The following is a 122405-nucleotide window of genomic DNA, read 5'->3' as shown; positions in this document are numbered from 1 at the left end:
ACGCCCAGATCCCTTGCGGGGTAGAACGTTCATAAAAAATAAATATGTTCATTTACATAATTTGATTATAGGTTTAGTTAAGTGAAATGTTTTATGGAGTTATTTATGTATTAATTATGTAAATGTGTTATGGATTTTTTTTTTCTTGAGTAGGTACTTAAAGTCAATGGCATTATTTAAATAAAACTCTGAATTACTACCACCACGAGATATTAGTGACTCGCATACAAACTACATTTTACTTTGTTTGGTCAAAAAAAAAAACTTTTACTTTTAAAAAGATAGTCCAAACACCTGATATTTTTCGCCCACTCATTGTTCTTACATGCAGCACTTACATAAGGCACTGTTTTAATAACTTTTTGAGTATTTTAACTATTTCACTCGTGTCACGGATGACGCAATAATGAGCGGCTGGCTGGCTCGGTGACGTGCGGGCGGGTAGCGGGCGGCAGGGATAACAACAAACTGCAAGCGATAGCGTAAACAATTCGTAACGTGAATCATTGAAGAAAAGGCGGGAATATCAACCGAACTTCGGCCGAAGTTCGAATTCGGCACAAAACACCACTTCGTATTAATTATTTAGATTATTCAATGAAGAAAGCAACTGTCCCTTTCCCGTTTCCCGCCAAAAAGCCAGTCCAAAACTTTAAAAATATATTTTGACAGTGACATGACAGCAACTGTCATTTCATTTGACAGATGACGTTTTGGTATTTGGTCCGACGAGCTGCGAAGATCGTGAAATTCACCTTATGTTTACAATTAAACATGGGAAGAGCGTCGCGAGCGAGCTGCCGACTTGACACCGAGGTTTAGATCGTGCGTGTTTGTGATACTAGTGTGATGATGTCTAAGACAAAGAAGCTGCGCGGGTCGTTCCGGTGGACAGCGTGGGACCCGCGCCTGTTGGTGGCGCAGATGGCTGCGGTACAGGCCCTCCTCTACTCGTCTCTGGCGCTGCTGCTGGCGCTGGCGCAGGACCTCACGGGCGCGCCGCGCACCCTCGACCACATCTTCGCCTATCACGTATGTACCACTCTCTGCTGATAATCTGTTCCGTGCTCTTAATTGCCCAATAAATAACGAATATTGCGTTGATTCTCGGTTTCACCGACGTTTAGCGCTACATTGATTTTAATTGATAGGGCAATTAACTGAAACATACACATTTGTAAATTAATTAAACATCTTGATAGAATATTTAATTTTCTCAATAGTTTTTTACTGTACTGTGATTCCCAAACACGTATGATGTAGTAAGTATAAGCACGTTGAGGAACAATGGGGCTGACATGTTATAAAATAGCTTAACAGCTTTGAACTCAAGATTAAAAACAAAGTTTTCCACTATACCATAATGTACATACTTAGGCAGAATGAATGATTCATTCTGTTTAGTAACATTATTACCCCCACTGCCCCCGCCCCGCCTTTGCCCACCTTAGAATAAGTTAATCCTGTAAATGTTTTGTGAATTTGTGTGCAATATAGTGTTTTATTATTATTAATTATACTGAACTAAAACATAGTTTCATTTCAGGAGCTGCATGTCCGTAACAGCGAGGGCTGCTCGGTTATTGCCTCATTTGTGCTCAATGCCATTATTGGAGCTTTTGCTTTGTGGTTGATTGTTGGCAGAACTAAACTATGCTTGGACTTCAGGTTTGTATTTTGTTTCTTAGATAAGAAGTAAATAAGAGTTTTTATTTAAATGTTGAATTGCCACTCCTGTCGCTTACTTTCTATATATTAGGTTGTGTCTTGTTGTTATTGTTAGTGAAAATCTAAGTAATCAGCCAATGTAATGGACTTTCCCAAATATAGGGTACAGTGTACAATTATAGTATATGAAATCTTTTTCCTTTTTTTCTGTATGCCTATGTTTGTAGGTAAACCAAATAAATGTTTTCACCTGCCCATGTGATTCAGATTGCTACAGTTGTTCTTTGTTGATGGTTGCAGCTGCACTTTCCACGGCATCCACCTGGTGGCGTGCTGGCTGTACAACGGCAGCTTCCCGGCCACGCTGTCGTGGTGGACGCTCAACGTGGCCTGCGCCAGCGTCACCTGCGTCGCCGCTGAGTTCCTCTGTCTGCGGACCGAGCTGCAGGTATGTGTGTTGCTTGGCAGGGTAAGAGCCTCTTCTAGTATCATACTTTACCACAGAAAATTTATTTCTATCATATATGCAGTTGGCTGGAAGTGATTTCTTCTTATCCAAAGAAAGCCATGGACAACAGACCTCTTTTGGCAGACAGCAGATCCTCCTTAGTACTAACGATTAAGCTAGTGAGAAAGCTTGCTGTACATACATAGTGAAGTCTAAACAGAGAAAGATAAGACTGACAATTACTTTAGGAATTACTATTTTTCAAATTCAAAGTATGTATTGCACACCACATCCTCTTGCGCCCGAGATTTCTAGACACAATAGTAAAACAAGCTAGGGTTTTTTCTACATTAGGAAAACAGTAACTAACTTTGATGTACTTATATTTTGCAGGCAATTCCCCTGAGCAACATTGGAGCGAAGGTGGACTTATGAGACGCCGCACCGCGCCCGCGGACGGACTGGGGTGGGAAGTGTCGCCGAGATGAGTTCATCAATCAAAAGCATGTATAGACAGCCTATGTACGCCCACCGCTGGGCACGGACCTCCCCTCTATCAACCAGAAGGTAGACAAAGAAAAAATTAACGGTTGATTATTTTTAGTGTAAGATCGAGAAAGCACGCGTGGTGTGCCGACCTCACTTAGAACGGAATAAAGGCTGGAGGATGATGAACAAAAACGCCTATTGAAAGTAGATTTTAGTTCTATCTTACTTGGAACATTACTGCTGATAAGCGCCGCAAGACACTTCTCAATAATAAGATATATAGGTAATATAATGTTACTAGAACTTTATTATAAACGGCATATTTAGGGTTGAACTACACCGCATGCTCACTCGTTGTATCTGCCGCGTGCTGTCGCCCTCTCGCTCTAGCAAATGACGGTTCTAGGACCAGAACTGGATAGAAGCAAAAGACAGCGCGGTGACGTCCGGACAGATGTGGTTCAACCCTTATACTTGCCATAACAGGCACTGACTTCTTTTCACTCAACAAGAAATGAGTCACTGTTTAACGCGATTTGTATTAGAGCCTGTGAGCCGCGCCAAACTGTCGGTGATCTAAAACTGCATCTTCATTCCTGCGATTGGCGTGTTTGGTCGCGTAGTATTTTGTCAATTTTGTACTAAAATAATAACAATAGTATCATCATGTAAAACATATTTCGTGATTCATTTCTGAAATGAAACATAAATAATTGTCAAAATTATTTTGAATTATATCATAACTTGTAATATAACTATGTTGTATGATAATGTAAATAAATTATTTTATGTCAATATAAAATTATTTGAGTAAATCATCTTTGAGTCAGTAGTCTGATGTGAATATAAATATAACTGTGGGTTGAAACAAACAAGAGGTTACATGTCTATAATATTTAATACATTTCAAAACACAATACACATCTGTAACAAATCAGCAACATAAACAATCAATATATCACAAGTGGTCACATTACAATAGCATAAGATCAATTAAATATTCTACTTGATACTCACACTCAAGCCCTCTCATGCGCAATCTTAATGTACACTCGTGTAACCAGTACAGTCGGCTTAGTAACCAGTCACTATCTATTCAATTACTTTCATCTTCATGTACAGTGCACTTGTCACCAGTAACATATGTGTGTGGTGTCCTTCCTTACCTCTCAAATATCAGAACGGACATCTACAAGAGAAACAGTCAGATCTATGGAGTCTGATGTCTCGACAGAGGTCACTGTACACTTGACTTTAATAACCGCTATCTAAAGTGTAAATTCTATCGTTTCCTAGTGTACACTGTCTAACCAGTTACTATCTACAGTCTCTCAACATCGTGACACTCTTAGGAAATATGTCTGTTACAGTAGCGCTCTTATTACGAGTACATTAGAGCAGTGTTGTTCAAACCGCGGTACCTCGGGCCTGCCCTTAAACTTCACAAAATTACATTTATTTAATCATCAAAATGAAGGTCGGTTAAACACCCGCGATGATTTGATTGTTCATAATTTAAATAATTAAAAACAGCGACAGTGCGTGACGACGAGACAGCCACATACTTGTGTCGCCGTCTCGCTCCCACTGCCCGCGGGCGGGCGCCGCGATCCAATTAGCACAGCACTGCAGCAGCGGCTGCGTCCTACCACGGGACCGCGCGTACAACCCTCATCTCAAACATTTCCTAGAGTGTGCGTTGTCCGGTATGGACCAGGTCCGCACGTGATACAATTATTTTGTTATTTTTGTATACATATACTTATTTGCCATCTATTAGAACTATTTTTTTAATGATATTTGGTACCACGTTAAAGAGTTAACCCGAAGTATACGTGTACACATCTGTCGAAATAATTGCACAGCGTCCCGGTCCACACCGCGTGCATACGTTCTGTACCAATTTGACTATAATAATGCTAGCATACTCGCAGCCATCACCTTAAGGTATAATTTACATTGAGCGAGTTATTGACACCACTATATTGGCGAGTCAACGCTGAGCATGTAGGTGTTAAGATTATGTTCGACACCCCACCACAGACCGACGTTTGCTCGCCAACACATTGAAGCCCGTGACTCGCTCGACGTAAATGTATGTACATGTTCCACGGCGGTTGCGAGTGGTCACCTCCCATACACGACACGTATTACATCTATTCGATATCTCGTTACGTATAGTTTAGTTGAAAAATAATCGTACACAAGATACTTGAATTCTCTCGTCCGCCGCGTGTTAAGCCACCCAGTGCATACTTTTAAGATTATCGTAGAGGATAAATACCGTTCTTAGAGTTTTAGAGAATCCGAATACCCGTTCAAGCTAAAAAATGTACTCTGATTTCTACAATAAAGATGTATAGGAAGACAACATAACTACGACAGCGAATGGAAGACTAACACATACAACTACAGATAAACAAATAACCGTCTGCACAATGCGGCGGCGGACGACACGGCCCTAATTCATTGTAGATTCGATTTATCATAGACATAAACATAACATCGCAATAATTATGAGCTTCATAAGCTCCACAACACTGAATACACGATTATGCCTCTCGCTCTCGCACACAGCTACAGTCGCTAGAAGAAAGGGACAACAACATAGCACAAGTGCCGCAAAAGCAATCTTATTGCTCTGCTAATAAGGCCGTCGTGAGTGAAGCGGAGGCGTGGCTTGCAGGAGGTACAGTATAAATATTATAGACTACAGTTGCTGCAGCGGTGAGGTATTCGAACGATCGTCACGGCGTGGGGCTGAGGCTAAATCAGAGGTCGGCCGCACTGCACGCGTTTTCGTACGAATTCGATTCGTGCGTACACGTACGAACACATAATGAAAAATCCCAACTTTCCACATAACACGGGGGCGAGCATACGGCGCCAGCTCAGCTGGTCCTCATAGACTAGTGTTCGTACTAAACCTAACTCGTACGAAAACCTGTCCAAAGTGCTACCGACCTAGAGATACTTTTCTGAAGGCAACCGCAGTCTCTTCGGCCACAGTCGCCTACAAAATAGTACTTTGAAGATTTACTACAAATGTTAAGGAAGGCACTGAACTTTTCGAAATGTCGTACAGGGCCGGTCTGGAGTGGGGATAGGTAATATTAGCGAGGTTATGTATGTGTGTGTGACGTCATCTTACAAACTAGACATTGCTTACGATATCCTCGTACTTCGTACATTGCTTACAACTAGCCTAACAAAACCCGAGTAACATTGCTCATAAAAATAAATAATATCCATCATAAAAAATAAATAATTTTCAACAATAATCATAAAGATCTTGCAATAATCTCTCTTCGTAACTGAGGTGCAAAATATGCTCTATATATCGCTAGCAAACGTATACAATACACAGGGTGTCGGGAACTGGACGATGGTATACAAGAACAGCGGGTGACTGTCTCGCGAGGTGTAAGGTCGATGACCGACCAGAGTCCCGGCGTCATTGTTATTATTGAAGAGCAAAACGCAACCCAGGCTCATATAACGACTACTTGGTTAAGAAAAAGTAGCTGCCTTTCGATGCACGGAATCATTGCATTTTTCGGATGATTGATCACATGGATTCTGCTTGTAATGTCCAATCTAGGAACTGTCTTACAAAGTGATTCTTGACAGTGTTCCCCCAGGAATCGTACCTAAGACGACCAGATGGAAAGACCGACTGTTCAGCTCCCACTATGACAATGATAATTATGTATTCTTTACTAGCCGACACCCTGTGTGTACATTTTATAAAACTTTAAACTACTAATAAACAAATATTCGTTAAGTGCGCGTTCAGATCTCGATGATATGTAGTTTCAAGCAAATTTGAGACGTATCCAATATAATAATCTAAGTTAGGTATGTCTTTTGTGACGAGAATACAATACATAGATGCTGCGTCGTTACAGACGTCTTTAGTTCAGCAAAGAAGCAGATTGATACTTTATACACCTCTCATAGATCGCACGTGACAACCAAGACTGCTAGATTAATAAAACATATTTTTTGTTTATCGTTGATTTTAAGAAAAGACGATGTGTAAAAACTATTTGAGATTTATTATCAATTTATGTAATTGCTAAAGATATGTTCGTCATTAGTAAATTAATATAAAGTAGGTATAATAAAAATATAAATAAAATAGTGTATTTTAGAACTTCCATTTTAATGTACGTAGACTAACTAGTCTCGGTTGTCACGAACGAACATCTCGCAAGACAGAGAATGGATTTGTTTCCAACGGCTCACAATACTGGCTCGAGGTAGACTGTTAGAGGCGCAACGCAAATGTTGCGACTTTTATATAGAATCATGTAGAATGACCAGCCAAGTCGCGACAAGTCGCGCTATAGTCACGTCCCGACTACAAGTCAAGATTGTATGTTCCCATACTCAAGTTGGGTCAAGATTCACTCAACTTGATACGAACAGAGCTAAGCGTGAGTGAATATCTGTGCTGGTGGGGATGTATCAAAGATACCGATTTTATAATATACAGATCATTACAATGATACACAGTTCTGAAATAATAGTTACCCATTCATGTGTACAAGACGTGTAAAGAGAACGGTGCTCTGGCTCATTTACCCAGAACGCCGTACAGCAGACAGATCAGAAGCAGCCCCCCCGCTAGTGGCCAGTCTCGTCGTCCTCCCGGATGACGGCGTCGGCCTCGTGGCGCGCACGCTCCGCCTCCAGCGCCGCCAGCTTCTGCAAGGGGCACGGCACGGGGTACATCAGCTACGCCTGTGTGGGCTGGCTTTCCCTTCGCGGGTTAGAAGGTCAGACAGACAGTCACTTTTGTAAAAAACTGGACTTATCAAATCTTCAAGTTAGGTGAGCGGACTCCGTGAGAAACGACATAACGCTAGATAATTTACTACGAAACAAATTGCAAGTGCTTACGATACACAGATGTCAGAATTGACCTTTTGGTTTTCGATAACATTATTTAAAGGTTTTGTTTTTATTTCGACTTGAAAATTGGGATGGCCAATAATATCTTCCAGTTGAGGTAAGCAGTGACATGGATAATGCTACTCACGTCCGGAGAGTCTATCACGATGATGCGCCCGTCCACCCGGGGCGCCAGCTCGCACGAAGACTGCTCCAGGTCATCAAGGGACGCGCGGCGAGTCAACCTGGAGAACAAGCATATAACTCACATCTGTAGTCGGTATAACGGTGGCCAGTGTGTTTTGGTGTGTGTTGTGCATTGTGGTGCAGTGTGTGATGAATTGTTGGTGCATTTTGGTGAAATGTGTGGTGCAGGATGTTGTGCAGTATGATGCAGTGTGTGGGACAGTATGGTGGTGTGTGGTGCAGCGTGGTGGTGTGTGTGTGTGTGGTGCAGTGTGGCGGTGTGTGGTGTGTGGTGCAGCGTGGTGGTGTGTATATGGTGCAGTGTGGTGGTGTGTGTGGTGCAGTGTGGTGGTGTGTGTGGTGCAGTGTGGTGGTGTGTGTGGTGCAGTGTGGTGGTGTGTGTGGTGCAGTGTGGTGGTGTGTGTGGTGCAGTGTGGTGGTGTGTGTGGTGCAGTGTGGTGGTGTGTGTGGTGCAGTGTGGTGGTGTGTGTGGTGCAGTGTGGTGGTGTGTGTGGTGCAGTGTGGTGGTGTGTGTGGTGCAGTGTGGTGGTGTGTGTGGTGCAGTGTGGTGGTGTGTGTGGTGCAGTGTGGTGGTGTGTGTGGTGCAGTGTGGTGGTGTGTGTGTGGTGCAGTGTGGTGGTGTGTGTGGTGCAGTGTGGCGGTGTGTGGTGTGTGGTGCAGCGTGGTGGTGTGTATATGGTGCAGTGTGGTGGTGTGTGTGGTGCAGTGTGGTGGTGTGTGGTGCAGTGTGGTGGTGTGTGTGGTGCAGTGTGGTGGTGTGTGTGGTGCAGTGTGGTGGTGTGTGTGGTGCAGTGTGGTGGTGTGTGTGGTGCAGTGTGGTGGTGTGTGTGGTGCAGTGTGGTGGTGTGTGTGGTGCAGTGTGGTGGTGTGTGTGGTGCAGTGTGGTGGTGTGTGTGGTGCAGTGTGGTGGTGTGTGGTGCAGTGCGTACCTGTGCGGCGCGTGGTGCGCGTTGGGGTCGGCGAGGCTGGCGGCGCGGCGCAGCGCGGGCGGGGGGTCGGCGGCCTCCAGCAGCTTCACCAGGCTGTGGCTGCGGGGGAGGGGGAGGGGGGCGTGAGGACACAGATCGGCGAAATAGTGCTAACCCAAACAGCACGTCTGTGTATAGTTACCGCCTGCTGAGCGTGACAAGCGACTGCCGGTGGCGGCTGTGGCGGGCGCGGCCGGTGCGCACGTTGATGGCCGCGAAGTGGTTCTGGATGCACAGCCCCACCTCCGGGCACATGTCCTCGTCCACCTGCAGCCGACGAATCGATCGTTAGTTCAACTAAAAGTAATTATTTTATTTTTGTTTTTTATATCAGTTACTGATAAATGTCTGACCACTAATCCAGAACTCGACCGGCAGATAGCAGATACAGACAGTTTATCAGCAAACGGTAAAACTTAAATAGATAAACTCACGCAACATTCTGTAATTAAAATAGACAAAGTACAAAAAGTCCCTTGGTATTAAAGTCCTCAAAACCCATACGGTAAACCATTACATATAACAAGGGGCCCAATAGCCAACCCTGAGGTACTTCAAACATAACAATAAGAGTTATTAGAATATTTTTACTTCCAATTTCTGTAGTCAATTTATTTCATAAAAGCATTACGTTAAATAAATAATCGGTAGACTTCATAATGAAACTTTTTTTTTTTATTAAAGTAACTATGAATAAACACGCCAAAGGCTTTGCAAAAATCAACCATGACTGACACATGAAAGGTAGAAAGGTGGCTTAGCAGATGTCTAGGATTCAAAATGTAGCCGTTGCGAGCTCTTCGGCTTAACATTCAGTGCTGTAGAGTGTCCGAGGTGAGTGGGGTGCGAGGTGCTTGTAGTGCAGTATACCGACCAGCACGGGGCACTTCTTGAGCACGCTGTAGCCGTCGTTGCCGGCGGCCAGGTACAGCTTGCAGGCCAGGCGGTAGTGCTGGGCGCGGCCCAGGTACTCGTCGCCCACCTTCACCGAGCGCTCCAGCACGCGCGCCCCGGCCGCCCGCGACGGGTCGAAGGCGAACGACACGCCCGCCACCTGCGGGGACAGCTTGCTTTACACCAGACCCGATATCACGCTCGCGGACGTCACGTCTGCGACCCGTTTCTCCAGCAGTAGGCTTCGACCGTAGTCTAGCCGTCGTAAGTAATCAGTTATGAGCGAAAATAACATTACATATAAAAATATTTTCGCCCTCACCTGCGGGAAGCGTCCCTCGAGGCTGGGATACTTGCTCACGGCGTTCTCGAGCGCCTCCAGGATCTGTTCCCCGCTGGCGTCCAGCACCACCAGGGGGTCGCGCATGGGGATGACGGCGGACAGGTCTCGCAGCGTGAAGTCGCCGGCCTCGTGGACGCGGTCCGAGCGGAACGTGCCTGCGCCACGGCGGGGTGACAGAAGTGGGACACGTTCATGCATCGCTCACATCACGTTTCAAAGCGGAAATAACTTATAGGTAGGATAGAATTTAAACTTTAATGTAGTCTTGGCTTTCAGTAAAGATTTACAAACGATCTTTGAAGATACTGATATCTGGTTTGGTTACTACCATAAAACTTTCCGCTTGCAAAATGCTTCTATTTACCTGACTACGGCGAAGCAAAAAGAAAGGTTATGTATTTAACCACTATGTATGTATGTACCCTGTGTACTTCTCTGTACGTCTGTTCCCTCCCAACTTCTAAACCTGTGCCTATAGCGTTGGGCACTCTGGGCTAGTTCTCTCCACAACTCTCTCAGGCATGGTCAGACATTATTATCCTAATTTTGTGAGCTATGAATCTCGTCTGAAGCAACCCTCCAATGAGCCTAGTACAACACGTCGCGTATTACCCGAGTTGAGTATGACGAGGTCGGCGTTGGTGGCGGCCAGGATGACGTCACACACCCAGTTGCCCAGGTTGGTCTCCTCGCGCCGCACGTGCGTGAACCTCCCCTCCAGAGACACGCTGAAGCGGCCCAGCACCTCCTCCATCTTGCCTTCCACCATCGCTGCAATGTACACAGCATCAACAATCACTTTGTGAAACCCCCTCGATTGTGGGTTACCTCGGTACCAGGCTTTCACAAATGAGTTATTAATTTATCTTAAGTGCAGTGCAGTCACTGACATAGTTGACTCGACCATTATAGACGGCCATACTCATCTATCACGTTGGTCTAAGAGAAAGCTCTGTGAGATGTGGGTACTTAAATCATCTTGCGATGGATGCACCTCTGACTACCCCAATCGGGATGTAGTTATGAGGTTACCTAGTATGTTTATGTATGTTGTGAAATATTTTCCTATTTTGGTTAAGACATTTTTCCATCAGGTTCCATGATTATAAAAAATCTATAGACCCGGCTACTATTTAGGTGAAGTCGGCCATTGAACTTTCAACCCACACGAAAACAGAAGATAAAATCGACTGTAATTTGAATTGGAGATTTTAGAAGGAGTAAATTAGAGACTCCCAACTTTATGCCAGGTTTATTTGGATAAAGGAACACCTAAATATTTACCAAAGTACTTGAACCGACCGTGTCAAAACGTCATACCGTTATACTTGTCCAATATAGGCTTCAACACGGGATCCTCCGGGTAATCGCTGGTGACGTCGACACGCTCCACCGTGATGACAGGCTTGCTGCCCGCCGCCGACCCCGCTGGGAACGACAGCGTGATGCACGAGAACTGACGGAAGTCCGTGCCACTCTTCACTATCAGCTTGCCTGCCACCTGCGATTGTATACAGACCATGATGATGAGGATATTCCATGACATTGCGTGTAAATAAGAGGCTTGAGTTAACCTACTTAAAATTGTCGTCATATTTTTAAACTTTAAAGGATATGATATGAAAGAGAGGAAGGGGAAGACCAAGAAGAGCTTACATGGAATATATTACAGAAAAGGTTAACGTCGTGTCTTATAGGGAAGTCAAGGTATTGACCTTTGTTAGACTGGAATGGAAAATGCTATACCGACATGAGCGTGGCTCTTAAATTGCTGATGATGAAAGGATATGATCATGATGAAGTTTTTATGATGATGAAAGTGGATGATGATGAATGACGGGTGAATTATCTTTCATCGAACTATACCACGATTCAATATCCTACTTTCCTCAAAGATCGATTTTCGTACGTACGTCACTAAATAAAATGCCAGTATTAGGCCGATCGCTCCTCGGCCGTGTTTTTGTACGAATTCATAAACGTACAAATACTGGTCTACGACGATGAACTCGCAGCTAGAGTGCGCGCCCGTAGTACTTGGAAGGTAAGGATTCCAGAGTATTCATACGTGTACGATTCGTACGTAACCGCGTGAAGGCGTGCGGTCGCCCTGAGTGCAGCCGGCTAGCGCCGTGGTGGCCGTACCTCCTTGACCTCGTAGACGTGGTCGTGTCCGCCCAGGATGAGGTCGATGTCGGGGCAGGCGGCCGCCAGCCGCTCGTCGTTGCGCGTGCGCATGTGCGTCAGCGCGATCACCACCGCGCAGCCCTGCGGGCAACGGCACTATCGTGTCAATAGGGTAGCTCACAAGTAGGGCAGGGTGCGTTTTCCATTAAGTATAGCTGTAAGGCACAAAGACCTTTTAGAATCCGCACCGCATTGTTTAACTATTGTGTCTAGAAATCTGGGCCGCGAGAGGATACAGTGTAATAAATAGTCATAAATTCAAAAAGATCTAGAAACTTGTGTGTGTGTGTGTAAATGTAGATGTTTTTGTTTCAAAGCTTGTTTCTTTGGAAAATGTGCTATTATTATTAGCCTAATTGGTCCCTTACAAGGCCTGTCCCAAGTCTCGTCCAACTCTCGACATGTCGTAGTCTTGTGCGAGTGAGAGCTCCAATCTCGTCTATAACCAGCTAGTGCAGCTACTGTGTCCGCCCTGTGGCACCCAGTGTTGACAGTCTTTGGACATAAATAGGTTACATACGCCACGCCTGTTTCCCGTTGGGGTAGGCAGAGACCACGGAATTTCACTTACTACGATCCTGACAAACCACCTTCACTGCCTCCACTTTCATCAAATACATGCATGCTCGCCGGTTTCTAGACCTGATCGTGGTATATACGCCTGGACCTTCCTTCTCTATATCAAGTAGTAGTAGTAAGTAGTCTATCGCGGTATATATCGTGTTTGAGGTGGTGCTTCTGACCTCTTGTTTGAGCTGGTGCGCGAGCTGGTTGCCGGCCTGCACGAAGTCGATGTAAGTCACCTCCTCCGGGTTGATGGTGGCCAGCGTCTCCAGCCACTCCTGACGAGAACAACCAGGGGATATACATACTAAACAAGATATGGGGAAGTATTATTACCTAATATGTGCCGAAAGTGTTTGCATGTAGCGTACAAGATAAACGGAATCATTGGTTATATTACATGAAGGACACTTGACATATTGCTATGTCAACCGCAACACGCGTAATAGTATTTATTATGATTAGAATAAGAAAAATAGGTTTATATGTCGTAAAAAACCGATAAAGTATCGGCCGAGATAGATGTGTCACGGCCATCTTGCGACTATGTTAGGTATGATCACTATCAGCGTATGTACACTTTCCATTGTCGTCTTCATTATGTTTTATGTGAGCTTTTCTTGTAGATTTGCCTCAGATGACATCCACTACTTGGTCGGACAAATGCGGGCGTCCCCGCACCCAGTACAAAATTTAAGACTACAGACCTGATGGTACCAACAAATGATTTTAGAACTCGTAATCGAATTCATATTTGGATCATAAATGATTATCACGTGTTCAGTGGTGAAGGAAAACATCGTGAGGATACCCACATACTCGACATGCGTTTCTGATGTACGTGACCTGTACTGGGCTGGTATTCCCTTCGGGTTGGAACATCCTACAAACCGCACCTGTCAAATCTTTAGGTTAGGTAACGGACCCTGTGAATACGGGATAACACTAGGAAGAAGGGCGAACAACGTTGACCTCGCCGGCGGGGTGAGTGTATGTATCGATGTGGAGGTGTGTGGGCACCTGCTCGACGAGCCCGATGAAGCCGAGGCTGAGTCCGGCGGCGGCGGCGGCGTGCGTGATGCGGCCGTCGCCCAGCGGGCGGCCCGTCTCGCGGTCCAGCACGTTGGACATCAGCCACGGGAACTTGCACTGCGACACGCGAGCTGACAGCTCCTCCAGCCCAAAGTCTGCACACCAACCAACGGGACATTTATAGCTGTGTCAAGAAAATCTCCAACTAAGACACCACGTAAATTAGCAATTCCGAACAATGCGACAGACGGCGACGTCGCGCGTCAGCAGTTGCAGTCGTGTTTCGAAATCTGTCTCATACGCGTTAATACTCCTACATAGTGGCGTGCAGTCGTCGCGTCATACCCCGTCACTGTGAGCCGATGCTGTCTGCCGTCTGCCGAATAGCACTTTATGTCTCAAAATTAAGAGACAAGAAAGCGTCCCACGGTAAGAAAATGTGAGTGTAATTCTATAGTGTGTGATAGCAGACTAAACTCACCAAAGTCGTGGTTCCCGAACACGGCGCAGTGCGTGCCCACCTCGTTGAGCACCGGCACCATCTGCTCGCCCTTCGTGTACGTGCTCACTGGAACACAGACATCCACAATTGTATAAAACTAGAAAAGATATGCTTTGTTTTAGTAAAAGATTTGAGAACAAACAAATATAACACTAACTAAAATTAAACTAATGTATTCTGCATGTGAACAAAAATTTATAATGTTCTTATTCTTATAAAGGAATTATCGCTACCAATATTCAAAAGTAAACTAAAACAATTTCAATTGAATGTTTATACTTGTTGGTTATCATGTATTATAGGATTTAGGAATATTGTGAATTTTAAGTTAGATTTTATTAGTTATAGAATGGCAACTCTCCACCCCTTTACAATTCGTATCGAGCGGCGACCTCACCTCCTTTGGATCTTATTTTAGCCGCTAAGGAGTAAGGAGGAGCGCGCATACTGTCCGTCTCGCTCGCACTCAAACGTTAGACGGCACGCGGTAGGAATGTGATTTTTGTACGAAGGGTCCGGGGTGAGCTCACTGGTTGTTAGGGAGATTATTCCAGCGGCAAGTATAGGCAAGGTGTGACGCGAGTGGAGAACGGAGTGTGTAGTGGTACTCACGCATGCTGGGCGAGAATGCGTCGCCGCTGAACAGCACGAGCGGGTGGCGCGGCTGCAGCGCCTTCACGGCCGAGCTGAAGCGCAGCGCGCCGCCCACCGGCTCCGTGTCTGGCGGGGACCACAGGCATTAGAGTGCGTCTCCAATGAAGTGAAACCGGGTAAAATCGATTAACCACAGCGTGCGAGAAAATGTCAAAATTCCCTCTCTCTTTCTTTTTCTTTTTTTTGGTTGGTCGATTCCACAAGGATTTAGTGTTTTATGAAATACTATCCGAAACTAGTCTAGTCTTCGGATTTTTTTTTTATAAACCACGAACCAACCATGTATCCAAGCAAATAAAATTATTCTATTCTAAAAAAATATCTAGAATTTAATGTATTTGTCTTAGCTGTTCTCTACTTCTTCTGCTGTCTTATATTACTGCATATAAAGGAAAACATCGTGAGGAAATCTATATGCCCCAATAATATCAGAGGTGTATGACTGTCTCTGATGGGCGCTGAAAGATATGTCGAACCCGTGCCAAATTATTTATAAGCGAACGCTGTTTCCGTGGTTCGACTTATTATTATTAAATCGAATTCCGGATCAGGCGTTGCCCTAGCTCCCGAAATTGTTTATTCCGGAGGGTATAACCTCAACTATTTAACAGACACATTTTTTCAGCAGAGACTGCCTTCTGACTCTTCTTATCCGAAGAGAACTGTTTTCTCTTATGGGGGAATTTGTGTAACACGGTTGACTGGTTTAGTTCATACGCGTTAAACATGGTGGCTGATAGTTTTCCAAAAAGGTAGATACATAAGGGTACTCACTGGAGGTCTGCTCGATGTTGTAGACGTCGTTGTAGTGCAGCAGCAGCACGGACTGGTGCATGTCTGCGGGCGGCGGCGCGGCGCCGCGCAGCGAGCTCACGGCGCGACTGCCGGCTGCGCGGACCTCCAGCGACGCCTGCGACACCACGCGCGACGTTAACGCACAGCCGACTGCGCGAGACAGCCGCGACAGTGGCGGCGGCAGGGCTTGAAAGCGGTTAGGGCACCGGCAACCTCATACCTACTTTATTATACCTTAACTGCTTTCAAGCCCTGGGCGGTAGCGACCATGAATCACACACGCTCCGTATTTTAGACGATCAGCCCCATTGATGAAGGTTCACCCTGACCAGACAAGCAGCAAACTGCATTGCAAATGTTACATTCCGCCCCTGACCTGACCTACCCCACCCAATGAGCAAAATTTAATAAATACTTACATACCAGTTAGATCCACAGCGGTCGTGTATTACTAAAATACCTATTACGATCACAGAACTACTTATCTTAACATAACATATAACTGCAAGCATTTTCCGCCACGGCAGGCAGGGTGTTTTACAACCACCAACATACAAACTACCTATTTATTCAGCACTGAGCAGTGGTTCTAGAGTTTGGTGGGGGTTGGGCAAGAAATGAGCCTTCCCAAGGACAGCATAAGTACATAACTTGCATACACCACCCCGTTACATCAAGCACACCCTGAACAATCTTTGTAAACATCTTCGCAGATTGACGAATCTTTCCATCACATTGACAAGTCAAACCCCAAAGGATGTGTCTACAATATAAACAGCAGTTATCTGCGCATAATAAACATCATTAAACACGAAATAGAAATTTACAAGAAGCTCACCAGATATTTGTTCACCATCATTTCAGAGGTGTACTCCAGTACCGTCTAAGCCACTCGCGCCGCGGCTCGCGACGACATAGCAATATTTCCGACCAGTGACACTTGGGGTGCTCCAAGGTCGATACAATTTGGCACCTGCCGGTTGCCCAAACCGTTACTTGCAGACCCCCGCGCATACTAAGCACCCGGCCATTCAATACCACACCAAACATAGACTCATGTGAACGCAATTACAATTAACACTGTTAAATGACTCTGTTAAAAGTGCTAGTATTACAAATTGGCTTTGAAATAGCAAGCCACTGTGATACGAACGAATGATAATTTTATTAATTTTCGTGAGTGTAAATATCATACAAATATAAAAACTTGTCGCTGTGGTCGTGTGTGTCACCGGCGCGCGTCTTAAACGGGGAGCGCCGCCGCTGGAGCGATCCCCGGTACCGGACTTGCCCCAATGAGTTATTACTTTATCTTATGTGCAATTTTCACTAACACAACCAGCTTGATAGCCAACGACCTATTGACCTATAAATCGTTCTAACAGAATACTCAAGTGAAGCGTGGGTAACGGGTTCATGTCGATGTATGTACCTCTGACTAGCCCAGATTATAGCCGCTTACATTATGGCAAAAATATAATGATTTAGAATGCTACACCCAAAAGAGCGTGGCCCTTAATTACGAACGATGATGACGGAAAATATTTGCGGTTATTATTATTAAAAATATTAAACTAATGATAAGAAAATTGAATTATAAAATTCCGATGTACAAAACAAAGCTTCAAAAATCGTATTTAACTTAATATTCAGAACTGAAAAGTATTTCTCCATGTCTGTCTTAGACTAAGCATACACATTTACTGTGCTATAGGTACAGAAAAAAATATTGCACAGATGAAGATGATAATATCTAAATAAAAACCTCCAAACAAGGAGAAGGTGTCATAAAGTGACCAATAAAATACAGAATTTTCCAGAAGTTCTATTGGAAGTGCAGATTAACAGGCAATGAAGGAAGAACTAGATAACCAGGTATAGACAACATCCAATAAGTACATGTGCTGCTGGCCTGACAGAGGCTGTGTGCTTACTCTTTTCAAAGTGTGAAGTGTTACGTGTGCTTTTGGCAGTTTAAACTAAAATATTCAAAGCAGGGACAGACTACGTTCATATACAGACGTAAGTCATAATTACTGGTTTCATAAGAAACAGAAATGCTCCTGTTTCTATCCAGTACTTAATACAAATAAAGAATAAATAAACAGAAAACAATTGTGCAATGTATCTACCCGGTCTTACCATTCCAAAAGACCAACTGAAAAGAAGCAAGGAGAGACTAAGACTACAAGCTTCACAACGTGTACCAATCGTGCAGTACTGATAGAGCCAGTTGGAGCAACGTGCCTGCTTGAGCCAGCCCACGACGGAGCGCACGGACGAGCCCACGTCGGGCGGGTCGGGCGCCGCCGCGTCGATGAGGTCCCCCCAGCGCGAGCGCAGCGCCGCCGAAGCCGCGAACGAGGCCATGCCGCCACCGGGGCCCCCGCCCGCTGCCCCCGCTGGCCGGACCACGCACGCTCTACACACTGACAGCGCCACCATCAATACCATCTTATACTACCACCACAGGTCAACAGTTCAGTTATATCTTGGCCACATCAGACTATAAGGACTTTGATGTGTCAGTTGTTGTTCCGTCAGGTTGCTACTGTATGATAGTTTATTCCTTTAAAGGTACAAAACCTAAAGGTCAAAAAGACTTGGTGATGTTGTGATCTCACATGGATTCTGTCATAATTATTTTATTTAAGTCTTTTAAAATATGTGTCAAACTGTTATTATGTGCTTATTACATAATTTAAACCTAAAGATTATTATCGCTTTATCAGTAATCTAAAGACAAGCGACATATTGAGGATGTATGCAAGTGTTCTAACATGGACGGCAAGGTCAAGGTATAATGATGCTATTCAGTGTTGGTTTGTGGCGAGTGCACAGTTGAAGAGATTCCATTCATTATAAACTGCCAGTGTAACACCACTCTAGATGAATATTCGAGATAAACACGCAAATCCAGGTCAAGGTCACTGTGTGTCCCACATGAAACTAATTTTCACTCAAGTGTTCCAGTTAAACAGTTCCTACACACATGCCACTTGTATTTTCACTGTATTTGTATCGAGGACCTTGAAATTATACGAGACGCGACACATCTACAACACTCAATCACTCGACTTCAAGGTCTATACATTTTTTTCGATCAAAAATATCTCCCGCGATATTTTTAGCAGCGCAAGGAAGCTGTATGCGCCGCAGACGCGGCGGGTGCAGCCGACGACATCGCTGGTGCGGCCAGCCAGCTGCTCACTGCGCCTGCTGACTGAGGCTGCCTTACAGTGTCTAGGCTAGGTCAAGGCAACCTCTATTAGGTATTTCAGACGCTACTGATAATATCACATTTGCATAACAGTCACTTTTTTCACACAATTGAATCCCAGACACACTCCTTTTGTTTACAAATACTTGCAACACTACATTATCACTGTATTCCATTCCTCGTAACTGCAGTTTCAGTAAAATATTAATAAATAAAACAATATTTTTTATGCAGTTTGAGACTTACCTAACAGACTGGAGGCTCTCTGGAGTTAACTATGTTTCTTCATGCACGAATTCTGGACGTTTTAATTCACAATATTGAAGAAAATTAAGTAAAATATTGAAATTGTATATTTTCGGCCGGAATTTATTGATATAATTCGAATAGCGCACCCATTGAACGGAATACCGACGGCCAACTGTCAACGTCAAATTTGGCTGTCAAACTCGCGCAGTTACGTTCCGTTTGAGGATTTCATGTAACATTATGTGAAGAAAACTAACGTTATGTAGATATTATTACGTTATTAGTCATTGTTACGTTGTGTAAGTTTAATATTCGATGGGTCGATGGCTTGGTCGATGACATTCGGGGATTATGCAGGCATTGCAGGCCACGATTAGATGCAAAGGGCGCAGGACAGCTGGAAGTGGAAAACAAGAGAGGAGGCCTAAATCCAAAGGTGGATAGATGACGGGCGACAATGATGATGCAGTTGAATATTATATTGGTAAACTTACTTAGTAGCTATTTATAACCATAATAATATCAAAGAAACGTTAGCTCTCCTAAAATATATATAAAAAAAATAGAAAGACTTTTTTGTTACCTAAAAATGTACTATTTTATTCAGGCGCTTAAACAGGTATCGATTACAGGTATTCAATTCTACAGTACCTATTTTGCTCGAAAGGAGAGCCAAAGGGCAAGGGTCAACCTGTAGGAGCAAAACATTAATCACATGAAACCTACAACTCCTTGTGCACGTAATGGTAGTCTCCTCGGTGGTCGTACCAGTCGACGAGGCGGCGGTCGTGCCAGAGGAAGGCGCCGCTGAGCGCGGGCGAGGCGTCCAGCAGCGCATACAGCACGAGGGCCGCGGCGCGCGCCGGCGACGTCACGCCGCCGCCGCGCGCCATCGCCGTCGCCAGGTGGCCCGGGTGCAGCGCGTTCACCGAGATGTGCCGCGATGCATACTTCCGCGCCTGATGGATTATTAATAGCAATAGTTTTTCAATGTATATTTGACAAAGTAATAGTAATTAATATAAGCCCAGTTTGCAATCATTATTATTGTGGTTCTCTTCAAACAGTGAACGACAAAACCTACTCAGTCTCTCTTGATTTCGGTTCCGTCCGTTGTTGCGAAAAGCTAAGAAACGATTGAGACTGCGGACAAAGGATCGTTTAATAAACGACTTTTGAGTACAATACTTAAGTAAATAAAGTTGAGACAATTGTACGTGATTTGTTTAAAAACATTGACATCTGCATCATCTGAGGATAAAGTATATCCTCTTGCCGCTGAGATTTCCAGACACAGTAGTTATACGTGCGGTCTGCCGTCCTACCTGTATCATAGTGAGCGCAGTGACAGCGACCTTCGACACACGGTGCTCCGCGTGGCGACCCTCGTCTGCGAAGTCCTGTCTCCTGAATGACCCGTCCCTCACGCTCTGCAGGTAGTGATCCACGAAGCTGTTCAGCTGCTCCGTCGTCAGCTCCGGGTCCTTCAGCATCTTGATCCACGCCTCGTTGCGGAGATTGGACAAGTGGCCGCAGGCGCTCGATATGTTCACGACCCTGGCGCCTTCCCTCAATAACGGAAACAGGTACTCCTCAATGGTCAGTAAGCTTCTGTAATTACAGTCGATGTTCTTCTTAGCAGCTTCGTAGTCAGGATATACGTCTTCGTAGTCGAGGATAGCGGCATTGTTGACTAAGTAGTCGAATCCGCCGTGTGTAGCCTTGATGAAGTCTGCGAGGTTGGCTACGCTCTGCTTGTTAGTAACGTCTAGTTGGTGGAACTGTGGGTTGAGGCCGAGTTTGTTTAGCTCTTGTACGGCTTGAAGACCTGCGACTTCATCTCGTGCAGTGAGGTAGACGGTAACCTCAGGGACCCGCTCACACAACGCGCGCACCACCTCGTATCCCAGCCCCCGGTTGGCGCCGGTGACCACGGCCACTTTTCCCGCCATATTTTCATTTACCACAAATTTTCCGTTATTATCCGCCATTTTGTGCTCCCGTGTCGTGCCGCGATTCGAATACGAATGATGTGAGCAGTCAATTGAAAACACTTATCTTGTGTTTACAAGCGTAAAGATAGTAGGTTTAATGTGTCTTCTGAATGTCAACTTTCACTTTGTAGGTACATGAACTTGTGGCATTGAATTTGATAAACAATGTTTACTTCATCGAAGAAACAATTATCTAAGTACTAAGTATATTGCGGGGTTATTTACTTTCTAAGAGACGTAGGTATGTATTATACAGGGTGTTAGTGACATGGTAACGAAAACTTTGAGGGATGATTCAGGCCATGATTCCGAGTTGATATCAAGTGGAATTTTCCGTCGCAAAAGTATGGCACGGAAAATAATTTAAATAAGCTCTAAAATTCTCATGACTTCTCCGACAGGAAATTCCACTTGATATCGACTCAGAATCATGGTCTGAATCATCCCCTTCAGTATTCGTTACAGTGTCACTAACACCCATACCTACTTGTATGGCTACTGTATGTACTAGTATGGGGTGTAAGTGACATCGTAACGAATACTGAGAGGGATGATTCAGCTGATTATTCTGAGTTAATATCAAGTGGAATTTTCCATCGCAAAAGTATAGAATTGATAATAATTTAAAAAAACTAAAAAAATAACATGAATTTTGCGACGGAAAACTCCACTTGATATTAACTCAGAATCATGGTCTGAATCATCCCTCTGAGTATTCGTTACGATGTCACTAACACCCTGTATAGGTAGGTAAGTAATGGTGTTTACTGTTGTCATTAATCAAATATTATGTAATCTTATCTTCATCTCAACTGCAGTAGCCACTGATAATAAAAACACATATACCTACAGTTGTGGGCCATGTTTCAGATACATTGGTAAGTACCTGAAACTTGGCCATTCAGCCATTACTTGTCTTGTTCAGCCACTGACTATATTATTATACAAATCACCTTGTAGGTATACAAACTTAGAAATCCTTACATAATGTTATACCTATAACTTAGAATGTAATAGCATTCCAATTGAGATTAACAAATCTAAAAAATGGGTGTGATGTATTTACGTCCTCACGCTGGCTAACTAAGCCTCATCCCTCACCCGAGCACAACGTTCAACCACTGGACCACGGAGGCACTATAATAATAGTTTCATTGTACACAAGTCATGCTAATTGACGAATTATTTACCATAGTCATTTCGAATATAAACGGGATATCACTAGCAAAGAGTAATAAAGGTAAACAAGTAGGTACTTAGTCCTAGCATAAATAAGTACATACATACACATACATAAACTCACGCCCGTAATCCCAAATGGGGTGGGCAGAGCCACAAGTAATCAAAGACAACTTGCAGCCACTGTTGATACAAAGTTCTAAGAAAAAAAAAGAAAAACAGTCCTAAGATAAATAAGTACCTATAAATATAATTGTAAATAGATAGTATGTTGTTCATACAGCGACTGACAGGTTATCTCGTTGCCATCTTAGTGGTGGAGCGGCGTGGTGCCCAACTCCACCGTGGTCAAACTGGGCGACAGGTTGGGTCATGGGTGGTCAATGCAATTTTAAGTAATTCTCTACGAAGATAGGTTGCCTGAAAGAAGGTTCCGCTTCTGCTTCAATTTAAACTAGTGGATTACAGTTTGTGAACTGTCCTTAACTTTCAGGTAAAGGGTGATATAGGTTGGACATCGGTAAATAAGTTTGTTAACAGCCTCCATGGTCTAACAGTTAGAGAGTCAGGCTCACGATGTGCAGGCCCGGGTTCGATTCCCGATGGGGACATTGTCGAAATCACTTTGTGAGACTGTCCTTTGTTTGGTAAGGACTTTTCAGGCTTGAATCACCTGATTGTCTGAAAAAGTAAGATGATTCCATGTTTCGGAGGGCACGTTAAGTCGTTGGTCCCGGCTATTAGCCGTAAAACACCTCCACCAACCCGCAGTGGAGCAGCGTGGTGGAGTATGCTCCATACCCCCTCCGATTGATTGACAGGAGGCCTGTGCCCAGCAGCAGTGGAATGTATATGGGTGATTTATGTTATTCAAGATTTATTGCGTCTGTTAAATCAGTGACGACTGCTCACATCGCGATATCAAGTCAAATTACAAAGGATACTTAACTATCTTGTTATGAATTTAGACGTTGACATCGAGTGCCGCTACGATGAGTCCCTTGATCAATATAGTAACATCATTATTATACATCAATGCTACTGATAGTGACAGTCATTTTACGGTGAGCGGCTTCAGGACGCGTTTGTCAACAGTATGTTCAAACGGCGAAGCAGATTGACATTTACATAAGTTGATTGATAGTCATTTGATATCGTATAAGTTAGATATGGAGTTTGGAATGGAATCGGTGAAAAATATTAGTGCTATTTAAAACATTTTATAATTTAATGTCTCCCGGTCAACCCGGTTTGTTATTGCACTATTATCTACTTACATATTTACGCACAGCGAGGAATGCATCTTTCAAAGTTGAATTAGCTTCCGAAAGCTAATTTAAATTCGAAAAGTTTTCTTTCGATGACAGAGAATCGTACTTGGGACATCTGGCAGTCGTGGCACTTAGCCATTACACCATAGGTAGGTCATACATAATATCTCTTATATACCATATTTTATTTTATCGAAAAAGCTTTATATAATTGTAAAGAACGTGACATTTTGCCCAGTGACGTCACATTTCAACAAGCAAAGAAACTTTCATACAGTGTAACTTGAAACCTGACAGATGATTTTGTGAAATGTGACGTCACACGAAGCTCAATCATGGCCGCCCGTGTTTCGGGTCTTGTTGGAATACACAGATAAAAAAACGCATTCTTATTTTGTAAAAATAAAATATAATCATAATCTCACGGCAATGATCCCTAACGGGCTGGCCGGAGCCATAAATATCATCATATACCATAAATATTATCAACAGGAGATAAGCTGCAGACACTTTTGATAGGAACCGTAGAAACCTATGATGAAATTAGAAACTAATTGTGTGGCCACGACGCGGGCGTTACAGTGCGGCGTGTCGTGAATGCGTCCATCACAGGCGCTGCGGGTATTCTACTAGGTATTTATCGTTCAAGGTGGCTGTGAACTTATAATGGCGAAACCGCAACGAGGAATTCGTCATTGTTTTTTAGCTTCCATTTAAATACCGTTGATATGTATCTACATTTGTATCAGAAATCATGCCGCCAATACTGCGAGTAAAGACAAAACATATACGGCCAGTCAGCTGCTTATCATGCCGGGAGTGTCGTAAATCTAATAAAGGGGATTTCGTTGGATCATTAATCGCCATTAATGGCGACTGTCATTGTGGTCCCATGTCACCGTGGCGCGTCCTCAAACGCGAGTGGGATGGTGCCCAGAGTAGTCTATTCCAAAGCCGTACTAGGACTCCTGTCCTCCGCCTCTGAATAGTACTGACAGTTATTGCTGCCCTCTGTCAGATATACCTAGTACCTACAGTTCTTTAACAAGTATTCTCAAGTGAGATTGTGTCTAGCTATGAAGAATTATACTTTATAGCATATTGTTTCTGGTCTAGTGATTAAACTTCGACTTTAGACTGTCCTCACTTCAAGCGTGGCCCGTTCAGAAATCAGAATAATTTATTCAACGTAATTATCATGGATAAGCTTGTTGAAGGTCGTTATCTGAAGCCATCTCCCTGTGAACATACATTATGCCTATAATAGTTATGTTTGTCGGATATTCGTGCCACTGCTCCAGCAGCTGCCGGCAGTTAATTCAGATCAGATGTCGTGCGTGATTCGACTCCCAATGTATACTTACCTACATCATTTTTTTTTTTTTTTTTCTTTATTTTGAAAAGGGTTTTTTCTAAAAGAAAATGTCACCCTCATGGTGGTGCAAACTATATACATAAAAACAATAAAATCTGTTGAAACAAAAAAGAAAAAACTACTTATGATCTACGTTCTACGCCCTTCTGAACGACTCTGAATAGACCTCTAGCTTCCACAGACGTTGGGAAAGCTAGAATGCTATTACAGAGACCAACATTGTTTCTTATATAATTATTTTGCAGGAATAACGTAACTCTTTCAGCTTCGTTACGGTCACACTCCATGAGGATATGAAAAGTATCTTCAATCACATCACACTCAGAACACTTAGACGATTGTACTTTACCCATTAGATAAGCAAAACTATTTAACGGGAAGTGACCAGATCGAAGCCTGAAGGCTGTGACAATCTCTTTCCTGCACATATCGACCCCCTCGTACCAACTATAACTAGGAATGCTGGGCTGCAAGGTTTTATACCATATTCCTTTAGTGAGCGATCTCTCATCAAAATATTCCCTCCACTTAGTATAGCAAGCCTTTCTAGGTATATATATAAGTTCAGAGAATAGTGGTAGACAATTATAATCATCTCCATCAACTGCAGCTTGTTTCGCCAAGAGGTCTGCCTGCTCATTTCCCGTCAGGCCGATGTGTGCAGGAATCCATTGCAGTGTAACAATTTTATTTGTAAGCCTCAATTTTCTAATAGAATCTATAATCGAATATGCTATTGGTACACATCTATTTTTTGAAGCACAACGGGTCAAATGTTGTAGGGCACTCTTTGAGTCCGATAATATTGCAAATTTATTAGCATCTACCGAATTGATATAAGCCAATGCTTCTGATATAGCTATAAGTTCCGCGTACATGATTGAAATATTTGAATTTACTTTAAGTTTACAGCTTACATTTGACTGGGGGTCATAAAAAGCAGCCCCTACCATATCGAAATCTTTAGACCCGTCTGTAAATATTTGGTAATATCCATAATATTTCTCCAGTATGTATTGATTACATGTATTGTTTAAATGTGTCACACTGTAATTACGTTTTCCTTGTTTAATATCAAAAATACCAGATATAATAGAATCAGAAAGATCCACATTGCTTACCCATGTATCCAAGGCGAACATTTCTAATTGTACACTTCTATGTATTACCTACATCATACAATCAGCAAGGATTAATTATACTTAGTCTTAAACAATATCAGATATGCACGATTGCTCTGACTATGTTTTGCATGAGATAAGTAGTACTATCTACTATCGTGTGGGTTTTGAGATGGATGACCAACTTCAGCAACCCAGGTGTCAGGGTTATTATTGAGCCCCCAAAGGTTCGTGGTTTGGGACTGCCCACTATGACAAAGGTTTTGGGCGAGAGTTGTGTCTGTGTATATGACCTCATACAACGATCTCCGCAGTCCAGTGATTACCTAGGCGTTGAGCTGACAATCCGGAATTCCCAGGTACGAATCCCGGTGGGGACATATATCGTAAAATTCGTTACGGCCACTATTTATTTAAGTAGATAGTAAGTATGTAGTCGTTACATAATAATATGCAATGTTAGGTATCTTTGGTGGCTCAATAGTTACCCTGACGCTAGTAAGAGCAGAGACCTCATGGTGGGTCATTGCTCTCACAACCCACACGAGATAAAAAGAAGAAGGTTAGAGAGGATACTGGAATAGAAATAGTCCGAACCAAATCTTAGCTCAAGTAGACGAAGTTGTTATTAAATGTACGTCGCTTTGCCACTGTACCACTGTGACGGCCGGGCCAGGGCGCGCCTGTCGACCGTAGCATCCCATATTCTATGAGCGGCGGACATGGCGGAGGTTTCCACAAAATACTTCAAATTGTATCGCGCCACGACTGGCATCTTAATGCGGCCGACCTCGATTGTTTTACGCAGATGGCCACTGAATTGTTAATGAGCTGCTGTTTTTCTGTCATCCGACGTCGAATTTGAATACTAAGCCTTATATTTACGGAGGAGGCGATATAATTCAGTTTGGCATAAGGACGTGACTATCATCCGATTGGCGATAAGACAGCAGCGCTAAGTCTAATAGAAGTTCCTTAAATCTTGTATCTACAGAAAGTACAACATACTAGAAAGGACAATTCTCATTTTATGTCATATGGCTGCTAGTAAATTAAATTATAATTACTTACTTAAAACAATAATTGTTTAAAACTGGCCCTTGAAGGGACAGTGACCCCTCACGAGATGCAATTTAAATTCCAGCTGCAGAGATCACCTTGTCCGACAGGGAAAAATAACTAAATATAAGGTATACTTGTTGCTTATACTTATAAATAACTATGACAAATGGGGGCTTTACAGTTTTATTGGTTCCGCTATATAAATGTATTACTTATGTAATCTACCTGGAATGAATATTCTGTTCGGACGATGCTTCTCCGGTCGAATATTGTGGATTTACTTATTGGGTCGAATATCGGACCGTAGCACTGTACTTAATTGATACGAAAAGTGGCATATCAAATAGTAGGTAAACTAGTTCCGACAACAAATACTCTCGCAGCCGCAACGCGCGCTACGAACGCGATAAATGATATTATACAGATTTGATTTATAATTGAATATAAAGTTGATTTTTAAAGGATTCATACATAAGTTTATGGGTCTGACTGATATATAATATACATGTTTATGTTATGTTTATGACTTTTTGGCAACTTAGGTAGATAAACTTTGCAGCAGCGCGGAACGCGTGCCGCGGGCGCAGCTTTCCGCAGCTTTTTTCCTTTCAATTTTCAGCCCTTTAGGGGATGATTTTCGGGATAAAAACAATCCTTTGTTCTTTCCTAAGTCTCAAACTATCTAGATACTTACCAAACTTCATTCAAAAAGGTTCAGAGGTTTAAGATTCAAAGTTCTTTTGGAATTTAATAATTTTAGAGTGGATTATTATGCACTTAGGGTATGTGGATATAATTGTATGGAATCATCCCGGAAGCGTAAGAACTATTAAATACTGCGTTTGGTTTTTACTGTGACGATGTGTTAAGCATGAGGGGATTACACAAATGCGCGAGATGTTGCTTGGTAGTCGGCGCATGCGCACAACACACGTCGCTGAGGGAATTACAAGAGTTGTGAGATAAGGTACCTACTGCTTATGGTAATGCAAGTCGAACAATAACGATTTTATTGGATCAAGATGATTATTTTCTTTGTTATTTATTATTATTATGTAGACTATTCCTACAAAATCTGAGGCACAATCGTGTAACTCAGTTTCTATATTGTCATATAAGATTCCTATCATGTTATTGGTTGAAACTAACATTCCTGTAAATTGATATTTTTAGCAATCATAGGATAGGATACTATCTGTCAAAGTAGAAACAGAGTACAGCTCAATAACTCTACGCGTTTCCGAGAATAAGGGTCGTGACAGTCAAACGGACGGACAGACAAAGGTTAACTACTTATAAGGCTACGGTTATTCCCTTTTAAGTTCGGAACCCTAAAAAAAGTAATAAGTATGCGTCTCAACTGTAATAGTACTATGTTCTAATTGCAAGGGAATTATCATTCTGAAGGATATTTCTTTTTTTGACGTGACTTGTTGTAGATTTGCCGGAGATGGCATTGACTACTTGACCGGACAAATGGAGAGCGATGAGGACTCTCACCCATTAATCCGTTCCTAGAGGGGACAGAGGGGATCTTCGACTACCCTATTTGTCCTTAGAATTAGTGACGATGAGTCCAGCAGAGAAAAACTAGAGATCCTAATGTACTACGGAACTAGGAGCACTGGCATTCACACGTAGAGAAAAAAAAGAAAATCTATTCCGAGCTCAAGGTGGTGCTCCACGTAGGTACGGCTTGTTACATTGTAGGTACATCATAATTATCACGTTGGTCATCACCCACATATCACAAATCTCGCTGATCTTTATAGCTCAGACCTTTACAACAATGACTCAACACCTTTACATTATTATAAATAATAAACATTATATGAGAATACTCAAGAGGACTTGAAAAAACAATGTATTTTTCCTTTAAAAAATATTTTATTGAAACATTGTTATTGATATACTGACCTCTGTGCGCTGTGGTGTAATTCGGGAGACATCCTGACTCCGGGTTCGTATCCCGGTCGGGTCAAATGAGGAAGCGAGCTTTAGTACAATTGGCTCTGATGTTAGCATTGATGTAGAATATGTTACTATAGGATGTTAGTATGTCTGCACAACCCCGCAGTGGAGAATTATAATGGAGTATGCTCCATAGCCCTCGACCCCGACCAATGCGGCGGAGAGCAAGGAATGCCTCTACGAACGAACGAACTTTACCTTTTCTATTCAACGCATTACAGGTTCAGTGTGACTCGTTTCTGCTAATTATCAAATTAGGTAATTATTTGAACAACAATTGCTAAATTGTTAGGAAAACCATAACGTAAGTGAACGTCCCAATTTTTCCGTGCAAGTAATAAATTCCTCCCGAGGCACATCTGTTGGGATGTTACAAATATCCGTTCATGAGTCCAATGTTACGTGTGAGCCCGTTCAGCACGTTACGTACGGTAACCTAACAGCTAATCTGTTTCCTTGACCACGGACAAGACAAGTGTTCGCGGCCAATACGGTAATTAATAAGGACGGCGGTATGCTGAATGTAGCCGGTAACTCACTGCCGGGTATTCAGATTCATCCGCATACTTATTTTAAATATCTATCATCATAATCTTAATCACTGTCAGAATCAAATATTCAATGCGTACTTATCCTGAATAAACTTGTTGAAGGTCAATTTTACATTTTTAAACTACGTAATTTCGCAAGGTTATGGCTGGGGATAAGAAACTGTAACATACATTACAAGTTATTTAATAATTAGAAAAAGACATTTAATACCATTTTTATCAAATAAATAATATATTGTAGAACTTTTATTTAAATTCGATGCAAATACGTAGGGTACATAAAGAGTCTTAACAGAAACCCATAATTGTTTACGTTACACCTCGTCAGATTACTCAACGCTAAACATTACTCGAACGTCCTTGATATAAAGCTAATTCCTTAAGTTATGTCCTCATCTACTGCTGAGGCGACATGGATTGAGGACCTACTGTGACGGAAGTTGGAGCCACATTACATTAGTTAGTCAGTCCGCTGGGACGGGATATAATGCGCGTGTAATGGCTTGCGGTCGCGACGGCATCTTGGGCGTCTCGGGCGTGTGACGACCGATAGGTATTGGGAATTATATCACGGTGGATTGTTGCAGTATACCATATAATTACATCTATATACATAAGTAACACATATGTGATGGAGTCGGAAGAGGAAGGCTTAGGCGACCACCATTCAATTCAGGATGTTTGAAAGGCCAGGTCAATACGCGATGTCAAGCCACTTAAACAGACTCGCCGTAGCGGGAATCGCCGTTCGGGGAGTCGCTGTCAAATCCACAATTCGTTTGGAATGGAAAATTGAAATTTTTATGAAAGTTTTTAAAATATTTTTTTTTATCGCACGGCCCTTACCTGTCTTTCGGTTTTATGTATCTTCACTTGCATACAAACTACAAAATACGAATCATTTCACAGTCACTTATATAAAAACATTAAAAAAAAAACATGGATACTATTTACAACTCTAAAAATAATCAATGAAAATCAATATAATTAGTCATACAAAAAATTAATCTCATTGACATAGTTTCTGAACCAATTAGCAATGATGTCAGGGACATAAAAAAACATCATGTGGTTTGATAGTTATTTGATCGGTGACCGCAAGCCGTAGCCGTATCTACCTAACATGGAACCCACATCGCGCGAGACGCGTAATGGGTTTATCAGAATCGGTTTTTTAACTGCATAGTCCATAGCGTTGGTCCTTATTTATCATAATATGGCGTCGTTAGTGTCGCGAGGGTACTGCACTATACTTCATTAATTTATACCTTGACTAGAATGACAGCTGCCAGAACAGTACATTTCAGTCTCTTTCGCACTAAGCGGTGTACTAATCTCTGTCCCTGTCATTGTAAACGTGCTCTACGTAATGAGGTATACCCATGCTAGTGCTGCTGGTGCGGTGTGGCATGTGTCCGTCCACCGGCGCTCGCGCTCTCATCGCGCCTTGTCCTTAAACTTGGCGTGTTACGCTGCGGGCCGCGCGTGCGCCGATTGCGTTCCGAATTCAAAACGCAGCGGATAACTGTGAGGCGGCTCGCATTTTTTTAATAGAGTTTTATTTTGTTTTGTATATTTACCAAAGTGTTGTAAATAAACAGTAATAATAAATTAATATATCGTGAGTAAAGTATATGTGTAATAATCCTGTGATATTTTATTTAGGGTGAGTATTTTATTAAGTTTTTGGGATTACCGTTTGTTAACATTAGGCTTAGTATGTAGATATACATTACATAATACCATTGGGTATTAATTGTCTATATTTATAACATCAATAATATCTTCTTCAAGAAGAAGATAGAAGATCAATAATATTTTATTTTGATCGCGAGCTGAGACGAAATTAAAACACCAATATTTTTTTAAATTAGCACCAGGAAAAAACTCGCTGCTTACTCGCTGAATGTGAATTTTCTCGAAAATACAAATTATTCAATTTTTTTTAATCCGAGGAATAGTTTGTTTTATTATGATACCACCCTACTTGTCAAAGTACGTATCGTTATACTTACGAGCAGACAAAACATCAGGATATATTTGTGTTGGTGCGAATGATATCGTCTGCCGCTGCTCTGAGGTGAGATACTCCGTAGACGTGTCGCGGAGTCTAGATATCTCCAATGTGTACGTAAATTGACATGTATTGGCGCCATTTGGCACAGATTATGCAATTGGGTAATGTGCGAAGTGAAAAGTAAATGGATATTCGAGTCACCCATTCATTGGCAAACGATCTACTTATAATTATTAACAAGTATAATTTGTACTAAAGTTGACGCTATGGATGCTAAGTAGTATATACCTATGTTCTAATAATAAACTAGCCGGCTGGTGTCCTATCTCATGTAAAAAGAAACACTTTCTGTTAACTACCTATCTCGTTAATTTTCCAAGTTTTGTTTCCGTGTATACCTTCTGTAAACGAAACACGAACATTTTTATATGGATTCTATACTTTTTATAAATATATAAATAACTAGCATATATTACAATAATTGTTACATAAATGCTTTGTTTACAATATTATTAACTAACTTCTAACATATGTAACAATTAACTAGCATATGAAACAATTATTATAATATATAAATTATATTCAATCTCCTTAGTTTATAATTTCTGATTTATTATTCTATATGGTTTATTGTCTTTTGTCTGATTTCTCTTCAATGTTTGCTCTCTAAGAACGGTTGTTTATTTATTATGTACTAGCTTTTGCCCGCGACTTCGTCCGCGTGGCGTGTTATATAAGAGAGAGATCTTTGTGTGTGTGGGAGTGCATATCAAATTTCAAGCATCTAACTTATGCAGTTTAGATTTTTTCATACAATTTTTTTCCCAATAACTCCCATTTTTCAAAATACAGCCAAAAATAAACTTTATATTTACTAAGGTATGCATGCATGCTAGATTGAATCAATTGATTGAATTGATTTTTTTTTAATTGATTGTTCATTGAGTTTTAATTTTAATACACACTTCCTCTCTTCCCTTCAACGTTGCTGTGCCCTACAGGGTCCATGTTTTAGTTCCTATGCCTATGTAACACCCCATTGTACTACATGGAATGCAATAAATAATTTAATTGAATTGAATTGAAAACATCTATCTTACGCGGTTTCGTTTTTTTCATACAAATGTTTTTTTCCCGCTAACTCCCGTTTCCGTGGGAATTTTGCAATATCCTGTTGCAACTAAGCTTTAAGTTAACTAAGGTACCTGCATGCCAAATTTCAAGCGTCTAACTTAAGCGGTTTAGATTTTTCATACAAAAGGATTTTCCCGCTAATTTCCGTTCCCGTGGGAATTCCGGGAATTCCTTTCTTAGTGCACCTCTACGGTACCTAAGCTATGTCCCTTCCAAATTTCAAATGCCTACATTTAGCCGTTCAGGCTATGCGTTGATTCAGTCACTGAGTCAGTCAGTTTCTCCTTTTATTTAGATTTGATTTTTTCATACAAATGTTTTTTCCCGCTAACTACCGTTCCCGTGGGAATTTTGTAATATCCTGTTGCAACTAAGCTTTAAGTTTACTAAAGTACCTGCATGCCAAATTTCAAACGTCTAACTTGAGTTGTTTAGATTTTTCATACAAAAGGATTTTCCCGCTAATTCCCGTTCCCGTGGGAATTTCGGGAATTCCTTTCTTAGTACACCTCTACGGTATCTAAGGTACCTGCGTGCCAAATTTCAAACATCTAACTTGAATGGTTTAGATTTTTCATACAAAAGGATTTTCCCGTTAATTCCCGTTCCCGTGGGAATTTCGGGAATTCCTTTCTTAGTGCACCTCCACGGTACCTAAGGTACCTGCATGACAAATTTCAAACGTCTAACTTGAGTGGTTTAGATTTTCATACAAAAGGATTTTCCCGCTAATTCCCGTTCTCGTGGGAGTTTTGGAAATTCCTTTCTTAGTGCACCTCTACGGTATCTAAGGTATCTGCATGCCAAATTTCAAACGTCTAACTTGAGTGGTTTAGATTTTTCATACAAAAGGATTTTCCCGCTAATTCCCGTTCCCGTGAGAATTTTGGGAATTCCTTTTTTAGTGCACCTCTACGGTACCTATGGTACCTGCATGCCAAATTTCAAACGTCTAACTTGAGTGGTTTAGATTTTTCATACAAAAGGATTTTCCCGCTAATTCCCGTTCCCGTGAGAATTTTGGGAATTCCTTTCTTAGTGCACCTCTACGGTACCTATGGTACCTGCATGCCAAATTTCAAACGTCTAACTTGAGTGGTTTAGATTTTTCATACAAAAGGATTTTCCCGCTAATTCCCGTTCCCGTGGGAATTTCGGGAATTCCTTTCTTAGTACACCTCTACGGTATATATGGTACATGCACGACAAATTTCAAACATCTAACTTGAATGGTTTAGATTTTTCATACAAAAGGATTTTTCAGCTAATTCCCGTTCCTGTGGGAATTTCGGGAATTGCTTTCTTAGTGCACCTCTACGGTATCTAAGGTACCTGCATGCCAAATTTCAAACGTCTAACTTGAGTGGTTTAGATTTTTCATACAAAAGGATTTCCCTTCACTACTCTGCTCCTATTGATTGTAGCGTGATGAAAAGTATACTATAACCTGTCCAGGAGTGTGAAGAATAATTGTACCAAGTTTCATTAAAATCCGTCCAGTAGTTTTTGTTTCTATAAGGAACATACAGACAGACAGACAGACAGACAGACAGACAGACAAAAATTTTACTGATTGCATTTTTGGCATCAGTATCGATCACTTATCACCCCCTGATAGTTATTTTGAAAAAATATTTAATGTACAGAATTGACCTCTCTACAGATTTATTATAAGTATAGATTTTCTATTATTTATGTATTTTCCTTTTCCTTCTACGTAGGTATTAATTTAGTAAACAGTGATATTTGTATAGCTATTCTATTTTATTTACACCCACTCGCTGCCTACCATTTACACTTTCACTGAACGAACATTACGTATAAAAAATCAGCTAGTCATATCGGATCCCGCAGTTTTTCAATATGTTTACCACTTACAAATCAGACAATCATCGCTTCCTCGTTTTAACCCGAGAAGAAATTATCAGGCAGCAGTTTTTTTTTTAATATAAGGCCGTCTTTAGTGTTATTTTTAATGTAAAATTGTCCTTTACAATGAGATTGAAGCAAGAGAAGTATGTCAGGAATTCAGTATCGAAGTAAATGGAACTCCATAGTCTCTGCTTACCCCGGTCGGAAATAGGCGATTATGTATGTATGAATGTTGTGTTTTACACTTCTGAAAGCAATAAGTGTTATATACCCAAATCATACCTCTTAAGCATTTTCCATACAAAAAAGGTTTGTTGTTGTCGTTAGGTAGTCGTCTCCTGTATTACCCCAAAGGGCACTCAAGCTCACACAGCCGTATTATTTACTTTACTGATTCGAATCCCAAAAGGCCACTGCCCTTCATACGACCAGTTATCAAGATCACAAACGAAATAAACAAAAATAACTTAAGGACATAAAGAGGACTCAGTGACCCCAAGAGACAAGGTTCTTAAAATTATTTTTTTAATGTTTTTTTTTCTATTATAAATTCTAATCCTGATAGTACCTTATCAATAAATGAAGTAAATGACCGTTATTGTCAAACATCATTGTGTTGGAAGTATACATATTTTATAATGATGCATTGAAATATTATTACAAAGTTCAAAATACAAACAACTTGGCATTTTCCCTAATGGCATGAAACATTTAGGGCAGCTTCGCAATACACCCTTGTCCGGCTAAGTAGGCAAATCTACGATAAATAGTCACGTAAACAATAATAATAAAAAAGTAAGTAAAATGTTTATTTTTTCATAAAATACAGAAAATATTGGTACAATAAAAGCCCCACAAAACAAATTACTAAACTAAAACAATCTACTAAATCATAGCACTACTTACACCTAATCTTAGTCCAAGAATGGCAGATAGCAGAAAATAACTTAGAGATATCAGGTGGCGGGTGTCGGATGTATGTGTCAGCTACCATACAAATAGTTCTACGACCACTTCGGATCCGATATTTAACGGACTCGGATCCAATGTTGTGCGAAGGCACCCTTAGATAGATAGATAGATGACATACTTTATTGAGCACAATGGACACAAGATACCGAGAATAAGGACAACATATACAGAAAGGCACAACAGGCGGCCTTATTGCTCATGCAGCAATTTCTTCCAGGCAACTTTACTTACTTTTTTTTACTTAGCTACTTGGGCACTTACTTTATTATGGTTATAGATACTGGTATCGATTCTGACGAACCTTTTTTGTATTATTTTTCTTTCGTGTCCAAGGAAAGGACTTCCTTAAAACGATTTATAAGGAGTCAACTGTCAGAGGGAGTCGAGAGCTTACTGACAGTCACTACCCTAACAGTGACCGCGCGGGCGTAGGTAAACACCAAGCATGCGCCGGTCAATGACTGATCACTGTTTAGATGATTGATATTTAAATTATTACTCATCGATTGTATTATACCTAACCGAGGAAGCCATTTGTTTTTCTGAGACGAAGATATTTTTCACCAAATATTGAATGTCAAATATTGTCAAAACGGTGATTTGTTTTGATGTGTCACCGGTGCAAAGTATGTTTTATGAACAGATATACCTTTACATGTGTTCCTTTACATCACTTCTTTTCATATTATGTTAAAGAAACAAAAAATCATTTTTCCAATGAAGAGTCTCGGAACATCTTCATCCTCACACTAATCACTCGTCTTCAATGTAGCCATTGAATATAAATTAGTGTTTCCAGTTATACCTGTAACAGTCTGCAGTATTATAATAGTTTAAGTGATTACAGTATACAACCAGTATCACAGCTATATAATATAGGTCACCACATCACTAATTTAAGAGCCACGCTCTTGTCTGTAGCCATGCTACTTTTTTAGGGAAAATAGGGCAGTGGTTTCCCTCTTGCCTTCCGCCCCGCAGTACCGTGTCCGACGCGTGTGTGATGGCGCCCTGAGTAGTCTATTCTAAAGCCGTGCTAGGACTCTTGTCCTCCGCCTCTGGATAGCACTGACAGTTACTGCTGCCCTCTGTCAGGTTCTAGGTTACAGTCCCTGTGACTTGCCCCTTCCATCCTGCATAAAAAATAGCTGCCTAACTAACTTATTTGTACGATGTATGTATTTTTCTTTACATTTTTATTGTTTATCGATCGCATTGTTATACATTGTCGCATTGTTATTGTGAAAAAGTCCTATTTTGATATTGAAGACTGGCCGAATATAGTAGAGTTGCACTGGACCATTAGAAGCGTATTTGATTTATAAAAGTCACTAAATGGACCATAATGTGCAAGAAATACTTGACTTTTGGCTTTATTAATCATGTCTATCTTTCGACTTCGTATTATCGGTGGCTGCAAGCTGTTGTCTTATTACTTGTGGCTCTGTCCACCCTGGCGTGAGTAAACTATTTGTTTTATGATCCTCATATCTACCATACTGCTTGAATATATTGCGTGTATTCCTAGCACACGGCAGTGATTAGCCATTAGCTATCAATTGCAGTGGTTAGTGCAGTTAAATGGTACTCACGACTCTCACGACGATCGATAATAATTATGATGTCCACACTAAGTATATCTGTTACATTCTGTGTGTGATCTCGTGTCATGGTGCTCGCCATCTTTACCAGCTGTCAACTGCACTCATTGTACGCTAGAGTGTCCCCTTCGTGTGTTTCCTTATCCTCATTTCAAAGTCAAAGTGAAAATTATTTATTCAACGTAATTGTCGTAGATAAACTATCTGGTATTTTTTTAGTCTACGTCATTTTGCAAATTGTTATGGCGGGGGAGAAGAAATGTCAAGAAACAATTCAGATAATTCGTAATCTTGTAAATATGAGCTTGTTACATAAAGTACGCTTTAAAATTGTTTTCTGACATTTGTAACTTTATTGTAAAATTTTATTTAATAATGCTATTATATTCTTAAGGAATTAGGAGGAATATGAGTGAACGAAAAGGCCAGCTGTACAATGACTGCACCAAGTTATTGATTGATTGTTCCTGTCTATTTGAACATTAATATTTGAGGTAAAAATACTTTTGTCATCATTATGCATCTCACTTTGTTCATCCAAGGTCACGCTTTGCTTTAGTAGTTTGATTATAATATACATATATCGTAAATCATACCTAAATTAAATCTACTCTGTTTATCTTCCACTAGGTAGGTAGGCAGGTCATTGATATAATAGTGTTACTATTGAGGTAGGTACTAGAATCCAATGTCCTTGACATCCCTCCTGTAATATAAACGTCAAAAGACATAAAAATCATTTCGGTTTTTTATTATTTATATGTCAAGTATATTATAATGATGACCTAATGATATAAATAAAAACTCGCAGGCAATAGTCTCGTCGCCCGCTGCCTGTCCGCTGCAAACTTGCTTATTCAAAGTCAACCACCAGTTCTAAGGTTAAGGCGAGACATATTTATAAAAAAATCAAATTTGCATTACTTAAAAAAAATGTTTGAAAGAAAATCCGTTTTTGCTGTCGTAAACAAGATTCGCTGTGCTCGTCTTGGCGGGTGCACTCCCGTGCCCCCAGATGTGCCTCGGAAGTACAAGTGTGAATATGTAACGCTGCTGCCTGTGTACTACATTAAATGATAAGACTAAATAATGAAAATTTACCCGACCCGGCAACTCTAGACAGAATGTCATGGCGCCGCAAAATAAAGAGAGCCAACCCCACCTAAAGTGGGATAACGCAAGGAAGAAGAAAAAAGATATTCATTCATTTATTCATTCCGATATAATAATTATATCCTTAGGAATATAACTAAGTACATATATTACGGCTACAACTATCGTACTGCAACATATCGATAGTAGCAGAACCTGGTAATTGACTAATGAGCATATTTGTTTAATTACTCCGGTGACTGATTGGAAAACTATTTGACCTGTGACCTCACCACTGTGACCACCCTCGAGTTAATGATGGACAAACAAATAAATATATCGCACACAGTCAAACATATAACATAAATAAGCCTGTTTACGTCCCACTGCTGTGCATAGGCCTTCCCCCACTCAACCGTATATGGAGCATACTTCAACACGCTGCTCCAGTGCGGGTTGATGGAGGCGTTTGAGCGATTAGCCCGGGCCCGATGGCTTAACGTGCGCTCCAAAACATGAATTCATGTTATTATTCAGACAATTAGACGATTTCAGCTTGAAATGTCCAGACAAAACTAACATAACCTAATCTCGCCACTATATCCCAATTGGGGTAGTCAGAGGTAAGTACCCACACCTCACCCAGCTTTCTGTTAGACCGTAGGTTAGACCAGATTCTCTTAAATTGTTTCTAACCTTGCTAATACCGCGACACGTCCACGCCGCCGCCGCGCCTTCGCGAGCTGTGCTAATGAGTCGACAAATAATACATGATTCAAGTGCAAATCGTGAGCCATCATCATTTTCAAATATTTGATTCCAAACTAGTTCAGTTTATGAACAAATATTATTGTTTTTATGTTAATCCGCTATAAGGTCCTCATAATTTAATTTTGATAGATTTTTCCATTGGCCATCTCTCCCTTAAGGCCATCTAACCCGGACTTGCCCTTTTTATTTTTTTAGGAATATTTATTACACTAATTTGCATTTGATTATTTCATAAAATGGTCGATCACATCACGAAATGATCAATTCTAAGATCTGGCCACGACATTTCCACTTGCTCAATTTGTTTAGACAGTTCGTTAGTTATATCCGTTTTCAAATGATCAGTGGTTGCGGATGATCTTCACTCATAGCTTGTGGCTCTGCCCACTTCGATAGGCATAACGTGCGTGATTGTCTTGTTAATTACATAGGTACATGTAGATGTTGATATTGAAAGAATTACAATACTTAGTTCACGTGGTTTTACGTGATTTAACAATAGTAAAATGTTTTATATTCAATATGTGCCTCACTATAATTTATTATATTATTTTTTTGGCTATTCGTTCCGGTTGTTAAAGATAGGTATACTACGTAAAGTTCAACAATCTAGATTGTAACTAGATATTAAATCATTAAATGTGTGATTATATCAACCAAACCGCAGTGGAGCAGCGTGGTGGAGTATGCTCCATACACCCTTCGGTAGATTGATTGGGGAGGCCTGTGCCCAGCAGTGGGACGTATGTGGGATATAGAAATAACTCGGGATATTTTAAATATCTTTACACCTTATATTTTAACAGAATCCTCTCACCCGACCGACATCGCACCATCGACTCCCCTTTCTTACTTTTTAAACTGCCTTACGTCCCATTCATTGACCATCCTCCTTTCATACCATAAACAATCAAATTCCTATTCATTATCCTTCCATAAGCATACAGCCTCCGTGGTCTAGTGGTTAGAGCGTTAGGCTCACGATCTGGAGGTCTGGGTTCGATTCCCGATGGGGACATTGTCGAAATCACTTTGTGAGGCTGTTTTCAGGCTTGAATCACCTGATTGTCCGAAAAAGTAAGATGATTCCGTGCTTCGGAGGGCACGTTAAGCCGTTGGTCCCGGCTATTAGCCGTAAAAAACACCTCCACCAACCCGCAGTGGAGCAGCGTGGTGGAGTATGCTCCATACCCCCTCCGGTTGATTGAGGGGAGGCCTGTGCCCAGCAGTGGGACGTATATAGGCAGTTTATGATCCTTCCATAGTATTCTCACTTTCCTACACGTATATAGGCTATTTATGTTTATATGTGTGTGATTATGTATCGCAGGTCTTTATTGTTATTATTTATGTATTATCTCATGCATTCATTTAACGTGTTATCTTTTATAGATACATATTTTTTCACTGTTCGCAGTGTAGTGGTAATGATGTATGTAATGATACTAAATTATGTGTTCACTGGGCCGGCTCAACAAAAAAATAAATATTGAGGTGAACTTGGACCTCATTATAAATAGCTTTAAGTCGTAATTCGAAAGGGGATACGGAAAATAGGGCAGGATTTGGTTAGGTTACTTTTTACTACATTCTCTACTCCTTACTTAATATTATATAGCATATAATATTACATAAACTCACAACTATTTTCCAATTGGGGTCATAGGTACATCCATCGCCAAATAAACTAAGCACCCCCGCTTCATCGAGCATATTACAATACTACCTATTCTAATATATAACGCACATTCCCGAGAAATGCGGTTCGGAGATATGTGACCTAACCTGTGAGCTGGTTTTCCCTTCGTGGGTGGGAAGGCCAGACAGGCGGTCGCTTCTGTAAGAATCCGGATCTGTCAAAACTTCAGGCTAGGTAAGCGGAAGATTTGAAAAAGGGGTAACGCTAGGGTGGTTGAATAATGGAATGTAACGTTATTTTTCGCTTTAGGGGATGTCTTGGGACCTACGTCTTTTAAAAAAAATCGTGCTTCTAATCGGCTTTGCGTTGATCGTTCAAACAGACAGTTTTTATTTTATATAGATATAAATAAATAAATATAAAGGTATATTTTAGGTATAACTATATAGTAGTGTACAACCTAAACAATTTTACACGCCAAATTAATTTCCATTTAATTTAAATTGCAACGCAATAAAATAGTTCCGCCTGAAATGGTGCAATTTGTTTAAATGGACTACATTTCCTGACATTAATCTACTGAATAATATTTTCAGTGTCACGACCGCCCCGCGTGTGACGTTACGCGCCGCCTGCGCCGGTATAGGCAGCCGTTGAACTTGATTGGAGGATCAATCGTAGTTCATAGGTGAGCCTTTAAGGGCGACAATGCGAGTTGTATCTGCTATACAATATGCATTGTGATATCTAGATGTAACTATCACTACGCACAGGGAGCCTTAAAAGGCCACAATAAAGCAATTGATCTGAAAGCAATATTTAAATTTGACATTTGCGCATATACAAATAAGTGCGCAATGTCAAAGTGCATTATTACTTCTTTGGAGAATTGCTTCAATGTGGCCTTTTAAACTCTACTCATACTATGAGGTTGGTCGTTGATCTCACAACCTACAAGTCTTTTTACAACTGCGAAATGTTTCTCCTGTTTGAGGGCTCTCAGCGTGTCCCACTGCCCTATTTGTTCGGCCAAGATGTTGTCCCCGACATTTCCTTTTCTTCATCGTCTAAATTTGTATTTCAGTATAATGCGAGTCCCTGTGGGCTCCCTGGCGGCGCCGGCGGCGATGCTCCTGTTGGTTCTGGCGGGGTGCGCGCACGCCGGTCGGTTCACGCCGCCGCCGGACATCGGCATGCCGGCCGGACTCATACCTGATTGTAAGTGGCGTCCACTGCTGCACATCATCGTGCCTCTCGTATGGAGTGCAAGGTTGACGATAGATTTTACTGGACACAAGGATGTGATTGAGCCGCCTAAGGCCTCCGATGACATGGCTAGCACCTATATACTTAAGCGACGTGCAAAAGTGAGTCTGTGGTGACGTACTTATTAATATTAAGTACCTCCTCCATTACATTTAGTGAACTCTAGCGAAGTGAAGATCCCGGCGAACGTCGAAATCACGTCCGGCACATTAAACACACACAGTATATAAGTAAAGATTTAGAGCAACATGGGGAAGAAGTACACATATGGTCGTCTTGTAAGTATAGTGAAACCCACATAAACGCCTTTTTGAAAAATCACATTTGGACATGATTTTTGCTGTCAAAACCTCGCAATAGACATGCTAGTTTCAATCCAGGTCTAATTTATGGTCAAAATTTTTATCCGCAATTAAATTAATTAAAAGAAATCGATCTTACACGTCAAAGGCTTTTGGTTACTAAAATAAGATGTCGTTGGCTTTGTTGGAAAATAGGCCAGTGGTTTCCCTCTTGCCATCCGTCCCGCAGTACTCTGTCTGACGCCCAGAGTAGTCTATACTACTGATTATATTATTATAATAAAGTTGCTATACTTACAACTTCTTAGTATCGCATTATTCAAATCTAGCGGTCACCTGTAGATAACATTACGAGCGGCAAATTCAATTCAAATTCAAAAATATCTTTATTCAGTAGGTAACATAGTTACACTTTGAATCGTCAATTTTTACATAACGAACGTCTCATCCGCCTAAAACTACTGCAGCTTCTCACAACCTGTATAGCCGCGGAAAAGAAGCTCCAAGAAAAACCTCGGCACAGAGCCCCAGGGCTTTTTTACGTACGTACTTTTTAAAAAAAAAAAAAAAAAAACGTTAATATTATTATACAATTGAGACAATGCAACCAACCTGTAAATATGTGCACCACACAACGTGACGTAATGCACACCGGTCCTCGCATCAAACACGCAGTATAAATAAGTGATAACCAAGCAATTAGCGGACTGATGTTAGCCTGCGAACGACGACCACCTGCTTGTAACAGAATCTATGCTATACTACACACTATTAAACGTACTTACACTATTTGTTATCACGTTTTCACGGGTTCCGGTTTTTCACAGATGCGACTGCCTGTCTGACCTTCTAACCCGAAGCACACTCTGGACACTTCATACAAAACACCTCGTTTTACACAGACACTACACATTGACGTTATCGTACACGCGCATCTGTGTGTGTGACGTCTGACGCCCATACGATTGAAGAATAAAGTACGACCGAGGCCCCCCTCGGATCGGTGAGGTGAATCTAGCTCAGACGCTGGTGGGAAGCTGCCAATACAGGCAATACAGATTAGGCCACATACCTCCGAAACGCATTTTCTCGGGAATGTGGGTTTAAACTATACACTATTATATGTACTGCTAGTACGTATTGTACGTATGTTCCGATATTTGCTTAGTACATTTACATTCTTTGCTCTGCTGCTAAAATCCATGATATCCCATCCATGATATAGGCTCGGGTTCTAAACTCAGCCAATCAGCTCGCGACACCAAACACTTCAGGGCCCCGATATCGACCCCGCCGGCGTGGTCGACGATTTCTCTCATTCAGCGCTTATCGCTATCGACCCACTAGGGTCGATTAATTCTTTCAAATATTTTTCCTCTCAGACGACGCCCTGAGCCGGGGTTCCCGCCCAACTGGGCACCCTCAGGCCTGTTGTCTTAAACGATGTACCGGGTGAGAGCCTTCAGCGCTCCCCATTTGTCCGGCCAAGTAGTTAATGCCATCTGCGGCAAATCTACAATAAGTCACGTCAAAAAAAAAAGGTTCTAAACTACTGAATTTGAATTTGGTTGGATAATAGATATCACATGGTTTCTAGGAGTTGTTCCCGGTTAATGGCAATAGGCTCGCTACGTACTTGTAAAACGGTACCAAACTCTTCGCCCCGCACCTATTCGGATCGGGCGTCGAGCTAGATTTACCTCACCCCCTCTGTGTCATACTATAGTCTAAATGGCTGTATGCCGCTAGTAAGAGGGAACGCGCGGATGTTCTATCTCGCTTGTAGATACGCACGCGGTAAGAATGAGATTTTGTAAACCAAGATTATCTCTATGTAATTATTTGAATGAATTAACCGTTTTAAACTGGTTTGAGTATGTAGGCCAGTATTCTAGTCAGTCACGGGCAGCGGGTTGTCTTATATAGCAATTACGACTAATAAGGGTGGACAGCAAGTGACACTGACACGGCGTGGCCATCACAGGGCTGGATTTAATGTGTGTAATTAAAGTTGTACCATGAAGATTATTTTTATTATGTTAGGTTTTGCTAGCCTATGCCCAGCAGTGGGTGGATACAGGCTGAATAGATAGATACATTTTCTTCACTAATACGTGCTTAATAAAAATGCGAATAGTCCTTTAATTTCTTAGGTACAATTTTTTTTACCCAATCGATACTATCGATATGGAAAATTGTACAATTACATTGATTTGTCGATTATGGTATCAATCAAGTTTAAAATATAATCGACACCAGCGCCGGTGGATAATGTTACTAATTTTACGATATGATTGCCAACGTTTGGCCATATCATGAAGTAATCATGCATTTAGTTGTTCATATCGTTAAACGTTTTGTGTTCATTGATCTGGGCAAACTACATCATGATGTGGCCAACGAGTGATATTCTATTTCATGAAATGATCAATTCTAAAATTTGGCCACGACCACATTAACAAATGACCATTAGGTAAGTAATTACAATTCTATTACACGGTTACAAAGTTTTATTATTTCGAGAAAAATTACAAAATCTCACGATATACTCACATAATTTGATTCAAAATCGATTATTCGCTTTATTAATAAACACCATAACAAATTACATGAACGTTGCGACTTCAAACGCAATCAGCGTCAACCAGGTGGTTGCTGAGGAACCTTGATGATGTTGTCAATATTATTATAAGTCTATGACTTCAGCAGATTATACACTTTGCCAACTTATACACTACTTAAAAGGAAATTAATTCTATGAAACGATCCGAAGTTCTTCTTATTTCCATCCAGGTGGAAAGTTGTGCTGCGATTTTTAGCGTTTGTAGTATAAAGATTGTTGAATAAGGACTACGTATAGAACGGCAACTCTACGCCCCGCACCAATTCGTATCATGTGCCAACTTCGCCCCCTCTGGGTCTTCCTTAGGTCTTAAACAGCCGTTAGCCGCTTAGAATAAGGAGGAGTACGTAAGTAGTTGTTACATGAGCCATGTCAGGGGCCTTTAGTGGCCCAATTATAAGAATGAAACGAAGGTAGATGAGGTTGGTAATCCACCTCACAACCCACACGACCGAAGAAGAAACGTATTTATCGGGTGTCCTCACGATTATGTTCTCTAGGATTTAAATAATTAGAGTTCGTAATTGAAAACTATCTTATTCAGTAGGTAACGCTTTGAATTGTAATTTTTTACATAATGAACGTCTCATCCGCCTAAAACTACAGCAGCTTCTGACAACCCGTACAACCTGTGTTACAACACTGTGTGGTCCCCAGGCCCCGGAGTGCGCAAGAACGCGTCGATCAGCGCGCAGTCGATGCCGATGCTGCAGGTGTCTTTCTACCGGCTGGACGCGGGCGGCAACCTGCTGACGCGGCCCATGCCCGTCACGGCGGCCCACAAGATGCTGGCCAGCGAGAAGATCGGTGAGGAATACGTCAACTGTGACTCATAATACACTTGCCTTCTACTGGGACATACCTAATATTAAACAGAACAGATTATATGTCAATGCGCGGCGCGGTAAGAATTAAATCTATCAAAGTGCGAAAGCCAAATGTTGTGACGTTCATTATCATAGTGATGCTGATCGATTCTTTTCTACGTAACATTACGTACTTAAGTATTTCTCTAAAATCTTCACGATTCACATCCGTCCAATCATCAAAACCTGCACACTCTGCACGCTCGGTCTGCGATTGTTGAAGTAAAGCAACTTTCGCAAAGGCCGGTCATAGGATGGGTGACCCCAAAAAAAAAGTTTTCATCTCGAGCTCCTCCGTGCTTCGGAAGGCACGTTAAGCTGTTGGTCCCGGCTGCATTAACAGTCGTTAATAACCATCAATCCGCACTGGGCCCGCGTGATGGTTTAAGGCCCGATCTCCCTATCCATCCATAGGGAAGGCCCGTGCCCCAGCAGTGGGGACGTTAATGGGCTGATGATGATTGTCGTGATGCTCTTATTAAAATTTCTAGCTTGCAAACGGTACGACAATAAACTAGCTTCTAGATATTTTTTGGTATCTGCTCCACAGTTACGACTCATGCGACACCCACCCGTGTCTTCTGGTTGTACTCTAGTCTTCATTATCGTTGCTCGTAATGCAAAACTCTTGTTGGTGGAGTAATCGCCATTCCTCTCTTCTTCCCGCCAAAACCTTCACCTCCCGATACGATACGACCTGCGCAGCTCTTAAAGAGAGAGAGAGAGAGAGAGAGAGAGAGAAAGAGAGAATGCAAAACTGTTTTTATTTTCTTACAACTTGATTAGACATTCCTAGATAGGTACTCGAAGATACACACATGAAGAAAAGAACTAGAAAAAATACCCAGTCTGATTAAAACATCCCGTGAAAAATGTCGAATCTTCGATTCGCGTTAAAATTGAATATATGCGGAAGGATTGGAATTCCCGCAATTTGTAGAGCACCCGCCTTGAATAAAATATGAGAAATGAGCTGATTGTGTGCGCGAGGTGGTACGCCTGCCCGCGGATGGTGGTTCATTAATGATGTCTCATTGACACGCGTGAGAATGTTTCATTTCAATTCATTAATATATCACCCCGGGTTTTATTTATCGTGGTTCTCTCCAATTGAGTACGTGTATTTTTGGATATAACCTCTCATAATATGGTTTATTATAAATGTATGTCAGTCTTAGAATTTCTACACCACTATGGCTGCGGGAACGGACGCCATTGCTAATATACCTAGGGTTCTTTTTTTAACCCTTTCACGGACAGAGACCATGGGTCATTGATGGTTCATAAAAGGTAACAGTATAACAATCGGAACGTCTGTAGACGATGTGTATGTGTGTGCGAGCGCGCGCGCGCGCGTTTGTGTGTGTGTGTGTGTGTGTGTGTGTGTGTGTGTGTGTGTGTGTGTGTGTGTGTGTGTGTGTGTGTGTGTGTGTGTGTGTGTGTGTGTGTGTGTGTGTGTGTGTGTGTGTGTGTGTGCATGTGTGTACTTTCAAGAGATAGTTTCGCATTTAAGGTTATTTTTGTTAATTGTAATTTTATTTTCTTTAATACGTTTGGCAAACTTAAGGGTACGGTCAGCTATTGGAATGGTCCACTGCATTTACGTTACTAGTCATCTTGATAATTGCCAATTGTGCTGTATTTATTCTTGTGTATGTTTTGAAATTGTTTCATATATTTGTGTACAATAAAGTATATTTGATTTGATAAATATCACGACTCCGTGAGACGGTCACTGTTTGGAAGCATTTGAATGAATTAATATTATAAATTCGTTTCATCCCAACACATAGAAATTTATGCGCAATGCTATTTCTTATCCGCGGGCGACCGGCCTGCCTCACTCACAATAGAAAGCATTAAAGAAAACAGTTATACTCATTGTCATCATCATCCTCCTCTATGTGGTCAGTACAATATATATTCCTCTTCCATTCATCTATGTCAGTCGTCATCACAGACTTCACACACATATCCTTCTTCACACAATCCATCCACACATTCTTGGGCCCCCTACCTATATTATTCCACATCCAACAGCTGCACTCAATACCCTCAAAACTATTTTGACTCCCTACTCTACCTTTTGCTTCAGATGCCAACTAGGGTTACTAGGGTAAGAGTGAAACACCCCCACCTCAAGCAACAACCTTGCTTCCTAGGGTTGCCTCAAAACTTTATGCTATTAAAACACAAAAAATAAACACTTTTTATTTACTATTACCCCCTGCAGACTGGAGCAAGAAGACGGTGGTGCATGCGGTGGGGTGGCTGGACTCGGCGATGTTCCCGCATTCCCGCGCACTCGCCGCCGCGTACGCACGCCGCGGGTACAACGTGTTCGTCACAGACACCTTCGCCTTCCTCACCTCCATATACCCCAAGTTAGTACGCTTCTTTTTCTACCATATATAATAACCCTGGTGTCAGGGTTATTATGAACCACCCACGAACTTACATCAGTAAGCAACGGCTTAACGTGCCTTCCGAAGATCAGATCATTTTACTTTCGTCAGTACGCTGATATTTTATGACGTTACTATGCATCGAGTGTATCAATCTCTATTACAACCAATACCTATTGTCAATATCCTTATCGTATGTTATATCGGTAAATATGTATAGCGCGTGTGTGGGTCGTCCACCGAGAGGTGTGTTGATCCATCAGCTGCCGCCGGCTGACACCCGGTTCACACCCGGACACAGTCATCTCGCCATGTTGTACTATTTACTCATGCTAATTCACTCGTAACTGCTACTAGGTGCTTCTCTAATGTAATGAAATATCTTATCATATCCCACGACTACATTTCCAATTGGGTTAGTTGAAGGTTAGTCAGAGGTACCTTAATAAATAGTTTGGTTAGGGCATTATAGGCTGATCACCCGATTGTATGAAATTAAGAATTCTGAGACCAGGGTTGATGAAGTTTGTCATCCACCTCTCAAGGCACACGATAGAAGATAACAAGTTACTAGCAGTAGATCATGTACAAATCCCTCAAGTTTATAGTCCATAATAGACAGAGAGGACCCAGCGGGGCGCACTGCACAATCTGCGTTACCAAATTTATACTACCAACCATTGGCCTCAAAGTTGGGACAATTCCCTCCTAATTTTCCTCCTCAGATAACTAGTTCCGAGAGCGATACATCAATGTAGCAGGATCTTTAAGACTTCTCAGAAAAATATAAAGTAATTCGTCTACTAGGGTTGCCTTCATGCTATACACTGGGGGTTAGCCAAGTTGCAAACGGTTTTGAAAAGCGACAGTGACTGTAATAAAAATGCCCATACATTGACATGAGATGACACAAGTGACATGAGTTGCCATGTCAATCCTCCACTTCCTCTTTTACTTTTTTCTTTGTACTATAGGAATAAGGAATATTTGTGTATTTTATATGCGATACAGCTCAGCAGCTGTCACGTTGGTCTAACTGAAACCTCGGTGAGGCATGGGTACTTCTTGCGATGGATGTACCTCTGACTACCCCAATTGTTATAAGTATATCACTATCGTTATGCATAATCATTTGCAACTTGGGTAAAGCCCAAGGAATTTTGTCGGTGGTCAAAGCGCTTAAATGCATTTGAAAGCGAAGCGTACGTATTTAAATACCCGAGGACACGTTTTACCTGCATTTTGCGCTGCAAATGCAATTTTAATATTTTACGGCCTTCCTTCTAAAAAATTATGTATTTAAAAAATAAAAAATGTAACGCGCTTGCGCGCTGCTAAGTACCTCATACTAACAAATACATTATACTATATCGCACACAACATGCAAAACAAGTTTTACACACATGGACGAAAGATGCAACTCCCAAGACAACGTCCAACACACTTCCAAGATTTCATTACATTCCTAACTAAGTAGTATGTTTGTTTGTTGCTAATAAAAGAGTGTTAATAAGTAAATTAAATACTTTAATATGCTTAAAAAAAGTGTGACAACCTCTTTCATCCGGTGAGAAGAGAAACCTATCCATCCGTGTTCTATTTCGTTACATTGTCTTAGAAAATAGTATTAACTATTTGAGGTTTACAGGTTCCAACTTTTTAAGAGAATCCGTGTTATGGATATTTGAAACAAAGTTGTTTTACTACAAATGAGATTTAAGTGTAAACTGATTGTGTAAAGTGATTTAAAATCCATAATATTATTATAAATGGAAAAGTGTGTGTGTGTGTCTGTACGTTTATTAGTCCGTCTTTCACGGCAAAACGGAGCGACGAATTGGCGTGATTTTTTTAGTAGAGGTAGTTGAAGATAGGCTATTTACATAGGCTACTTTTTGTCTCTTTCTAACTCCCCACTTCCCTAAAATGGGAGGTGGAAGTTTCTATGGAGCATTCCACAATTTTCAAGGTATCTCTACCTTGTCTACATATTGGTATCCGGACTATTGGCGCCTAACGAAAAATCGACCATTTTTTTTGAAATCTGCCTCCAACCCCTGCATAGAGGGGGTGAAAAATGAAATTTTATAGGGGACGCTTCGCAGTTTTTAAGGTAGGAAGCTAAAAATTGGTACATTAGGAAAGAGGAACCGTCACCGCGGGCTAAAGCCAGTCTGTACATAATGTTATACCTACCATATTCTGGCAGATGAATGATTTATATTTCAGCATAACCTATAAAATAAATCTATTTGTCAGTTATTTCCTGGTGTTGGCAATCGATATAGTCGACTATAGTATAGCTAACGATATCGAAGCTCACAGACACAAAAACTCTCAATACTATCCATAGTTTGGTATTGTCAAGTATTATTCCTTATTCTATGGTCTTATGCAATAATACAATCTCTTACTAATACATATAATATACTATTGTAATGTTTCGAGTTATCGATTTTTTTGGACTATCGATATGATGCTCTATTTTGAAAACTATCGATAGTTCAGCAACACTAGTAAGTATTTACCATTATTGAGGTAGTTATTGTACTTATAACAGGTCCATCAAGTATAACTATAGCCTATGTATTATTCCATCAATACGCTCGTAAACCGTTTAAACTATTATCACTAACAGAAACAACATTAAATAAGTAAATAATAGCTACATGAATAAAAACAATTATGCATATAACTAATAAGTTAATAACAAGCAATATGTTATTTGCCATGTAGACGCAGGTGAACCAACATTATTATAATAATATGTATAAAGTAAGTATACGTAAGTTATCAAATGAAAAGCTAAGAATGTCTCGCGCTGCTCATTGCCCCTTAGCGATGAAGTGGCTCTGCCAACCCTGATAGGGATGACGGGGGTTAGTTTAAGACAGTGTTCTCTGTGTGGGTTGTGAGATCAATGCCTGACCTCATCAACCCTGGTGTCAGACCAAAGACTGACAATGACATGGCTCATGTAACGACTACTTACTTACATCAGTAAGTAGTAACCGGGACCAAAGGTTTAACGAGCCTTCGGATGCAATGATCATCTTAATTTCGATCTAGATTGATTTAGGATCGAAGCAATTGAAACTCCATAGTCTCTGCTTACCCCGGTGGGAAGTAGGCGTGAGTTTATATATGTGTTTTAAAGTTTATTTTGAGGTATTGTGTGACTGTGACTGTTGAATGTGGCGGCGCGTGCGCACCGCGAACAAATACCACCACTACGACCACTTAACAAACAGAAGTATGTTGACTGGAGACTGACAACACACATAGTGATAGTAAAATAACACAGACATACACAATTGTCACGCGTAATTCGTAAAGATATTCGAATTCAGTGGTGTAGAGGCGGACCCGAAGTTCGAACCCGTGACATTATGATTTAAGTCACGTGGTTCACAAGTCACAGGATTCGAACGCAACGGTTTAGATAGCAATCCCTGAACCGCTACATCGTCTTTAAACAAAATAGCAATCATAATAACAGGCAATAGAATTACTATTATTATGTATTGTCCCCGGGAGCTCATAATGTTGAAGTTATCACATTTATTGCAATGACCAACAATAAAATAACAATAAGCTAATATTGAATACAACAAACATTCCACCACATTACCTCGTAAACGAATACTTAACACAAACACGTAATAGAATAATGTTGATTCTTTGCTCAGGTTACATAGTTACAAGTCGTATGTACTCTGTCTAGGTATATCCTTACTAATCTGGGGGCACGGTAGTGCCCCCGCCAAGACGAGCAAAACGAAGCGCAAGGGCAGGGCACTACCTACCTCTTCTCAGTTTTCTGTGTCACTAACAGCCTGTATAAGCAAAATATAAAATGATCGTTTCCTAGGTCAGTTCGCCTAACGCGCGTGATCGGCAAGAAGCTCGGCGAGTTCCTGGCCAAGCTGACCGCGCTGGGCCTGCGCGGCGAGCGGCTCGAGCTGGTCGGCATCAGCCTGGGCGCGCACATCGCGGGCTACACGGCGGCCGCGTACACCGCGCTGACGGGGTCGCGCCCGCGCCGCCTCACCGGCCTCGACCCCGCCGGGCCCTGCTTCCGCGCGCTGCCGCCTGACATGAGGTTCAATGCTGGCCTCGCTGACCAGGTGGGACGGATTTTTGGTTTTGTTCTTCTTCTTAGTTCCAACAGACGAGTAATATTATCTGTCTGGATGTACACGGATTCCTCTCACAAAATGGCCCCAGAACAGACCTTACTTTAGGAGACAGGAACCTCTATCAAAGTTGTGCTATTTGGGTTATTATTGAGCTACCAAAGGCTTTTTGACTTAATTGATGTGCCTATCTAATAATATCCGGGACCAATGAGCAGTCTGAAGCACTCGATCTTCTTCCTTGTCACACTTTTATGACACTGCGTGTCATGTTGTCGTCAGGTGGACGTGATCCACACGAACATCGACGGGTTCGGCATCGCGGAGCCTCTCGGCCACGTGGACGTGTACGTCAACGGCGGCGAGTACCAGCCGGGGGACGTGCCCTACATCCCCTGCCTGGTGATCTGCTCGCACGTCAGAGCGGTGCTCTACTGGTGGCAGGCGATAGAACATCCCAAGAAGTTCATCGCCGTGCAGTGTGACTCAGTGCAGGAGGCCAGGTTTGATGACATGCTTTACCGAGCCGTATGATAACGGCCGTGGTCCAGTTGTTGAGCGTTGGGCTCACGAACCAGAGGTCCCAGGTTCGAATCCCAGTGGGGGCACTATCACAGAAAATGTTTTGTGGTCTCTAGTTTGGTTAACATTTCGCTGCTCGCTGTCATTCCGATCACGGCTTTATACGACACCCACATAGGAGTTTCTCCTTTGCAATAACAACGTTTTAACTACTTACGCATACCATTGACATTTAGAGCCTCCAACTCAAATCCCATCTCTTCCTATAGATGGGTAATCTACCCGATCATTTTTAATTGGGAATTTCCTCAAAATCCCGAATATTTCGTCGTCTTACAGTGAAAACCATGTAAGCTGTTTTTGAAAACATACATTCTGATGTCATTTTTGTTAACAAAATCAAGCTAGTTTCATTACCCGAACTGAAATTAATAGAAAAAAATCGAGGTTTTGTTGAAGAAAATCACTTCAGAACGTAATTTTTCCAACAGGCTCCTAAATGGTGTTATTTTATAAGGCGATTTATTCGTTGTCCTTATCAGACTAGCGAACTGCTACAACAACACGGTGACCAACTACATCGGGCTGGAGACCAGGTTCGACCGGCCCGGCATCTACTACCTGTCCACCAGCAATGAGTTCCCGTACTACCGCGGGCGCGCCGGCCTCGACGCCTCCAACGAGATCTACACCTCCGTCGTGAGGAGCATCAACGACGACAACGGCTTCCAAGTATGATGGAGGGCGTCATGCCTCAGTCCGTCCTGTTCTCGTGTGTCGTGTGTTGTCTGCCCAAGGTGGATAAAGGACCTTTATTGAAATATATCCGCAACCGTTTTCATTCAGGTCATTAAAACCGGAGCTGTCAAATCTTCAGGTTAGGTAACAAAAACCTGTTAGGTAAGCGAACCCTGTGAAAACGGGATAACGCTAGGGAGATGAGGAATGAATTTATGATGTCCCTTATGATGTGATTACCAGTATTAAGAGTAAGATGTATATAGTTTTAAGTCCTGTAACCCCGATGTTTAGTTTTGTATTTATGTTATTGTTTAGCCATCGGTCACGTAAGTCTACAACTCCAAAATGGCCTCGATTCCTGCAGACACCTTTTATTTTAAGTCATACCCATCATTTTCTTCTCCGCCGAAAAGGAAAGAGAAATGATTGACAACTGTTAATTTGAAAATGAATGAACGAATGAATGAATAACCTGCGCAAATAAAAAAGGCATCTCGCTGATATGTAACCCGTTTGACGTGTGCTGTCAACTTAATTTTGTCGGGCCAATATAAAATTTTGGGAGGCATTTTTAAATTCTGCCTAAAATTGACGTTCTATAAATCTTATGCTTGCTATTTTGCTAGATTACCCGTCCCTTTCATTTTCGGCGGACAAGAAAATGACAGGTATTCTTCTTCTTCTTTAGATGGTGCGTGTACTGGAATCAACACCAATGTGTCATTAACTTAACATTATATAACTGCACGCTAACAGCGATCGAGGTTTTCGACCAATAGGCACAGCGAGTGCTACCTACGTAGATAGACGTCGTAAGGCTATTGGTCAAAACCCTTGATATAACTCGCGGCGCGGTAGTCGAGCTGGCTGGTACTTATCGCCATTTTCAAAACCTATGGATGTGAGCTATAATCAACTCTCAATGGTAATAACTAATAACTACACCACCCCAACCAAAATCAGCCCTATTTTATCCCAATAGGCATTACCATGCATGCATCCATAATAATCAAACAGCGGTGGATGTAGCGTTATGTCTCAGTATAGCCGTTAGTATTCCGGCCACGCGACCGACCAACGGCCGACATAACTGCGTGTACATAAATAAAAAGAACCATCAATGTATGCTATAAGGCCGTTCACAGAGCTACACAGTATTGCGTATAATCCGTACCGACTGTTCGCATGCGCTGGAGTAATATCATTTTTTTATACTTGCCTTTATTAGGTAACAAATATGGCGGACGCCTAATGTCAGTGTCATCATCATTGACAGAAAGGGTTGGGAATCTAAGGATGAATTACATTCGTTAATGAGGATAAAAACTGCATATTTCTCTTATCAGGTGTCGCTACTGTTGAGTGTTCTTAAATTTTGACAGTTGTGTTGGAAGGTCCGACAGGCAGTCGCTTCTGTAAAAAACCGCACCTGTCAAATCTTCAGGTTAGGTAAAAGGGTCCTGTGTAAAACGGAATAATGCTAGGAGATAATGATGACTCAACAGCGCCGCCGCCTACATTTGAGCTGTTAGTTTTTATACTCATTAAATAAAGTGAGGTTTATTTCATTTGAAACATTTTACATAACTGTACAAAATCAGCCTATGTACGGCACAGGCCTCTCCTCAACCAACCGGCGGGGTATGGAGCATGCTGGACCACGCTGCTCCACTGCCGCGGTTCATTTGAAAGATAATTCCTACTATAATAAATTATAATATATACACATATCTAATGCTCCATAACATGTGTTCAGTTTAGTAAAGAATTAATTTTAATTAATTTACACTATTCACGAGTTCGACCACAATTCCTATGCGATCTAAAGTGGGCACGCTTAGCAAATACCTGTTTATTCTAGCCATGAAAGTAGAAAAAATTGTGAAAGATTATAATGTTCTGGAAACATCGATGCGCAAGCTATTCCAGTTCACGTGTCTCTCCGTTCCGGACGGTCGGTGCCGACCATACGCATTGCTCTGTAACCAGCCTTAACGGTATCGGGTTTTGCTTCATCTGTGTAATGTAATGAACCAAGTATAACTAAGTTATGTGGTCGATACTAATATTTAATCTACGATACTGATGTAATTTTGTCGTTGGATCATTGTCCAGTCAGCTGCGTAGTTATAGCAAATTGTTTTATGTATGCTGTATTCATTACGGCTGATTTAATTTAAGAAGCCAAGACATTGAAGAGTAGATAACATTAAAAAAATGTTTTGTAGAAGATAATTAAGATATTTTTCATTTAAAAAAAGATATAATCTGTATGGAAACCTAACCAAATATAAAATCCAAAATCATTCCAACCCTCTTTACACTGATACCGTAGAGTAAACCAGAATACTACGTACTGGTACCAAGGAGGTTTGATCATATTCCCCAATGAACATAGAGAACCAAAAAAGACAGACAAATGATACGAATATTAAAGAATTTGATGACGTCATTTAATTTCCAAAAGCCTGTGAATTCATTCCCCGACTGGGCATAGATTGCCGCCCCCGGGGGAAATCCGGGTAAACGGCTCGTGATGGATCTACCACGGGACCACGGTGCCCGTCTATCACTGACCGGCTTACCTCACAGGCTGGCTTCATTTGAAATATTAGACCACTCATCTCAATAAGGCCGTTTTATGGAGGGAAACGCGTCAGGGTGCAATGGTCGTTTCGCGAAACGCGTATAATAACGGGTCTGCGTGAACACTCTTATACATCGCGACGCGAAGTGCTGTTCAAAACTTCGCTGATTGCGTCGCATCTTCGTGTTAAGCCTTTATGCTATAAGTAATTAGATTGAAGCGAAATCATTTGAATTAATTATTTTTTTGCGGTAGCGAAGTATAATATAGTATAAACCAGTAATTGGGTAGTATTGCCTGGGAAATTGTTCAGGAGTTTCGAAAATTGGTGATTTTATGGCTGAATTTTCTAATATGTCGGCGCGAGTTGCAGTGGTGCGAGGTGTCGAAGTTGAGATTCGGAATGAGCAAGTCAAAATGCATAAACGCACTTCAAAACTCCCGGAACACGTTCCAGGAAACTTTAAGAACTCCAAAATTACTGAGCTAGTGGTTTAGTAATGTAGCAGTTTGGCGCTAGTTGGCGTAGTGCCTGTGTAATGTCACATGTGCACATTCAGTGAGGAACTTTCCAGGCTACGTTTCACAAAAACAACATAGATGGCGCTGTACAGATGTTTCTTCGTTTAACGCTCTAACTTCAAGGATAACGGACGTATGCATCTTTTATAATATTTGGTTTTGTGTATAAATGATGGATGACCCTTTTTATTACACCCAGGCACAATTACATCTTCCACCCAATATTGTTCTGACCAAAATAAAGAGAAGCAATATAGGTAGAAATATAATTCATATACATAATGTGATCCAAATATCAAGCAACATTGTATTTTATTCTTTGATGTATGACAAAATAGGTAATAATCACGTTAAAGCTGTGCAACGCCATCTATATTGTTTTTGGTGAAAGTTCCTCATTCAATTGCAGTCCAAGGTGCTTATTGTACTACTTACATATAACGTGATATTTTATTGTGATTGTTATACAGGGTGTTAGTTACATCGTAACGAATACTGAGGGGGGTGATTCGGACCATGATTCTGAGTTAATATCAAGTGGAATTTTCCGTCGCAAAATTAATGATTTATTTTAGCTTTTTTGAATTATTTTCAATTCTATACTTTTGCGATAGAAAATTCCACTTGATATTAACTAAAAATAATCAGCTGAACCATATCCCCCAGTATTCGTTACGAAGTCACTTACACCCCCTACGAGTACATACAGTAGCCATACAAGTAGATATGGGTGTCAGTGACACCCTAACGAATACTGAGGGGGATGATTCAGACCATGATTCTGAGTTGATATCTACTGGAATTTACAGTCTAAAAATTCATGAATATTTTTGTGTCTTTTTTAATTATTTTCAGTTCCATACATTTGCGATGAAAAATTCCACTTTATATCAACTCAGAATCATGGCCTGAATCATCCCTCAAAGTTTTCGTTACGATGTCACTTACACCCTGTATATCTGCCATAATTATTTTTTAATGTTATTTATCTAGAATGATACATCTTTTATTAACTAACTAACAATATAATTGTACATACATACATAAACTGCCTATATACGTTCCACTGCTGGGCACAGGCCTCCCCTCAATCAACCGGAGGGGGTATGGAGCATACTCCACCACGCTGCTCCACTGCGGGTTGGTGGAGGTGTTTTTAATATAATTGTAATAGTTTTTTATATAGTTTTGAGTGTGTGAGGAAAGAGTTTTTGAATCTACGTAGACATGGTATATATATATTTCCCGTATATGTAATGTAGGTACCTTTATAGTAAGTACCCATTGTTGTGATTTTATGAACTTTGCAATATTGTTGTATTCATTTTCATCTAATTATAATTTAGGATTTAATGTGTCTGTGATTTTAGTGTAATTAGAGTTACGATGTAAGTGTTGTGCAATAAAATGGAAATATTAATATTTTGGTTGATTTTTGTAGAATTTTACTGTATTTATGTGAAGATTTTATTTTATTTATTGGTTACGCTAAGGCGGTAAGTAGATAGTATTTATGTCCAGGAAGCAAGAAAAGCGTGTCAGGATCGGAACATTTAAATTCCATAGTCTCTGCTTACCCCGATAGGAAATAGGTGTGAGTTTATATATTATGTTTACTTTACTTAACCTATTTTTAAATCGTGCGTGATAAAATCGAGCGAGTGGTTTCAAAGTAATTTCAACTCTATTGTCAATAACAACCGCAGCATTTACATTGGGATGCGCAGAGACCACGGAATCACTCTTACTAGAGATTAAAGGGAATGTAAGTGGGCCATCCGTCCACCCATCATAAGACTTTCTATCAATAGTGGCTGCCAGCTGCGTTAGGGATGACGGGCGTGAGTTCATGTATGTATGTAAGTTACCTTCCTCCAACTCTACCAAGCCTATCATCCATCATCATTGGTCATAACATCTCGATCCTACCTATGTCCATTTCATCAATCTAGAAACGGCTCCGTGGTCCAGAAGTTGAGCGTTGTGCTCACGATCTGGAGGTTCCGGGTTCGAATCCCGGTGGGGACAAATTACAAAAATCACTTTGTGATCCCTAGTTTGGTTAGGACATTACAGACTGATCACTTGATTGTCCAAAAAGTAAGATGATTCCGGTTATTACTTACTAATGTAAATACGTAGTCGTTACATGAGTCATGTCAGGGGCCTATAACGGCTTAGTAATAACGCTGGCACCAGGGTTGATGGGGTTGGTAATCCACACTACAGAAGAAGAAGAATCAATCTAGGTATCGTTAGCTTTCAGGTGCCCCCAGGAAACATGCTCTACCAACAATTACGATTGAGGTTGAAGATAAAATATAAACAGTAGAAGGTATGTATTTATCTTAAGTGCAGCTTTGACTAACACAGTTGGCTTGACCATTATAGACGGCGATACGGCTCACCACCTTTCACGTTGGCTCGGTAACAAAGTCCGGTGAGTGTGGGTATCATTTTACGATGGATGTAATACCTCTGACTACCCCATTGGGTATTATCGTGAGCTTATGTTAGGTAGGTACTCCACTGCAAGTTATAAAACCTCAGACCTAGTAATAACATAATACAGTCGAAATGTGTTCGCAACGCATGCGCGGGGATATCTCGCGAGGTTTTCTTATCCGAAAATAATATGAAATGTAATACGGAGCTGTTTTATCGTTGGGCCGCGTGCCGCTGACTCAGCTGTGCTGTGGGCGGGTAGGGCCGTGTGCACACTAGGCGGGTTCACGAGGGTACCTATGGGCTATTGTGGCGAACGAAACGCGCTAGTTTTGAACTGCAAGCACAGCTCCAAAATCCCATACAAAATTCTTATAAGAATCTCGTAAATATCGTGTGTGGGCTAACGCGTAAGTGCGAGCGAGACTCATTCCACGCTCTCCCCCTTACTCCTTAACGGCTGACGGGGGTGAGGTTGGAGCCCAACACGAATTGGTGCGGAGCGGAGGGTTACCATTCTATACGTACGTAGTATTATCCTTATTCTATTTTCCTGGACAAACCACTGAATCTAACTAAACCACATACACAACATAACATACCATAACAAACACTTTATTGCACACACAGGAAATACAAAAATATAACACAAAAGAGGAATGAAAAGAGTACAATGGGCGGCTTTATTACTAAAGTACAACCTCTTCCAGGCAACCTTTGAATATTGTAGAATACTTGTACATATAAAATAAAATAAAACACAAATATAGATTTACTTCCCCCGGTTGATTGAGGGGAGGCCTGTGCCCAGCAGTGGGACGTGTATATATAGGCTGTTAATGTTTTATAAAGATTTACTTACGGGTCCATAAACTACATAACTTAATATACATAAAAGTCGTTATTATAATAAATGCCTTTTGCCTTTTTGCAAAGTGATTCGTGTCTACATACATACATACATAAACTCACGCCCGTTATCCCTAATGGGGTGGGCAGAGCCACAAGCAATCAAAGACAACTTACTGTTGATACGATGTCTTAAGCTGGATATGATGAACCTTATGGTGATAAGGGATCAGCCTATCGCCCATAACATTAGTCCATCATGTTAGAGGACACAATCCCTCTGTCGGTTTTTACGACATGCCGGGGAAGATAAGCAGCTGAACGTTTTCTATGTTTTTTTATTTGCTCCCAGAACAGCATAGAAGCATTCGTGTATCTAATTACTAGGTATAAACGCCATGACAAGCACAGGAGAGAATGGTGAAGGCGATACTCTTGTTAATGAATATGTACGCGAGTCCAGTGCACCCTCAGGTTTATACCAGTTGCCCGGCTGAGGCAGCAGCCACATCGCGCCGACACTGTTGCTTGCACTCTGTTTAGATTGCATACGAGATTGAAACGATACCTATCGTGCGCAATCGAGGATCATATTTTTATTTCAAACCGACTTTATATTACAAGTCGCAGCGCGGCTACACTTAGCTACAAGTTTGACTTAAGTCTTCTTGGAGCAACGTTCTTCACTCGTCACTTTTGTTTTTGACGTGACTTATTGTAGGTTTCCCCCAGATGGCATTAACTACTTGGCCGGACAAATGACGAGCGCTGAGGTCTCTCACCCGGTACAAAATTTAAGACAGGCCTGAGGGTGCCCGGTTGTGCGCGAACCTCGGACTCGTCACTTTCGTAATCGGTCGTCATATTGAAGCAATTCACTAAAGAAAACAATATTACAATTTGACATTTGTTCATAAGTATAAAAGTAAGTAAGTGCGCAATGTTAACAAAAATGTCAAATAGCAATATTGCTTTTTAGGCGAATTGCTTCAATGTGGCCTCTTTAAACCCCCCCTTATTTTTTTTGGTGGCTCTGCATCTCAAAAACACCGAAGATAACCTGTATGTAAACACACACGTCTGGTGACCCGCAATGGAGTGGGCAGAGCCACAAGAACTCAACTACATACATACATAAAGTCACGTCTTTTTCCTACCGGGGTAAGCAGAGACTATGGAACTCCATTTGCTTCGTTCCTGAGCCTCTCCTCTTACTTCCACATTCATCGATCGTCTTATCAATAGGAAATTTTATCTTTTTTTTTCTGAAGTTATAATAATAGTATCTAAAAGCGATGTAACAAACAGAATACTTACAAAACAATATTCCTCTCCAAGAGAAACGGTAACTTTACGGCGGCAAGTAGCATAATTTACTACACGTATTTAAAAATTGCAAGTCTGGCAATAAATGGCGATATAAAATGTGATTAATCCGCGAGAGGCGCCACTGCACGGCCCGTAAAAGAATATTATTGTTTGTATTATTAACGGCGGGCGGCGTATAGACGTGTTTTACTTCGGACCAGCGCCTCGCGGGGCGGAGGGGGCGGATTCCGTGTCGCGGCCCGATGGAGACACTGCTCTACGTATTGAAGATATCGTTATCATGTCGTCCTGTATGTCTCCCCGGGTCGTTGTGGTGATAAGCTCTGATGTGGCTAGTGGAACTGAACTTCGTCATGGTTATAGTTAATAATAATACTAGTATTATATGATCTGTGATAATAATAAGCGGCCTCTACGTGTTGGCTTCGGCCCCACGCACGCCTTCCAAAAGTCCGGGATTCCATGGGCCCGAATAATAAAGATTTATTATAAGACATATTTTAAGTACAATAAATATTAGTAATTTAGCTGCCGCTACCACCTGTGTGAACTCGTGCGCATTCGATTCAGCGTACAGCGTGAAGCGCTTTCTTTTTAATTACTTACACGTATAGAGTTACTAGTAACTCATTATACGTCAATGCGTACAGATAGTTACGAAAGCGTTATAGTCGATTGGGATTCCTCATCAACATAATAAACTACATATAAAATACTAACTGTGAGCTAGTAACCTGCATTATTTTGGTTCATTTGAAATTTTGCATTGGCCAGTCTATTGCTATTATCCAAGTTCGCCCCCTATTTAGAGACTTAGTCATAGCTGCCTATCCTTTCGGGAATACAGGTGTGATCCCGTGTTACGTTATGTTGTTCAACTTTTAATGACAATTACGATATATCACACGTAGTCCCAATCAGGGTAGTCAGTACTAAGAGTTAGTTATTCCCTTAAACCGGATGTAAATCGCCATCGTGTTCCGTTATACGAGCCCGCAGTGAACGTTGTCCGCAGTTCCGAACCTCGTAAAACACGGTGAGTGGCGGAACATTGCGACTTGAGGCTTAATGAGCGCCGGAATATGGACCGCGGGATATTGCCACCTGCCGCCGCCGGGAGTGCTGTAACCCAGGCTTCAACTCTCGCGCCGGGAATAACAAGTTACAGAAATCGGCCTCTATATAGGTAGGTATACTGCAGTGAGTTTTGTATGGAGATTTTTACAGCTAAAAACTCCGGGTAAACAAATTATACGTCTGACTGAACTGCTGCGCTGGGCCCAACCTTCCAGCAGTCAACCGGAGAGGCTAGTTAGGTATAGTATGGAGAATACTCCACTCTTGTTTTGTCTGGCGTGATAGTCTGGTTACTGATGGTGTGGCCCAAATTGTATTCTTATTCTTAAATCCGAATCGATCAAGGATGAATGATAGCAAAAGTTCACTGAGCCCAGCGAATTATTTGTAAACAGTGGTGAAATTATGAACCATTAGTTTTTGTAGGTGTTTTTGGTCTATTACAGAAATGACATGTAACCAGGAGGTCTTAAGTGCAACCAGTTAATTTATTACTATGCAAGAAACTGATTGGACTTTTGCAGCTTATCGTACATACTGTACATCTCTGCCTACCTCTTGAGGATATGGCGAGATGCTATGTTAACATAAGATTTCTTTATTTCTCTGTCGCCATTCGGTTCGTCAACCATCGAACTTTAATACAAAGTGTGGGTACTTACATTTTTTCTGGTGACTTTGGACCGTGTTGACTGTTGACCCCGGTAGAGATTTTAGGGTATCTGTTTGTAAAAAAAAGAAAGTAGGTAAATTATAAATAAACTTTATTGCACAGACACAAGAACATAAACTAGCGCAAAACGTGTCACCTGTGAAAAGAACGATTGTGACTTTTGAACCTACTGAACTTTTTCTTCATTTAAGTAGTTCTAGGATGCCAAGTACCTACTTATATTTTAGTTCACCTACATAGACAAAAGAATCAAGAAACATTTTCAACGAATTATTTCTTAAAAATACATTTCTGGATTGATGAAAATTCGCTTTCCAAACTGTTTTTACCATAACTGCATTATACAAAAAAAAATCGGTGAAGAGGGAAAATAAAGCGAACGCACCGTAATGAGACTCGCCGTTCGGGGAGTCGCTATCAACGCCATAATTACGCGAGAAAAATTACAGCACGATTGGCGGCTTTATTGCTCTACAGCAAATTCTTCCAGGCAAACAGTAAATTATTTAATATTTTGGAATTCCTGCCTACGATTCGCATGCCCCGGCACAATAATTGATGGTCGACATAAACCCGCGCCGCCATACTGCCGTGTTTTATTGCCAACACGTCACAACTCACCGGATCGTTCATTAAATACCCGTCTAGTGCTTTAACTACGCTTAATTTACTTGCTGTCACATGACATAACACCGCGCCTATATCCCCGAAGGGGTAGGCAGAGGTGTATAGTAAGCGTATACAAACAGTCGTCACTGAGAATCCTGGTTGTAATTTTTTTTTTTTGAGTGATGGAGGAAAGTGTCCTTCTCATTCTGGAATGGGAGCGAATACAAACAGAACACGTGCAGCTGCTTGTCTGTCCAGCAAGTCGTAAAATCCGACAGGAGATTGTGTCCTTTTCAACATGATGGACAAATGTTACCATAAAGTTCATTATGTCCGCCTTAGGACTTCGTATCAACAGTGGTTACAAGTTGCCTTTGATTACCTGTGGCTCCCCCCCATTTGGAATTACAGACGTGAGTTTATGTGCCTATGTAATATATCCGATAAAAATAAATATCCTTTTTGGTACTCCCTACCTACATCCACATGTGCGTATGTGTACATTTCCCGTCTCTCAGACAGGAGACGTCCTGTCAGCTTCCATTAACGGATACCACAGAGCACGGAAACCTCAGAACAGAAATTAATTTCTAATATCTGTGACGGAAACTAACAACGCTAAAACTACTTAATTACTATCAGTTGACATTACATAAAAAATACTGTAAGTAAGTAAATCTTTTACAAAAGTTCTAAATTAAAAGTAAATTAAATACATTAGTCGCGGGTAATTTATTTATTACGAAATGGCAACGAAGGGTGGGATGACGTCAGCGCGGCTAACCTTGAAATGTTAGCTGTCACTTTTGAGCATACCTTGTTTTATTACACCGTGGAGTGAGTGTATGTATACCATACATCTCTGCCTACTCCTTTGGGGGATACATGGGTGGTGCTACCAACGTTATGTTATGTGAAAACATTTCATCATCATCAATTTAAGAGCCACGCTCTTGTCGGTGTAGTATTTTCCATTCCAGTCTATCAAAGGCCAATTTAAAAACAAAAAAAAAAAAACATTTAAATGTTGTATTAATTTGTGATACATGTAGTAGATACGCTGTTTCTATAAAACCCGCTGCAGATAAAGGCGGCAAAGTGTTATTTTGTGTGAATGCGTGCATCCGCCACCAAGTTTTTTTATACAAAATTCATTGCTCCGTCCCGCAACGCGTGCCGCCTGATGTATTAATAAAGGCATATCTAACGGCCGAGCGACTTTGTTTCCGTGCTCTGTGGCGTTTACCTTTACGTCTGTAGATGTCTCAAAGTATGTGATTGAGTCGTCAGAATGGCCCCAAAATCACAACGTACCCCGAGGTTGGCTGTATGCGACGGATCCATTGCCTTGCTGATTCAATCTGCGTCCCGACAGGCTTTCCAACCCTTTTTAATGATATTCATTTCTTGTTTTCTTTTGCTTTGGGAGTGGGAGTTGTTGTTTGTGAGAACGGAAATGTATGTAGGTTACTGCGTAGTCTGACAGCAAGTTTAAATCAATAGCCTCCATTCCGTCGCCTTACAAGCCTTAAGCGTCTTTATAAAAAATCGTATTTTGATGTAATTTTCTTATACAAAACATCAATTTCAAACCGGGCGAAAATTGAGCGACCATATTTGGACCTGGATTGAAAGTAGCTGGTCATATTGCGAGATTTCCGTAATAAAAATCATATCCAAATGTGATTTTTCAAAAACGCTCTTACGTGGTGTTCACTATAAGGTGACGATACACACTTTATACATGCTAATGCAGAATTGGAAGCGGATATAAAACGTATAAGTAAAAGTTTTAAGTGCAATTTTCGCTAACACAGTTGGCTCGACCATTACAGACGGCGATACGGCTCACCGTCTAACACGATGGTCTAACTGTTAGACTCTAACACAAAGCTCGATGAGGTGTGGTTCATTTTGCGATAGATGTGCCTCTGACTGCCCCTATTGGAATACACATATACGAATACTAAGGGGAATGGTTCAGACCATTATTCTGAGTTGATATCAAGTGGAATTTTCCGTCGCAAAAGTATGGAACTGAAAACAATTTATAAAACACTTCAATTTTCATGAATTTTCCGACAGGAAATTCCATTATGTTCTGAATCATTCTCCTAAGTATTTGATACGCTGTAACTAAAACCCTTGTATGGCTACTTGTATAATAAATAAATGTATGATAAGTAAATAATTATGTATCAAGATTTTATTAAAAAAATGTTTGAATCATCAATAGAGTGAGTTGTGCTAGTGTACGCTCGTATATCGTTTTTAATTAGAGTTGGGTGGTGGAGTATATGCTCCATACCCCCTCCGGTTGATTGAGGGGAGGCCTGTGCCCAGCAGTGGGTTTATGTAGCGTCTAGAAATGCGACATTTACTAATCTTCATGAAATAATTTTGGCCGATTTTTCAATATATCGTAATAAATATGACACTTATACTTAATTAGAACCACGATTGATTCAAATATTTTCACTTTATTTATTCACAAAATGTTTCCTTCCATCCTTTTTGAGTTACCATTTATAAAAGTAAAACTACTGATTTATTAAAGTAAAACTACTCTTCACCTCTAGTGTTTTAGGCATTTGAAGAACAGATAACGTGCGTTTATTTTAAGACTAATATGTTTAAGAACACATATAGACTCATTTTAGATATTTTTGATGAGTAGACGCTGTAATGTGGACTTAAATAAAAACTTGTATGGGCGCTCGCCATTGTTCTTTATGACCGCGTATGCTGGAGATCAGGTAATGTGGGCTCACTGCTGATCGTACCCCATTCATTGAGGATTGTCTGTACAAAAGCTTCAATCAGGGTACCTTAAAGGGTCAGAGGGTCAATGGGTAAATGGTGTCGGGATTTTATTCAGCTATTTATTATCCGTATCCTCCGGTGGATTGGCCTATGCCCAGCAGTGGGACGTATAGACAGTTTTGTTCATGTAATCCGTGGCTATACTAACATAGCTTGACCAGGTCAGCTTGACTTAAAATTAAAACATCCACAAAAACAAAAATTCAACATGTCCAAATTAATTTGCTTGGCTCCCGCGAGTCGCATGTTAGTGAGAACATTCAATTTTTGTGCCAGTTTGTCACCGTCTGTTTGTTTGGAATTATTTATTGCTTGTTTATCATGGCTATCGTGTGACCTTTGTGAGTTAATCAACTAAATGTTGCGAACAATATCATACGCATGCGACAAGGCAATATGTACGTAGCGCCTGTTGAAAAAACAGAGCAATGAGTTTAAATGGCAGTTCTGCCTTGCATTTAATATTGTTGTAGGCGTATTATAAGTAACTAGTCTGTCGCAGTTCACAATTACTCACTAGAACCCTAATCCTATTACCAGACTTCTACGTCACTCTAAAATCAATAAGCCTAGAACATTCTAAGTATTATTTCATCATTTCATTATTATCATTTCATTATTTCAGTAATGAGTTGTATCAGCGGGGTAGAGCCTAACAGAGAGTTAGATTAGTTCCCAACTAGCGTGAACCGTGAAGTGAACAAGTTAACGGCACTAGTTATCAAGTTATTCTAGTTGAAGGACGGGAGTAGTGTAGCGAATACATCCAGTGCAACAACTCTTATAATAGGTACGCACAATATCTGGGTCAAAGTTAAATTATGAAAATGCAAATCTAAAAATAGAAGCCAGGCTAATCTAAGATGAATCAATATTTTTTTAAATTTTTGACTTGTTTACGAATTTTAACTATGCATTAGATAAATAAAAAGAAAAACGTTTGATCATATTTAGGAGTACTGCAAGGCGTTAAACATGTCATGTGTTTCGTTATGACGTTTCGAATAAGTAGTGTGTCCGCGTGCCTATTTTTTTTATTCGTTTACACTTCGTACATTTTATTTTGATTACTTACAGAATATTATGTCGAAAGTAAGTCATTTTTTACCTTTGATGGGTTTGCTCTTGGCCCCAGACTTGCCCGAAGGCATTGACGAGGTCTAAGATGGAGCGAGCTCGCCCTGAAAAAAATGAAAAGACATACAGGTGCAGGCGACATACTCTTACTTAAGTAAAGAATGTCAGTGAGGCTTACCTTACTCACTGAATAATTCGTCAACGTAGTATGATTGGAGTGATATTATATATCTTGTCTCTTTTCTACTAAGCTGTATAAGTACTTTTAGTGCGAAAACGAAATATCTATGTATTTATTTACTTATTTAATGGATCATTTAATATTTTAGTTAAGACATAATGAAACTAAGTAAAACAGTACTAATGTGTAAGCCACTTACAAATGAACACAACATTCATCACAAAAACAATATCTAGCTGTAAAGACTAACTTCTCAGCAGCTAAAATCTCACTATTAATAACAGTATTTATATATTCAATATTCTTTATTTGCATATATTAATATCTCTTGTCTCTCTCGCACTAGACGAAGTACTGTAGTATCTCTGCCCTCATAATTCATTCTTCAGGCTACGTTATTAGGGTAACCGTACGTAGGTAACATCCCCCGGCAGTCTCATACTATAGTACACATACTGTTACACCTGTGCTGTGGCATTACTACAATTACGTGTTTAGTGTTCAGCGGATAATTGGTGGAGATTTTGTGGGAGACTGATGAGGAAAGTTGTCGCGCTGTGGGGGCGCGGGGCGGAGGCCTGGGGCTCATTAGCGGCTTATTATATGGACTGGTATCTCATTAACTGTATCCCGGGCAATTTGTCACCGGCGACACATTGTGGAACTTCGGCCACGGTAGTTCCTAATTCCCGGAACGACGCTTGATCGGACCTGATAAAGTTGTCGGATTAAAAATGGATTAGGTAAAAGGACAAATACATCTTTGTAGTTGTGTTGTATCTGGTTTACACCGGCCATCTTTGATCTCGCTTGTTACCCTCGCGTTACTTTCATTGCCTGGAAAAAATCGCTATAAGCGATAAGGCATTGAACAGATTACAGAGAATGTGAATGTCGTGTCTTATAAGGAAATGAAAGAATTGGCCTTTGATAGACAAGAATGCTGCACCGACAAGAGCGTGGCTCTTATATTAGTGATGATGTGAAGCAATAAGGTCGCCAATTTCATAATTCATAATCATCCACGTACGTAGTCTCCTCTTTTGTAACTCTTTTTATTTTAGTGCTGTAACGTACATTCGTCTTTGAAAGATAGATTTTATAACTTCATGTTTATAGTCCGAAACGATACGACGGAATTTTATTTGCTCATAATATTATGGTCTATCATGATATTATTTCTTTGTCGGTTTTTTGACGACATAATGACGTGTCCAGAAGATGAACAGTTGAACGCTTTCTATATTTCTTCGCTCCCAGTTCAGCATAGTCGTCAGCAGTGCCAGTGAAGTCAGTTATTTAACAAGTTAGTCCAGCACAATAACGGTGTTTTCAAACAACTAGGAAAGTAGTTTGCGTTGCGTTACCGTGCACACGGGAGCCGCGAGGTGTCCGATACACGGCATACACAGTGACCAGCCGAGTCGGAGTTTTATTTACTTTATCCGAAGTTTTTCTATTTACAACACAATGTATTACAGTAAAAAATAACTCAAGCTGTGTTGCTCAATAGATGAAATAATTGTAGATAGTAAAGGTACTTACATGAGACGCAACAGCATTGAATTTACATAGGTTTTTTTTTCAATTCAATTCAATTGTAAATTCGCGCGCCGGCGCCGAGCGGTTCGAAAAGAAACTGACATCTGATGCGTTTAGTTTGTTTGAAGTTGACGCAAGACGATGGTGCGTTTTGTACGCATTTAAATAGATTAAATTATATTTTTAAGGGTTCGATTCCCAATCGCCTGATTGTCCGAAAGAGTAAGATGATTTCGTGCTTCGGAAAACAAGTTAAGCCGTTGGCCCCGGGGTAAGTAAGTACTAGCCTAAACGCTAATCGCCTTCATCAACCCGCAGTAGAGCAGTGTGGTGGAGAATGCTCTGGTTTGATTAAGGAGAGGCTCAGCAGTGGGATGGATATAGGCTATTTTTATGTATGTGTATTGTTTAAGTTATTCACAGAAATAATTACAAGTGTTGAGCCCTTTCCTTTCGACTAGATTACTTGTAGTAAAACATTGCTCAATGCGTCCGTTATTTGTCCAGTCAAGTAGAAAATAGCATAGGCATCTGTAGAATAAATCACGGCATAAAAAAGAAAGTTGTTGGAAGAAGACGTACAAGAAACTCCACAACAGCACCTTTATATTTTAAACAGTATCAAAAGCAATTTATTGTATTCCCGCGGATTATTTTCTACAATGGCAGCACATTTGCGCGGCTGTATTGTTTGATATTCAGGCGTCGTAGGGGAGGAGCGCTGGAGACAAATGGGACTGGTTGCAGTCCCGGCGATGGCCGACGATTGGTTGCGACGCGGTTTAATTTATCGCTGCACCTTGGAAGAGGTTCTTTTGAAAAACTGTTTTAAATTGTATTATTATTTATCTTCCTCGCTTTCAAACAATAAATTATATATATTAATAAAATGGTCTGTTTTTGCAACTCTATGTTTTTATAATCTGGGAGTCTTCAAGTCTAGGATGAATAGGCTTTTGCTAGGTAAGCGTGATCCACCCTAGACCAAATCGTTACTTATCATCAGGTGAGATTAAATACAAACGCGAACCTATATTATTAAAAAAGATATTATGGTCGGTAACACACCAGCAGCAGTAACATGGCAACTGCTTACGCGGGTGTATATAGGTTCTATACACCTGTGCCTACCCTTTAGAGGATACTGTCGTGATGCTATAACACATTTACATTTTGGGGCTTTTATACCATTATAGACAGCGATACGGCTCGCCACCTATCACGTTGGTCTAACAGAAAACTCGGTGAGGCGTGGGTACTTAGTTCATCTTGCGATGGATGTACTTCTGACTACCCTGATTGGAATATAGTCGTGAGCTTATGTTGTTATGCTTCGTGTCAAGAGTGGTGGTGGTGGTGGAGTGGTTGTCTGATTATTTGTTCTCTCTTATCTATTTTTTTTTGACGTGAATTCTGGTAGATTTTCCGTAGATGGCATTAACTAGTTCGCCGGACAAATGGGGAGCGCTGAAGGCTCTCACCCGGTACAAAATTTAAGTCAAGAGGCCTGAGGGTGCCCAGTTGGACCTTCGATTCAGGGCGTCGTCTATGTGATGACATATTGTTGATGATAACATATATATGTATATCTGAACGCATATAATCATCTCACATACATACATACATACATACATAAACTCACGCCCGCAATCCCTAATGGGGTGGGCAGAGCCACAAGTAATCAAAGACAACCAATCAATCATCTCACACGACGCCCTAATCAATTATTTCGATTTAATCGACCCAACGGCAACGGGTCGATAGCGATAAACGCTGAATGAGGAAGATCGTCAACCACGCAGGTGTTTTTTTTATTTCTGTGTAATCCAAAGTCCAGCTCGAGTGTGAAGCAAGGTGAAGATAATATTCTGAATAGAAGCGAGATGTTCATTACAGAAGTGACCACTTACCACGATTGCTTACTCACACTTTCAACAAAGATTCGTCGAATATTTTCCAAGTAAGAAATAAATCCCGAGATGTTTAGATTCATAAATAATGTATACAAAATACAAATACTATCATGTTTGTGATTTAGATTATTGTGTTTTAAAATACAAACCATTTACCAATACAGTCACGATTCACGATTCCATTTGTTATTCGATGCTGATAAGGGACATAGAACTGCAATAAGTCAGTTTAAGTTATTGTAATTGTGTTGAAGGCATGAGATAAAAATTACCTATTCGAATTATATTTTCAGTTTTATTAAAGTACGATCTGCTCGAAACCGGCGTGAGTGTATGAAACGGTTGATGAATGTGGAGGAACTAAGAGAAGTACGTCAGGATCGAAGCAAATGGAATTCCATTGTCTCTGCTTACTCCGGTGGGAAATAGGCGTGAATTTATGTATAACAATATATCTGTTGAGTGAGTTTATCTCAAATTAAAATTATTTTTTATTTTTGTGCTTGTTATTTTTCAAGATGCTGCTTTTCTCTCCAACAATCAATATAATATGCGTCATCAGGGACAAATTAATAGGTACACAATAGGTATATGGTCAATCAATCCGCACTGGGCCCGCGTGATGGTTTAAGGCCCGATCTCCCTATCCATCCATAAGGAAGGCCCGTGCCCCAGCAGTGGGGACGTTAATGGGCTGATGATGATGATGATGATGAGATATATGGACGTTTTCGGACTCTCAGATTCTTATTCGATCCGAGCCCGTCAAATGACGGCTCCGAAGTGGCCGTAGTACTACAAATAGTACTAGTTTGTAGTGGTAGCTTGCGCACTACATCGGATATCCGTCATCCGATATCTCATACAAATTTTCTACTATTATATAGCGTATAGGTCCTACGAGAGTCGTAGCTTTTAGCTACGTCGTAGCAAGTCGGGCTAGGTAGCTACACATCTTGTGGAATTAAAAGTAGCTGCATAATAAATACATATACATACATAATGACTACTAGGAAGTTTGACTGAACTATTACCAAACTAAAGCTAATCGGCAACTACAAGTACTTAGCATAACGACGACAAGTGTTTGTCCTCGCGTGACCCACTTGTCACCCCGTCAGTATCTCGCCGACTGTTTGTCGTCAGTGACAGCGACTGTCAGTGTCGCTGCGACAGTGACGCGACTGTTTGCTTGTCGCCGGGTGCCGGGTCGGGTTACAGATAGCGAATCACAAACCTGTCATTCATAAACCAACCAAACCAGTTACATAGGTAAAATGTATTTAACACGCGCTTCCACGCGTTTCTGAGAAAAAGGTCTTGACAGATAGACGGACAACGAAGAAATTTTTTGATAAAGGCGTGATTATTTATTTTATTTATTTATTAAAAATAAGTACAGTACTTAATATTTTTTTTTACAATTGACGGTGCAACAAAAACCAACTTTGGTTTGTCCTTACACCGACATTCACCATCGTTGCTATCAACATGCTATCATGACATACGTCCTATTACAATACATACTCTTTCCAATGTGCTAACGAGTTGGCAACTTATTACACCATCATCCCCAACTCAGCCGGATGCAAATCGCTCCACCAGTTAATAAGTGCAACTTTCAACTTCCTCTGTGGTGGAGTGCGGTGGAGCACATTTAAAGATATTACAGCAGGCTCATTGCATATAACTGTAGACAATTTGTAAAAAGCTGCTTTAGATTTTTAAGGCGAAGTATCGGGATCCGTATATACTTGGATTATAAATTATTAATTTGGCTTTATTTATTTCTCTATTAATTATGGATCTCACAATTTGACCTGACCTGAAACCCCCTGACCTGACCTTTTACCTTTTTTTGGACCTGATTTATTTAACGGCACAAACTTCATTTGTATTACAGTATGGTCCAGCTGTTCTCATTACACTATGGCGACGTTCAGATAGAAATGGGGGGATTATTGAGGGCAAAGTTATTGGGTATTTGCATAGCGGGTCGTGTGTGGGGGGAGTGAATTTCTGCTCGTCTGTCAGTATAATACGTACGTTATACGCCTGCATCAGCCGCACACAGTGCTGAATTTGAATTTATACAAACTTTAAAGATAATTATTTACAACATAACTTAGGCTTATGGAATTCCATAGTCTCTGCTTATCCCGATAGGAAATAGGCGTAAGTTTATATCTATGTATAACTTAGGCTCGCACCACATAACATAACACAGGCTCGCCCCCTATTATGGGACTCAGGCAAACCTGGCGAGGAGTGGGTATATATACCACCTACCATTACCACCACATACCTACCATTTCGGGGATACAGGCGTGATGACATGTTATTGTAAGACTACAACTCAGGGAAGGGATTTGTCGTATAAATAATAACTTTATATTAGTATAACAAGTAAATCTTTTATTAAATAGAAATATAATTTTAACATTATCAATAACATAGCCGTACGTTTTGGCGCTAACTACAGACTGCGAATCCTCGAGTTGACAGTTGACATCTCACGTCAAACGAGAGGATACGTTTACAGAGCGAGTTACTAATACGAGTAATTGAAGTTAAAATAATTTACAATAAGTATAACAATATTTTTATAACTAGGTATTTGTACATTCAATTATTATATTAATGCAGGAATAATTGAAACAAACATAAAGATAACTATTAATGTATACCAGCACAACTGTAATACTAGTGTTATTTGTAACAGTTTATAGCCCATATCATGAAGATCATAACATTATGTTATAAGCTCGCGATTATATTCCTAATTGGGACAGTCAGAGGTATATTTATAGCATGATGAACTAAGCACCCACACCGCATTGACCTTTCTGACCAACGTGATAGGTGGTGAGCCGTATGCGCCGTCTATACGGGGTGTTAGGGACATCGTAACGAAAACTTTGAGGGTGATTCAAATTTTGAGTTGGTATCAAGTGGAATTTCCTGTCGAAAAACCCATGAAAATTTTTAAACATGCATACTCGACTTAGGGCAATACATACTAGGAACCTTCTCGGTAAGTACCTTCGACAGTATTTTAACCTCTTTAAAAGGCAGAATGGTGTCATGGGCAAACTGATTTAATTAAAAATAGCTAACTTGATCGCGTCTGTTGGTGATGATCTGTGCCTCAAGCCAACTGTGTGGCAACATGTCCCCGCGTGTCTCGGGGGGCTGGCGGGGACACTCGGCAACTTTTTGCCGTTAAACTTGCCCAGGACCGCCGTGTAATGTCGCCTGAGAGACCGTGAGTCATTGACATTTGTTTAGGAACGTGGCGAGATCAGCTGAGAGGTTTTTGTGGCAAATCGCGTAGACTAGCTAAGTACTTACTTACATAATACACATATTATAGCATTGTATTTTTGTATGCTCCATACCCCCTCCGGTTGATTGAGGGGAGGCCTGTGCCTAGCAGTGAGACATATATAGACTGTTTATAATTAATTACATTTTTTTTATTATTTTTTTTTGTTTTATATTTTATGTTGTATTTTTGTTATTAACAGTTTGGTTTATCTACATACTTAAATATTAAAATTATCATGAATATTTTTATTTACTTACCTAAAGGAAGACACTGATCCTCACAACACAAGGAGACCTAGAAAATTATAAAATGCTAACCCAAAAATAAAATACAATCTGGTTCTTCTTTGCCTTATTTTAGAATTTTATTACGAATTAAATCACCGCGTACGGTGGTTGAATGCTGTTATTGATGACGTCAGAAGGACAGTATTTCCATACGAATTTAATAGATAATGTTTGTTTGGAATTTTTGAGGTTTCGTATCAAGTACCTCGTGTGACTAGGGTGCAAAATAGCCTATTTCCGTAGACAACTGTTATGTTCAAACCCCGGTACCGGACATGCACCATTGAGGTATAAATTTATCTAAAGTTCACTAACAGAGTTGGCGCGACCATTATAGACAGCGATACGGCTCAAACAAAACCTATCATGTTGGCTTAACAGAATACTCGTTGACGTGTGGGTACTTAGTTCATCTTGCGATATATGTCCCTCTGACTACCCCAAATTGGATATAGTGTGGCGTTCTATTTTTAATTGTTGAATTGGTGGGCTGGTATTTTAATTAAACGACCACATAAAGTAAAATTTGAAAGGTTTATTGTTTTTCAGACATTTTAAACTTTTATTGTTATTATTCATATTTTTTAAATCACCGTGTTTTTTGAAATTTTCTAACACAAAAAGATATTAATTATATATGCATCCATTTATATTATATATTATTATATTAAGTATTCTAGAAAATATATTAAATATTATTATGTTTTTTTATTTATAATCCAAAAAGTTTAATAAAATATATCATTAAATCCACCACAGGCTTCGTGCATCCATTTTGAATGCTAAAAGGCAAATCTCTATGTTTGTCTATGACAATACTTTTTTTATAGTATCCAAAACCATAGACATTTTTACATTTTGTTCATGATCCGAACATTATAGTCGTTATGTTAACTGTTTGATATACCTACACTTGAAATCATTCTAATAAAACTCGACTAAGAGATATAACAGTACTCGTGTAGTCACCACAAAGCACAAAGCTGCCCACCATCTTACTGAGTGACTAAGTTATCTATCAGCATTAACAGTCGGGTACACCCCGGAACAAAGCGAGCCACTCAGTGTATCTACCACTGACCGGGATACGGGTCTCAATTATTAACTAACTTGAATACTAATCCATTTCAATGCATCACTCCCAGTTCAGTCACCAGGCAGTAAGCCTTTGGCGGCTCAATAACAACTCTGACACCAGAGTTGATAAGGTTGATACACACAACCCACATGATAGAAGAAGAAGAAATTACATTTTTTGAAGAAAATCGGGTTTCATGTTTCTGAGTCTCTGAGCATGTATGAGTGTGTATGGGATCATGTTATACTGAGTGTTAGTGACATCGTAACGAATACTGAGGGGGATGATTCAGACCATGATTCTGAGTTGATATCAAGTGGATTTCCCTGTCGGAAAATTCACGAAAATTTTAGTGTTAATTTTTAATTATTTTCCTTTCTATACTTTTGCGACGGAAAATTTCACTTCATAACAACTCAGATTCATGGCCTGAATCATCCCTCAAAGTTTTCGTTACGATGTTACTAACACCGGTATATGATTACAGGTATTTTCCATACAACAACATGAATGTAATAGATAATTTTGGTAATACGGGTAAAATTTAATGCATTCGCCATCAAATGCAATTACGCATTAATTTTTAACAACTATACAACTATCATACGAGTAAATTAAATCCTTGGGGGAGGCCTATGCCCAGCAGTGGGCGTCATACGGCTGATGATAATGATGTAGGTATATAGGAAAATATATTACTAAGCTACTGTGTAAACTAATTGACAATATTTTTTTAATGCGATTATACAGAGTAAAGGTTTAGTACGATGTAATGGGAACCGGCGTGCGTGTATGAAACGATTGATGGATGTGAAGAAACCAAGACAAGTGTGCCTGGATCGAAGCAAATGGAATTCTATAGTCACTGCCTAAGCCGGTGGGGTTTAGGCGTGGTTTAAATACTGAGACTTAATAAACACAGATGCATTTTGTCCAGTGTCTCATACATACATACATAATTTCTTTCTTAATTTTTGTAATTTAACCATGTGAATGAGACTATGATCCTGCAGTCAAATTGCTTATGCAATTTTGCAGGACATTGCATTTATACTAGTGTTACTTAAGGCTTAATAATAATAAATAAAAAAAGACTCAGGCCCGTAATATAATAATAAAATACGGGATGACGTAGATACAAAAATGTTAAATTGACCTTCAACAAGTTTATCCATGATAATTACGTTGATTAAGTGATTCTGATTTCCGAATTATTTGAAATTATTTCACTTATTTAAAATAATTGATAATTATTTGCAACATTTGTTTATATTACTATCATGCCGCGACTTTATTTCCCATCATCAGTCTTAATTATGTTAACGTTGATTTACTCGGCCGTTAGTAATAATCGCGGACCTTCATTAGCGCACTCAACTAAATAATATTAATGTCGCTTAAAATTCACTAAATTACGCCACAAGCAATGTTGGAAATCGTAGAATCCGGGGAAAGCCACGCGACCAAGACGCCGCCGGGTAGGGTACCTGAATACTAGAATTAGAGAAGCCATTCTGAAAAAAAGTTAAAAAGCAAGTGCAAATTGGATCATCAAAGAATATTTATTGAAAGTCAAGATTCTATTTGAACCGTTCTTTTCTACAATCCTATTATTTACTTGTAAGAAAAAAAACAAGAATATTATCAAAATTTTTTTGACGACGTAATAAGTTTACAAAACTGTATTTATTGTACGTATATAGTCAGCTGTTTGAGTTTTCGATATAAACTAAATATTTCAGTTTTCCGAATATCCTCAAGTTTACCGCGACACCATGTGAATAGAATTATGTTCCTATCTATATTGCTTCTCTTTATTTTGATCAGAATAATAATAATGGGTGGAAGATGTTGTGTCTGGGTGTAATAACAAGGGTCATCATTTATACCCAAAAAAAAAAGATAAAAGATGCATATGTCTGTTATCAGAACGTTAAACGAAGGAAAATCTTTACAGCGCCATCTATACCGTTTTTGAGGAACTTACCCTGGCAAGTAACGAAAACCGTACCGCGGGGGGCTGAGCTTCAAAACCATACCGTCATACCTGGCCTTTATTGCTGTGGTATAAAGGTACAAATCGTCGCGCGTCATTTGACACTTACCGTTATGACAACTTGTGCGTAAGCGGCTAAGCATAGAGAAATAGTAATAAAATCCGCTGCAGCGAGTATGAAGGGCACTGGCTAAATCACTGTAGCTATAGTAATCAGAGCTATTACATGGACACGCAAAGGATACTTTGGAGGGCTTTAAAGCATAGAGGAGCCTGAGTTTCAAGCTATCCGAACCCATTGACTGGTTTCACTCTAACGAACAAAATACTAAAAATACCAGAGGTATTGCGGTTATTATTGAGCCTCCAAAGGACCCTGACATGACTCATGTGATGACAACATAAGTAATAATATCGCTCTGTTTTTTTCTCTTTGCGAGTTTCCCTAAGCGCGGGTGAGTGCTATAAAAACAAAATATTAAAAAAAAATGTCAACATACTTACTTGAGTAAAACTTAAGTAAGTGACCTGGCCGATCCAGGGACAGTTTTCACAAAGCAATTTTTTGTTAGACGGGACCGGGAATCGACCGCAGCTCCTCCGGATGGAGAGTTCTAAAAATTGCCTGAATCTGATGTTTTCCTTATTATTTATTTATCCAACATACAAAATGTATCATAGTCCCCCTACAGCTAATAACAGGCAAAATATTGAATAATAGTGTCCATCAATTAGCCGTGGTAAATGGTGTGAAAGAATCCAGCGGACAATACAACCATCGCCCCGCGGCGCCGCCCGGCGCGCAAGTCATCCTCTAATGCCTGTCGACACAGAATGCTGCTAATGTCCTTACTTTTATGTATAATATACACTGCGGTCAGTAATGGCGTTTACTTAACGTTATTGTGTTCGGATTTCCTATTTATAGTAGCTTGATACTGCTGTTTACTAGTGTTATAAAAGCCTAATTCGTTGGGTAGTTAGAAATTGTTGATGTTGTTATGCTCTGGAGATTCTACAGACCATCATCACCAATTTAAGAGCCACGCTCTTGTCACTGTAACATTCTCCATGATACTTTTTTAGGGAAAATAGCTTAATTGTTTCCCTCTCGCCTTCCGCCCCGCAGTACTCTGTCTGACGCGAGTGGGATGGCGCCCAGAGTAGTCCTCTGTCCTCTGTCAGGTTCCAGGTTACAGTCCCTGTGACTTGCCCCTACCGTCCTACATTGCCGTACCCATGGCTTATATCTCCGCCTCTGCACCCGTTGACGTCTTCACCCGTATCCCTGGGCTACAGACAAACTTTAAAATATTGTACTAAATAGAACACGTTTACTTCGGAAACACCTCTTCATTGTAGAATTAAATCATTAATACCTATATAATTATTTTCCACTTAACAGGTACTTATTTCCGCCAATCATGCAATATAATGAACAATTAATTAATATACCTACTTAATAAGCAAACAAAATATTTCAACCTATGTGAACGTCCTAATTTGTACACTTTGTTGACCATTTAGCCTACAAGCCGCAAAGTTTACATGTAAACGAGGCACATACTTCGGCAGGTGTCCTGAAACACTAAGCTGTGTTTACAGCAGTTTACAATTTAACTTTGCTCATTACTTTACTCTTCGAAGTTACTTGTTATTAGTACAAACATACGAGCATTTCCTTTGTTCCCACTAGTTCGATTCATTAGTTCGATCGTCGGACTAGTGAGAATTTTTTTTTCTCATTAGTTCGACCGTCGAACTAGTGAGCATTTCTTTTCTCATTTGTTCGACCGTCGAACCAATTTAAATTTAAAAATAGTTCTACCACATTTCAATGTTTTACTAATTTCGTAATAAAATAAAAAACGCTTGGTTCGTTATAAAATATATATTCGTGTACATCTATAGGATATCTTAGATCTTCTTTCTTATCGTGTGGGTTGTAAGATTGATGACCAATCTTACAGACCCTGGTGTCAGAGTTATAGAGCCGCCAAAGGCCTCTGACGTGGCTCGTAACGACTACCTCCATAGATAGTAACCGGGACCATCGGCTTAACGTGCCTTCCGAAGCACGGAATCGTCTTATTTTTCGGACAATCTGGTGGCCCGCAATGTCCTAACCAAACCGGGAAAGTCTCACAAAGTAGTTTTTAAAAAACTGTTTCCCACCCGGGAATCGAACCCAGGACCTCCGGATCGAGAGACCAATGCTCTAACCACTAGACCACGGAGGCTGTCTTAGAAAGAAGATCTAAGATATCCTATAGATGTACACGAATATATATTTTATAACGAACCAAGCGTTTTTTATTTTATTACGAAATTAGTAAAACATTGAAATGTGGTAACTATTTTTAAATTTAAATAGGTTCGACGGTCGAACAAATGAGAAAAGAAATGCTCACTAGTTCGACGGTCGAACTAATGAGAAAAAAAATTCTCACTAGTCCGACGATCGAACTAATGAATCGAACTAGTGGGAACAAAGGGAGCATTTAGACTGTTCGAGGCATTCGTAGAGATGAATGCTTCATGCATGTTGCGTGTCAGGGTGAAGTATCCATTAAGGATAACCTAACCTTTACTTAGGTAAAGGTATGATCATATACATACATACATAAACTCACGCCTATCTCCCACCGGGGTAAGCAGAGACTATAGAATTCCATTTGCTTCGATCCTGACACACTTCTATTGCTTCCTCCACATTCATCAATGCTGGCGCCGGTTCAGAGTAGATCATATTAAACCTTTTCTAAGGACATCACCAATTTGGCAATGTCAGTCCTTCTAGGTCTTCCTCTGCCAGCCCTACCATCAAATTTAGCTTTATATACCGATTTCACAACTCTATTATCCCTCATCCGCTCTACGTGTCCAAACCAACCTAACATTCCCTTCTCAATCTTAGTTCCTATATCGTCTTTTACACCACATCATTGTCTTATCACACTATTTCTCACTCTATCACTCAACTTTACACCGCAGATGCTACGCAAAGACCACATTTCTACGGCATTGATCCTACTTTCATGCTTCTTCTGCCATACCCAACATTCACTACCGTACTTCAGCGTGATCATATAAAATACACTTTATTGCACCAAAACAAGAAAGCAGTTGCAATAAACTTATCAATTTATTGTTTTCTCATGTTCTTATTTTGTGTTAGAAACAAATACATGACACAAAAACAAAAAAATACAAACATCCTACACGGGTTTTACTGCTGGGTGCAGACCTCTCCTGACGACCAGGGGTAGACTGTCTGATACAAGGTGGTCTCCGTCGCGGTACATGATGATGATATTTTACTGTGTTTGATTATTTGAACAGAGCGACAAATCATCTGGAGACAACTGACAGGCTACACAGCGCACCACTTATCATTAATTCATCAAACGAGTCTACATATGTGAGTAATTAATTAATTTATCGCTTATCCTAGAGACTGACCGGAGTTCGCGCAGAATCGAGAAGCAGTGGGATAAAGTAAGCTAGTAAATACTAAATAGAGTAGTGCCATTAAAGAAGTTCCGTGAATTTCCGTGGAATTAGGTGACAAGTCATAATAATTCGATGCAGATACTGCAGCGTAAAAGGGAGCTATTATTTTATGTATGAAGATTTATTTACTTTTCTCTTGTGTGGATTGTGCGACTAATGATGTGCCTCATCAACACTGATATGAAGGTTACTATTGAGCCGCTAAAGCCCCCGGTATGGACCATAAAGATTTTGATGAAATTGGAAGATGTGAATGTGGTGTATCATCCTGGGAAGTGGAACTCCGTGGTCCAGGCCTGGTAAGAAGAATTCAGAAGCTGATTACGTGAGTGATTCCCTTTTTCTTTGAGCTGGGCTATTTTCAGGTGTATAGGGACAGCGCAAGTGGTTAGGATTCTTCCTTTCCCTCATCTTTTTCTTTTCCGCATTAATGTGTATCAAACATAAATATAAAATGCTATGTCTATTGTAACGGGAAATAGATACTGTTAAATAGAACAGAACTGTTACATCACTATGCTAATGAACGTCACAACACTGGCTTCTGTACTTTGACAGATCTAATTCGTACCACGCATTGAAGCTATTGTAAAACATTACCTACTTATCTTTATTGCAATATAATCACTAATGAGTGACTTTCCAATCGGCGTTCCTAAAAGACACGATAGATGGTGTTGTTAAGTTTTTTCTTCATTTAAACTTCTAATTTCATGGATAACAGACATAATGCATCTTTTATCTTTATTTTTGGGTATAAATTATGACCCTATGACACCAAGGTACAATTACAACTTCCACCCATTATTATTCTGATAAAAATAAAGATAAGCAACCCGACGACCCGATTACTCTAGCCATAGAGGCAGCCAATCAGCTCGCGACACCAAACACTTCAGGGCCCCGATACCGACCCCGCCGGCGTGGTCGACGATTTCCCTCATTCAGCGCTTATCGCTATCGACCCACTAGGGTCGATTAATTCTTTCAAATATTTTTCCTCTCAGACGACGCCCTGAGCCGAGGTTCGCGCCCAACTGGGCACCCTCAGGCCTGTTGTCTTAAACGTTGTACCGGGTGAGAGCCTTCAGCGCTCCCCATTTGTCCGGCCAAGTAGTTAATGCCATCTGCGGCAAATCTACAATAAGTCACAAAAAAAAGATAAGCAATAATATAGGTAGCAATATAATTCTTTACATAATGTGATCCAAATATCAAGCAACAATTAGTTTTATGTATGATTCTACCATTACATTCATCATCAATTTAAGAGCCACGCTCACCGACCGAAAATGCTACACCGACAAGAGTCGGTGTAGCATTTTCCATTACATTACATTTTTGAATAATTATATACCCCAGTAATGAGAAAATAGATAATTATCACGTTACAAGTGAACAACGCCATCTATCGTGTGTTTGGAGAACGTCGACTGGAAAGTCCCTCATCGTGCTGAATTTGACGTTCTGTTTAAAAGTAGGTGTACCTACTTATACCTACCCAAGGCGCTGACATTGTAGTAATGCGAGCCTAGCGCCCACGCACATCCGTCGCGCCACCCGATGACAAGGCGCAGACATAAACATCCTAAATTCCTGGTCTGCGCCGTTAGCAGTAATTCGATATACATTGTCAGTTAGAAGTAAGATAGTGATAAGTTTTGTATAACAGTTAGTCTCATGTAGAGCTCCAAGCTAATAAAACTTCTAAATTAAATTTATTTGTCTTTTTAAAAAGTAATTTACCAACGTCCAATTTTGACTACCTAATATGTATGTTTTTTTATTTACCCCTACAAACAAACAACAAATTTTATTTTCGTAGCTGTAATGTAAATAATGGCAACCATTATTTAGGTTCGTGTTTTATAAAAATATGTCCGTCACGCTGATAATGCTCACAATCTGTGAAGCGGACATTTATCCTCATTTGCTTGTTATTGGCCATTAATCTGTTGATCTATTGTGAGAGCATCTTTTATAAGTTTTATAAAACTGGCCAAGCGTGTGTCGGATTTGAATAATATTATAACTTCATCGATTTTGTGTAAATATAAATTGTTGATTTTAGTTTTTTAATTTGTGAATGTAAACGGTTGATCGAGCGCGGTTTGTCCGGCCAAGTAGTTAATGCCATCTGCGACAAATCTACAATAAGTCACGTCAAAAAAAAAAGAAAAGACCGAGCACGAACATTCTATGTCTATGGGTTACTCTATCCGTATTGCTGCGTTTTTTAAAGTTCTTATAGATTTCCCGCATATGGCATTAACTAAAAAAAAGAAATAATTTATTTTGTTATTAGAGGACGGTACGGATAATAAAAATCCCAAAAATAAGAAAAAAAGAACTATTACTTGGCCGTTCTGTATTCCCTGTATTAAAATAAATAGTAGCACTTTAGTGTTAATGTTTATTGTGATGTATTATATTTATCTCCATTCGTAATTTTTTTTTTCAGGTAAAAGAAAAGATACTACGTATGATACAAAGTGCTACATGGAAAAAATGTTAATACTTGTTTCTTCCACAAAAACTAATCGCCTGGGCAGATGAAGTTATAAGTCGCATTCCCGGAATTGTTCCCGGATTAATAAAATGGCGTATTACCGGGATACGTCCCCGGGAATCCAATAAAATATCTGTACTCCACCGTTCGTGACGGGAGTTTATAATGACTTTGTAATGTTGCTGTCTTAACCGTGGTTTAGAAGTTAAAGAGTTCAGCTCGCGGTCCTAAGAGCCTGGGTTCGTTTCCCAGGGCGGAAATGTCAACAACCATATTGTGAGACAGCTCCTGGTTTGGCTGGGAAATCTCAAATTATTTCACTTGGCCCTCAGAGTAAGTAGTAAATATATTTATACATAAAACCACGCGTATTTACCATTGCGGTAGGCTGACACCAAGAAATTCCACTTACAGCCATCCTAACGCTGACACACCACTCTCATCAAACTTTGATACTTGAATGATTCAAGTGTTCCTTCATGCATTCTCGTATTGCTCGTCATATGATCTTATTACAAACTAAAAAAGTAATAATTTAATAATAATGACATGATTATTATTTACTTATAATTAAAAATAATTAAAGCTGAATACATATTCTTAAACTTAACAATTATTATTAATAAATAAATTAATTACAAATATTTAAAACTAAAGTACATAAATAAACAAAAAATAAACATAACAGACTCTATGAAACACACTCTCTCGTAACTCCACTTACATTTCGGTATGCATAATCATGTAAGGAGAACGTAAGTCACGCTAATTCTAAAACATTTTTAGAATGTGAATTTCATTACATAATAAATCTCTTTCAATATACATTGAGGAGATTATCAAAAATAATTAAAAAACATCGTCAGGAAATCAAAGAAACCCGATTATAGTTTTACCAAGGTAAACTCGCGTATTACATCGATACCGCGTTCTAAAATACACCCAGCGACATCTAGCGAACAACAGCGAGAACTAATATTTTTATTGAAGTGTTATTTTATTATCTATAATATCACAGATAAAATAATATAATATTACGTATATTTTCTTTTCTATATACATAAAATACAACAACATACCAGAACATCACGCCTGTATCTATGAAGGGGTAGGCAGAGATGTATTGTTAGCATTATACACCTACTCCTCGTCAGCTGTGCAATTTGGGTGGTACATGTGGAAAAAATAATAATAATAATAAATGAAATAAAAAGAAAATAAAGAAAAGTACAATAAATAAATATTCCAAAATTTAAATAATAATCGTTTTTAATGAAGATTTTTTTTCAGTCGGCAGAAAAAAATACTAAATAGACTTTGTTTTTAAAATACCTACGTAGAGCATAATGCAAACCAATAATTTAATAATCACTGCCGTTTTGAAACATGTTTTGTCTGAGAAAAATATGTTTACTGACGCTCTATGGTTCATACCTCCCTGTAAACCTTAACAGGAGCCAATAACCATACAGTGGTCATTTCCACACAAACAAGTTGGCAGAGACGAATATCTCGTGGAATTGCACACGTGTCTAAATTGGACGGTGTCGTGGATATACGTGGCCACTTCAGTCGTTGTACCCAGCGGTCGTACCTTCTAGGAATATCGTTCGCCGAGGAAATGTCGCCAATTGTTGAACACACGTTCAGTGAAGGACTATTGAGGCCACAATACCTAATAAAAAAAAAGATGTCGCTGTATAACGTTGCCTTTGTTTACCTTCTAATTTCATGGATTACAGACATATGCATCTTTTATCATTGTTTTTACCCGATTGCGGCGAAACAAAAGGTAGAGTTGTGTTTTACCCCCATCTATGTATGTATGCAAGTTTGTTCCTACCTAATTTCTAAAGCGCCTGTCGGAATTTAACAATTGGTGTCATGTTAGTGTGTGTTTAGGTAGGAGATACCCGTGGTCAAACGCCAATCTGTCCTAAGAGTTTGCTTACACGGCATACGGCTGTCACCTAAATATCACTATTCGGAGAATTTCAGAGAAATATACCAATTTTCTTGTTTCATACTTTTTCGAGCGACATTTTTCTGTAATCAAGTTTTAGTTTTTAAACATATTTATATTAATAGGTATAAAATTATGTTTTGTTTATCACACCCAGGCACAACATAATCTGCCAACCATTATTATTAGATATGATGCGCGACAGAAGGGCCACAAAGTTATTTAAATAAAGAAATAAAAATAATAGACGCAGCTAATGTTATCTACGCCAATAATCAGCTATTGGTCGAAGCCCTCGATCGATATAATTTGCGTGTTACCTGAGGTTCTAATCCAATAATATTTAAATGCATCAATGTTCTAATAATTACTCAGATAAGGATGTGTATGTAAGTAGGAGAAGTTGACACAATATACGGAGCTTAGATGTAGGTAACATTGCCTCGAAGAAGCTGTATGAGCAAAAATTCCGCCTGTTGTGCCTTTCTGATACAGATCAGAAAGGCACAACAGGCGGAATTTAATAGATGAAATACTTTATTGAACACAATGGGCACAAGGTACAGAAATAAGGCTGTCCTTATTTCTGTACCTTGTGCCCATTGTGTTCAATAAAGTATTTCATCTATATATCTATTTATACATCCATAGACCTTGTATAGCAAGTAGACAACCAATTTCTGTAAAAAAAGTGTCCACGGCGCTTCTTGTCACGAGAGACACGGCGTGTAACGACATTGTACAACCGATTATTATTATCTTGATCCCACTGCTGGGCAAAGGCCTCCCCCACGTCTTTCCAAGTATCCCGGTTCTGTGCGAGCTAAACAATCGATATTGCACTTAATTTGAACAGCCATAACGTCCTAATTTGCGGGAACGAACTTATACGATCTATATAACTTATTGGATAATACGTATTATTTTTAGAAAAACTCTTTAGCTATGTCTTTAAAGGATGTCAGTGTATATATCATATATTTTACGATCTAAAGCGCTCTTATTATCTTTGTACTGTGATTACCATACAATAAACATTATTGTTTAAATTGAACAGCCGACCGTCATCGCTGTACAGTGCCGTATCCTTCATGACTAATGTATGCACTCGTCCACGCCGCACCCGACCACATGGTACTCATACATACCGCTCCACAGCAGTCGTACATTCGACATGCAAATGAACAGCACAATAACAGACGCTGGAGGGCAAGGGGCTGGTGTGAAGAGCGGTTAGTGCACGCGCATTTAGGCGGGCGAACGCTTAGGATACATACTGTAAGTGAAAATGAAAACCATGTAAGTGAAAACTTTTTGAGAAAGCACATTCTGATGTTATTTTTCTTAACAAAACCTCGGTAATAGACACGCTAGTTCCAATCTAAGTAAATGTTTGTGGTGTCAAAATTTGCTCGGAAATAACATACGAGATGTCAAGCCTCTTGCCGAAAACAGACTCCCCGCCAGAATCGCCGTTCGGAGAGTCGCTGTCGACGCTACAACTCTTCTTTTACAAGAATTTAGCTTACCTACCTGAGCGATTCGCCAAGAGCGCGATTCATCAGAAGTAGTTAGGTACTTCGTGAAACTTTTGGGTATTATGTTAAGATAAAATAAATATACAAATTATAATTAAAACACATAATAACGGGTTATTACCGCGTTTAAATGGGTATATGAGACTCCCACCCCCGACCCCGGACCCCGTTACCGGGTTACGGGGGAACCCGTTATTATGTGTTTTAATTATGATAATAACCGCGTAAACTTAAAACAATGTATAAATGTACAAGTCAATATTTGTTTTGTACATTTAGTTTTTCGAACGAACGAACTTTATTTATATGGATTTTATACTCGTTCGTTCGTCGTTTACACACCGTGTAACAACTGTTTTCCCGTACTTTTTTATACTTTGTCATATTTTCTTTTTATTATCACAGTTGTTAACAACTGTGACCTTAAGATCGATCATGCTGGACGACACTTTACTGGTTTTACAATCTGGTGCCTTACACACTATTAGATGTTATCCTTCATTATAATTGTTAACTGTTTTGTTCGTCTTTTTATTAAATAAATGAATACTACGTCACGCAAGCTGCAGAACTAATGGTCCGTACAGACGCGCGGTCGCCGGCGGACGTATCATCATCTCGTGCATATTTGAGCTCACGTTCTCCCACTCTCCGCCGCGGAGTGATTCTATGAATTCATTCACTCTGCACCGATCCTGTCTGAGTGAATATTACTTACTTATTCACTCAATGCCGGACACCAACCCTATTTGATTTGATGATGCTCCATGCATGGGAATTGTGACAAATAAGAACTTAGAATGTTACTTTTAACTGAGACTTGAGGAATGGACAATAAATTTGTCGTCATAAAAATAACAAACCGACGTAAATTCACGCCCATAAAGCTGAAAGTAATGGACAGAATCACAAGATATGTGTGAACACGAAATCCTAAGATGGGTATGGGGATAAGAATAAAGAAATTTGATTACCAGTACACACACACGCATAAACTCACGCCTGTAACCCAATGGGGCGGGCAGAGATACAGGTAGTCTAAGAAAACAGCAACAATATAACCATAACCAGTAACATTTAAAAATGTAATCCCTTTCCGTCTCCGGTTGTATAAGGCGACGCCCGTGCCCAGCTGTGGGACGTATGTGGGATGTTTATGTGTGTTATGTAACAATTAAATAGTTCACCCATAATAGTAGTCTGCTTTTTATTCGCTCCCGACCTAGCGTAGAAAAGCGTGAATGTAATGTAGCAATAAATAAATATGCTAATATTTAGCTTTGTCCCGACGACGCACCTAAATACAGCAGTGAATCGTGCTACTCGCGTATTGTTCAGTTATCATCCGGGATTACTTTTATATCTCCAATTTAGAACAATCCGCTGGGAACTGTAAATAACGAGTTTAAGCAGAAAACCAGACCAGCTGGATTATTTACTAGCTAGACGCAAATAAAATACCTTACACTATTTATTTGTAACCAAGATGTAATTGGCAAACATATATACCAAGTATTTCTTTCTATTTATAATGTTGTCTGTAAAAGTTTAATATGTATTGCTGTATGTGTACCTAAATAAATAAATAAATAAATAAATAAATAAATAAGATGTACAATACACAGAATTACAAATAGTTTGTGTAATTATTATATTTGGATTTAGAATTTCGCTCGTAATTGTTCACGCGGGAATGAAAACAACAGTAAAGTACTTAGTTCTAAATTCAAATTTTGATACATTATAAATTTTTTCTACTCCTCTACTTTAATCTGGCATTTAAATAACCAAAAAGTCTAATATAAGTACATACATAATTAAACTCTTTGAAAAAGTGTACGCTCTATGGCCTATAAAAGCATTGTTTACAAAGTGTAACTGTACTATAATGTCGCCAAAAAAGCATTGTTGTTGTTTTTTTTTTTTTGACCTGGAAACTGGCACCTTTACTTTGTTTGGTGCCATAGATATACTATAAAAAAAAAGTATACATTTGCCGCCATTTTCCCGCGCGTTGGAAAATAAATTGGAAAATTTTTGTGTTTCGTTTCAAAACACTAAAAAGTATAAAATAAAAAGGAAAAATGGATGAAGAACTATTGAATTCTACACCAGAAGAAATTTCAACGTTAGCTCAAGAAATTACAGAAAATTTGCTACCAACAAAATCTAGCAGCCTGTACAATAAGGCCTATAATACACTTCTCATCAAAAAAATCGAAACACTTCTGTTTTCATTGTTTCTGTCCGAATTTAACACAAAAAAGAATTCATACGATGAAAAAAAATACATAAATGTATAGCTGGCAGTTTGGCCATTACAGTAATAAGCGAAAATTCTAAATTCAAAATTAGAATTTCATTTGTTTATCTTATAAACGAAATGAATCACTGTTTTGAGACAAATGTGTGTTTAGGGTTGGAGTACATTTAGCGTTTAAAAACTAAAAATTGGCGCCTATCCTTAAACTTTTTGTTTTTTATTTCAATACTGTGACTTTGGGACGTCTGAAAAAAGGTTTTTTTTTCTAAAACGTATGGATACTTCGCCCACAGAAGCCGCCCAAGTTGTGGCATTGCTGGATTCTGGCCTTAGTCAGCGTGTTGTGGCTGTAAGACTGCATCTAAGCCTGTCATCTGTTCATAGAGTCTATAAACGTTATCGGGAAACTGGTTTGTTCACGCGCCGTTCAGGATCTGGCAGGAATCGGGTCACTTCTGAGCGAGATGATCGATTTATTGTAACAACTTCTTTAAGAAATCGACGCCTTAACGCTTTTCAACTGCAGCAGCGGCTTCGTGTTGTACGAAGGGTGGCTGTAAGTGACTCTACAATTAGAAGAAGGTTGAAGGATCGTGGACTGGTACCGCATAAGCCAGCAAATGGGCCGAAATTAACTGCAGACCATCGAAGAGCGCGCCTTAACTTTGCACGTGAGCACCTAAATTGGTCATACCTACAGTGGAGCAAAGTTCTCTTTTCTGATGAGTGTAAAATTATGCTGTATGGTAACGACGGAAGGAACAAGGTCTACAGAAGAGACGGAGAACGCTATGCACAATGCTGCATTGAAGAAAAGGTCAGCTATGGTGGCGGTTCGTGGACGGTTTGGGGAGGAATCAGCGCCGACGGTAAGACAGAGCTTGCTTTCGTGTCTGGGCCACGTCTGCCTGCACTAAACTGTCATCGCTACGTCGAAGAGTGTCTCGAGCCTCATGTGATGCCCTATGCACATTTTATTGGCAACGGCTTCATATTCATGCACGACAATGCTAGGGCTCACACCGCGGGCGTCGTACGAGATTATCTTAACGAAGTCGATATCTCTATTATGGAATGGCCAGCAAGAAGCCCGGACATGAATCCCATTGAACATCTGTGGGATGAATTAAAGAGACGAATTCGAGCAAGAGATCCTGCCCCAGAAACACTTAGCCAGCTGCAAGATGCAATCCAAGAGGAATGGGACAATATACCACAGCATGTGATCGTGACTCTCATCCGATCGATGAAGAACCGTATGGAAGCAGTAATTAGAGCTCGGGGAGGGAATACAAGTTATTAAATAAACGTTTTTTAGCTTTTTTTTTCATTTACGTGTGTTGTTTTATCCATTTCCTTTATACTCCATACGGAATAAAAATGACTCATTTAACAAAATACGAAACCTATGAAAAATTCATTTAAATTTAGAACATTAACATTAAGATTTGATAAGCTCATATTACTCACTATTAAACGACATTTAACATTTATTCCTAAATGTACACATTTTTCTGATAATCCTGACAAAACGTAAACTTGCAAGGTGTTTCGATTTTTTTGATGAGAAGTGTAATTTATTACCATATCACACAATACCATTCAAAATTTACATCTTCATTTTTATAAATAAAATTTTTCTTTGTATAATTTTTGTTTCATTTAAAATTACGTCGTCGTAGAAAAAGTATTGTATGCAACGTTGTATAACTAGGTCAAAAAATGCTCGTGGCGTCTCTTATTGCGATGTTCGCCAAGGCTCACATCGCAACTCACGCCACTCGCATTTTTTGACCCTTCTTATACAACTGTTGCATAAAATACTATAATACTTGAACATTTGCAATTGTTTTATTTGAAAATACGATAATTTATGATTATGAAATAGAAGCACTTGTAAATATTAGTACGACAAAAATAGACAAAGATAAATGATTAAATTCTGATTACTAAATAAAGACAGACTTAAAACTGGCGAAAAACATTTTATATTTTCAATTTAACTTATTTTTGAATTTTAATGAATAAAAAGGTCATAATAAGTAACATTTTATTACATTTTTTTTCTATAAAGTCATAGTGTGCTCTTTCATACGAATTTCCATTGAAGTTAATTATGTTAGTAACAAAATAACATAATATACATAATATTCAATATCTCCTATACTTAAAGGTTGCCTGGAAGAGATTGCTACTTAGCAATAAGGCCGCCTATTGTACTAATTCTATTTCTCTTTTGTTTTGTATTTTGTTTTTTCCTGTTTGTGCAATAAAGTATTTGTTATGTTATGTTATGTTAGTAATTATGTTACTTTTCACAATAATTGCATGTTTTGACATTTAGTGAAAAGTAACAGATTTGACTAATTGGAAACTATTTACTAGGTCAGTATATATGGTGGAAGCTGAGAACGGGGTGGCTTGTACTTAAGACACTGGGGCCTGAGGTGCACCCATCTCAAAGTAAAATAAACGTATAACCATTTGTTAAACAGCTCGCAGCTATCAGATTGTGCATCTCATTGAATGCGATCCAAACTGCCCGTCACATAAACGATGAGGCCATTAAAACTGCATTAAGCGGAGGCGGGAGCGGGGAGTATGCAAATTTCCTGAGTTATGTGCCATGCACTCATATTACGCCCGCCGGCGGAAAAACAGCGAAGGAGACTTAATAATGTGCTGCGTAATTGAATGCCGGCATTTACCGCTGATTTAGTGGCCATCTAGGTGGTCTGGGGTAATTGATTTAGTGGAATGGAATCTATGTGGTACGCAGGGCCTGGTTACAGTTTATTGGCGCATATTTGCACAGTTTATTGGCTTTTATTTTTGGTATAGTCAGTGTAGTCCTGCAGCGGTGAACCACAGGCTTGTTTCTGAAACCGGGTGCGCCGGTTCGACTCTTAGTACAGGACTTGCACCAATGAGTTCCGTGGTCCAGTGGTTGAGCGTTGGACTCACGATCCGGATGTCCTGGGTTCGAATTTCGAGTTCGAATTACTTTGTGGTCCAAAATTACTTTGTAGGCTATTCATGTTTATGTATTCTCCAATATGATGTCATTGTTAGAGAAACGTCTGCAGCCAGCATTTTTGCATCTCTCCGTAAAATCTAATACCCTCATAATAATTAAAGCCACAATTCCTTAAAAACTCATCTCGTGCAAAAATTAATTACGTCGAGATTAAGAGCTATGGCCCCTGTGATTTATGGGCCCGCCCAGGGCCGCACTCAGGCTGCGCTTAAGGTCTCTGCATCTGTGAGGACCTTGACTAATTAAATTTTGCTATCTTCATATTTTACACTTGGCTCGACCATTATAGACGGCCCGATTCATCACACTGATTATAAATTAATACTATTACATTTTTAGAAATACCTAACATATTTTTTTCTATAGTCACGTCAACTATTTACAATTGACGGATAAATAGATGTATAAAATATGTTCACTAAGTGCATGTACATGACAAAAATAATGTTATAACTTACAATTTTACAAACAATAAAAAAGAAGATAAAAAAACAAAATTAAAACATATTGGGATTATAGCTGCAAGATAAGCTTCCGACTATGTTCCAATCGGGGTAGCCAGAGGTACCTACATCCATCGCAAGATGATCAAAGTACCCACACCACACCGAGCTTCCTGTTAGACCAATGTGATAGGTGGTAAGCCGTATCGCCGTTTATAATTTATCTTTATACAACTACGACAAAGGCAAAAGTAAAGGTTATAATGCGTAGAATTGTTAGTAATAAAAAATGTTACTTGAAATGGTTATGAAGTGGGATTTTATTTCTATTTACAAAATTTGTATACTAATTTATACGCAATTCTAGACCATCCTAAATCCTAACGTGTGTCGGGCCCGGCCGTAGCCTTGTAAGTACTTTTATAAATATTATAAGATCTGTCCACTCTTAAAATTTTAATTAAAAACATTGTCTCTCTCCGGCCGCTGTTACTTTGCCTACCTCTAATCTGAAGTAAGTACTTGCATTTTCGTAATTAAATATGAAATTACAAAAAAAAACAGGGAATTTAAATAACTTACGCTTCGTCTCACGCGCATAAAAAGGGACATTTTTTATGGCCATTAAATTGTAACTGTATTTGAGTAACAGTTTATAGTATTTCCGGTTTATACGACAATAAAGTAGAGGCTTACCTTTTTTTTGACGTGACTTATTGCAGATTTGCCGCAAATGGCATTAACTACTTGGCCGGAAGTAAAGGCTACCAACTTTACCATACTTGTAGATCCATCATTTTGAAGAGGACACTTATAATTAACAACCTCAGTGGTCCAGTGGTTGGGCATTGGTCTCAGCGATTCGGAGGCCCCGGGCCCGAATCCCGGTGGGGACATATCACAAAAATAACTTCGTGATCCCTAGTTTGATTAGGAAATTACAGGCTGATCACCTGATTGTCTAAAAGTAAGATGATCAGTGCCTCAGGGGGCATGTTACAGCAGTCGGTACCGGCTACTATTTAATCTTCTTCTCTAAAGTGGGTTGTGAGGTGAATTACCAACCTCATCAACCCTGGTGTCAGGGTTACTATTGAGCCGCCAAAAGCCTCTAGCATGGCTCATGTAACGAGTACTTACTTACATCAGTAAGTAGTAACCGGGACCATCAGCTTAACGTGCCTTCCGAAGAAAGGATCATCTTACTTATAGACAATCTGTGATAGCGCTGTTGTCATTGATTTAAAAGATGTGTTGCTGTTGCAGTTTCGTGTCATTTCTTCTCCTCAGCCATAACACCTTGCGAAATGATGTAAATTCAAAAATGTTACATGATAATTACGTTGAATAAATGATTCTGATTTCTGATGTCTGATGCAATATAGGTAGTAACAAGTAATAATTTTCAAGGAGCAATTACTGGTAAGTTGGGGGTTGTTTGTTGGCGCCTCCGATACTTGTGGCCACAGACCTCAACTGGGAGCCAGTTATTAACATTGTACAGTGGAGAAATTCATTATCACAGTCTCAGGCAGTTTGAGTACTTACTATATAACTTTTCTGAAGGAATGGGAGTAAACAGCGCGTTCAGCTATTTATCATCCTAAATAAAGTCCACGATAACCGTGTTCAGAGAACGCATGACGTTTATCGTAGAGTCCTGGATTCGAATTCCGAGGCTCTAAACCACTAAATTCGACTCATAAAGAGTTTGAATTCATGTTTCGATTATAAATAATTGATATCACGTGGTTTCCAAGATTTGAGGCAATAGGCTCGACCCCTATTACATGGGACTTAGACATACTTAGCTGGCGAGGAGTGATTGTGTATACTATACTCCTTTGCCTCCCCCTTTGGGGATGCAGGCGTGATGCTATTGTAAGCGTTATCATCCGCAATATGCCTTGCGTTCCAGGAACAGGGTATTTTTTAAAAATATTCAATTACAAACTCAAATGGGCGCATACAAAATACATTCGCACAGAAACCGGAAGCGGCGCAGTTTTTAATGAACTCAGCACCCCGTCCGCCGTTCCTAGACTTTTAGGCTTTAGGACTTCAAAGTGTGCCTGCGAATTTATTTCTGAGGACTTGTAGCCTATCTTAGGCGGAAGACAGGAGTCCTAGTACGGCTTTGAAATATACTACTCTGGGCGCCATCTCACTCGCGTCAGACAGAGTACTGCGGGGCGGAAGGCAAGAGGTAAAACCACTGCCCTATTTTTCCCTAAAAAGTAGCACGGAGAATGCTACACCGACAAGGGCGTGGCTCTTAAATTAGTGATGGCAGTCTATGTACCTCGATTGGTATAATGGCCTGAGCGATGTCTATCTGTCACTACTCATTACTTAGTTACCTCCTCCAGCACCCGCCAGCCTGCGGTTGACCACGCACTTGGGACATTGTTTATAGTTATACCAGTATATAGCTTTGTTTCTCGCAATATTACTACCAACCACAGTCTACAATATTGATAATAATTACAAGTACCCAATCAATTTTAGGAGATTGTTAACAGACAGAGAAGTCTACGGGTATAAACAACAGTTGATATTTATACCAATACACTACACATAATAATACGTATACTCAATACAATAATACATATTATTAACCTATAAGTCTCGTCAAAAAAACGGCTATGTGTGGATACTGGTATGATGAGAAGCATTATTGTGTTAAAAATCGATTTTCAATGTAACAGAAAAACTATCCATATAACACGGAATTACGACGGTATAAAATCCCCAATAGTTCCGAAAATCTGCAGTAAAACTGTGCAGCGTTGGCATCATATGCGCTCTATGGTCCTATAGTGGTAGTATAGTGGTGGTATATTGGTGGTACAGAGCACCGCGGAGCAGCCTACTCGACGGACATCAAAGTCTCACTCAGACACATCTAACAGCTTCTACTCCCACTGTGGTCGCAGTCATAAGAGACATGCGAGTTTGTTGTTGTCGAATTGGTAAATTTGTTTCTCTCAATTATTATAGGCACCTACTAGATTAGATACCTCATCTGTGGTGCTAGATAGTAAAGTAAAATGTATACTTTTCATACATAACATAACATACATAAACATTAAACAGCCTATATACGTCCCACTGCTGGGCACAGGCCTCCCCTCAATCAACCGGAGGTATGGAGCACACTCCACCACGCTGCTCCAATGCGGGTTGGTGGAGGTGTTTTTACGGCTAATAGCCGGGACCAACGGCTTAGCGTGCCCTCCGAAACACGGAATCATCTTACTTTTTCGGACAATCAGGTGATTCAAGCCTGAAAAGTCCATAAAGACAAAAAATATTGATACAATAAAAAACCCACAAACCAATTCCTCGGTTGGTCTGTGGGAGTGGAGTTCGCTTAAAAATATTATGTATCTAAATACTCAACTTATTGAGAGATCTTTTGCATAAGATGTTTGATGTTGTTTGTGTTGTCTTGTGCTAAGTGAGGCCCTTTTATCTCAGCGGCTGAGATTCTCAGGACGTCCACCACCACCTTATGATCATTCCAAAAAACATCCTCTATACTTTTTGTAATTGTTCTGAGAAAAAAATCAAGTGATGTTATTATCTTGTTTTTGTGTGTGGCGTCCTTTTATAAATAAACAATTTCTATTCTATTCTTTTTTTCTATTCTAAATAATACAGAATTTACTTCTATTGCACTAACTATTCGTATGTTGACAGGCAGTATGTTGTACAGATACGGTACTCGTTAGTTATACAGGGGCAGTTTCATATTTTTTGACTTGTACTTGCCGCATGTGGTATTAGTAAGGGGTCTCACCCGGTATAAAATTTAAGACAACAGGCCTGAGGGTGGCCAGTTGGTTCTGAACCTCGGGTCAGTGCGTCGTCTGAGAGGGTTATATTTGAAAGAATTAATCTACTATGGTGGGTGGATGGGTGGTGGATAAGTGCTGAATGAGGGAAATGTTCGAGCACGCCAGCGGGGCCGGTATGAGGGTCCTGAAGAGCTATGGTCTTAAGGCCCAAAGACCTTTTACGGTCCAAACCCAATTGTTTAACCGTTGTGTCTGTAACTCTGGGCCGCAGGAAGCTAACGTTCCTTACACTTGCACCGCACCCAATAGCAGAATATACCGACTCCGCCGCACCTGAACTTACAATATCCAATTTTAAACTTGTAAACTTTGGCCAATGACACCGCTCTCCTCCCAAATGTCTACCTACCCCCCTTGTAACACAGTCCAACTTTCTTTGAACACCTTCATATCTGCTAGAGGCAAATATAGGCGTTATATAGGAGTGTAAAAGAGGGTGATTCGGAAACTTTTAGTCTGAAATGAGCATTGAAAATATACTTTGGGCTTGCTCAGGCTGTTAAAGTGATATAGAATAAGCCTTCTTCCTTGGGCCGCGTTTAGATGATAGGCTTTACTTTTATGTGGTCTGGGAAACTTGAATTCAAATAGACGCAACATAACAACGCATCACGCCTGTATCCCCGAAGGAGTAGGCAGAGGTGTATAGTACACCCATTCCTCGTTAGCAACGTTTAAGTCCCATGTAGCAGGAGGCGAGCCCATTGCCATTGACCTGGCAGAATGACGCAACTTAAGACCGTGATCTCTTTTGGGGTGGGCAGAGCTACGTGAACTGCGGACCCCCTATCAGCTATCACGTTGGTCTAACAGAAGGTTCAGGTGAAGCGTGGGTACTTCATCATCATCAGCCGTATGACGCCCACTGCTGGGCATAGGCCTCCCCCAAGGATCTCCACGACGATCGGTCCTGCGCTGCCCGCATCCAGCGGCTTCCCGCGACCTTCACCATACTTACTCGGTTCATTTTGCAATGGATGTACCTCTGATTTCCCCAATTGGGAATGTAGTCGTGAGCTTTTTATTATTATGTGTGTATATTTTAATGTTGTAAATGTATATGTGTGTCGTAGATTTTACCTAAATAAACTTTTTTTTTTAACAGCAACATTGGTCAGCAAAAATTTAGTATCGATCGCCATCGACTCGCAAAGAAGAACAGCAACATTGTAATTTATTTAAAATTAATCATGTAAATTATATTTTTATGTTAATTATGTAAAACTTACCTATATTGATATTTGTATTGATATTATCTTGGTTTTTTTTTATCTATTTCTTCTTAATTTTTAATACCTGTTCTTGTAATTATTTTTACTCTATGTTAGAAACCCATTTATTCCAATATTTAATTTTGTAGCGCGTATAGGAACGGGCCTTAACAAAATTTCATTTTGGGTTTTCATTAGGCCTCGTGAACTATACTCCACCACAGTGGTCGGTGCCAAATTACTTACCGCACCACAGTGCATGCTGCTGCAAATATACCCAGACGTGTTATCTCGTGTGGAGGTATCAAGATATATTATTGATGAGACTTGATAGTAAAACTTGATGGGATTTGGTGAAGCATTCTCCGGCCAAGCATAGTTAATGTCATAATAAGCGGTAAATCCACGATAAAAGAAGGTGCTGCACCTGATAATTATTTGAGTCGAAAATCATTCTTAAAGTTTGTGTTATCAAAGTACTATTAGTGACAAAGTTCTTTTTCTCTCGTATGGGTTGTGATACTAATAACCGACCTCATCAACCCTGGTGTTAGAGTTACTTAAACTGCCAAAGGCCCCTGACATGACTCATGTAACGACTACATACTTAATTAACTAAATGTGGCTGAGACGCCTGCATAAGTTGCTGTGAAACACGGATCATCTTACTTCCGGGCAATCCGGTAATTAGTCTGCAATGTCCTATACAAAGTAGAGATTGCAAAGTGATTCTTATGATATGTCCACAAGGGGGTTTCTTGTTCAAAAGCTATTGCCAGACTTTATACACGTGTAACCTTTGGAGCAATTACACCAAAAAGACCTTCAGTGCTCTGCGCTTTCAATATAACAACGCCTTCAGAGAGCTGTTGGGGCTGCCCTGGCGCTGCAGTGCCTCGGGGATGTTCGCCTCTTGGAGCACTGATGGCTTCCAGGCTGTTCTACGCAAGCGTGTGGCTTTTCTGTGGAAGTGAGTGCGGGGCAGCAGCAACAGTCTCCTGAAGGTGGTGTCACAAAGGATGGACAGTCCCATCCTCACTCACTGGATGTACATGCATGTGACATCCAATGAAAATTATAAATTTTACTAACTTAGGTATAATATTCTGTTACTAACAAAATATGGATAAATATCCGAAATAAATATTTCATTTCATTTTTTCATTTTCACCCTGGGACCACGGAGGTCGTCTAGTGACAGCAACAGTAAATGCATTCCAAATAACTCCAATACCTATCTTCAGCAGTTCCACGGTCTATCTAGGTCATGGAGGCAAACTTGCAGTATAACTCGCGCAGGTTGAAGTTTTATCGTTTTACGAGCTAGGACCTAGATTTATGGTCTAGATTTGAATCGGCAGTAAGCAGGTGGTAAATTGTACTCGCTGGAGCAAATCGATTGGAATGAACGCCTTCAGGTCCGCTCCTTACAGGTTCGACTACATATTTGATGAACTACACTCTACTAAAGAGCCGTATAGTAGCCCAGTTAAAAGAACGCTTGACTTTAACTGTGAGGTCGCAGGTTCGATTTTCGAATTTTATAAATTCACAATGAGCCAATCTGTCCTAAGAGTTTGCTTACCACGGCATACGACCACGGCTATCTTCTAACACACTATTCGGAAGAATTTCAGAGAAATATACATATTTTCTTGTTTCATACGTTTTAGAGCGTGATTTTTCCGTAGTCGGGTTTTTTTTAAACATACATACATACATAAACTCACGCCCGTAATCCCAAATGGGGTGGGCAGAGCCACAAGTAATCAAAGACAACTTGCTGCCACTGTTGATACGAAGTCCTAAGATGGATATGATGAACCTTATGGTGATAAGGGATCAGCCTATCGCCCATAACATTAGTCCATCATGGTAGAGGACACAATCCCTCTGTCGGTTTTTACGACATGCCGGGGAAGACAAGCAGCTGAACGTGTTCTATGTTTTTTATTTGCTCCCAGAACAGCATAGAAGGTTTTTTTTAAACTTATAATTATTTTTATTATTCTTAGGTTAAGTAGGTAATTATTAATGTTGTTGTTGATGAGGTTGCTAATCCACCTCACAATCCACACGATGGAAGAAGAATGTTGTTAAATTGGGAAAGTAAACTGTGTATATATTGTTTTAAGTTTACGCGGTTATTATCAACTAAGCAAACTAGTTAAGTAAACTGTGTGTCATGGTTTGTGCGAACTAAATATTTTTATTATTATTATTACGCAAAGATAAGAGTAAGGAAAGAAAAAGACTTTAAAAATATATAATTCTGTTTTATTTAGATCATATTTTATTTTTAAAGTAGATAAAATTTCCCTCAACGAAAGCATACTAAATTGTGCGCAGCGCAAAGTTTCTGACATCTTAAACTAGCAGCTAATTGTCTGTTAGTTGCCATGGTAATTACTTGGACGGTTCCGGTCTGTTAGAGTTATGTGTTATCACGGACTGAGATCTTTATATCTTTGTTTTCTTTGTGTAATGACAAGTTGATAAACGAAGTATAGTAACTGGCTACCTTTATTGTAGCTGAGTTGAGTTGTGTCTGAACGAAGTCACTTGCTCCGAAGTGAATGGCATTCGAAGCAAATATACAATTAGTTCTACTAAGGAGCTACAGTTGTCGCTGTATCATTTTACATCTATCTCTTTCCAAAGTCATTTCTTCAACCTCTTTGAATGTCAGACACGACGTTCGCCGTCTCTTTCATTAGCTTATTTTAATAATAAAAACGTTTATTTCGGACAAATCACGACAAATAAAAACATTTACACTAACAATTTAATCATCATCATCATCAGCCCATTAACGTCCCCACTGCTGGGGCACGGGTCTTCCCTATGGATGGATAGGGAGATCGGGCCTTAAACCATCACGCGGGCCCAGTGCGGATTGATGGTTATTAACGACTGCTAATGCAGCCGGGACCAACGGCTTAACGTGCCTTCCGAAGCACGGAACAATATAATAACATTAATTATTTAACCTAGGAATAATGATAATAAAAAAACTAAATATAAAATATAAGTACATGGTCTTCTCGATCTTCCACTTCCTCATACATAACATACCACAGATACCCGACAAACGTCTCACTGGTGGACATATGGCTCTTCAATCAACGGGTACTACACTACGTTGCTCCATCTGTGGTTGGTAGGTGTTCTGGGCCAGTACCCCGACCCAGCGGCTTAACGGCTTTCCTCTGTAAATATATTTGTTTATGACTGTACAATTTTCTCGCCGAGCAGTTTTCCAATAATCCACGGTGAGTGTATCGGCAGGTGGCAGTAAACCTGTCAGCGTATTTTCATCTGCCGGCGGGGCGCGGGGTGCGGGGCGCGGCGGGGCGGGCCGCCGGAAATAATTGCCCGATGATTGTACCACCGCGCTGCTGAGGACTTGGGAAAATATATCATTTTCTTTATCGCTTAAGGTATATAATAAAGAAACATAATTGAAACCACGACTTGGATTAACTTTGTAATGGCGCCGATACTGTCCGATGTAAACTTATTATTTTAATTTAATATGACAGCGCACTAACAGCCTCCGTGGTCTAGTGGTTAGAGCGTTAGGCTCACGATCTGGAGGTCCGGGTTTGATTCCCGATGAGGACATTGTCGAAATCACTTTGTGAGACAGTCCTTTGTTTGTAAAGGACTTTTCAGGCTGGAATCACCTGATTGTCCGAAAAAGTGAGATGATTCCGTGCTTCGGAGGGTAAAGCCGTTGGTCCCGGCCATTAGCCGTAAAAACAGCTCCAGCAACCTGCAGTGGAGCAGCGTGGTGGAGTATGCTCCATACCCCCTCCAGTTGATTGAGGGGAGGCCTGTGCCCAGCAGTGGGACGTATATAGGCTGTTTATGTATATTATGTATGACAGCTCTAACCATAGTGCCGTCCTTCTCTTATGATTAGTGTTAGACATAATAAGACAGATAGTTTTAGAACTGGCAAATGAAGTTAAAATAAAATTGGTGTGTGTATGAATTGCATTATTGTAAAGTATTCAAAGTTATTGTTTTTTTTTATCTCCTGCTCAAACCGGTGTAAGTTGTTTACCGGCATTAGTTTGAATTTATAGTTTGATCATAGATAATTTATATCACGTAGTTACCAGGGTTTGTGTCCGGTTAAAGGCTCGCCCTCTGTTACATAGGACAAAAACATAGCTGGTGAGGAGTGGGTGTAAATATACATGTCGTGGCCAGATCATAGAATTGATCATTTCATAATGTGATCGATCATTTCAGGAATTGATCATATTTCATGAAATAGAATATTACACGTTGGCCACATCATAATGTGGTTTGGCCAGATCAATGAACACAAAACGTGTAACGATATGAGCAACTAAATGCATGAACATAACATAACAAATACTTTATTGCACAAACAGGAAAAACCAAAATACAAAACAAAAGAGAAATAGAATTAGTACAATAGGCGGCCTTATTTCTAAGTAGCAATCTCTTCCAGGCAACCTTTAAGTATAGGAGATATTGAATATTATGTAATATAGCGGGATAGTGCAGCATGGGAATACTTGTGCATATAAAAATAAATACACTACTACTTACTACTACTTAATTACTTCATGATATGGCCAAACGTTGTCAATCATATCGTAAAATTAGTAACATTATCCACCGGTAGTGGCGCTGGTGTCGATTATATTTAAAACTTAATTGTTATTATAATCGATGAATCAATGTAATTGTACAATTTTCCATATCGAATAGGTACAAAATATTGAACCTAAGAAATTAATCGACTATTCACATTTTTATTAAGTACACCACATAGCATGAAAAACCGCCTGCATTAACGATACGGCCAACTTAAGTTGGCTATTTCATGAAATATGACCATTTCATGTAATGGTCGAACACATCATGAAGTGATTAACCCCTTAAACGCCGGAACGCGGATCTCGACCAGACACAATGTAAAATCTATTGTGTCTGGTATCTCGGCATATGAGAGGTTAATTCTAAGATCTGGCCACGACATACACATATGCATACAAGCATGATGCTGTATATGCAATTTAACTATGAAATTTCGTTTCGTCACGTTTCTTTTAATCGGATAGTTTTACATAATATTTGTTTAAGTTCGCAGTTTCAGTGGCAGTTAGCAACGGGGTCAGAGGTCAGACGATGGCTTTCATTTAATTACTGGAGTGAAGGTGGTGCATTACGAGTAATGCGATGAGCGGCCTAGCTCGCAGCCACCCTGGCCTAGATCCTGGCTTATACACGGAATTTCTATGTAAAGATGTTGGAAAGGCCCTAACGCGCATTTTGTATGAGAACCGCTGTCGCCGGCTCAACTCCACTCTTTTACTATTACTACTCCTGCAAACAGATAACTACAACAGTTCTACTGCTTCTCAAATTCCATAGCCACATTACTAGCAATGTATATTTTTACCGTATATTTTTGCCGTTGGTCCCGGCTATTAGCCGTAAAAACACCTCGACCAACCCGCAGTGGAGCAGCGTGGTGGTGTATGCTCCATACCCCCTCCGGTTGATTGAGTGGAGGCCTGTGCCCAGCAGTGGGACGTATATAGGCAGTTTATGTTTATGTATATATTTTTACCGACTTAAAAAAAGGAGGAGGTTCTGAATTCGACCGTATATTTTTTTATGTAATAGGCTGCAATTTTATTACATCTTTTCGTAAGATACTGCATACAAAAGTTTTTTTAATGAATAGCCGATCATACGTAGGTTTTTAGCGTTCCTGTGATAAAGATCTAGATAAGATTTAAATAAAGACAGATCTAAAGATGAAAAAACGTTTTCTTTTTGCTATTTAACTTATTTATGAATTTTAATAAAGAAAAATGTAATAACTAGTGCGACATTTTGTCACGTTTTTCTATGACGTCACAGGTTGCTTTTTCACACAAATTCCGTAGTAATTTCCCATTTCGATGTTTAGCAACGCCATAGAGGCAGCCAATCAGCTCGCGACACCAAACACTTCAGGTCCCCGATGCCGACCCCGCCGGCGTGGTCGACGATTTCCCTCATTCAGCGCTTATCGCTATCGACCCACTAGGGTCGATTAATTCTTTCAAATATTTTTCCTCTCAGACGACGCCCTGAGCCGAGGTTCGCGCCCAACTGGGCACCCTCAGGCCTGTTGTCTTAAACGATGTACATGGTGAGAGCCTTCAGCGCTCCCCATTTGTCCGGCCAAGTAGTTAATGACATCTGCGGCAAATCTACAATAAGTCACGTCAAAAAAAAAAGATGTTTAGCAAAAAGTAACTGATTTGAATATTTGGAAACTAGCCTGTTACCTGCGTACCAACCACCACAACGACACGTCGTAAGGACGCACGAACATGAAAGACAATCATTTCAGGCGAACCGCATCATTAATTCCACCCGGGTATCGAACCGGGACCCGCAGTTACTATCATCGTATGACCAGCGGACCGCACCATTGCACTAGGGTCGATGACATACCGCACTCTATTGCGGTATAATTCGGGTTTAGCCCCACCTGAGCCTTCGCGTTTGAAGTGGATTCTAACGTTAATTCTCTTCTCTCTCTCCCCCAATTTGGTTAGGACATTCCAGCCAAGTAGTAAATGCCATTTGCGGCAAATCTACAATAAGTCACGTCAAAAAAAGGTTAAGACATTTCAGATGCATCACCCGAAGGTCCGTAAGTAAGTTGGTTTGTGCTTCGGAAGGCATGTTATATGGGGATTCTCTTAAAATGCATAAATGTTTTTGTCATAATTTTAATTATCATAATCCTTTTTGCATAACGTTTTTAGTTTAATAGTACTTTCCCATAATAACATCTAGGAATACTGGTTTGTTAGGTATACCTTATTTTTGGACTAATATATTTGTTGGTATAAATTTGATTCGCATATAATCTTTTTTAGAATACTTAATAGTATTTTGTCATAATTTTTACAAGGCATAACAGTAGGTTAGGGTGCGGCGGTTCTCGTTAGGGACGTTGTCGAAACCACTATGTGAGACTGTCCTTCGTTTGGTAAAGAAATTGCACCTGATTGTGGCAAAAAAAAGTAAGATGATTCCGTGCTTCGGGAGACTCGTCAACCAACCCGCTATGGAGCGGCGTAGTGGAGTATGCATACCCCCTCCGATTGATTGAGGGGAGGCCTGTGACCAGCGGTGGGACGTGTATAGACTGTATATAAATATGTTATGTTACTTCATGAAATATGACTTCCTTCGGAAAGGACGCTGCGTTTCAATGCTGAAAGTACTCATTCCTCTTATAACTGATATATTTGTTAAATCTGTTTGAGGGCCTTTGAGATTTGTATTCAAAAGAGACACGCGTGGGTTTTATGTGAAGCTATTGAAAATAACACCATATTCTTTTCTTCAAAAGTTGAGAGATGAAAATGAAATAAACCTATTCATACTTATCTTGAAAGCTATTTCCAAACTCGTCTTACGGCTATATGACTGTTCCTCCCAAGTTTAACCCAACAAAGATACTTAGAATGATATCATAAAACTGTAGATAAACAGGAAAACATGAATCTTGAGATACAATTTAAAAGATTATCCTTCCTAAAATAGAATCTTACAAAAATTGTCCAAAAAAGATTAAATAATGAACTTTACCGAATTAGGGTCCGTTTACTGGTCCAATAAGGAAATGCTCGACAGATTACGTCCAAACTTGACGAATTAATGTTGATTCTAAAAATTAATCTTTTAATTATTCAGCAGTACAAGATTTTTTATTAGAGATTATACACATATTTGAGAGTTTTTTTCCAATTTGCCATATTTAAAATTACATAAAATTACTTTTCTTTTTGTGTATAGATATGGAGATAGGGGCGGCCTCAACGGCGACCCAAGAGAGTGTGGATGGATTGTATGAAGAAGGATATGTGTGTGAAATGTGTGAGTCCTGAAATAACGACTGACATAAATGGATGGAAGAGGAATACCGTGCCGACTACACCTGGAGTGGGATAAGGACAGGAGGCCAATTTTTCATATTTAAAATTACATAAAAGTATTATTCTTTTAAGATAATTTATTAGACGGTGCTGCGTATTGTCTCTCGCATGCCTTTTACGCTTTGAACGAAGAGCGGTTCTTAAACTTTACTTCTATCTTCTTCTTCTATCCTGTCGGTTGTGAGGTGGATTACCAACCCCATCAACTCTGGTGTCAGGGTTACTATTGGGCCGCAAAAGGCCCCTGACATGGCTCATGTAACAACTAGTAACTTACATCAGTAAGTAGTAACCCGGACCAACGGCTTAACGTGCCTTTCGAAGCACGGATCATCGTCTTTTCGGGCAATCGGGTGATCAACCTGTAATGTCCTATAACCAAAGTAAGGATCACCGGGATTTGAACCCGGGGCCTCCGGATCGTGAGCCCAACGCTCAAACCACTGGACCACAGAGGCCGTTAGGAGGCCGATAATGATGATAAATTCACAGTATGTTTGTATTGATCGATTATTATTCGCTATTTATTATGAAAATGCCGTCCCACTGGTAGCTCCAGATTGTATAATTTTATTTGCGACCGGGATCAGTGGCTCATTACGGATGATGGATGGCAGTCGTTACGCGGGTCGCGGGTTCGATCCCAGCTAATTATGCTGTAAACATAATTAGAACCGCCTTCCGAATGAACAAAAACGATTTCGTAACGCCATAAGCTTTCATGTTTTAAATAACTAAAGTTCCCTGGTGGAGCGCAGGCGCGGGTCCAGTGGGGTCCAGGAATAAGTAGCATCCAGCACCAGAGGGCTCGTGATGTGTCCCTACTAATTTGATGGGCCATTATAACAACTTTTTTAATTTTAATAAAATAATATTCTAAAGGCACGTGGAGCCGTTGGTGGCGGGCTAAAAATCAGAATCATTTATTCAACGTAATTATCATGGATAAACTTGTTGAAGGTCAATGTAACATTTTTAAATTTACGTCATTTCGCGAGGTGTTACGGCTGAGGAGAAGAAATGACAAGAAACTGCAACAGCAACACATCTTTTAAATCAATGAGGGTACATTACAAGTTATTTAATAACTAGAGGAACACATTCAATACCATTTTTATCATTTAGGTAATCATTAATCGTATAATAAGCTTTTTTACATGAAGTAAACTTTACATGAGCTATATCCTCTTAAGACCGAGATTTCCAGACACAATAGTTAAACAATGGGGTTTGGATTTATAAAGAACATTCGGTCTTAGGAGGTTAAATTTTTTTTGTGACAAATTTAAAATATTATCTGGTGTTTTATTGTAAAAACGTATACATAACCGCAAAAAAGGTGAATATAATTTACTTAATCTAGAATTTTGAATAGCAATTTTATATTGTAAGTACGCCTTTCACAGTTTCTCGGAAGGAGAGATACATTACCTCTACCCGCGAGCTACAAGTTCAACTCCACCCGCGTAGTAGCGTGTAGCGTGGTGAAGTATGCTCTCCCCTCAGGTTAATTAAGGGCAGACCTTTTCCCAGCGGTGGGACATATTATACAGGCTATTTACGTTATGTTTTAAGTATTACAAATGTTTAAATATATGCTATACAGTAGGACTAGGGCCCTGTGCTGGGAGGTTTTCTGGCCACGTCTTTCCCTCAGCGTTACAGATTCCGATGTGGTAGTAGTTTTACAGCTAGTTACATAATATGTAATTTAATTATGTTTGACGTTCAAAAAGCGCTAACTTTGTAAGCCAATTTTGAAAAATAAATATTTTTGAATTTTTGCTCAGTAACTCTGGAATCTAGCTTACAAGCCAATAATAATTTATCATTAACCTAAACTAATACAGGGTGTTACGTAACGATTACTGAGGGGGAGACTCAGACCATGATTCTGAGTTAATCCCAAGTAGCAACCGATTGTCTTAAAAGAGAATTGTAGATATCTTGAAGGCAAGTAGACTAAATCAAGCCCTTGTCTTGGATAAGTCTTATATGTCTCCAAGATATCCCTCAAGATGTCTTGAAGATACAGTTTAGTAAAAGTGGGCACATACTTTAACTCTTATACAAGACAGACTTAAGACAACGTTAAGTCAGACTTAAACCCTACTTTAGACAATGTTCTTGCGTATTCTAAACTTAGAATTCTTGTAGTATCACTTAATACCAAAAATGTATACTTGAAGATATCTACAATACTTAGTTAAGACTATAGGATTGAATTGCACTGAGTCAATTGTAACTTAACGAAGTAAAACTTCAGGTCATACTAAAACGATTTTTACTTCACGCGTCTTTATTTTAGAATATAATGGCGAACATTTACATTAACACAAGAAATGAAGTCTGTAAGAAAATGGCGTCGAAAATATTTGTTAAGTTGTTTTAACAAAAAGTTATTCTGCCGTTTCACATACAGGAAATTATAAACGCATGATTGTTTCTCGTGTAAAATCGATAGAAAGTGTTAAAAAACAGAAGGGCCTTTAATATACCAGAAAAATAATAATAAAATTTGGATTGATTATTCAGCAAATAAAAAAAATGGTGACATATAGTATAGAGAAATTCATTTTGTATTAATATGTGACAGCTGAACGCAGTAATTGTTACTACAACAGAGATATATATTAATTTATTAATTTACTACATGTTTTCTTCCTGTAAGTGCAAAATGGCGTTAAGTAATATTTTTCTAAATGAAGTAAGACTTTAGAAACAATTGATTTCGTAAGAATCAGTTTAGAAAAGTAAAGTCAAGTTGCACTTCATCAAGTACTAGTTAAGATTTTTGTAGAAGAAGAAATTTTACTTCAATTGTCTAGGAGTATACCAACTTAAGACAAAAAGTATTTAGTGAATTCCTACTTAAAACTCTTATGTCTAAAGTGATCCTCTATTTTGATTTAGTAAAGTAATGTCGTAAAATCATGTTTGTTTATTTTGTGCCAGAATCATCTATGTAACAAGTAACAATTAAAATCGAACAAGCTTTTAAAACCTATGGAAAGTATGTTTGTTTGAGAGGTAAGTTTTTCGACTCGTGGAAGATAAAAAATATTGTTATGCTGAGTTCTTACTTGGATAGGAATGTGATTTACTTAATTATTTAATATTTATCGCAATTGGAACTAACAAATATAAACTCAATTTGCTAATGAGTCTCCGCGCATACATTCTCTTAGGTACCTACATGGTTCGCTGACGCAAAGTAGGTACGATCACCGCGCTTCTAATTGCCAACGGAAACAATGTGATTATTGTAAAAATTTACGAGTATCCGTTGAATATTGTATATACGAAGAACCCTTGCAATTTGATTAACGTCGTGTGTGTGCGCGGTAGTTTCTAAGCCCACCAAAAACATTATTGTTAAAAAAGGCCAGAATCATCTATGTAACTCCCGATGACTTTATCAAGCTAAAAAAATAAAGGAATCGAATCTAATGCCCACTTTAAATGCATTTAACCATACACAAAACTTAAAATAGATATGTTTTGTTTATGATTGTGAATAAAGCTTAGTTAAAAATAGGTACATTTTTAAAATTATTAAAAGAAAGAATGAAAGAAGAAAGAAAAGTATCTAGACACGCGGTAGCGTATCAAGCCAAGTTCAAGAAATAGAACTGGCGAGCCGCACCGTGTGTAATATTACACGAACCATTTGCAGCCACTTTTGACCCCCTCATAAATCAAAAACTATTTTACATAAACGTATCAAATCGTATCGTATCGTAAATTTGGCTCATATATTGAGACTTGTGAGATACATATAAGTGTTCTAAATTTCATAAGCTTATCTCAAACGGTTATTTAGATATTAATGTACAAAAATCCTCATTTTTATCATTGACTGACTGACTGACTGACTGACCTATAAATCAAAAGTCTAACCCAGTTCCAGATGATCCTAGAGAGTTAAAATTTGGTATTTGGTAAGATAGGTAATTAGATGAATATAAAGGAAAAAATAATAAACTGGCAAATTTTTAATTATTAGATTCTATTATGAACGCTTAACATAAATACCTAATTAGTGCCTGTACCTAACTATAGATGTAAGAATCAGTAAGTAATCAAAACTCATGACAGCCGGTCTTTTTGTGGTAGGTATGTGGATTAACTTAACATAATATACAATCACGCCTATATCGGGGTAGGCAGAGCACTAAGTGATCATAAAACCACTTGATGCCATATTCGACAAGTACTTTAAGGGTAGGTAAGCAAGTTGGAACATGTGTTTAGCGGTGATAGGTTGTCAGCTTTTCGCCCACGATACAACACAACTCACATCCATTTTACTGGCTTTTTATTTTTTTTAACTTAACGTGAATCTTAAACGAGTTTAATAGGTATTCAAATGTATTATATCTATAAAGTCGACTTTTAGTTTTGAATTTGTCCTTTTAAAAGGACCCACGCGTTACGAGGATATGTACTTACCTACAATAAGACAGACCTTAGGCTACAATATATTTATGTTATAAGAAGATATGATATGTTATACTGTTACTTATAAATAAATTTCAGGACTGACCATTGAACTTGGCACCCATTTAGATCTCACTTCTTTTGTCGTTGAAGTCAACAACCAAAGCATTGCATAATATTGAACTTGGCTCTCATTTCACATTTATGTTTTTGATTGGATTTATTTATTATTAGACTAATAGGTACCTAATTTTATATTTGAACTTAGCAGGTTTTACTATAAAACTCGATTTTTCATGGTGTAGTGTTGCCGTGCGCTTAGATTAGGTTAGACTAGCTTAGTCATTTTTGAGAAGATTTGTGCGAGACGTAGGTACCTGGGCCGCCACACGCTGGATCGGATTTGAAAAACAGGAACTTACGATTTTTTTGCCAAAATTAAATGATTGTGTTATACCAATCGATATAAAAAAATGATGGCAATGAAGAAGATATCGCATCGCTAACAAAAACAGTGGGATGTGCATTATCACAGGTTAATTTTCTGTAAGTATTTAATATTCTGCCTTCGAAAATCACCAGATCATTTTATTATTTGGACTTCATCCATCTTTCTGCTTGCTTCTATTTCGATTTTATCGTCCATTGAATAGACTTTTCTTATGTTTTACTTATTGTAGTCAAAAACGAATAAAACAGTCTTGTATAGGAGCAACAAATAATAAAAATTGCCTTAAGTATATCTAGGCAATCAATTTTTACTTTACAAGACTAAACTGATACTTCACTAAATCAATTTAGTGTTAAGTGAGCCTTCAAATAATCTGAGTAAAGTAAAAGAATACTTGTAGACTTAACAGTAGGCTGAGATAAGACTAAATAGTTTTGTGAATACTTAACTTGGTTTTGTGTATTCTAAATTATCTAAAGTAGGATTTGTTGAAAACTATATAGAATTAAAGAAGGAAATGAATTTATGAAGTCCTAATAAGTCCTATTTGATTTGGATAAATCTCACTTTAGCTAAAGTTTAGACATATATGACTTAATCACAATTCTTGATTGCTACTTGGGATATCAAGTGGAATTTTGCGACGGAAAATTGTTTTTGTATTTTATATTTTTATTTATTAATCGTTTATTATAGGTTCACCACACCACACAGAAACACAATATGACAACATGAAGAGATAGAAAGGGCACAACATAATGACAACATTATTTAATTTGCTATTATGGGAACAATAAATAAATAATATAATAAACAAAGTACAGGCAAAGTGCGAACCGTAAAGTAAATATCAACTTTCATAATTATGTTATGCGAATTAATTACATTTTGAGTGAAAACCTTTGAAGAGTAATTTACAGGATTTTCACAAAGTTGCTACGTTGCATCATAATAAATATTTTACTTTATTGTATGTTAATTATGTTAATTAAGCACATAGATGTCGAGAGTTGATGAGAGGGGTCATTCACCTCACAACTGACATGAGACAAAGCTTTAGAAACAAATATCGAAGGAAGGATCATTGCATTAGACTTGGTGAGTTTTATTTCATGATTGGATTATAAATACATTAAATCACGTGGATCCAAGATATATGCCCCGTTAATGGTTAGACCAACCCGCAGTGGAGCAATGTGTTGGAGTATGCTCAATAGGTAGGCAATATGTTGTTCACCTGGTGAACGGTACGGAATCATTCAGTGCGGGACTGCGACTGGCACTTGGCCTGTTTTTTAAACCCCCGACGCAAAAACGACGGGGTGTTATAAGTTTGACGTGTCTGTGTAAATGTGTATGTGTCTGTCTGTGGCATCGTAGCTCCCAAACGGACGATCTGATTTTAATGCGCTTTTTTTTGTTTGAACGGTATATCAGTCGAGAGTGTTCTTAGCTTTGTTTGGTGGAAATCGGTTCAGGTCTTCAAGGTCATCTCGTTTGTTAGGTGTGATAGGAATGTTACACGCTCAGTTTGCTTGCAAGCATAATATGTGGGATCTGACATTTGAAACACTAATGTCTTCTGGAACCACTGAGCTGATCTGCTGTTAGCGTATCTTTTCTGGTCGGGGTTTTTTACATTTTTAATTTCTGTTTTACACGTTTCCGTAACTGTCTGAATAATGCCTATAAAACCTACAGTCTAGATATAGCCGGCTTATTCCACTTTTCCCCGTTGGATGATCCCCATTGATGGGGATTAGTGAACTTTTTGTTCACTATTCCCCGTTGACCCAAAATTTTTATTTAATGGGGATAAGTGAACTAAAAAGTTCAATAATCCCCATTAGGTAGGTACGTTAAAAAATAAAATATATGAATCATGTTACATTTATTAATTAAAAATATAACTTTCTTATACCTAATAAAATCACAGATTGTACAATTATTAATTTAAAATAAAAAAATATAACTTTCTTATACCTAGTAAAATCACAGATTGTACAATTATTAATTTAAAATAAAAAATATAACTTTCTTCCTGGCCAGGTAACTGAGACGTACTAGACGAGGCTAATTCTGCTCGAGTAGTGTGCGAGCAGCCGTCATACTCGGCTAACGGTGCTCTGAGCATTCAGCCAGGCTTGAGGTGCCAGTGGGAAGATGTACTTACGGGGGGATATTAGTATCTCTACTATTACAATACAATAAAATACAAAAACGCTTTATTGCACATATAAACACAACACTAAAACAATTACAAATGTGACAGGAGAAGTACAATCGGCGGCCTTATTGCTAAATAACAATTATTATACAATGTTTGAGGTTAACGCTGTTATTATCATAATTAAAACACATAATACCAGGTTCTTACCGCGTTAATCAGGGCTATGATTCTCTGCTATTATTTTAGAATTGAAATCTCACATGAAAATCTAATAATCTAACAATTTAAAAAAAAATTGGTGTTTTATGTTATTATTATACCATCATCATCATCATCGCCCTAGCGTTATCGCGTTTTCATCACGTTTTCCGCTCACCTAACCTGAAGATTTGACAGGTCCGGTCTTTTACAGAAGCGACTGCCAGGCCGACCTTCCAATCCGCTAAAGGAAAACCAGCCGAATGCAAGTTAAGTCAGGTCACATACCTCCGAAACGCATTTCTCGGAAATGTGTGTGTGTGTATTACAATAATATTAGTAACACCGTACTGAATATTGAGGGGGATGATTCAAACTCATGATTCTGAGTTAATATCGAGTGGAGTTTTCCGTCCGTAGGTACCCTGTAGAAATAGTTTTTTTTTATTTATTTATTTGCGCGATTGGAGGACTCGTAGTCTCGCTACTCCACTATAAGTCGTCAAACTTTCAAATCGCTTATTACTTACCTACTTATAATTTATTCCCAAAATAGTATTTTCAATTGAACACGGTAAATTTTTGAATTTTCTTTTTTATTTTATTTTGTAGTACTTATTTTGACGTGACTTATTGTACATTTGCCGCAGATAGCATTAACTACTTGGCCGGACAAATGGGGAGCGCTGATGGCTCTCACCCGGTACAACGTTTAAGACAACAGGCCTGAGGGTGCCCAGTTGGGTACGAACCTCAACTCAGAGCGTCGTCTGAGAGAAAACAATATTTGAAAGAATTAATCGACCCTAGTGGGTCGATAGCGATAAGCGCTGACCTTATCGGGGTCCTGAAGTATTGATCAAGGTAAAGTACCTACTGATTTAAATTGATTTTGTTGGATGTTTACATGTTTTTTTTTTTTAATGCAAATCACAACACAGTACTTTACCGGCACCAGAAATGATACCGTATGTTTCCATCAACAGTCTAGGCAAGCGTCAGAGATGTCGCGAAGCTTACAAGACACCGAGCAGTATAATACCAGCAGACCGAGACTGCTGGCGAGCTGCGACTGATTGGCAAACACTGGCAGACATTGGCGAATGCGATGTGGGCAAGTTGCAGATGAATTCTGTCAATTTGCGAATACATACATAAACTCACGCCTATTTCCCACCGAGGTAAGCAGAGACTATGGAATTCTATTTGCTCCGTCCTTGACACACTTTTCTTGCTTCCTCCACATTCATCAATTGCTTCATACACGCACGCCTCGTACTGAACCTTTTCTAAGGACATCTCCAATTTCGTCAATGTACGTCCTTCTAGGTCTTCTTCTGCCAGCCCTACCACAAACCTTCGCTTTCTATACTGCTTTCGTAATCCTATTATTGATACAAACCAACTTAACATTCCCTTCTCAATATCAGTCCCTATATCGTCTTTTATACCACATCTAAAACCTAAAAGATAAGTTTATATATACTTAAGTAGATAAAAATCTATGAAAATATACCTATTCTGTTGTATAGCAAACACAACATCATCATCACTAATTTAAGAGCCACGCTCTTGTTGGTGTAACATTCCTCTCCATGCCACTTTCTAGGGAAAAATAGGGCAGTGGTTTCCCTTTTGCCTTCTGCCCACACAACATAAAGCTAAATGACATTTAAAAAATGACAACATAGGTACAATCAACGAATTTTTCGATCTGTAATGTCATTATGCCGATCACTCTACTTTGAGTTTTCCTTACACGACAAGTATAGGTACTTTAACAACAAAACAACATTACAGTACAAACTAGGATTTAAATTTTAAAGAACTGAGACGGTCTAGGATCGGGTAATCTCAGTTCCCGTTCCGAGACCGTCTTTGCTAGACTGGCAATAGCAAACCTTTGTAAGGGAAGACATTCTACTCCGCATTGAAATAACGTCTGGAGACTTACCTTTGCCCCGAGTGCGCGTAAGCCCATGCTTACCGTCCTATTGCGGTCTTATTGTGAGCGGGTGGCGAGAATTTTACATTAACACTTTCAGGGACTGACCACGGGTCGATGACCTATCAAAAGGCAATTTAATAAAAGTGTCGCCGTGATATACAATAGGCTCAAACCTTATTTGGAAATTTATCCCAAAAATTACTATTATTGTAAGAAGAAAATAACCACGTGGCTTGAGGCCAAAACCTACGATGAGATCGAATCCTTACTTCAATAATAGTAGGTGATGGATTAAACACACACGCAGGCACACACACACACACACACATAGTCTCTGCTTACCCCGGTGGGAAATAGGCGTGAGTTTATGTATGTATGTATGTATGTAAAATGGTGGCCGTCCGCGTAGTTACAATAAGGCGTTGTCATGGATACGCGCGGCTTGTCGCGATCCATCTCCAATTCCCACTTACTGTAGTAGCAGCCTATAGTATAGTTGAAAGAAAACCAACGGTGTCGATAAGCTAGCTATAGTTTCCGTAGTCCGTGGTTCCGTGGTTGAGCGTTGGGCTCACGATCCGGAGGTCCCGGGTTCGAATTCCGGTGGGTACAAATCACTTTATGATCCCTAGTTTGGTTAGGACCTTACAATACAATACAAATACACTTTATTGCACCAAAATAAAAAGAAATAATTACAATAAGTCTCTTAACTAAGAACATGGCAAATGGCGGCCTTATCGCTTAAAGCGATTTCTTCCAGACAACCATAAGGTGAGGAAAAAGGTAAAAAAAAAAATATTGAAAGATTGCGGGTACAAACTGCACCTTACCTTGCGGGGACCTTACAGGCTGATCACCTGATTGTCCAAAAAGTAAGATGATCCGTGCTTCGGAAGGCACGTTAAGCCATTGGTCCCGATTACTACTTACTGATGTTAATAAGTAGTCGTTAAATGAGCCATGTCAGGGGCCTTTGGCGGCTCTATAATAACCCTGACGCCAGGGTTGATGAGGTTGGTAATTCACCTCACAACCCAATAGAAGAAGAAGATAGTTTGATAGTAAACAAAAGGCTCAATACTCGATAGGTGATAGCATTCCACGATACTTAGATGCTATCAATAGTTTCTATTTAATGTCATCTAGCCCTCGACTGACAGTTACCTCCGCACAATATCCCAGGAAGAGGAAATGACTGAAAACCAGCGCTGGTTGGTGCCATAGCACGACCCCATCACAGCACAAGCAACCTTTTGCCCGTATTCGTATTATTCATAATTACCTAGTTCTTAAAGTAAAATGTCAACTATTACTGGCAATAATTTTATTCTTATTCTTAGTTGTAATGATTTACAAGGTCAACTATCGATAGTTTGGCAACGGTACTCATATCTACCTTACTTCGATTAAAACCCAATATTCAATACCAGACATTTTTATCATTTAGGTAATCATTAATCTTACAATAAGCTTTTTTACATAAAGTAAGCTTCACATGAGCTTTAAATTTATTTTCTGACTTTAAGTTTAAAATATTATCTGATATTTTATTATAAATACATAACCACAAAAAAGATGAATTCAATTTAATTTACTTGGAATAAACTGGATTAAGAAAATATTCACCGTTTTATCGGCAATCAAAGCTTTTAATGGGAACTAAAAACTGCCAAAGAGAACAGCCAATATCAACAAGCAATATTGACCACATTTCGACCACATTCAGCCGTATTCAATCCGGCTAACTGTAGGCCCTGATTTTCAAAATGGCCAGCCACATAATGTAGAACATATAATCAGGATTATACAAGCTGACAGCGAGATAACAACACACATTAATTATGTGGCTAGGCTCAAGTTACTCGCCGCACCCTGTCGACACTCAGACGGACTCCTGTACATCATGTGAACACAGTACAATGCACGTAAGTAATAACTGCACATATTGTAATTCAACACGGACATTGCCGTGGACAAGGTGCTATTCAGGCTGTCAGTGACACCGTAACGGAAAATATAGAACGTCTATTTGATTGTACTAAAAACGATAATCGGTGTTTTTCTTGTCGGAAATGTTTTGTTGAGATTTTGAGTTTTTGCTGCGTCGCAATTAGGGCGTCGCTAGCATATTCTCGTTGTTCGATTTACTTTAACGGTTGTTCATAATTTCTTATCTTAATCTTTTATTTTTGAGATCTATGCAGCTTAAAGCACAATATGGGACGGAAAATAATAAAAAAAAAACATATACAAAATAATAAATTTGCAACGGAAAATTCCACTCGATATTAACTCAGAGTCATGGTCTGAATCGTCCATCAAAGTTTTCGTTACGGTGCCACTAACACCCTGTATACTTGCGTTTGAAGTGCACACGAGGTCCGCGGGAGGCGCTGGACCGTTGCGTCGACACGACTCTATGATTTCTACGTACTTTATGTAACAACAACTATACTACCCCTATATCCCAATCAGGGTAGTCGGTTATTCTTCCTCTCAGACGACGCCCTGAGCCGAGGTTCGCGCCCAACTGGGCACCTTCAGGCCTGTCTTAAATTTTGTACCGGGTGAGAGCCCTCAGCGCTCCCCATTTGTCCGGCCAAGTAGTTAATGCCATCTGCGGCAAATCTACAATGAGTCACGTCAAGAAAAAAAAAGAGGTAGTACATCCATCGCAAGATGAAATAAGTATCCACATCTCACCGAGATTTCTGTTAGGCGAACGTGATAGGTGATACTGAATGTGTCGCTGTGATTTATATAGCCAGCTATAGTCAGCTAAGTTTAAGTGTCATGTAGCGAGCCTATTGCTATTAACCGGGCATGCATTTTGGAAACCCCAGATAAAACATGAATTCGAAAGATTCAAACTCATAAAGATGAATCCGGTGGTATACAGTCCGAGCCGGGGTTTTTTTTCCAATTTCGAATTTATGACACTAAAATGTAAATTACGCATTCTCCGAACAAGGCACAAATTATTGGCAACACCAACTAAAATATTGTTTTTTTTTATATTCTTTATGGTGGTAATACTTTTGATGGTAACAAGTATTGTAATATGTGCAAGAAGATTACAGTGTGCATCGTTTCATAACTGCCCCGGCGTTTTATCATTAAAAACCCTATCAAGTGCCTCCCTCAAGACCTTACACTATTAGGACTCGTTACAAATTACTAGTTACTTACCACGGATATTTCACTCTTTAACCGACTTCATAAAAGAAGTAGGTTATAGTTTGACCCGTTTCTATTTAATTATTATTTATGGTTGCAACATTTAGGAACAATGACTCTGCCAACGTCAAAGTTCCGAAGAAAAACTAAGTTTATGAAAGTAGTCGCTATAAATGAAGTTATATTACGAAGAAAATATTCGTCGGGTAGTCTAATGTATAGGAGTTTCCTAAAAATAACACAACACATTAAGTAAAATCACATCAAAAGAAAACTTTCCAACGCACATTGAGAGTGAAGAGAATATAATGAACTCCGATACAACTGTCTTTCAAACGAGATAATTAGTGATGTAATGAGTATGGCTAAGATTAGTGACGTTCACCACCCAAATTCCCTGGTAGTTTCGGCGTCCGAATGCATCCCTCTTAGGGACGGTACTTACTGAAAATTATCGGCACCCACACAAGGACGTAATTTATGATCCTGGCCCGACCAATCAGCTCGCGACAACAAACACTTCACCGACCCCGCCGGCGTGGTGGACGATTTCCCTCATTTTTTCTATCAAAAGATTAATACTATCAAAAGACGTTCTAAGCCGAGCTTCGCACCCAGCTGTGTACGCTTAGGTCTGTTGTTTTAAATTTTGTACCGGGTGAGAGCCCTCAGCGCTCCCCATTTGTCCGGCCAAGTATTAATGCTATTTGCGGAAAGTCTACAACAAGACACGGTAAAATAAATCATGTTCGTAGTCGACTGATTTTGCTCCGTCTAATAATATACAGTATTTAGGTATAAGTATTATAATTTTAACAAGAATTTTGATGCTTTGCAATCACATTTATTTTGAATTAGATTTAGATTTCTCAAGAAACTTAATGTCTAAATGTCTTAATGCTGATTAAATGCTCAATTCAATTCCTTTAGAATTTACAAACTTTGCGAAGGAGTGATAAAGTTATTAATTTCTAGACGTTTTGTATCAAATTACGTTAAGTTTCTAAATCCGTTGAATTGAACAGCAGTTAACGTTTATTAATAAGTTTTACAAGGAAAATACTAGCTACTGATAAATATGATTATATAATTAAATCACTAAAAAGGGAACTAACAGAAAGCTGAGGTGTGGATGCTTCTTGCAATGGAGTTACCTCTCTCTGACTACCCCAATTGAGATATAGTCGTGAGCTTGTGTTGTGTTATGTTAAATCAGTTCTTTTTATACTGTTATACCTGTCATTTTCTTATCCACCGAAAAGGAAAGGGATGAACGATGCACAGCAATTTATTTTCAAATTGAATGAGTGAATGAATAAACCGCATGAATCAAAATAGGTATAACCACTGGTATGAAATCAATGAGACGTCGAAACTGTACGTCACTTATGTATCTATGTATGTAAGTATGTAACCGATATAATACACTTGCTTCTAACTAAGTTGGATACGGCTCATGTACCTAATGCAATTGCATTAGGTCAATCAGTGTGTGTGCGGCGGTGCAATCTGCGCGCCCCGCTGGTAATCAGCGCGCGATAATTATCTAGTCTGCTTGTGTACGTGGGGGGACTGGTGACTGATGAGGTTCTGCGCTGGTTGTGAGCTGGTAGCCATGGCACTCTAACATTATCAGTATAGTATAGTGGTGGTTCCAGAGTTTTTGGGAGGACAAAACTTGAAGTTGTACTTTTTTATTTATTTAAAAACAATATTACTTTGGCGGCAAGGGTGTGCTGCCGCCAAAGGATGTTTTCGGGGTACCGAACAGAGCATAGTACCCCGCTAGCCACAAGTTGGTAGTGTGACTAGGGATCGACGATCCGACAGTGTTGTGTTGGAAGTTGTATTATATGCGTCTTGCCGTGTAAACTTCGATACCGCGTTTCACGACCGCTTGAAGAATGTGGCGCCATCTGTTGCATGTGAGCGGAACTAGGTGGCCAACTAGTTGGGTCCGCTACATTACATACTAATTATACATTGCATTCATCACTTATTCAAGAGCCATGCTCTTTTGAATGTAGCTTTCTCTATGCTACTTTTTAGGGGAAAAATAGGGCAGTGGTTTCCCTCTTGCCTTCCGCCCCACAGTACTCTGTCTGACGCGAGTGGGATGGCGCCCAGAGTAGTCTATTTCAAAGCCGTACTAGGACTCCTGTCCTCCGCCTCTGAATAGTAGGTACTGACAGTTACTGCTGCCTGCCATACATATTACTTACTAAGAAAATAATATAAACATGACATAGTATCACACCTATTACCATTAACCGGACACATGTCCTGGAAATGTGATATAAATTATCTACGATCTAAACATGAATTAAAACGAATTGAATTCTGTGGTACCCTGTTTACGACTGCGTACGTTTTGTTGATGGCTCTACCATGTTATCCTAGTGAGATAGGGCCCTTGAGTTTGTAATAAATGATAACAATTAGCATAAGCTCACGACTATAATCCAATTGGTATAGTCAGAGTCAGATCTATCGCATGATCGCACACCTCACCGTGCTTTCTGTTAGATCGTCGTGATAGATGGTGAGCCGTATCGCCGTCTATAGTGGTCGAGCTAACTGTGCGTGTGTTTGTATAAAATGATCATTTTTTTAAATGCTAGTTTTACTATATTGCATTCGTTCATCTAATTTCCTGCCAGCCGCTGCCTACTCGAGCTGCGCTGACGGCGTTCTTATTCTGATTCGCAATAATCATAATATTTATTTTACCAATACGTAGCTCTATCTGTATTGTCATTTTATAGACGTCGACATTTGCTGTCCTTGTTATGTTCCACTGAGTCGGCTGTCGGGGCTGTTCATTTGTCAACTTTGATGGTCAGTCGGCCTCAGTTTTTAGGGTTCTTTGGCAAAACAATACTGAATGTTAAAGTATATTTGATTTGAATGTTCGTTTGCTAGGAATAAGTTGGTTATCATTTTCTCACAATCAAATAAGTGGGTATGCGGCTTAACGTGCAATCTTGTAAGTATACTTAATCGGCGATGTTACAAAACGATGACAAAAAATAATACCTGGTTTATAACATAGTTTGCGCCTCAAAAGAAGTCCACGGATTTTATTAGAACTAACTAACAAGTCGTAATAATTATATGCAGAATCGACTTATCTCGTTCGGCGCGGACTATTATATTATACCTGGTACCTATTCCTAGCCTTCGTTTTGCAATAATGCGGTAAAATAAGTACCCACACCTCACCGAGCTATCTGTTAGACCAACGTGATAGGGGGAGCCGTATAGAGTAGCATTAGCTCCCATGGTCTAGTGGTTAGAGCGTTGGGCCCTCAATTCTTCGATTCCCGATAGGAACTTTGTCGAAATCATTTTGTGAGACTGTCCTTTGAATGGTAAGGACATGGCAGGCTTGAATCACCTGATTGGAGTCTAACGCGGCAGCAGTGGCGAGGTTGCTCACAAAGAATCATAACAGACTTGGAACGCGCTATTGAAGGTTACTAGACCGGATGCATAAATATAACTTTCGACATAGTAACAGATGGGCTGCGAAATATCCAATATCTATTGAAAAACCCTAAGGCTGTTGCTGTACCAAATAAAAAACCCTGTTGGGAGTACGCACGACTTATCTATCTACTCCACTCCAATATCATCAGTCATCCCATGATCATGGCACTTGCAACAGTGTCGAAATATCGAAAGTCTCATATCGCTGATTTAAACGCGGAAAGAACCCGGTATTATGTGTTTTAATTACGCATGACTTACATCGCAGTGTCACGCTTTCGAATACTTC

At 39.7% G+C, this 122405-nt stretch overlaps 4 protein-coding genes across 10 annotated transcripts; 2 read left to right on the top strand and 2 right to left on the bottom strand.

The window, feature by feature from the left end:
- The first annotated feature begins 718 nt into the window (after positions 1-718).
- Positions 719-3420, top strand: LOC126376717 (protein SYS1 homolog). The gene is made up of 4 exons (XM_050024272.1): positions 719-1032; positions 1547-1668; positions 1969-2116; positions 2510-3420. The coding sequence occupies exons 1-4, from the start codon at positions 850-852 to the stop codon at positions 2549-2551; spliced, it is 495 nt and encodes a 164-aa protein (XP_049880229.1). The 5' UTR covers positions 719-849; the 3' UTR covers positions 2552-3420.
- A 64-nt stretch (positions 3421-3484) lies between these two features.
- On the bottom strand, positions 3485-19298 carry LOC126376525 (mannosylglucosyl-3-phosphoglycerate phosphatase). 3 transcript variants are annotated; one of them, XM_050023975.1, is made up of 16 exons: positions 19114-19298; positions 17895-18076; positions 15627-15762; positions 14811-14918; positions 14178-14264; positions 13685-13851; positions 12844-12942; positions 12059-12181; positions 11234-11414; positions 10526-10684; positions 9893-10068; positions 9551-9730; positions 8819-8943; positions 8638-8736; positions 7650-7746; positions 3485-7315 (listed from the first exon to the last, which is right to left on the bottom strand). In XM_050023975.1, the coding sequence occupies exons 2-16, from the start codon at positions 18015-18017 to the stop codon at positions 7235-7237; spliced, it is 1941 nt and encodes a 646-aa protein (XP_049879932.1). In that variant the 5' UTR covers positions 18018-18076; positions 19114-19298; the 3' UTR covers positions 3485-7234. The 3 variants fall into 3 exon arrangements, with proteins under 3 accessions (XP_049879932.1, XP_049879933.1, XP_049879931.1); XM_050023976.1 differs by lacking the exon at positions 17895-18076 and having other exon boundaries at positions 19114-19297; XM_050023974.1 differs by lacking the exon at positions 19114-19298 and having other exon boundaries at positions 17895-19024.
- A 258-nt stretch (positions 19299-19556) lies between these two features.
- LOC126376671 (carbonyl reductase [NADPH] 1-like) lies at positions 19557-21203 on the bottom strand. Its single transcript, XM_050024220.1, has 2 exons — positions 20442-21203; positions 19557-20075 (listed from the first exon to the last, which is right to left on the bottom strand). The coding sequence occupies exons 1-2, from the start codon at positions 21105-21107 to the stop codon at positions 19839-19841; spliced, it is 903 nt and encodes a 300-aa protein (XP_049880177.1). The 5' UTR covers positions 21108-21203; the 3' UTR covers positions 19557-19838.
- A 9886-nt stretch (positions 21204-31089) lies between these two features.
- On the top strand, positions 31090-54265 carry LOC126376636 (phospholipase A1 member A-like). Of its 5 annotated transcripts, none has more exons than XM_050024163.1 (9): positions 37272-37529; positions 37631-37730; positions 41335-41426; positions 41823-41956; positions 45587-45736; positions 48029-48179; positions 52072-52327; positions 52619-52839; positions 53401-54265. In XM_050024163.1, the coding sequence occupies exons 4-9, from the start codon at positions 41827-41829 to the stop codon at positions 53594-53596; spliced, it is 1104 nt and encodes a 367-aa protein (XP_049880120.1). In that variant the 5' UTR covers positions 37272-37529; positions 37631-37730; positions 41335-41426; positions 41823-41826; the 3' UTR covers positions 53597-54265. The 5 variants fall into 5 exon arrangements, with proteins under 5 accessions (XP_049880121.1, XP_049880117.1, XP_049880120.1 ...); XM_050024162.1 differs by having other exon boundaries at positions 37272-37553; XM_050024164.1 differs by lacking the exons at positions 37272-37529; positions 37631-37730 and adding an exon at positions 31090-31306.
- The last annotated feature ends 68140 nt before the right edge of the window (positions 54266-122405 follow it).

Source organism: Pectinophora gossypiella, chromosome 21 (genome assembly GCF_024362695.1).
Source record: "Pectinophora gossypiella chromosome 21, ilPecGoss1.1, whole genome shotgun sequence".
Classification (NCBI taxonomy): domain Eukaryota; kingdom Metazoa; phylum Arthropoda; class Insecta; order Lepidoptera; family Gelechiidae; genus Pectinophora; species Pectinophora gossypiella.
This window is presented reverse-complemented; position numbering and strand designations above follow the sequence as displayed.

Coding starts and splice junctions, on each gene's coding strand:
- LOC126376671 (XM_050024220.1), bottom strand. CDS start 21,107: ATGGCGGATAATAACGGAAAATTTGTGGTAAATGAAAATATGGCGGGA. Junction 20,076..20,441: donor CTGCGCTCACTATGATACAG/GTAGGACGGCAG, acceptor ATAATCCATCAG/GCGCGGAAGTATGCATCGCG.
- LOC126376636 (XM_050024160.1), top strand. CDS start 31,275: ATGTGTAATAATCCTGTGATATTTTATTTAGG. Junction 31,307..41,822: donor CCTGTGATATTTTATTTAGG/GTGAGTATTTTA, acceptor TTTGTATTTCAG/TATAATGCGAGTCCCTGTGG. Junction 52,840..53,400: donor GACTCAGTGCAGGAGGCCAG/GTTTGATGACAT, acceptor TGTCCTTATCAG/ACTAGCGAACTGCTACAACA.
- LOC126376717 (XM_050024272.1), top strand. CDS start 850: ATGATGTCTAAGACAAAGAAGCTGCGCGGGTCGTTCCGGTGGACAGCG. Junction 1,033..1,546: donor ACCACATCTTCGCCTATCAC/GTATGTACCACT, acceptor GTTTCATTTCAG/GAGCTGCATGTCCGTAACAG. Junction 1,669..1,968: donor AAACTATGCTTGGACTTCAG/GTTTGTATTTTG, acceptor TGATGGTTGCAG/CTGCACTTTCCACGGCATCC.
- LOC126376525 (XM_050023974.1), bottom strand. CDS start 18,101: ATGGTATTGATGGTGGCGCTGTCAGTGTGTAGAGCGTGCGTGGTCCGG. Junction 14,265..14,810: donor CGCATTCTCGCCCAGCATGC/GTGAGTACCACT, acceptor TCTGTGTTCCAG/TGAGCACGTACACGAAGGGC. Junction 10,069..10,525: donor CCTCGTCATACTCAACTCGG/GTAATACGCGAC, acceptor GCCGTGGCGCAG/GCACGTTCCGCTCGGACCGC.